The sequence below is a fragment of the Salvelinus alpinus genome, chromosome 29 (genome assembly GCF_045679555.1).
Source record: "Salvelinus alpinus chromosome 29, SLU_Salpinus.1, whole genome shotgun sequence".
Lineage (NCBI taxonomy): Eukaryota > Metazoa > Chordata > Actinopteri > Salmoniformes > Salmonidae > Salvelinus > Salvelinus alpinus.
Window position 1 is genome coordinate 4,894,759 of NC_092114.1, and position 144,179 is coordinate 5,038,937.

The 144,179-nt window shown below is 47.2% G+C and overlaps 2 protein-coding genes across 3 annotated transcripts in view; one reads left to right on the forward strand and one right to left on the reverse strand.

Annotated features, from left to right (window-relative positions):
- Positions 1-1,012: 1,012 nt before the first annotated feature.
- Positions 1,013-82,194, reverse strand: rnf19a (ring finger protein 19A, RBR E3 ubiquitin protein ligase). Of its 2 annotated transcripts, XR_011671606.1 has the most exons (11): positions 81,960-82,194; positions 63,672-64,481; positions 53,928-54,136; positions 53,682-53,826; positions 45,620-45,782; positions 17,644-17,758; positions 17,274-17,435; positions 14,249-14,462; positions 11,951-12,091; positions 9,397-11,800; positions 1,013-9,362 (listed from the first exon to the last, which is right to left on the reverse strand). XR_011671606.1 is itself a non-coding variant. In XM_071373808.1 (10 exons), exons 2-10 carry the CDS (start codon positions 64,262-64,264, stop codon positions 11,035-11,037), a joined length of 2,508 nt encoding a protein of 835 aa, XP_071229909.1. In that variant the 5' UTR covers positions 64,265-64,481; positions 81,960-82,194; the 3' UTR covers positions 1,013-11,034. The 2 variants fall into 2 exon arrangements, 1 of the variants encoding a protein (XP_071229909.1); XM_071373808.1 differs by having other exon boundaries at positions 1,013-11,800.
- Positions 82,195-143,353: 61,159 nt separating this feature from the next.
- grhl2b (grainyhead-like transcription factor 2b) overlaps positions 143,354-144,179 on the forward strand; it is a 115,054-nt gene continuing 114,228 nt past the window's right edge. Inside the window, exon 1 of the mRNA XM_071374382.1 lies at positions 143,354-143,709. Coding sequence (XP_071230483.1) covers positions 143,690-143,709 — 20 coding nt within the window. The 5' untranslated portion in view covers positions 143,354-143,689. The remainder of the gene's footprint in view (positions 143,710-144,179) is intronic.

Here is a 144,179-nt window from a genome sequence, read left to right on the forward strand (position 1 = left end):
GTGCCTCTGCTTGACATCATGGGAAAATCTAAATTAAATCAGCCAAGAGCTCATAAAAAAAATTGTAGGCCACAAGTCTGGTTCATCCTTGGGAGCAAATGCCTGAAGGTACCACGTTCATCTGTACAAACAATAGTACGCCAGTATTAACACCATGGGACCACGCAGCCATCATACCGCTCAGGAAGGAGACGCGTTCTGTCTCCTAGAGATTAACGTACTTTGGTGCAAAAAGTGCAAATCAATCCCAGAACAACAGCAAAGGACCTTGTGAAGATGCTGGAGGAAACAGGTACAAAAGTATCTATATACACAGTAAAATTAGTTCTATATCGACATAACCTGAAAGGCCGCTCAGCAAGGAAGAAGACACTCCGCCATAAAAAAGCCAGACTACGGGTTGCAACTGCACATGGGGACGAAGATCGTACTTTTTGGAGAAATGTCCTCTGGTCTGAAACAAAATTAGAACTGTTTGGCCATAATGACCATCGTTATGTTTGGAGGAAAAAGGGGGAGGCCTGCAAGCCGAAGAACACCATCCAAACCGTGAAGCACGGGGGTGGCAGCATCATGTTGTGGGGGTGCTTTGCTGCAGGAGGGACTGGTGCACCTCACAAAATAGATGGCATCATGAGGACAATTTATATGGATATATTGAAGCGACATCAGTCAGGAAGTTAAAGCTTGGCCGCAAATGGGTCTTCCAAATGGACAATGACCCCAAGCATAGTTCCAAAGTTTTGGCAAAATGGCTTAAGGACAACAAAGTCAAGGTATTGGAGTGGCCATCACAAAGCCCTGACCTCAATCCTATAGAAAATTTGTAGGCAGAACTGAAAAAGCGTGTGCGAGCAAGGAGGCCTACAAACCTGACTCAGTTACACCAGCTCTGTCAGGGGGAATGGGTCAAAATTCACCCAACTTATTGTGGGAAGCTTGTGGAAGGCTACCCAAAACGTTTTACCCAATTTTTTTTTTTTTTTAAATTTTTATCCCCTTTTCTCCCCAATTTTTCGTGGTATCCAATCGCTAGTAATTACTATCTTGTCTCATCGCTACAACTCCCGTACGGGCTCGGGAGAGGCGAAGGTCGAAAGTCATGCGTCCTCCGAAGCACAACCCAACCTAGCCGCACTGCTTCTTAACACAGCGCGCCTCCAACCCGGAAGCCAGCCGCACCAATGTGTCGGAGGAAACACCGTGCACCCGCCCCCTCGGTTAGCGCGCACTGCGCCCGGCCCGCCACAGGAGTCGCTGGAGCGCGATGAGACAAGGATATCCCTACCGGCCAAACCCTCCCTAACCCGGACGACGCTAAGCCAATTGTGCGTCGCCCCACGGACCTCCCGGTCGCGGCCGGCTGCGACAGAGCCTGGGCGCGAACCCAGACTCTGGTGGCGCAGCATAGCACTGCGATGCAGTGCTCTAGACCACTGCGCCACCCGGGAGGCCAACGTTTTACCCAATTTAAAGGCAATGCTACCAAATACTAATTGAGTGTATGTAAACTTCTGACCCACTGGGAATGTGATGAAAGAAATAAAAGCTGAAAGAAATCATTCTCTCTACTATTATTCTGACATTTCACATTCTTAAAATAAAGTGGTGATCCTAACTGACCATTTTTACTAGGATTAAATGTCAGGAATTGTGAAAAACTGAGTTTAAATGTATTTGTCTTAGGTGTATGTAAACTTCTGACTTCAACTGTATATACCACTTGGGTCCTGTTTCAGTAATAATGATATCAGACCTTGTTGCGTGTTTGATAATCTACCATTTATATAGGAGTGGTTAAAACATGCTAATAATGGTCCTCTGAGTATACTTCCACCGGTACACCATCCATCCCTGGAGTTTTCCCAGACTGAAAGGCTTTAATTGCATCAAGAAGTTCCTCCTCTGTAATTTGGCCTTCACATGAGTCCTTCTGTACAAATGTTAATTTTACATTATTATTAGGGAAAAAATCCATACAATTAGTTTCAGTTAATCGTTTGAGACTGAAACGAAAACATATTCTTAAAGTACTTTACTTCCTCTTTCAAAATATCATGCGTGTCTCCATTTGTAGCATTTCTATATTGAAGATTGAAAAATAATTTGATATATTTTTCCCCATATTCCATCCAGTGCCCTTTATTTTTATAATATAATACACTGGATCTTTCTTAAGTTCCTCCATTTCTTTTTCCTAACTTATTCTGTGCTACCAGACTTAATACACTGCACAATTTACAGTCCAATATTTACACGTGGATGGTGGATCCATCCAATATTGGACTAAATTGTGCCTTCCGATATTATAATTACGCTAAAATGTTTATTCTATTAAACTGAGCCATTTACTTATGTTCCTATTGTAATTGAAGGAACCTGCTAGTAAGCATCTCGTTGGACGATGTATTTTCCCGATACGCATGGTATACTGTACAACTTGAAACTATATTTTACCAGGGAGATCAGATTGGCAACTCAAGTGAACATCCATTGTGTTTTGTGATTATTTAACTAGGCAAGTCAGTTAAGGACACATTCTTATTTTCAATGACAGACTAGGAACAGTGGGTTAAACTGCCTTGTTCAGGGGCAGAATTCCATCTTGCAACCTTTCGGTGACTAGTCCAACGCTCTAACCACTAGGCTACCTGCCGCCCCAATAAGTGCATCGATGACGTCGTCCCCACAGTGACTGTACGTACATATCCCAACCAGAAGCCATGGATTACAGGCAACATCCTCATCGAGCTAAAGGGTAGAGCTGCCGCTTTCATGGAGTGGGACACTAATTCGAACACCTATCAGAAATCCCGCTCTGCCCTCAGATGAACCATCAAACAAGCAAAGCATCAATACAGGAATAAGATTTAATCCTACTACACCGGCTCTGACGCTCGTCGGATGTGAAACCCAGACGCGAGCTGCCCAGTGACACGAGCCAAATGCCTTTTATGCTAACTTCAAGGTAAGCAACACTGAAGCATGCACGAGAGCATCAGCTGTTCTGGATGGCAACGCTGTCGGTAACCGATGTGAGCAAGACATTTAAACAGGTCAACATTCAAAGTCGTGGGGCCGGATGGATTACCAGGACATGTACTCAAAGCATGCACTGACCAACTGGCAAGTGTCTTCACTGACATTTTTAACCTCTCTCTGACTGAGTCTGTAATACGAACATGTTTCAAGCAGACCACCATAGTCCCTGTGCCCAAGAAAGCGAAGGTAACCTGCCTAAATGATTATTGATCGGTAGCCATGAAGTGCTTTGAAAGCCTCACATCAACAGCATCCTCCCAGATACCCTAGACCCAGTCCAATTCGCATACCGCCCCAACAGATCCACAGATGATGCAATCAATCCACCCGTCCCTTTTCCACCTGAAAAAAAGGAACACCTATGTGAGAATGCTGTTCATTGACTACAGCTCAGCGTTCAACACCATAGTGCCCACGAAGCTCATCACTAAGCTAAGGACCCTGAGACTAAACACCTCCCTCTGCAACTGGATCCTGGACCTCTTGACGGGCCACCCCCAGGTGGTAAGGGTAGGCAACAACACGCCTGCCACACTGATCCTCCTCAGGGGTGCGTGCTTAGTCCCCTCCTGTACTCCATGGCCAAACACGACAACAATGGTAGGCCTGATCACTGACAACAATGAGACAGCTTATAGGGAGGTGGTCAGTGAACTGGCAGTGTGGTGCCAGGATAACAACCTCTCCAACAATGTGAGCAAGACAAAGGAGCTGATTGTGGACTACAGGAAAAGGCGGGCCGAACAGGCCCCCATTATCAACGGGGCTGTAGTTGAGCGGGTCGAGAGTTTCAAGTTCCTTTGTGTCCACAACAAACTATCATGGTTCAAACACACCAAGACAGTCGTGAAGAGGGCACGACAACACCCTTTCCCCCTCAGGAGACTGAAAACATTTGGCATGGGTCCCCAGATGCTCAAACAGCTCTACAGCTGCACCATCGAGAGCATCCTAACCGGTTGCATCACCACCTGGTATGGCAACTGCTCGGCATCTGACCTTAAGGCACTACAGAGGGTAGTGTGTACATCACTGGGGCCAAGCTTCCTGCCATCCAGGACCTATATAATAGGCGGTGTCAGAGGAAAACCCATAAAATTGTCAGAGGCTCCAGTCACCCAAGTTATAGACTGTTTTCTCTGCTACCACAGGGTAAGTGGTACCGGAGTGCCAAGTCTAGGACAAAAAGGCTCCTTAACAGCTTCTACCCCCAAACCATAAGACTGCTGAACAATTAATGAAATGGCCACCGGACTATTTACATTGACACACATCCTCCCTTTTGTTTTTACACTGCTGCTACTCGCTGTTTATTATCTATACATAGTCACTTCACCCCTTACCTTAACTAACCTGTACCTCCTGTATATAGCCTCCACACTGACTCTGTACCGGTACCCCCTGTATATAGCCTCCACACTGACTCCGTACCGGTATCCCCTGTATATAGCCTCGTTTTTGTTATGTTGTTACTTGTTATAATCTTTTACTTTAGTCTACTTGGTAAATAATAACTCTTCTTGAACTGTACTGTTGTTTAAGGGCTTGTCAGTCAGCATTTCAAGGTAAGGTCTACACTTGTTGTATTCGGCGCATGTGACAAATAAAGTTTGATTTGATGTGATGTCATCCCTCTACCAGTCAGAGATGAGACTGCCACAGAAGACTGATGAAGACCTAGGAGTGGCGACAGGGAAGGCTGTTTAGGCCTCATCATCCCGCAGAGTTGACATGAACTATGCTGGATGTTGGGCTCTGGCCGGTTCTGATGCCATCTGCCTTCAAAGAGCATCAACAGCGGAGCGTTCAGTAATTCACGGCAGGCAGCTGCTTCCTTCCCATTCTGGAGACGAAAGAGACTTTAGATGCAATGCAGCTTCTTACACTTACATTTTACTTATCCAGAGAGACTTAGTTCATTCTTTACCTTGGCGTGCTCAGACTCCCTGCAGCAACACACTGTAGAGAATGGAGGTCAGACTCCATAAAGTGCACAATTGACCAGGGTCCATAGGGCTTTAATCAAATGTAGTGCACTATATAGGGGATAGGGTTCTATAGGGCTCTGGTCTAAAGTAGTGCACTATATAGGGAATAGGGTGCCATTTGGGATGCAAACTAAACCTTAGAAGCTGCTAGTTTTCTTGCAGAAGTATTTGATTTCTTTCCACTAACTGCAGATTATTAGAGAGGCAATGTGGGAGAGATGTGGTGCCTTGTTGAACCAGATATTTGGAAAGTGTAATCTGAGCCTCAGAGAAATAACATCCTTGTGAGTGTATTATAAACGACTGCAGAGTATTTTACACGAGGACCTGTATTGAGTCATGTATCTTGTGAACCATTAGGGGGCACTGTTGCCACGTTATAAAAAAAAAAATCTAAACTCCAAACTGGTCACATTTGTAATGCAGCCAGTCTTTCATTCAAAACCTGTCATTGTGCATTCATTTGGATTGTAAACATCTCCCCACAGAACCATTCATGTGAAATGTAATGAACATTGGTTTAATCACCAACACATAATATATTTTCACTGTATTAGGTTTAACTACCAGTTAAACCGATAGCAAACAATGCAAGATGTGTTTCATATCGCCCTTAGAAGTCATGAGTTATGTTACTGTAAATTACAGTTCACATTAGGCAATACACTTATATTACCCAACTAAACGGACAGAAATCCTATGATCAATGAAGACATCCTCCACAATCAGTCATGCAAAAAAACTATTAGATTTTTCAGATATAATTGTAACGTAAGTGTACAGTTTTTATTTAATTAGGCAAGTCAGTTATGAACAAATTCTTATTTACAATGACAGCCCACCCCGGCCAAACCCTAACGACGCTGGGCCAATTGTGCGCCGCCCTATGGGACTCCCAATCACGGGCGGTTGTGATACAGCCTGGAATCGAACCAGGGTCTGTAGTGACGCCTCGAGCACTGAGATGCAGTGCCTTAGACCGCTGAACCAGGGTCTGTAGTGACGCCTCTAGCACTAGAAATACCATAATCTCCTCTACACAAATTAGACATGAGGCCTGGCACTAGTCTTCAAAGTATCATACAGAATCACGTTATCAATCCAGACTGATAGTTGCGCAGCACCACAACAGCAGATAAATGAACAGGTCAGGGTCAACCTTTAGTTTAGAGGCCTACAATTTAACTCTGGACCGACAAGCCAGTCCCCCCCATTCCTCTCTAATCAGGGACTGATTTAGACCTGGGACACCAGATGGGTGCAATTAATTATCAGGTAGAACAGGAAACCAGCGGGCTACAGACCTCGTAGGGTAAGAGTTGAATATCCCTGGTTCAGAGCACCCATCCATGCGCTCTGAGAATCGCAGGTACGTAGCCTCAACCCTAACGGGTTCTGCTTTCTATGTTCAGAGATTAATCGTTTTGTTTTAACATGTACCAACACGCCAAAAAATAGCCCCCCCCCCGAAGACGTCGTCTCATTCTTGTTGACTGTCCCCAAGACTGTTGTCACAGTGTTGACTGTCCCCAAGACTGTTGTCACAGTGTTGACTGTCCCCAAGACTGTTGTCACAGTGTTGACTGTCCCCAAGACTGTTGTCACAGTGTTGACTGTCCCCAAGACTGTTGTCACAGTGTTGACTGTCCCCAAGACTGTTGTCACAGTGTTGACTGTCCCCAAGACTGTTGTCACAGTGTTGACTGTCCCCAAGACTGTTGTCACAGTGAAGAAGTGGAAGGTAACAGCTGAAGCGTTTCCCCCCAAAATCCTTCAAATAAACGCTAAGCTATAGGTGTTCCTCATTAAATCAGATCATGGACCGCTAAGCTATAGGTGTTCCTCATTAAATCAGATCATGGACCGCTAAGCTATAGGTGTTCCTCATTAAATCAGATCATGGACCGCTAAGCTATAGGTGTTCCTCATTAAATCAGATCATGGACCGCTAAGCTATAGGTGTTCCTCATTAAAATCAGATCATGGCAGAACGTTGGTCTTAAATGCTACACTATATAGGGAATAGGGCTCCATTGGACACCGCCTCGCTCCGCAGAGCAACACTACACCCCTCATCCAGGGTCCTCAGGAGTGAGGGTTCAGCCACAGTAGCCTGTTCTGTCTTTGGTAGGCTAGGTGGTTACCAGATTGGTGTGTCCATTAGCATCTCTTGACTTGTTAAACACAATGCTGACGGGATGGTTAGCATCTTGACTCGTTAAACGGGATGGTTAGCATCTTGACTCGTTAAACGGGATGGTTAGCATCTTGACTCGTTAAACGGGATGGTTAGCATCTTGACTCGTTAAACGGGATGGTTAGCATCTTGACTCGTTAAACGGGATGGTTAGCATCTTGACTCGTTAAACGGGATGGTTAGCATCTTGACTCGTTAAACGGGATGGTTAGCATCTTGACTCGTTAAACGGGATGGTTAGCATCTTGACTCGTTAAACGGGATGGTTAGCATCTTGACTCGTTAAACGGGATGGTTAGCATCTTGACTCGTTAAACGGGATGGTTAGCATCTTGACTTGTTAAACACAATGCTGATGGGATGGTTAGCATCTTGACTTGTTAAACGGATGTTAGCATCTTGACTTGTTAAACACAATGCTGACGGGATGGTTAGCATCTTGACTTGTTAAACACAATGCTGACGGGATGGTTAGCATCTTGACTTGTTAAACACAATGCTGACGGGATGGTTAGCATCTTGACTTGTTAAACGGGATGGTTAGACGGGATCTGTAGCGATAACAACACTTAGACATTCTACATTTCCTTGGGTAGCGTCTCAAATGGCACCCTATTCCCTATATAGTGACCAGGGCCCCTAGTAGTGCACTACACAGGGAATGGGACACAGTCGTGTATCTTTTGAAGAGACAGGATGAGGTGCAAACAGACAGAAGCAGCTTTTTCAAAAGGCAACGTAGGTAGAAAAATCCTAATTTGCATGGTTTTGAAACGGCCTGAAAACATCACCGTTAGCCTGGCTTGTCCACTCCAACTGGTGACCTACGAGGTGAAGACAGCACAGATCATCAACTCAGGCTTCAAATCACCATAGCCTTTTAATTAGAAGTGATCTACATTTATAACAGAATGAATAGAGACTCAACCTCTTATCGTTCCCTTTATACCAAACCATCACTGTTTTCATCCTGCTGATGATCCGGCTCAACTGAGGCCCGGTTCTTTATGTTTACTGATATTGTAAATCCAATCCTGACAGTTCAAATCTGTGTTGTTTAAGAAGACAAAGGGTTAAATTGTTTGACTCTTTCTTCCCTCTGCTCACCCCAACCCCCCCCCTTGGCCTCCCCTAACACAGGATCTGACCCAGCACAGGGCTCAACATGGAAAATACTAAACTACAGAACAAAATTCATCTTAAAACTAATATTCATTTTTTATAGAATCATCACGGAAAATAAAAATGACTTATTGACTGGTCCCTCTTAGGTCAGTTTGATCTTTTCATTGACCGGTTTATATTATAATTGAAGCTTGACAATCCTTTACGCTGCGGTGTGATGCGGCTGACTGGCTGGCTGACTGGCTGACTGGCTGACTGACTACCACAGAAATATCATTACTACTATGTAGAAGCCTGCGTGTCAAATGGAACCCTACTGATCTAGTAACCCAGTACATGGTGAATAGGAATCCACCTGAGATGGGGTTTGTTTTGGGTCTGATCCATAGAGGCTTCCTGGATGGACACAGTCTTGTGGACTTCTAGAGACTCTGTCCCCCATGTGAAGGCCGCTATAGAACACTGCTACATCAGCGCCATACGCCTCGTCCTCTGTCCTCGTACATTTAACTGTAACCTTCCATGGGCCTTTGTCCATCTAAATGTTACCACCGACCAAGAACCCTCTGGACATGAGATATAATCAAGACTGCCAACTTCTCTTCTATAAGAATAAAACCCTAAAACCATTAGGACAGCGTTCTCCCTCCCTATGTTATTCATCCACCTGTATCACTACCCAGTCTACCTTATTCATCCACCTGTATCACTACCTTATTCATCCACCTGTATCACTATTCATCCACCTGTATCACTACCCAGTCTACCTTGTATCACTACCCAGTCTACCTTATTCATCCACCTGTAACACTACCCAGTCTACCTTGTATCACTACCCAGTCTACCTTATTCATCCACCTGTATCACTACCCAGTCTACCTTATTCATCCACCTGTATCACTATCCAGTCTACCTTATTCATCCACCTGTATCACTATCCAGTCTACCTTATTCATCCACCTGTATCACTACCTTATTCATCCACCTGTATCACTACCTTATTCATCCACCTGTAACACTACCCAGTCTACCGTATTCATGCACCTGTATCACTACCTTATTCATCCACCTGTATCACTACCCAGTCTACCTTATTCATCCACCTGTATCACTACCTTATTCATCCACCTGTATCACTATCCAGTCTACCTTATTCGTCCACCTGTATCACTACCCAGTCTACCTGTATCACGACCCAGTCTACCTTATTCATCCACCTGTATCACTACCCAGTCTACCTTATTCATCCACCTGTATCACTACCTTATTCATCCACCTGTATCACCACCCAGTCTACCTTATTCATCCACCTGTATCACTATCCAGTCTCCCTTATTCATCCACCTGTATCACTACCTTATTCATCCACCTGTATCACCACCCAGTCTACCTTATTCATCCACCTGTATCACTATCCAGTCTACCTTATTCATCCACCTGTATCACTACCCAGTCTACCTTATTCATCCACCTGTATCACTACCTTATTCATCCACCTGTATCACTACCTTATTCATCCACCTGTATCACTACCTTATTCATCCACCTGTATCACTACCCAGTCTACCTTATTCATCCACCTGTATCACTACCTTATTCATCCACCTGTATCACTATTCATCCACCTGTATCACTACCCAGTCTACCTTGTATCACTACCCAGTCTACCTTATTCATCCACCTGTAACACTACCCAGTCTACCTTGTATCACTACCCAGTCTACCTTATTCATCCACCTGTATCACTACCCAGTCTACCTTATTCATCCACCTGTATCACTATCCAGTCTACCTTATTCATCCACCTGTATCACTATCCAGTCTACCTTATTCATCCACCTGTATCACTACCTTATTCATCCACCTGTATCACTACCTTATTCATCCACCTGTATCACTACCCAGTCTACCTTATTCATCCACCTGTATCACTACCTTATTCATCCACCTGTATCACTATCCAGTCTACCTTATTCGTCCACCTGTATCACTACCCAGTCTACCTGTATCACGACCCAGTCTACCTTATTCATCCACCTGTATCACTACCCAGTCTACCTTATTCATCCACCTGTATCACTACCTTATTCATCCACCTGTATCACCACCCAGTCTACCTTATTCATCCACCTGTATCACTATCCAGTCTCCCTTATTCATCCACCTGTATCACTACCTTATTCATCCACCTGTATCACCACCCAGTCTACCTTATTCATCCACCTGTATCACTACCCAGTCTACCTTATTCATCCACCTGTATCACTACCTTATTCATCCACCTGTATCACTACCTTATTCATCCACCTGTATCACTACCTTATTCATCCACCTGTATCACTACCCAGTCTACCTTATTCATCCACCTGTATCACATTGTATCTTCCATATTAGCAGACATGGATAAAACACAATCTCTCCTCCTCTGCTGTCCTTCTCTCTACTCTTCCGTACAGCGAACTTGCACCACTCAGAGACAGAAGTGGATTTCAGGTTAGCTGTGAAAAAAGCTGGCATAAACATTAGGTCAGTCTGTAGTAGTAGCCCTGGAGTCAGCCAGCCAGCCAGCCAGCCAGCCAGCCAGCCAGTCAGCCAGCCAGTCAGCCAGTCAGCCAGCCAGCCAGTCAGTCAGCCAGCCAGTCAGTCAGCCAGTCAGCCAGCCAGTCAGCCAGCCAGGAGAGTTTATATCTCAGTCTGAATGCAGCCACTCCTCACAGGGCTGGAAGGCTGCTGGGAGATGACACCTCCATCCAACATGTTGTTATTGGTCTCCTTCAGGACCTCCTCCACCGCGAGGGAGTCCAGCTCCTCCTGCGTCGTCCTCATCAGCCCTAAGCTCTCCTCGGCGATGTAGAGGAGCATACCTCCTAACCCTCCTTCTGTGTAGACGGGGGCCGAGGAGGAAGGGGAGGAGGAATGGGATGCAGCGGGACAGTTCTCCAGATGGTCGTTCTCCACCTCCGGCAGGGGGGTGACGGTGACCAGGTCTGTTCCCAGGGAGGTGAGGGGGCGCTGGGGGTGGAGGTCAATGCAGCAGGGAGTGAGAGGAGGTCTGGAGGTCTCAGGATCAGAGCAGCTGAACTCTGATAAGTGGCTGCAGTGGGAGTCTGCTACGGAGGGCAGGGAGCCGCTGAGGGAGGGGGAGTCGAACTCTGAGGAGTTAGTGCTTCGCTGCTCAAGGAGCTGAGCATCCATGTCCTCACGGGTCTCCTGGATCTTAGTTCCTCCGCTGCTCTTCTTAGTCCTCAGCTTGCCCTTGCTCTTCTTGCCCCCCGAGGAAGAGGGGTCCTTCACCCATTTGGAGGAGCGAGACTCATGGGGGCAGCCGGAGGGACACACCCCCACCCCTCTCCCCTCGCCGCTGGCGTCGTCCAGGCTGCTGCTGTTGCTATGGTGATGGAGCTTCTTCTCCTGCTTCCCCTCCATGTCCACCTCCAGACTACCCTCTCTGTAACCATGACAACAAGACATGCTACAGGTTATTATTGGTGATCATACAGGGACAGTAGTATTTGGTGACCATGCAAAACCATCTAGTGGTGAAGACGACAACAATGTCAACTTCCACAACTGAACCAATGCTGCGGAGGGTGCTGACCTGTCCAGAGGCATGTAGTTGAGAATGGATCCAGCCATTGCTTTGGTGCTAGTGTTGTCACTGATTGTCCCCAAGCTGACGTTGGCCGACTCCCCACTCAGACTACCCTGCTCCTTCTGAACGTCAGCCTGTACCTCCAACCTGGGTAGAGAAGGAGATACACATCAGAATATACAGTGTTGTGGGGAAGAAGGACAGATATATACAGTGTTGTGGGGAAGAAGGACAGATATATACAGTGTTGTGGGGAGGAAGGACAGATATATACAGTGTTGTGGGGAGGAAGGACAGATATATACAGTGTTGTGGGGAATAAGAACAGATATATACAGTGTTGTGGGGAGGAAGGACAGATATATACAGTGTTGTGGGGAGGAAGGACAGATATATACAGTGTTGTGGGGAGGAAGGACAGATATATACAGTGTTGTGGGGAGGAAGGACAGATACATACAGTGTTGTGGGGAGGAAGGACAGATACATACAGTGTTGTGGGGAGGAAGGACAGATACATACAGTGTTGTGGGGAGGAAGGACAGATATATACAGTGTTGTGAGGAGGAAGGACAGATATATACCGTGTTGTGGGGAGGAAGGACAGATATATACAGTGTTGTGGGAAGGAAGGACAGATATTTACAGTGTTGTGGGGAGGAAGGACAGATATATACAGTGTTGTGGGGAGGAAGGACAGATATATACAGTGTTGTGGGGAGGAAGGAAAGATATATACAGTGTTGTGGGGAGGAAGGACAGATATATACAGTGTTGTGGGGAGGAAGGACAGATATATACAGTGTTGAGAGGAGGAAGGACAGATATATACAGTGTTGTGGGGAGGAAGGACAGATATTTACAGTGTTGTGGGGAGGAAGGACAGATATATACAGTGTTGTGGGGAGGAAGGACAGATATATACAGTGTTGTGAGGAAGAATGACAGATATATACAGTGTTGTGGGGAGGACGGACAGATATATACAGTGTTGTTGGGAAGAAGGACAGATATATACAGTGTTGTGAGGAAGAAGGACAGATATATACAGTGTTGTGGGGAGGACGGACAGATATATACAGTGTTGTGGGGAAGAAGGACAGATATATACAGTGTTGTGAGGAAGAAGGACAGATATATACAGTGTTGTGAGGAAGAAGGACAGATATATACAGTGTTGTGGGGAGGAAGGACAGATATATACAGTGTTGTGGGGAGGACGGACAGATATATACAGTGTTGTGGGGAAGAAGGACAGATATATACAGTGTTGTGGGGAGGAAGGACAGATATATACAGTGTTGTGGGGAGGAAGGACAGATATATACAGTGTTGTGGGGAGGAAGGACAGATATATACAGTGTTGTGAGGAAGAAGGACAGATATATACAGTGTTGTGGGGAGGACGGACAGATATATACAGTGTTGTGGGGAGGAAGGACAGATATATACAGTGTTGTGGGGAGGAAGGACAGATATATTATACAGTGTTGTGGGGAGGAAGGACAGATATATACAGTGTTGTGAGGAGGAAGGACAGATATATACCGTGTTGTGGGGAGGAAGGACAGATATATACAGTGTTGTGAGGAGGAAGGACAGATATATACAGTGTTGTGGGGAGGAAGGACAGATATATACAGTGTTGTGGGGAGGAAGGACAGATATATACAGTGTTGTGGGGAGGAAGGACAGATATATACAGTGTTGTGGGGAAGAAGTATTTAATCCATTTTAGAATAAGGCTGTAACAAAATGTGGAAGAAGATCAAGGGGTCGGAATACTTTAAGAATGCACTGTATACCTAAAGGACCATAACTTCCTATGAAATCAAAGACAGACTTCTAAAGAAGCCTGAATTATTCCGAACAGTAAGTTAAAGGGATTATGGCTTCTCCGCTCTAGTAGCCTACCTGTTATAACAGTTGACCATGGCGCTGCCAGACAGAGATCCGGTGATGCTGGCTCCAGTACTGACCTGTTATAACAGTTGACCATGGCGCTGCCAGACAGAGATCCGGTGATGCTGGCCCCAGTACTGACCTGTTATAACAGTTGACCATGGCGCTGCCAGACAGAGATCCGGTGATGCTGGCCCCAGTACTGACCTGTTATAACAGTTGACCATGGCGCTGCCAGACTGAGATCCGGTGATGCTGGCCCCAGTACTGACCTGTTATAACAGTTGACCATGGCGCTGCCAGACTGAGATCCGGTGATGCTGGCTCCAGTACTGACCTGTTATAACAGTTGACCATGGCGCTGCCAGACTGAGATCCGGTGATGCTGGCCTCAGTACTGACCTGTTATAACAGTTGACCATGGCGCTGCCAGACAGAGATCCGGTGATGCTGGCCCCAGCCAGGGCCATGGTAGAGGCGTTTTCACTCAGGTTGTCCCTCATGGCGCCCATCCGGTCCATGTGGCTCCCGCTGGCACTCAGACTGCCTGTCATGCCCCCCACGCTGCCCTCTCCGATGCTGGGGTTGTGTCTGGTCTCTGCCACCGACGTGGCGTCTGAGGAGAATAATATAACACATGTCACTTCAGGACCTGAGCCACAGAACACAGGAGAACAGGGCCATGTTCAGCAGGACACAACATTGTGGATAATGTTACTGAGAATGTTTGTTCTCAGTAACATATTTCTCTCTCTGACATGTAATAAGAGATTACGTCTGCTCTATTCATTTTATTTTTTATCTGCAATGTGTGTCTACTGAACAGGCCCCAGGATAGATGATTATATAGACCAGCCTGGTCGAACCATGCAGCCTTGAACAGGGCCCAAGAGAGTGGTGGTGATGGTGATGAGGTGGTGATGAGTGGTGGTGGTGGTGAGTGGTGGTGGTGGTGATGAGGTGGTGGTGATGGTGAGTGGTGGTGGTGGTGAGTGGTGGTGGTGGTGAGTGGTGGAGAAGGTGATGGAGGTGAGTGGAGGTGATGGAGGTGAGTGGTGGTGGAGGTGATGAGGTGGTGATGAGTGGTGGTGATGGTGAGTGGTGGTGGTGGTGAGTGGTGAGTGGTGGTGGTGGTGAGTGGTGGAGAAGGTGATGGAGGTGAGTGGAGGTGATGGAGGTGAGTGGTGGTGGAGGTGATGAGGTGGTGATGAGTGGTGGTGAGTGGTGGTGATGGTGATGAGGTGGTGATGAGTGGTGGTGATGGTGAGTGGTGGTGGTGGTGAGTGGTGGTGGTGGAGAAGGTGATGGAGGTGAGTGGTGGTGGTGAGTGGTGGTGGTGGAGAAGGTGATGGAGGTGAGTGGTGGTGGAGGTGAGTGGTGGTGGAGAAGGTGAATGGTGGTGGAGGTGAGTGGTGGTGATGGAGGTGAGTGGTGGTGGAGAAGGTGAGTGGTGGTGGTGAGTGGTGATGGTGGAGGTGAGTGGTGATGGTGAGTGGTGATGGTGAGTGGTGGAGAAGGTGAGTGGTGGTGGTGGAGGTGAGTGGTGGTGGTGGAGGTGAGTGGTGGTGGTGGAGGTGAGTGGTGGTGAGTGGTGGAGAAGGTGAGCGGTGGTGGTGGTGAGTGGTGATGAGTGGTGGTGGTGAGTGGTGGTGAGTGGTGATGAGTGGTGGTGGTGAGTGGTGGTGGTGAGTGGTGGTGGTGAGTGGTGGTGGTGGTGAGTGGTGGTGGTGGTGGTGAGTGGTGGTGAGTGGTGGTGGTGAGTGGTGGTGGTGAGTGGTGGTGGTGAGGGGTGGTGGTGAGGGGTGGTGGTGAGGGGTGGTGGTGAGTGGTGGTGGTGAGTGGTGGTGGTGGTGAGTGGTGGTGGTGGTGAGTGGTGGTGAGTGGTGGTGGTGGTGAGTGGTGGTGAGGAGTGGTGGTGAGGAGTGGTGGTGAGGAGTGGTGGTGAGGAGTGGTGGTGAGGAGTGGTGGTGAGGAGTGGTGGTGAGGAGTGGTGGTGAGTGGTGGTGGTGGTGAGTGGTGGTGGTGGTGGTGAGTGGTGGTGAGTGGTGGTGGTGAGTGGTGGTGGGTGGTGGTGGTGGTGAGTGGTGGTGGTGGTGGTGGTGAGTGGTGGTGGTGGTGAGTGGTGGAGAAGGTGATGGAGGTGAGTGGAGGTGATGGAGGTGAGTGGTGGTGGAGGTGATGAGGTGGTGATGAGTGGTGGTGAGTGGTGGTGATGGTGATGAGGTGGTGATGAGTGGTGGTGATGGTGAGTGGTGGTGGTGGTGAGTGGTGGTGGTGGAGAAGGTGATGGAGGTGAGTGGTGGTGGAGGTGAGTGGTGGTGGAGAAGGTGAATGGTGGTGGAGGTGAGTGGTGGTGATGGAGGTGAGTGGTGGTGGAGAAGGTGAGTGGTGGTGGTGAGTGGTGATGGTGGAGGTGAGTGGTGATGGTGAGTGGTGGTGGAGGTGAGTGGTGATGGTGGAGGTGAGTGGTGGTGAGTGGTGGAGAAGGTGAGCGGTGGTGGTGGTGAGTGGTGATGAGTGGTGGTGGTGAGTGGTGATGAGTGGTGGTGGTGGTGGTGAGTGGTGGTGGTGAGTGGTGAGTGGTGGTGGTGAGTGGTGGTGGTGAGTGGTGGTGGTGAGTGGTGGTGGTGAGTGGTGGTGGTGAGTGGTGGTGGTGAGTGGTGGTGGTGAGTGGTGGTGGTGAGGGGTGGTGGTGAGTGGTGGTGGTGAGTGGTGGTGGTGGTGAGTGGTGGTGGTGGTGAGTGGTGGTGGTGGTGGGTGGTGGTGGTGAGTGGTGGTGGTGAGTGGTGGTGGTGAGTGGTGGTGAGTGGTGGTGGTGAGTGGTGGTGAGTGGTGGTGAGTGGTGGTGGTGAGTGGTGGTGGTGAGTGGTGGTGGTGGTGGTGAGTGGTGGTGAGTGGTGGTGAGTGGTGGTGGTGGTGAGTGGTGGTGGTGAGTGGTGGTGGTGAGTGGTGGTGGTGGTGGTGAGTGGTGGTGGTGGTGGTGGTGGTGGTGGTGGTGAGTGGTGGTGGTGGTGAGTGGTGGTGGTGGTGAGTGGTGGTGGTGGTGAGTGGTGGTGGTGAGTGGTGGTGGTGAGTGGTGGTGGTGAGTGGTAGTGGTGGTGGTGAGGAGTGGTGGTGAGGAGTGGTGGTGAGGAGTGGTGGTGAGGAGTGGTGGTGAGGAGTGGTGGTGGTGGTGAGTGGTGGTGGTGGTGAGTGGTGGTGAGTGGTGGTGGTGAGTGGTGGTGAGTGGTGGTGGTGGTGAGTGGTGGTGAGTGGTGGTGGTGAGTGGTGAGTGGTGGTGAGTGGTGAGTGGTGAGTGGTGGTGGTGGTGAGTGGTGGTGGTGGTGGTGGTGGTGAGCGGTGGTGGTGAGTGGTGGTGGTGAGTGGTGAGTGGTGATGAGCGGTGGTGAGTGGTGAGTGGTGATGAGCGGTGGTCGTGGTAACTCACCAGTTGCAGCCGCTGCACTTCCGACGTTCATCTCATTCTCGTCATCAAACTCGATGCGGACCCCTTTCCCGTTACCGGCGGAGACGCCACACCCACCGCTGCGACACAGAGAGATGGGCACCACCCCATAGACGTACGCCAGCATGATGGGTACTCCGATACCTGGAGACAGATACACACAATCAGAAAACCACACAACCCGCTGCTAATGGTGGATCTGAACGCCGTACTAAAGACGAACATCATACAACATTCCCCTGGGAATGACAGAGGATATTGAAGATGGCTTGTCTTGTTGTACAGAGACCCGTTAACATTTTAACTCAACTAACCTCTAGATATGATAAGAGCACTAGGGCGAGGGACTTACCAACAGTAACTGCTGCCACCACGGGGGAGACAATGACTGATAAGGTCACGCCACCTGCTATCACCAAGTTCCTCTTGTGTTTGGAGATGTCCTTACCTTCATAGCGATTGTGAATCTGAGAGGAGAGGGAGGAGGGAGAGGAGAGGGAGGAGGAATAGGGAGGAGGAAGAGGAGACGAGTTGGAGGAAGAAGAGAAAGTAGAGAGGGGGGAAGTGGAGGAGAGGGAGGAGGAGAGGGATGAAGAGGAAGGAGATGGATGACGAGAAGAGGAGGAGAGGGAGGAGGTGGTGAGGGTAAAGGAGGAGAGAAGAAGAATTTAGAGGAGAGGAAGGAATTGGGGGAGGAGAGGGGAGGAAAGGGATAGAGGAGGAAGAAGGGGGGGGGGGGATACGTCAGTAACAGGGACGTCACAGACTTTAACACGGGGGGGATTACGGACTGCGGCAGCCCCCAGATAGATAAACCAAACCCATCCAAACCAACCCCTAAAGCCTCTAAGGATGACCCTGATCTTAATGATAAACTAAGTTCCTACTTCCAACTAGAGCTCAGCTCAAGTTACAGTGGATCGTTATTCTATGTAATCATGTGTTGCCAACATGTCATGCATCCATGTTTGCTGCAGGGTTCCGTTAGCTGGTAAATGCTGTTTTTAACAATAAATACAAAATGGTTGCCAGCCAAACTGTCAGATAAAAGACATCCAATGCAAAATAAGGCTTTTTATTCATTGTTAAAATAGCAGTGGACGATATTCTTCATAGGGTCAATCTGCAGGTGTGTGCTTCTATTTGTCCTCACGCAGAAGAGGGGAGGTCCTCAAAGGACTTCAGCTAAATGTACCCCTACTGACGGTGCTGATTATCCGTTTCCAGTGTGCCCTCCGAGAGGGGATTCTTCACCCTAACAGAGTAAAGACTGCCTCCAGATCACTCCTTCTTGAGGACAACGTAGCGTGGCTGGCGAGCATCAAGTTGCTCCAAGGAGTTGGGACATTTTTGACTTCCCAAGAGCAGCTGCTCACTTCGAGCAGACCAAGTTCCACCGCAAACGCAAGTAAATTAGAGGCAAATTGTGTTGGCAGTTCTGCTGCCTCCCTGGACAATCAACACGTGTCATGTATATAGTATTAACATTGAGTGGATTGATAGATTACTGTAAGTAATGTGCAGCTGTAGCATTTCAGTTGAACTTATTCAGTAGCACTTGGAAACGAAACATTGTTGCCAATTATTCACATCGGAGAGTTACAATGTTACAAATCACTAGGCAGCCCACTGCCTTACAGTAGGAAACAGCTGTTAATCACTAGGCAGCCCACTGCCTTACAGTAGGAAACAGCTGTTATCGATCACTAGGCAGCCCACTGCCTTACAGTAGGAAACAGTTGTTAAATCACTAGGCAGCCCACTGCCTTACAGTAGGAAACAGTTGTTAAATCACTAGGCAGCCCACTGCCTTACAGTAGGAAACAGCTGTTATCGATCACTAGGCAGCCCACTGCCTTACAGTAGGAAACAGCTGTTATCGATCACTAGGCAGCCCACTGCCTTACAGTAGGAAACAGCTGTTATCGATCACTAGGCAGCCCACTGCCTTACAGTAGGAAACAGCTGTTATCGATCACTAGGCAGCCCACTGCCTTACAGTAGGAAACAGCTGTTATCAATCACTAGGCAGCCCACTGCCTTACAGTAGGAAACAGTTGTTAAATCACTAGGCAGCCCACTGCCTTACAGTAGGAAACAGCTGTTAATCACTAGGCAGCCCACTGCCTTACAGTAGGAAACAGCTGTTAAATCACTAGGCAGCCCACTGCCTTACAGTAGGAAACAGCTGTTATCGATCACTAGGCAGCCCACTGCCTTACAGTAGGAAACAGTTGTTAAATCACTAGGCAGCCCACTGCCTTACAGTAGGAAACAGCTGTTATCGATCACTAGGCAGCCCACTGCCTTACAGTAGGAAACAGCTGTTATCGATCACTAGGCAGCCCACTGCCTTACAGTAGGAAACAGCTGTTATCGATCACTAGGCAGCCCACTGCCTTACAGTAGGAAACAGCTGTTATCGATCACTAGGCAGCCCACTGCCTTACAGTAGGAAACAGCTGTTATCGATCACTAGGCAGCCCACTGCCTTACAGTAGGAAACAGCTGTTATCAATCACTAGGCAGCCCACTGCCTTACAGTAGGAAACAGTTGTTAAATCACTAGGCAGCCCACTGCCTTACAGTAGGAAACAGCTGTTAATCACTAGGCAGCCCACTGCCTTACAGTAGGAAACAGCTGTTAATCACTAGGCAGCCCACTGCCTTACAGTAGGAAACAGCTGTTAAATCACTAGGCACTAGGTGGTGAAGGTAGGAAACAACATCTCCACTTCGATGATCCTCAACACTGGGGCCCCACAAGGGTGCGTGCTCAGCCCCTTCCTGTACTCCCTGTTCACCCATGACTGCGTGGCCATGCACGCCTCCAACTCAATCATCAAGTTTGCAGACGACACAACAGTAGTGGGCTTGATTACCAACAACGTTAAGAAAGCCTACAGGGAAGAGGTGAGGGCACTCGGAGTGTGGTGTCAGGAAAACAACCTCTCACCCAACGTCAACAAAAGAAAGGAGACGATTGTGGACTTCAGGAAACAGCAGAGGGAGCACGCCCCCTATCCATATCGACGGGACAGCAGTGGAGAAGGTGGAAAGTTTGACAGTTCCTCGGCGTACACATCACGGACAAACTGAAATGGTCCACCCACACAGACAGTGTGGTGAAGAAGGCGCAGCAGCACCTCTTCAACCACAGGAGGCTGAAGAAATGTGGCGTGTCATCTAAAACCCTCACAAACTTTAACAGATGCACAATTGAGAGCATCCTGTCGGGTTGTATCACCGCCTGGTACGGCAACTGCACCGCCCACAACCGCAGGGTTCTCCAGAGGGTGGTGCAGTCTGCACAACGCATCACCGGGGGCAAACTACTTGCCCTCCAGGACACCTACAGCACATGATGTCACAGGAAGGCCAAAAAGATAATCAAGGACAACAACCACCAGTGAACACTGCCTGTTCACCCCGCTATCATCCAGAAGGCGAGGTCAGTGCAGGTGCATCAAAGCAGGGACCGAGAGACTGAAAAATAGCTTCTATCTCAAGGCCATCAGACTGTTAAACAGCCGTCACTAACACAGAGAGGCTGCTGTCTACATACAGACTTGAAATCATTGGCCACTTTAATAAATGGATCACGAGTCACTTCAATAATGTTTACATACACTTTAGCCAAATATATTTCAACTCAGTTTTTCACAATTCCTGATATTTATTCCTAGTAAAAATTCCCTGTCTTAGATCAGTTAGGATCACCACTTTATTTTAAGAATGTGAAATGTCAGAATAATAGTAGAGAGAATGATTTATTTCAGCTTTCATTTCTTTCATCACATTCCCAGTGGGTCAGAAGTTTACAAAACACTCAATTAGTATTTGGTAGCCTTTAAATTGTTTAACTTGGGTCAAACTTTTCAGGTAGCCTTCCCTACACCTCCCTGTTTCCCTCTGTTTTCAATGTGCTACTACACCTCCCTGTTTTCAATGTGCTACTACACCTTCCTGTTTCCCTCTGTTTTCAATGTGCTACTACACCTCCCTGTCTCCTTCTGTTTTCAATGTGCTACTACACCTCCCTGTCTCCCTCTGTTTTCAATGTGCTACTACACCTCCCTGTCTCCTTCTGTTTTCAATGTGCTACTACACCTCCCTGTTTTCAATGTGCTACTATACCTCCCTGTTTTCAATGTGCTACTACACCTCCCTGTTTTCAATGTGCTACTACACCTCCCTGTTTTCAATGTGCTACTACACCTCCCTGTTTCCCTCTGTTTTCAATGTGCTACTACACCTCCCTGTCTCCTTCTGTTTTCAATGTGCTACTACACCTCCCTGTCTCCCTCTGTTTTCAATGTGCTACTACACCTCCCTGTTTTCAATGTGCTACTACACCTCCCTGTCTCCTTCTGTTTTCAATGTGCTACTACACCTCCCTGTTTTCAATGTGCTACTACACCTCCCTGTTTTCAATGTGCTACTACACCTCCCTGTTTTCAATGTGCTACTACACCTCCCTGTTTTCAATGTGCTACTACACCTCCCTGTTTTCAATGTGCTACTACACCTCCCTGTTTCCCTCTGTTTTCAATGTGCTACTACACCTCCCTGTCTCCTTCTGTTTTCAATGTGCTACTACACCTCTCTCTTTTCAATGTGCTACTACACCTCTCTCTTTTCAATGTGCTACTACACCTCTCTCTTTTCAATGTGCTACTACACCTCTCTCTTTTCAATGTGCTACTACACCTCTCTCTTTTCAATGTGCTACTACACCTCTCTCTTTTCAATGTGCTACTACACCTCTCTCTTTTCAATGTGCTACTACACCTCTCTCTTTTCAATGTGCTACTACACCTCTCCCTTTTCAATGTGCTACTACACCTCTCCCTTTTCAATGTGCTACTACACCTCTCTCTAGTCAATGTGCTACTACACCTCCCTGCTTTCAATGTGCTACTACACCTCCCTGCTTTCAATGTGCTACTACACCTCCCTGCTTTCAATGTGCTACTACACCTCCCTGCTTTCAATGTGCTACTACACCTCCCTGCTTTCAATGTGCTACTACACCTCCCTGCTTTCAATGTGCTACTACACCTCCCTGCTTTCAATGTGCTACTACACCTCCCTGCTTTCAATGTGCTACTACACCTCCCTGCTTTCAATGTGCTACTACACCTCCCTGCTTTCAATGTGCTACTACACCTCCCTGCTTTCAATGTGCTACTACACCTCCCTGCTTTCAATGTGCTACTACACCTCCCTGCTTTCAATGTGCTACTACACCTCCCTGCTTTCAATGTGCTACTACACCTCCCTGCTTTCAATGTGCTACCACACCTCCCTGCTTTCAATGTGCTACCACACCTCCCTGCTTTCAATGTGCTACTACACCTCCCTGTTTTCAATGTGCTACTACACCTCCCTGTTTTCAATGTGCTACTACACCTCCCTGTTTTCAATGTGCTACTACACCTCCCTGTTTTCAATGTGCTACTACACCTCCCTGTTTTCAATGTGCTACTACACCTCCCTGTTTTCAATGTGCTACTACACCTCCCTGTTTTTAATGTGCTACTACACCTCCCTGTTTTCAATGTGCTACTACATCTCCCTGTTTTCAATGTGCTACTACACCTCCCTGTCTCCTTCTGTTTTCAATGTGCTACTACACCTCCCTGTCTCCTTCTGTTTTCAATGTGCTACTACACCACCCTGTTTCCCTCTGTTTTTCAATGTGCTACTACGCCTCCATGTTTCCCTCAGTTTTCAATGTGCTACTACACCTCCATGTTTCCCTCTGTTTTCAATGTGCTACTACACCTCCCTCTTTTCAATGTGCTACTACACCTCTCTCTTTTCAATGTGCTACTACACCTCTCTCTTTTCAATGTGCTACTACACCTCTCTCTTTTCAATGTGCTACTACACCTCTCTCTTTTCAATGTGCTACTACACCTCTCTCTTTTCAATGTGCTACTACACCTCTCTCTTTTCAATGTGCTACTACACCTCTCTCTTTTCAATGTGCTACTACACCTCTCTCTTTTCAATGTGCTACTACACCTCTCTCTTTTCAATGTGCTACTACACCTCTCTCTTTTCAATGTGCTACTACACCTCTCTCTTTTCAATGTGCTACTACACCTCTCTCTTTTCAATGTGCTACTACACCTCTCTCTTTTCAATGTGCTACTACACCTCTCTCTTTTCAATGTGCTACTACACCTCTCTCTTTTCAATGTGCTACTACACCTCTCTCTTTTCAATGTGCTACTACACCTCTCTCTTTTCAATGTGCTACTACACCTCTCTCTTTTCAATGTGCTACTACACCTCTCTCTTTTCAATGTGCTACTACACCTCTCTCTTTTCAATGTGCTACTACACCTCTCTCTTTTCAATGTGCTACTACACCTCTCTCTTTTCAATGTGCTACTACACCTCTCTCTTTTCAATGTGCTACTACACCTCTCTCTTTTCAATGTGCTACTACACCTCTCTCTTTTCAATGTGCTACTACACCTCCCTGTCTCCTTCGGTTTTCAATGTGCTACTACACCACCCTGTTTCCCTCTGTTTTTCAATGTGCTACTACGCCTCCATGTTTCCCTCAGTTTTCAATGTGCTACTACACCATGTTTCCCTCAGTTTTCAATGTGCTACTACACCTCCCTGTTTTCAATGTGCTACTACACCTCCCTGTTTCCCTCAGTTTTCAATGTGCTACTACACCTTCCTGTCTCCCTCTGTTTTCAATGTGCTACTACACCTCCCTCTTTTCAATGTGCTACTACACCTTCCTGTCTCCCTCTGTTTTCAATGTGCTACTACACCTCCCTCTTTTCAATGTGCTACTACACCTCCCTGTTTTCAATGTGCTACTACACCTCCCTCTTTTCAATGTGCTACTACACCTCCCTCTTTTCAATGTGCTACTACACCTCCCTCTTTTCAATGTGCTACTACACCTCCCTCTTTTCAATGTGCTACTACACCTCCCTCTTTTCAATGTGCTACCACACCTCCCCGTTTTCAATGTGCTACTACACCTCCCTGTTTTCAATGTGCTACTACACCTCCCTGTTTTCAATGTGCTACTACACCTCCCTGTTTTCAATGTGCTACTACACCTCCCTGTTTTCAATGTGCTACTACACCTCCCTGTTTTCAATGTGCTACTACACCTCCCTGTTTTCAATGTGCTACTACACCTCCCTGTTTTCAATGTGCTACTACACCTCCCTGTCTCCTTCTGGTTTCAATGTGCTACTACACCTCCCTGTCTCCTTCTGTTTTCAATGTGCTACTACACCACCCTGTTTCCCTCTGTTTTTCAATGTGCTACTACACCTCCATGTTTCCCTCAGTTTTCAATGTGCTACTACACCTCCCTGCTTTCAATGTGCTACTACACCTCCCTGCTTTCAATGTGCTACTACACCTCCCTGCTTTCAATGTGCTACTACACCTCCCTGCTTTCAATGTGCTACTACACCTCCCTGCTTTCAATGAGCTACTACACCTCCCTGCTTTCAATGTGCTACTACACCTCCCTGCTTTCAATGTGCTACTACACCTCTCTCTTTTCAATGTGCTACTACACCTCCCTGCTTTCAATGTGCTACTACACCTCCCTGCTTTCAATGTGCTACTACACCTCCCTGCTTTCAATGTGCTACTACACCTCCCTGCTTTCAATGTGCTACTACACCTCCCTGCTTTCAATGTGCTACTACACCTCCCTGCTTTCAATGTGCTACTACACCTCCCTGCTTTCAATGTGCTACTACACCTCCCTGCTTTCAATGTGCTACTACACCTCCCTGCTTTCAATGTGCTACTACACCTCCCTGCTTTCAATGTGCTACTACACCTCCCTGCTTTCAATGTGCTACTACACCTCCCTGCTTTCAATGTGCTACTACACCTCCCTGCTTTCAATGTGCTACTACACCTCCCTGCTTTCAATGTGCTACTACACCTCCCTGCTTTCAATGTGCTACTACACCTCCCTGCTTTCAATGTGCTACTACACCTCCCTGCTTTCAATGTGCTACTACACCTCCCTGCTTTCAATGTGCTACTACACCTCCCTGCTTTCAATGTGCTACTACACCTCCCTGCTTTCAATGTGCTACTACACCTCCCTGTTTTCAATGTGCTACTACACCTCCCTGTTTTCAATGTGCTACTACACCTCCCTGTTTTCAATGTGCTACTACACCTCCCTGTTTTCAATGTGCTACTACACCTCCCTGTCTCCTTCTGTTTTCAATGTGCTACTACACCTCCCTGTTTTCAATGTGCTACTACACCTCCCTGTTTTCAATGTGCTACTACACCTCCCTGTTTTCAATGTGCTACTACACCTCCCTGTTTTCAATGTGCTACTACACCTCCCTGTTTTCAATGTGCTACTACACCTCCCTGTTTTCAATGTGCTACTACACCTCCCTGTTTTCAATGTGCTACTACACCTCCCTGTTTTCAATGTGCTACTACACCTCCCTGTTTTCAATGTGCTACTACACCTCCCTGTTTTCAATGTGCTACTACACCTCCCTGTTTTCAATGTGCTACTACACCTCCCTGTCTCCTTCTGTTTTCAATGTGCTACTACACCTCCCTGTTTTCAATGTGCTACTACACCTCCCTGTTTTCAATGTGCTACTACACCTCCCTGTCTCCTTCTGGTTTCAATGTGCTACTACACCTCCCTGTCTCCTTCTGTTTTCAATGTGCTACTACACCACCCTGTTTCCCTCTGTTTTTCAATGTGCTACTACACCTCCATGTTTCCCTCAGTTTTCAATGTGCTACTACACCTCCCTGCTTTCAATGTGCTACTACACCTCCCTGCTTTCAATGTGCTACTACACCTCCCTGCTTTCAATGTGCTACTACACCTCCCTGCTTTCAATGTGCTACTACACCTCCCTGCTTTCAATGTGCTACTACACCTCCCTGCTTTCAATGTGCTACTACACCTCTCTCTTTTCAATGTGCTACTACACCTCCCTGCTTTCAATGTGCTACTACACCTCCCTGCTTTCAATGTGCTACTACACCTCCCTGCTTTCAATGTGCTACTACACCTCCCTGCTTTCAATGTGCTACTACACCTCCCTGCTTTCAATGTGCTACTACACCTCCCTGCTTTCAATGTGCTACTACACCTCCCTGCTTTCAATGTGCTACTACACCTCCCTGCTTTCAATGTGCTACTACACCTCCCTGCTTTCAATGTGCTACTACACCTCCCTGCTTTCAATGTGCTACTACACCTCCCTGCTTTCAATGTGCTACTACACCTCCCTGCTTTCAATGTGCTACTACACCTCCCTGCTTTCAATGTGCTACTACACCTCCCTGCTTTCAATGTGCTACTACACCTCCCTGTTTTCAATGTGCTACTACACCTCCCTGTTTTCAATGTGCTACTACACCTCCCTGTTTTCAATGTGCTACTACACCTCCCTGTTTTCAATGTGCTACTACACCTCCCTGTTTTCAATGTGCTACTACACCTCCCTGTTTTCAATGTGCTACTACACCTCCCTGTTTTCAATGTGCTACTACACCTCCCTGTTTTCAATGTGCTACTACACCTCCCTGTTTTCAATGTGCTACTACACCTCCCTGTCTCCTTCTGTTTTCAATGTGCTACTACACCTCCCTGTCTCCTTCTGTTTTCAATGTGCTACTACACCTCCCTGTCTCCTTCTGTTTTCAATGTGCTACTACACCTCCCTGTTTTCAATGTGCTACTACACCTCCCTGTTTTCAATGTGCTACTACACCTCCCTGTTTTCAATGTGCTACTACACCTCCCTGTTTTCAATGTGCTACTACACCTCCCTGTTTTCAATGTGCTACTACACCTCCCTGTCTCCTTCTGTTTTCAATGTGCTACTACACCTCCCTGTCTCCTTCTGTTTTCAATGTGCTACTACCTCTCCATGTTTCCCTCAGTTTTCAATGTGCTACTACACCTCCCTGTTTTCAATGTGCTACTACACCTCCCTCTTTTCAATGTGCTACTACACCTCCCTCTTTTCAATGTGCTACTACACCTCCCTGCTTTCAATGTGCTACTACACCTCCCTGCTTTCAATGTGCTACTACACCTCCCTGCTTTCAATGTGCTACTACACCTCCCTGCTTTCAATGTGCTACTACACCTCCCTGCTTTCAATGTGCTACTACACCTCCCTGCTTTCAATGTGCTACTACACCTCCCTGCTTTCAATGTGCTACTACACCTCCCTGCTTTCAATGTGCTACTACACCTCCCTGCTTTCAATGTGCTACTACACCTCCCTGCTTTCAATGTGCTACTACACCTCCCTGTTTTCAATGTGCTACTACACCTCCCTGTTTTCAATGTGCTACTACACCTCCCTGTTTTCAATGTGCTACTACACCTCCCTGTCTCCTTCTGTTTTCAATGTGCTACTACACCTCCCTGTTTTCAATGTGCTACTACACCTCCCTGTTTTCAATGTGCTACTACACCTCCCTGTTTTCAATGTGCTACTACACCTCCCTGTTTTCAATGTGCTACTACACCTCCCTGTTTTCAATGTGCTACTACACCTCCCTGTTTTCAATGTGCTACTACACCTCCCTGTCTCCTTCTGTTTTCAATGTGCTACTACACCTCCCTGTCTCCTTCTGTTTTCAATGTGCTACTACCTCTCCATGTTTCCCTCAGTTTTCAATGTGCTACTACACCTCCCTGTTTTCAATGTGCTACTACACCTCCCTCTTTTCAATGTGCTACTACACCTCCCTCTTTTCAATGTGCTACTACACCTCCCTCTTTTCAATGTGCTACTACACCTCCCTCTTTTCAATGTGCTACTACACCTCCCTCTTTTCAATGTGCTACTACACCTCCCTCTTTTCAATGTGCTACTACACCTCCCTCTTTTCAATGTGCTACTACACCTCCCTCTTTTCAATGTGCTACTACACCTCCCTCTTTTCAATGTGCTACTACACCTCCCTCTTTTCAATGTGCTACTACACCTCCCTCTTTTCAATGTGCTACTACACCTCCCTCTTTTCAATGTGCTACTACACCTCCCTCTTTTCAACGTGCTACTACACCTCCCTCTTTTCAATGTGCTACTACATCTCCCTCTTTTCAATGTGCTACTATACCTCCCTGCTTTCAATGTGCTACTACCACTCTCTCTTTTCAATGTGCTACTACACCTCCCTGCTTTCAATGTGCTACTACACCTCCCTGCTTTCAATGTGCTACTACACCTCCCTGCTTTCAATGTGCTACTACACCTCCCTGCTTTCAATGTGCTACTACACCTCCCTGCTTTCAATGTGCTACTACACCTCCCTGCTTTCAATGTGCTACTACACCTCCCTGCTTTCAATGTGCTACTACACCTCCCTGCTTTCAATGTGCTACTACACCTCCCTGCTTTCAATGTGCTACTACACCTCCCTGCTTTCAATGTGCTACTACACCTCCCTGCTTTCAATGTGCTACTACACCTCCCTGCTTTCAATGTGCTACTACACCTCCCTGCTTTCAATGTGCTACTACACCTCCCTGCTTTCAATGTGCTACTACACCTCCCTGCTTTCAATGTGCTACTACACCTCCCTGCTTTCAATGTGCTACTACACCTCCCTGCTTTCAATGTGCTACTACACCTCCCTGCTTTCAATGTGCTACTACACCTCCCTGCTTTCAATGTGCTACTACACCTCCCTGTTTTCAATGTGCTACTACACCTCCCTGTTTTCAATGTGCTACTACACCTCCCTGTTTTCAATGTGCTACTACACCTCCCTGTTTTCAATGTGCTACTACACCTCCCTGTCTCCTTCTGTTTTCAATGTGCTACTACACCTCCCTGTTTTCAATGTGCTACTACACCTCCCTGTTTTCAATGTGCTACTACACCTCCCTGTTTTCAATGTGCTACTACACCTCCCTGTTTTCAATGTGCTACTACACCTCCCTGTTTTCAATGTGCTACTACACCTCCCTGTTTTCAATGTGCTACTACACCTCCCTGTTTTCAATGTGCTACTACACCTCCCTGTTTTCAATGTGCTACTACACCTCCCTGTTTTCAATGTGCTACTACACCTCCCTGTTTTCAATGTGCTACTACACCTCCCTGTTTTCAATGTGCTACTACACCTCCCTGTCTCCTTCTGTTTTCAATGTGCTACTACACCTCCCTGTTTTCAATGTGCTACTACACCTCCCTGTTTTCAATGTGCTACTACACCTCCCTGTCTCCTTCTGGTTTCAATGTGCTACTACACCTCCCTGTCTCCTTCTGTTTTCAATGTGCTACTACACCACCCTGTTTCCCTCTGTTTTTCAATGTGCTACTACACCTCCATGTTTCCCTCAGTTTTCAATGTGCTACTACACCTCCCTGCTTTCAATGTGCTACTACACCTCCCTGCTTTCAATGTGCTACTACACCTCCCTGCTTTCAATGTGCTACTACACCTCCCTGCTTTCAATGTGCTACTACACCTCCCTGCTTTCAATGTGCTACTACACCTCCCTGCTTTCAATGTGCTACTACACCTCTCTCTTTTCAATGTGCTACTACACCTCCCTGCTTTCAATGTGCTACTACACCTCCCTGCTTTCAATGTGCTACTACACCTCCCTGCTTTCAATGTGCTACTACACCTCCCTGCTTTCAATGTGCTACTACACCTCCCTGCTTTCAATGTGCTACTACACCTCCCTGCTTTCAATGTGCTACTACACCTCCCTGCTTTCAATGTGCTACTACACCTCCCTGCTTTCAATGTGCTACTACACCTCCCTGCTTTCAATGTGCTACTACACCTCCCTGCTTTCAATGTGCTACTACACCTCCCTGCTTTCAATGTGCTACTACACCTCCCTGCTTTCAATGTGCTACTACACCTCCCTGCTTTCAATGTGCTACTACACCTCCCTGCTTTCAATGTGCTACTACACCTCCCTGTTTTCAATGTGCTACTACACCTCCCTGTTTTCAATGTGCTACTACACCTCCCTGTTTTCAATGTGCTACTACACCTCCCTGTTTTCAATGTGCTACTACACCTCCCTGTTTTCAATGTGCTACTACACCTCCCTGTTTTCAATGTGCTACTACACCTCCCTGTTTTCAATGTGCTACTACACCTCCCTGTTTTCAATGTGCTACTACACCTCCCTGTTTTCAATGTGCTACTACACCTCCCTGTCTCCTTCTGTTTTCAATGTGCTACTACACCTCCCTGTCTCCTTCTGTTTTCAATGTGCTACTACACCTCCCTGTCTCCTTCTGTTTTCAATGTGCTACTACACCTCCCTGTTTTCAATGTGCTACTACACCTCCCTGTTTTCAATGTGCTACTACACCTCCCTGTTTTCAATGTGCTACTACACCTCCCTGTTTTCAATGTGCTACTACACCTCCCTGTTTTCAATGTGCTACTACACCTCCCTGTCTCCTTCTGTTTTCAATGTGCTACTACACCTCCCTGTCTCCTTCTGTTTTCAATGTGCTACTACCTCTCCATGTTTCCCTCAGTTTTCAATGTGCTACTACACCTCCCTGTTTTCAATGTGCTACTACACCTCCCTCTTTTCAATGTGCTACTACACCTCCCTCTTTTCAATGTGCTACTACACCTCCCTGCTTTCAATGTGCTACTACACCTCCCTGCTTTCAATGTGCTACTACACCTCCCTGCTTTCAATGTGCTACTACACCTCCCTGCTTTCAATGTGCTACTACACCTCCCTGCTTTCAATGTGCTACTACACCTCCCTGCTTTCAATGTGCTACTACACCTCCCTGCTTTCAATGTGCTACTACACCTCCCTGCTTTCAATGTGCTACTACACCTCCCTGTTTTCAATGTGCTACTACACCTCCCTGTTTTCAATGTGCTACTACACCTCCCTGTTTTCAATGTGCTACTACACCTCCCTGTCTCCTTCTGTTTTCAATGTGCTACTACACCTCCCTGTTTTCAATGTGCTACTACACCTCCCTGTTTTCAATGTGCTACTACACCTCCCTGTTTTCAATGTGCTACTACACCTCCCTGTTTTCAATGTGCTACTACACCTCCCTGTTTTCAATGTGCTACTACACCTCCCTGTTTTCAATGTGCTACTACACCTCCCTGTTTTCAATGTGCTACTACACCTCCCTGTCTCCTTCTGTTTTCAATGTGCTACTACACCTCCCTGTCTCCTTCTGTTTTCAATGTGCTACTACCTCTCCATGTTTCCCTCAGTTTTCAATGTGCTACTACACCTCCCTGTTTTCAATGTGCTACTACACCTCCCTGTTTTCAATGTGCTACTACACCTCCCTGTTTTCAATGTGCTACTACACCTCCCTCTTTTCAATGTGCTACTACACCTCCCTCTTTTCAATGTGCTACTACACCTCCCTCTTTTCAATGTGCTACTACACCTCCCTCTTTTCAATGTGCTACTACACCTCCCTCTTTTCAATGTGCTACTACACCTCCCTCTTTTCAATGTGCTACTACACCTCCCTCTTTTCAATGTGCTACTACACCTCCCTCTTTTCAATGTGCTACTACACCTCCCTCTTTTCAATGTGCTACTACACCTCCCTCTTTTCAATGTGCTACTACACCTCCCTCTTTTCAATGTGCTACTACACCTCCCTCTTTTCAATGTGCTACTACACCTCCCTCTTTTCAATGTGCTACTACACCTCCCTCTTTTCAATGTGCTACTACACCTCCCTCTTTTCAATGTGCTACTACACCTCCCTGTTTTCAATGTGCTACTACACCTCCCTGTTTTCAATGTGCTACTACACCTCCCTGTTTTCAATGTGCTACTACACCTCCCTGTTTTCAATGTGCTACTACACCTCCCTGTTTTCAATGTGCTACTACACCTCCCTGTCTCCTTCTGTTTTCAATGTGCTACTACACCTCCCTGTTTTCAATGTGCTACTACACCTCCCTGTTTTCAATGTGCTACTACACCTCCCTGTCTCCTTCTGGTTTCAATGTGCTACTACACCTCCCTGTCTCCTTCTGTTTTCAATGTGCTACTACACCACCCTGTTTCCCTCTGTTTTTCAATGTGCTACTACACCTCCATGTTTCCCTCAGTTTTCAATGTGCTACTACACCTCCCTGCTTTCAATGTGCTACTACACCTCCCTGCTTTCAATGTGCTACTACACCTCCCTGCTTTCAATGTGCTACTACACCTCCCTGCTTTCAATGTGCTACTACACCTCCCTGCTTTCAATGTGCTACTACACCTCTCTCTTTTCAATGTGCTACTACACCTCCCTGCTTTCAATGTGCTACTACACCTCCCTGCTTTCAATGTGCTACTACACCTCCCTGCTTTCAATGTGCTACTACACCTCCCTGCTTTCAATGTGCTACTACACCTCCCTGCTTTCAATGTGCTACTACACCTCCCTGCTTTCAATGTGCTACTACACCTCCCTGCTTTCAATGTGCTACTACACCTCCCTGCTTTCAATGTGCTACTACACCTCCCTGCTTTCAATGTGCTACTACACCTCCCTGCTTTCAATGTGCTACTACACCTCCCTGCTTTCAATGTGCTACTACACCTCCCTGCTTTCAATGTGCTACTACACCTCCCTGCTTTCAATGTGCTACTACACCTCCCTGTTTTCAATGTGCTACTACACCTCCCTGTTTTCAATGTGCTACTACACCTCCCTGTTTTCAATGTGCTACTACACCTCCCTGTTTTCAATGTGCTACTACACCTCCCTGTTTTCAATGTGCTACTACACCTCCCTGTTTTCAATGTGCTACTACACCTCCCTGTTTTCAATGTGCTACTACACCTCCCTGTTTTCAATGTGCTACTACACCTCCCTGTTTTCAATGTGCTACTACACCTCCCTGTCTCCTTCTGTTTTCAATGTGCTACTACACCTCCCTGTCTCCTTCTGTTTTCAATGTGCTACTACACCTCCCTGTCTCCTTCTGTTTTCAATGTGCTACTACACCTCCCTGTTTTCAATGTGCTACTACACCTCCCTGTTTTCAATGTGCTACTACACCTCCCTGTTTTCAATGTGCTACTACACCTCCCTGTTTTCAATGTGCTACTACACCTCCCTGTTTTCAATGTGCTACTACACCTCCCTGTTTTCAATGTGCTACTACACCTCCCTGTCTCCTTCTGTTTTCAATGTGCTACTACACCTCCCTGTCTCCTTCTGTTTTCAATGTGCTACTACCTCTCCATGTTTCCCTCAGTTTTCAATGTGCTACTACACCTCCCTGTTTTCAATGTGCTACTACACCTCCCTCTTTTCAATGTGCTACTACACCTCCCTCTTTTCAATGTGCTACTACACCTCCCTGCTTTCAATGTGCTACTACACCTCCCTGCTTTCAATGTGCTACTACACCTCCCTGCTTTCAATGTGCTACTACACCTCCCTGCTTTCAATGTGCTACTACACCTCCCTGCTTTCAATGTGCTACTACACCTCCCTGCTTTCAATGTGCTACTACACCTCCCTGCTTTCAATGTGCTACTACACCTCCCTGCTTTCAATGTGCTACTACACCTCCCTGCTTTCAATGTGCTACTACACCTCCCTGCTTTCAATGTGCTACTACACCTCCCTGTTTTCAATGTGCTACTACACCTCCCTGTTTTCAATGTGCTACTACACCTCCCTGTTTTCAATGTGCTACTACACCTCCCTGTCTCCTTCTGTTTTCAATGTGCTACTACACCTCCCTGTTTTCAATGTGCTACTACACCTCCCTGTTTTCAATGTGCTACTACACCTCCCTGTTTTCAATGTGCTACTACACCTCCCTGTTTTCAATGTGCTACTACACCTCCCTGTCTCCTTCTGTTTTCAATGTGCTACTACACCTCCCTGTCTCCTTCTGTTTTCAATGTGCTACTACCTCTCCATGTTTCCCTCAGTTTTCAATGTGCTACTACACCTCCCTGTTTTCAATGTGCTACTACACCTCCCTCTTTTCAATGTGCTACTACACCTCCCTCTTTTCAATGTGCTACTACACCTCCCTCTTTTCAATGTGCTACTACACCTCCCTCTTTTCAATGTGCTACTACACCTCCCTCTTTTCAATGTGCTACTACACCTCCCTCTTTTCAATGTGCTACTACACCTCCCTCTTTTCAATGTGCTACTACACCTCCCTCTTTTCAATGTGCTACTACACCTCCCTCTTTTCAATGTGCTACTACACCTCCCTCTTTTCAATGTGCTACTACACCTCCCTCTTTTCAATGTGCTACTACACCTCCCTCTTTTCAATGTGCTACTACACCTCCCTCTTTTCAATGTGCTACTACACCTCCCTCTTTTCAATGTGCTACTACACCTCCCTCTTTTCAATGTGCTACTACACCTCCCTCTTTTCAATGTGCTACTACACCTCCCTCTTTTCAATGTGCTACTACACCTCCCTCTTTTCAATGTGCTACTACACCTCCCTCTTTTCAATGTGCTACTACACCTCCCTCTTTTCAATGTGCTACTACACCTCTCTCTTTTCAATGTGCTACTACACCTCTCTTTTCAATGTGCTACTACACCTCTCTCTTTTCAATGTGCTACTACACCTCTCTCTTTTCAATGTGCTACTACACCTCTCTTTTCAATGTGCTACTACACCTCTCTCTTTTCAATGTGCTACTACACCTCTCTCTTTTCAATGTGCTACTACACCTCTCTCTTTTCAATGTGCTACTACAGCTCCCTGCTTTCAATGTGCTACTACAGCTCCCTGCTTTCAATGTGCTACTACACCTCTCTCTTTTCAATGTGCTACTACACCTCCCTGCTTTCAATGTGCTACTACACCTCCCTGCTTTCAATGTGCTACTACACCTCCCTGCTTTCAATGTGCTACTACACCTCCCTGCTTTCAATGTGCTACTACACCTCCCTGCTTTCAATGTGCTACTACACCTCCCTGCTTTCAATGTGCTACTACACCTCCCTGCTTTCAATGTGCTACTACACCTCCCTGCTTTCAATGTGCTACTACACCTCCCTGCTTTCAATGTGCTACTACACCTCCCTGCTTTCAATGTGCTACTACACCTCCCTGCTTTCAATGTGCTACTACACCTCCCTGCTTTCAATGTGCTACTACACCTCCCTGCTTTCAATGTGCTACTACACCTCCCTGCTTTCAATGTGCTACTACACCTCCCTGCTTTCAATGTGCTACTACACCTCCCTGCTTTCAATGTGCTACTACACCTCCCTGCTTTCAATGTGCTACTACACCTCCCTGCTTTCAATGTGCTACTACACCTCCCTGCTTTCAATGTGCTACTACACCTCTCTCTTTTCAATGTGCTACTACACCTCTCTCTTTTCAATGTGCTACTACAGCTCCCTGTTTTCAATGTGCTACTACACCTCCCTGTTTTCAATGTGCTACTACACCTCCCTGTTTTCAATGTGCTACTACACCTCCCTGTTTTCAATGTGCTACTACACCTCCCTGTTTTCAATGTGCTACTACACCTCCCTGTTTTCAATGTGCTACTACACCTCCCTGTTTTCAATGTGCTACTACACCTCCCTGTCTCCTTCTGTTTTCAATGTGCTACTACACCTCCCTGTCTCCTTCTGTTTTCAATGTGCTACTACACCTCCATGTTTCCCTCAGTTTTCAATGTGCTACTACACCTCCCTGCTTTCAATGTGCTACTACACCTCCCTCTTTTCAATGTGCTACTACACCTCCCTCTTTTCAATGTGCTACTACACCTCCCTCTTTTCAATGTGCTACTACACCTCCCTCTTTTCAATGTGCTACTACACCTCCCTCTTTTCAATGTGCTACTACACCTCCCTCTTTTCAATGTGCTACTACACCTCCCTCTTTTCAATGTGCTACTACACCTCCCTGTCTCCTTCTGTTTTCAATGTGCTACTACACCTCCATGTTTCCCTCAGTTTTCAATGTGCTACTACACCTCCCTGCTTTCAATGTGCTACTACACCTCCCTCTTTTCAATGTGCTACTACACCTCCCTCTTTTCAATGTGCTACTACACCTCCCTCTTTTCAATGTGCTACTACACCTCCCTCTTTTCAATGTGCTACTACACCTCCCTCTTTTCAATGTGCTACTACACCTCCCTCTTTTCAATGTGCTACTACACCTCCCTCTTTTCAATGTGCTACTACACCTCCCTCTTTTCAATGTGCTACTACACCTCCCTCTTTTCAATGTGCTACTACACCTCCCTCTTTTCAATGTGCTACTACACCTCCCTCTTTTCAATGTGCTACTACACCTCCCTCTTTTCAATGTGCTACTACACCTCCCTCTTTTCAATGTGCTACTACACCTCCCTCTTTTCAATGTGCTACTACACCTCCCTCTTTTCAATGTGCTACTACACCTCCCTCTTTTCAATGTGCTACTACACCTCTCTCTTTTCAATGTGCTACTACACCTCTCTCTTTTCAATGTGCTACTACACCTCTCTCTTTTCAATGTGCTACTACACCTCTCTCTTTTCAATGTGCTACTACACCTCTCTCTTTTCAATGTGCTACTACACCTCTCTCTTTTCAATGTGCTACTACACCTCCCTGCTTTCAATGTGCTACTACAGCTCTCTCTTTTCAATGTGCTACTACACCTCCCTGCTTTCAATGTGCTACTACACCTCCCTGCTTTCAATGTGCTACTACACCTCCCTGCTTTCAATGTGCTACTACACCTCCCTGCTTTCAATGTGCTACTACAGCTCTCTCTTTTCAATGTGCTACTACACCTCCCTGCTTTCAATGTGCTACTACACCTCCCTGCTTTCAATGTGCTACTACACCTCCCTGTCTCCTTCTGTTTTCAATGTGCTACTACACCTCCCTGTCTCCTTCTGTTTTCAATGTGCTACTACACCTCCATGTTTCCCTCAGTTTTCAATGTGCTACTACACCTCCCTGCTTTCAATGTGCTACTACACCTCCCTCTTTTCAATGTGCTACTACACCTCCCTCTTTTCAATGTGCTACTACACCTCCCTCTTTTCAATGTGCTACTACACCTCCCTCTTTTCAATGTGCTACTACACCTCCCTCTTTTCAATGTGCTACTACACCTCCCTCTTTTCAATGTGCTACTACACCTCCCTCTTTTCAATGTGCTACTACACCTCCCTCTTTTCAATGTGCTACTACACCTCCCTCTTTTCAATGTGCTACTACACCTCCCTCTTTTCAATGTGCTACTACACCTCCCTCTTTTCAATGTGCTACTACACCTCCCTCTTTTCAATGTGCTACTACACCTCTCTCTTTTCAATGTGCTACTACACCTCTCTCTTTTCAATGTGCTACTACACCTCTCTCTTTTCAATGTGCTACTACACCTCTCTCTTTTCAATGTGCTACTACACCTCTCTCTTTTCAATGTGCTACTACACCTCTCTCTTTTCAATGTGCTACTACACCTCCCTGCTTTCAATGTGCTACTACACCTCCCTGCTTTCAATGTGCTACTACACCTCCCTGCTTTCAATGTGCTACTACACCTCCCTGCTTTCAATGTGCTACTACACCTCCCTGCTTTCAATGTGCTACTACACCTCCCTGCTTTCAATGTGCTACTACACCTCCCTGCTTTCAATGTGCTACTACACCTCCCTGCTTTCAATGTGCTACTACACCTCCCTGCTTTCAATGTGCTACTACACCTCCCTGCTTTCAATGTGCTACTACACCTCCCTGCTTTCAATGTGCTACTACACCTCCCTGCTTTCAATGTGCTACTACACCTCCCTGCTTTCAATGTGCTACTACACCTCCCTGCTTTCAATGTGCTACTACACCTCCCTGTTTTCAATGTGCTACTACACCTCCCTGTTTTCAATGTGCTACTACACCTCCCTGTTTTCAATGTGCTACTACACCTCCCTGTTTTCAATGTGCTACTACACCTCCCTGTTTTCAATGTGCTACTACACCTCCCTGTTTTCAATGTGCTACTACACCTCCCTGTTTTCAATGTGCTACTACACCTCCCTGTTTTCAATGTGCTACTACACCTCCCTGTTTTCAATGTGCTACTACACCTCCCTGTCTCCTTCTGTTTTCAATGTGCTACTACACCTCCCTGTCTCCTTCTGTTTTCAATGTGCTACTACACCTCCCTGTCTCCTTCTGTTTTCAATGTGCTACTACACCTCCCTGTTTTCAATGTGCTACTACACCTCCCTGTTTTCAATGTGCTACTACACCTCCCTGTTTTCAATGTGCTACTACACCTCCCTGTTTTCAATGTGCTACTACACCTCCCTGTTTTCAATGTGCTACTACACCTCCCTGTCTCCTTCTGTTTTCAATGTGCTACTACACCTCCCTGTCTCCTTCTGTTTTCAATGTGCTACTACCTCTCCATGTTTCCCTCAGTTTTCAATGTGCTACTACACCTCCCTGTTTTCAATGTGCTACTACACCTCCCTCTTTTCAATGTGCTACTACACCTCCCTCTTTTCAATGTGCTACTACACCTCCCTGCTTTCAATGTGCTACTACACCTCCCTGCTTTCAATGTGCTACTACACCTCCCTGCTTTCAATGTGCTACTACACCTCCCTGCTTTCAATGTGCTACTACACCTCCCTGCTTTCAATGTGCTACTACACCTCCCTGCTTTCAATGTGCTACTACACCTCCCTGCTTTCAATGTGCTACTACACCTCCCTGCTTTCAATGTGCTACTACACCTCCCTGCTTTCAATGTGCTACTACACCTCCCTGTTTTCAATGTGCTACTACACCTCCCTGTTTTCAATGTGCTACTACACCTCCCTGTTTTCAATGTGCTACTACACCTCCCTGTTTTCAATGTGCTACTACACCTCCCTGTCTCCTTCTGTTTTCAATGTGCTACTACACCTCCCTGTTTTCAATGTGCTACTACACCTCCCTGTTTTCAATGTGCTACTACACCTCCCTGTTTTCAATGTGCTACTACACCTCCCTGTTTTCAATGTGCTACTACACCTCCCTGTTTTCAATGTGCTACTACACCTCCCTGTTTTCAATGTGCTACTACACCTCCCTGTCTCCTTCTGTTTTCAATGTGCTACTACACCTCCCTGTCTCCTTCTGTTTTCAATGTGCTACTACCTCTCCATGTTTCCCTCAGTTTTCAATGTGCTACTACACCTCCCTGTTTTCAATGTGCTACTACACCTCCCTCTTTTCAATGTGCTACTACACCTCCCTCTTTTCAATGTGCTACTACACCTCCCTCTTTTCAATGTGCTACTACACCTCCCTCTTTTCAATGTGCTACTACACCTCCCTCTTTTCAATGTGCTACTACACCTCCCTCTTTTCAATGTGCTACTACACCTCCCTCTTTTCAATGTGCTACTACACCTCCCTCTTTTCAATGTGCTACTACACCTCCCTCTTTTCAATGTGCTACTACACCTCCCTCTTTTCAATGTGCTACTACACCTCCCTCTTTTCAATGTGCTACTACACCTCCCTCTTTTCAATGTGCTACTACACCTCCCTCTTTTCAATGTGCTACTACACCTCCCTCTTTTCAATGTGCTACTACACCTCCCTCTTTTCAATGTGCTACTACACCTCCCTCTTTTCAATGTGCTACTACACCTCCCTCTTTTCAATGTGCTACTACACCTCTCTCTTTTCAATGTGCTACTACACCTCTCTTTTCAATGTGCTACTACACCTCTCTCTTTTCAATGTGCTACTACACCTCTCTCTTTTCAATGTGCTACTACACCTCTCTTTTCAATGTGCTACTACACCTCTCTTTTCAATGTGCTACTACACCTCTCTCTTTTCAATGTGCTACTACACCTCTCTCTTTTCAATGTGCTACTACAGCTCCCTGCTTTCAATGTGCTACTACACCTCTCTCTTTTCAATGTGCTACTACACCTCCCTGCTTTCAATGTGCTACTACACCTCCCTGCTTTCAATGTGCTACTACACCTCCCTGCTTTCAATGTGCTACTACACCTCCCTGCTTTCAATGTGCTACTACACCTCCCTGCTTTCAATGTGCTACTACACCTCCCTGCTTTCAATGTGCTACTACACCTCCCTGCTTTCAATGTGCTACTACACCTCCCTGCTTTCAATGTGCTACTACACCTCCCTGCTTTCAATGTGCTACTACACCTCCCTGCTTTCAATGTGCTACTACACCTCCCTGCTTTCAATGTGCTACTACACCTCCCTGCTTTCAATGTGCTACTACACCTCCCTGCTTTCAATGTGCTACTACACCTCCCTGCTTTCAATGTGCTACTACACCTCCCTGCTTTCAATGTGCTACTACACCTCCCTGCTTTCAATGTGCTACTACACCTCCCTGCTTTCAATGTGCTACTACACCTCCCTGCTTTCAATGTGCTACTACACCTCCCTGCTTTCAATGTGCTACTACACCTCTCTCTTTTCAATGTGCTACTACACCTCTCTCTTTTCAATGTGCTACTACAGCTCCCTGTTTTCAATGTGCTACTACACCTCCCTGTTTTCAATGTGCTACTACACCTCCCTGTTTTCAATGTGCTACTACACCTCCCTGTTTTCAATGTGCTACTACACCTCCCTGTTTTCAATGTGCTACTACACCTCCCTGTTTTCAATGTGCTACTACACCTCCCTGTTTTCAATGTGCTACTACACCTCCCTGTCTCCTTCTGTTTTCAATGTGCTACTACACCTCCCTGTCTCCTTCTGTTTTCAATGTGCTACTACACCTCCATGTTTCCCTCAGTTTTCAATGTGCTACTACACCTCCCTGCTTTCAATGTGCTACTACACCTCCCTCTTTTCAATGTGCTACTACACCTCCCTCTTTTCAATGTGCTACTACACCTCCCTCTTTTCAATGTGCTACTACACCTCCCTCTTTTCAATGTGCTACTACACCTCCCTCTTTTCAATGTGCTACTACACCTCCCTCTTTTCAATGTGCTACTACACCTCCCTCTTTTCAATGTGCTACTACACCTCCCTGTCTCCTTCTGTTTTCAATGTGCTACTACACCTCCATGTTTCCCTCAGTTTTCAATGTGCTACTACACCTCCCTGCTTTCAATGTGCTACTACACCTCCCTCTTTTCAATGTGCTACTACACCTCCCTCTTTTCAATGTGCTACTACACCTCCCTCTTTTCAATGTGCTACTACACCTCCCTCTTTTCAATGTGCTACTACACCTCCCTCTTTTCAATGTGCTACTACACCTCCCTCTTTTCAATGTGCTACTACACCTCCCTCTTTTCAATGTGCTACTACACCTCCCTCTTTTCAATGTGCTACTACACCTCCCTCTTTTCAATGTGCTACTACACCTCCCTCTTTTCAATGTGCTACTACACCTCCCTCTTTTCAATGTGCTACTACACCTCCCTCTTTTCAATGTGCTACTACACCTCCCTCTTTTCAATGTGCTACTACACCTCCCTCTTTTCAATGTGCTACTACACCTCCCTCTTTTCAATGTGCTACTACACCTCCCTCTTTTCAATGTGCTACTACACCTCCCTCTTTTCAATGTGCTACTACACCTCTCTCTTTTCAATGTGCTACTACACCTCTCTCTTTTCAATGTGCTACTACACCTCTCTCTTTTCAATGTGCTACTACACCTCTCTCTTTTCAATGTGCTACTACACCTCTCTCTTTTCAATGTGCTACTACACCTCTCTCTTTTCAATGTGCTACTACACCTCCCTGCTTTCAATGTGCTACTACAGCTCTCTCTTTTCAATGTGCTACTACACCTCCCTGCTTTCAATGTGCTACTACACCTCCCTGCTTTCAATGTGCTACTACACCTCCCTGCTTTCAATGTGCTACTACACCTCCCTGCTTTCAATGTGCTACTACAGCTCTCTCTTTTCAATGTGCTACTACACCTCCCTGCTTTCAATGTGCTACTACACCTCCCTGCTTTCAATGTGCTACTACACCTCCCTGTCTCCTTCTGTTTTCAATGTGCTACTACACCTCCCTGTCTCCTTCTGTTTTCAATGTGCTACTACACCTCCATGTTTCCCTCAGTTTTCAATGTGCTACTACACCTCCCTGCTTTCAATGTGCTACTACACCTCCCTCTTTTCAATGTGCTACTACACCTCCCTCTTTTCAATGTGCTACTACACCTCCCTCTTTTCAATGTGCTACTACACCTCCCTCTTTTCAATGTGCTACTACACCTCCCTCTTTTCAATGTGCTACTACACCTCCCTCTTTTCAATGTGCTACTACACCTCCCTCTTTTCAATGTGCTACTACACCTCCCTCTTTTCAATGTGCTACTACACCTCCCCCTTTTCAATGTGCTACTACACCTCCCTCTTTTCAATGTGCTACTACACCTCCCTCTTTTCAATGTGCTACTACACCTCTCTCTTTTCAATGTGCTACTACACCTCTCTCTTTTCAATGTGCTACTACACCTCTCTCTTTTCAATGTGCTACTACACCTCTCTCTTTTCAATGTGCTACTACACCTCTCTCTTTTCAATGTGCTACTACACCTCCCCGCTTTCAATGTGCTACTACACCTCCCCGCTTTCAATGTGCTACTACACCTCCCCGCTTTCAATGTGCTACTACACCTCCCCGCTTTCAATGTGCTACTACACCTCCCCGCTTTCAATGTGCTACTACACCTCCCCGCTTTCAATGTGCTACTACACCTCCCCGCTTTCAATGTGCTACTACACCTCCCCGCTTTCAATGTGCTACTACACCTCCCCGCTTTCAATGTGCTACTACACCTCCCCGCTTTCAATGTGCTACTACACCTCCCCGCTTTCAATGTGCTACTACACCTCCCCGCTTTCAATGTGCTACTACACCTCCCCGCTTTCAATGTGCTACTACACCTCCCCGCTTTCAATGTGCTACTACACCTCCCCGCTTTCAATGTGCTACTACACCTCCCCGCTTTCAATGTGCTACTACACCTCCCCGCTTTCAATGTGCTACTACACCTCCCCGCTTTCAATGTGCTACTACACCTCCCCGCTTTCAATGTGCTACTACACCTCCCCGCTTTCAATGTGCTACTACACCTCCCCGCTTTCAATGTGCTACTACACCTCCCCGCTTTCAATGTGCTACTACACCTCCCCGCTTTCAATGTGCTACTACACCTCCCCGCTTTCAATGTGCTACTACACCTCCCCGCTTTCAATGTGCTACTACACCTCCCCGTTTTCAATGTGCTACTACACCTCCCCGCTTTCAATGTGCTACTACACCTCCCCGCTTTCAATGTGCTACTACACCTCCCCGCTTTCAATGTGCTACTACACCTCCCCGTTTTCAATGTGCTACTACACCTCCCCGTTTTCAATGTGCTACTACACCTCCCCGTTTTCAATGTGCTACTACACCTCCCCGTTTTCAATGTGCTACTACACCTCCCCGTTTTCAATGTGCTACTACACCTCCCCGTTTTCAATGTGTTACTACACCTCCCCGTTTTCAATGTGCTACTACACCTCCCCGTTTTCAATGTGCTACTACACCTCCCCGTTTTCAATGTGCTACTACACCTCCCCGTTTTCAATGTGCTACTACACCTCCCCGCTTTCAATGTGCTACTACACCTCTCTCTTTTCAATGTGCTACTACACCTCTCTCTTTTCAATGTGCTACTACACCTCTCTCTTTTCAATGTGCTACTACAGCTCTCTTTTTTCAATGTGCTACTACAGCTCTCTCTTTTCAATGTGCTACTACAGCTCTCTCTTTTCAATGTGCTACTACACCTCCCTGCTTTCAATGTGCTACTACACCTCCCTGCTTTCAATGTGCTACTACACCTCCCTGCTTTCAATGTGCTACTACACCTCCCTGCTTTCAATGTGCTACTACACCTCCCTGCTTTCAATGTGCTACTACACCTCCCTGCTTTCAATGTGCTACTACACCTCCCTGCTTTCAATGTGCTACTACACCTCCCTGCTTTCAATGTGCTACTACACCTCCCTGCTTTCAATGTGCTACTACACCTCCCTGCTTTCAATGTGCTACTACACCTCCCTGCTTTCAATGTGCTACTACACCTCCCTGCTTTCAATGTGCTACTACACCTCCCTGCTTTCAATGTGCTACTACACCTCCCTGCTTTCAATGTGCTACTACACCTCCCTGCTTTCAATGTGCTACTACACCTCCCTGCTTTCAATGTGCTACTACACCTCCCTGCTTTCAATGTGCTACTACACCTCCCTGCTTTCAATGTGCTACTACACCTCCCTGCTTTCAATGTGCTACTACACCTCCCTGCTTTCAATGTGTTACTACACCTCCCTGCTTTCAATGTGCTACTACACCTCCCTGCTTTCAATGTGCTACTACACCTCCCTGCTTTCAATGTGCTACTACACCTCCCTGCTTTCAATGTGCTACTACACCTCCCTGCTTTCAATGTGCTACTACACCTCCCTGCTTTCAATGTGCTACTACACCTCCCTGCTTTCAATGTGCTACTACACCTCCCTGCTTTCAATGTGCTACTACACCTCCCTGCTTTCAATGTGCTACTACACCTCCCTGCTTTCAATGTGCTACTACACCTCCCTGCTTTCAATGTGCTACTACACCTCCCTGCTTTCAATGTGCTACTACACCTCCCTGCTTTCAATGTGCTACTACACCTCCCTGCTTTCAATGTGCTACTACACCTCCCTGCTTTCAATGTGCTACTACACCTCCCCGTTTTCAATGTGCTACTACACCTCCCCGTTTTCAATGTGCTACTACACCTCCCCGTTTTCAATGTGCTACTACACCTCCCCGCTTTCAATGTGCTACCACACCTCCCCGCTTTCAATGTGCTACCACACCTCCCCGCTTTCAATGTGCTACTACACCTCCCCGCTTTCAATGTGCTACTACACCTCCCCGTTTTCAATGTGCTACCACACCTCCCCGTTTTCAATGTGCTACCACACCTCCCCGTTTTCAATGTGCTACCACACCTCCCCGTTTTCAATGTGCTACTACACCTCCCCGTTTTCAATGTGCTACTACACCTCCCCGTTTTCAATGTGCTACTACACCTCCCCGTTTTCAATGTGCTACTACACCTCCCCGTTTTCAATGTGCTACTACACCTCCCCGTTTTCAATGTGCTACTACACCTCCCTGTTTTCAATGTGCTACTACACCTCCCTGTTTTCAATGTGCTACTAGTCCAATCAGATTCCTTTACAGTCAGTAGCTGTGTGTGTCAGCGGCTTATGAGGGTCATCTTAACACGCTCCTAAAAAACCCTTCTAAACAAGTTGCTGTGTCCAAACTCACCTTCCTCCCCACGTACACAGGGATGCCTATGATCATGGCGGGGATGGCGATGCCAGCGATCAGAGCGATGCCCACCGGAGCGCCCACCAGCGTGCCCAGCTGCCACAGGATCTTCTTCTTCCTGCTCCATGGCTTCTTACCCCAGAAGGTACATCCTGATGGGCTGGGGGGGTGAGAGAGGACATTACAACACTATCCTGAAGGGCTGGGGGGGTGAGAGAGGACATTACAACACTATCCTGAAGGGCTGGGGGGGTGAGAGAGGACATTACAACACTATCCTGATGGGCTGGGGGGGTGAGAGAGGACATTACAACACTATCCTGATGGGCTGGGGGGGTGAGAGGACATTACAACACTATCCTGATGGGCTGGGGGGTGAGAGAGGACATTACAACACTATCCTGATGGGCTGGGGGGGTGAGAGGACATTACAACACTATCCTGATGGGCTGGGGGGTGAGAGGACATTACAACACTATCCTGATGGGCTGGGGGGGGTGAGAGAGGACATTACAACACTATCCTGACGGGCTGGGGGGGGTGAGAGGACATTACAACACTATCCTGATGGGCTGGGGGGGGTGAGAGAGGACATTACAACACTATCCTGAGGGGCTGGGGGGGTGAGAGGACATTACAACACTATCCTGATGGGCTGGGGGGTGAGAGAGGACATTACAACACTATCCTGATGGGCTGGGGGGGTGAGAGAGGACATTACAACACTATCCTGATGGGCTGGGGGGGTGAGAGGACATTACAACACTATCCTGATGGGCTGGGGGGTGAGAGAGGACATTACAACACTATCCTGATGGGCTGGGGGGGTGAGAGAGGACATTACAACACTATCCTGATGGGCTGGGGGGGTGAGAGAGGACATTACAACACTATCCTGATGGGCTGGGGGGGTGAGAGAGGACATTACAACACTATCCTGATGGGCTGGGGGTGAGAGAGGACATTACAACACTATCCTGAGGGGCTGGGGGGTGAGAGAGGACATTACAACACTATCCTGAGGGGCTGGGGGGTGAGAGAGGACATTACAACACTATCCTGAGGGGCTGGGGGGGTGAGAGAGGACATTACAACACTATCCTGATGGGCTGGGGGGGTGAGAGAGGACATTACAACACTATCCTGATGGGCTGGGGGGTGAGAGAGGACATTACAACACTATCCTGAGGGGCTGGGGGGGTGAGAGAGGACATTACAACACTATCCTGATGGGCTGGGGGGGTGAGAGAGGACATTACAACACTATCCTGAGGGGCTGGGGGGGTGAGAGAGGACATTACAACACTATCCTGATGGGCTGGGGGGGTGAGAGAGGACATTACAACACTATCCTGAGGGGCTGGGGGGGTGAGAGGACATTACAACACTATCCTGAGGGGCTGGGGGGTGAGAGAGGACATTACAACACTATCCTGAGGGGCTGGGGGGTGAGAGAGGACATTACAACACTATCCTGATGGGCTGGGGGGGTGAGAGAGGACATTACAACACTATCCTGAGGGGCTGGGGGGTGAGAGAGGACATTACAACACTATCCTGAGGGGCTGGGGGGGTGAGAGAGGACATTACAACACTATCCTGATGGGCTGGGGGGGTGAGAGAGGACATTACAACACTATCCTGATGGGCTGGGGGGGTGAGAGAGGACATTACAACACTATCCTGAGGGGCTGGGGGGGTGAGAGAGGACATTACAACACTATCCTGATGGGCTGGGGGGGTGAGAGGACATTACAACACTATCCTGAGGGGCTGGGGGGGTGAGAGGACATTACAACACTATCCTGATGGGCTGGGGGGGTGAGAGAGGACATTACAACACTATCCTGATGGGCTGGGGGGGTGAGAGAGGACATTACAACACTATCCTGAAGGGCTGGGGGGGTGAGAGAGGACATTACAACACTATCCTGATGGGCTGGGGGGGTGAGAGGACATTACAACACTATCCTGATGGGCTGGGGGGGTGAGAGGACATTACAACACTATCCTGATGGGCTGGGGGGGTGAGAGAGGACATTACAACACTATCCTGAGGGGCTGGGGGGGTGAGAGAGGACATTACAACACTATCCTGAGGGGCTGGGGGGGTGAGAGGACATTACAACACTATCCTGATGGGCTGGGGGGGTGAGAGAGGACATTACAACACTATCCTGATGGGCTGGGGGGTGAGAGGACATTACAACACTATCCTGATGGGCTGGGGGGGTGAGAGGACATTACAACACTATCCTGAGGGGCTGGGGGGTGAGAGAGGACATTACAACACTATCCTGATGGGCTGGGGGGGGGGTGAGAGAGGACATTACAACACTATCCTGATGGGCTGGGGGGGTGAGAGAGGACATTACAACACTATCCTGATGGGCTGGGGGGTGAGAGAGGACATTACAACACTATCCTGAGGGGCTGGGGGGGTGAGAGAGGACATTACAACACTATCCTGATGGGCTGGGGGGGAGAGAGGACATTACAACACTATCCTGATGGACTGGGGGGTGAGAGAGGACATTACAACACTATCCTGATGGGCTGGGGGGGTGAGAGGACATTACAACACTATCCTGATGGGCTGGGGGGGTGAGAGAGGACATTACAACACTATCCTGAGGGGCTGGGGGGGTGAGAGAGGACATTACAACACTATCCTGATGGGCTGGGGGGTGAGAGAGGACATTACAACACTATCCTGATGGGCTGGGGGGTGAGAGAGGACATTACAACACTATCCTGAGGGGCTGGGGGGGTGAGAGGACATTACAACACTATCCTAAAGGGGCTGGGGGGGTGAGAGAGGACATTACAACACTATCCTGATGGGCTGGGGGGTGAGAGAGGACATTACAACACTATCCTGATGGGCTGGGGGGGTGAGAGAGGACATTACAACACTATCCTGAGGGGCTGGGGGGGTGAGAGAGGACATTACAACACTATCCTGATGGGCTGGGGGGGGTGAGAGAGGACATTACAACACTATCCTGATGGGCTGGGGGGGTGAGAGGACATTACAACACTATCCTGATGGGCTGGGGGGGAGAGAGGACATTACAACACTATCCTGACGGGCTGGGGGGGTGAGAGGACATTACAACACTATCCTGATGGGCTGGGGGGGTGAGAGGACATTACAACACTATCCTGACGGGCTGGGGGGGTGAGAGGACATTACAACACTATCCTGATGGGCTGGGGGGGTGAGAGAGGACATTACAACACTATCCTGATGGGCTGGGGGGGGGGAGAGGACATTACAACACTATCCTGATGGACTGGGGGGGTGAGAGAGGACATTACAACACTATCCTGATGGGCTGGGGGGGTGAGAGAGGACATTACAACACTATCCTGATGGGCTGGGGGGGTGAGAGAGGACATTACAACACTATCCTGATGGGCTGGGGGGTGAGAGAGGACATTACAACACTATCCTGAGGGGCTGGGGGGGTGAGAGGACATTACAACACTATCCTGATGGGCTGGGGGGGTGAGAGAGGACATTACAACACTATCCTGAGGGGCTGGGGGGGTGAGAGGACATTACAACACTATCCTGAGGGGCTGGGGGGGTGAGAGAGGACATTACAACACTATCCTGATGGGCTGGGGGGGTGAGAGAGGACATTACAACACTATCCTGATGGGCTGGGGGGGTGAGAGGACATTACAACACTATCCTGATGGGCTGGGGGGGTGAGAGGACATTACAACACTATCCTGATGGGCTGGGGGGTGAGAGGACATTACAACACTATCCTGATGGGCTGGGGGGGTGAGAGAGGACATTACAACACTATCCTGAGGGGCTGGGGGGGTGAGAGAGGACATTACAACACTATCCTGAGGGGCTGGGGGGTGAGAGAGGACATTACAACACTATCCTGATGGACTGGGGGGTGAGAGAGGACATTACAACACTATCCTGATGGGCTGGGGGGGTGAGAGGACATTACAACACTATCCTGATGGGCTGGGGGGGTGAGAGAGGACATTACAACACTATCCTGAGGGGCTGGGGGGGTGAGAGAGGACATTACAACACTATCCTGATGGGCTGGGGGGTGAGAGGACATTACAACACTATCCTGATGGGCTGGGGGGTGAGAGAGGACATTACAACACTATCCTGAGGGGCTGGGGGGGTGAGAGGACATTACAACACTATCCTAAAGGGGCTGGGGGGGTGAGAGAGGACATTACAACACTATCCTGATGGGCTGGGGGGTGAGAGAGGACATTACAACACTATCCTGATGGGCTGGGGGGGTGAGAGAGGACATTACAACACTATCCTGAGGGGCTGGGGGGGTGAGAGAGGACATTACAACACTATCCTGATGGGCTGGGGGGGGTGAGAGAGGACATTACAACACTATCCTGATGGGCTGGGGGGGTGAGAGGACATTACAACACTATCCTGATGGGCTGGGGGGGAGAGAGGACATTACAACACTATCCTGACGGGCTGGGGGGGTGAGAGGACATTACAACACTATCCTGATGGGCTGGGGGGGTGAGAGGACATTACAACACTATCCTGACGGGCTGGGGGGGTGAGAGGACATTACAACACTATCCTGATGGGCTGGGGGGGTGAGAGAGGACATTACAACACTATCCTGATGGGCTGGGGGGGGGGAGAGGACATTACAACACTATCCTGATGGACTGGGGGGGTGAGAGAGGACATTACAACACTATCCTGATGGGCTGGGGGGGTGAGAGAGGACATTACAACACTATCCTGATGGGCTGGGGGGGTGAGAGAGGACATTACAACACTATCCTGATGGGCTGGGGGGTGAGAGAGGACATTACAACACTATCCTGAGGGGCTGGGGGGGTGAGAGGACATTACAACACTATCCTGATGGGCTGGGGGGGTGAGAGAGGACATTACAACACTATCCTGAGGGGCTGGGGGGGTGAGAGGACATTACAACACTATCCTGAGGGGCTGGGGGGGTGAGAGAGGACATTACAACACTATCCTGATGGGCTGGGGGGGTGAGAGAGGACATTACAACACTATCCTGATGGGCTGGGGGGGTGAGAGGACATTACAACACTATCCTGATGGGCTGGGGGGGTGAGAGGACATTACAACACTATCCTGATGGGCTGGGGGGTGAGAGAGGACATTACAACACTATCCTGAGGGGCTGGGGGGGTGAGAGGACATTACAACACTATCCTAAAGGGGCTGGGGGGGTGAGAGAGGACATTACAACACTATCCTGATGGGCTGGGGGGTGAGAGAGGACATTACAACACTATCCTGATGGGCTGGGGGGGTGAGAGAGGACATTACAACACTATCCTGAGGGGCTGGGGGGGTGAGAGAGGACATTACAACACTATCCTGATGGGCTGGGGGGGGTGAGAGAGGACATTACAACACTATCCTGATGGGCTGGGGGGGTGAGAGGACATTACAACACTATCCTGATGGGCTGGGGGGGAGAGAGGACATTACAACACTATCCTGACGGGCTGGGGGGGTGAGAGGACATTACAACACTATCCTGATGGGCTGGGGGGGTGAGAGGACATTACAACACTATCCTGACGGGCTGGGGGGGTGAGAGGACATTACAACACTATCCTGATGGGCTGGGGGGGTGAGAGAGGACATTACAACACTATCCTGATGGGCTGGGGGGGGGAGAGGACATTACAACACTATCCTGATGGACTGGGGGGGTGAGAGAGGACATTACAACACTATCCTGATGGGCTGGGGGGGTGAGAGAGGACATTACAACACTATCCTGATGGGCTGGGGGGGTGAGAGAGGACATTACAACACTATCCTGATGGGCTGGGGGGTGAGAGAGGACATTACAACACTATCCTGAGGGGCTGGGGGGGTGAGAGGACATTACAACACTATCCTGATGGGCTGGGGGGGTGAGAGAGGACATTACAACACTATCCTGAGGGGCTGGGGGGGTGAGAGGACATTACAACACTATCCTGAGGGGCTGGGGGGGTGAGAGAGGACATTACAACACTATCCTGATGGGCTGGGGGGGTGAGAGAGGACATTACAACACTATCCTGATGGGCTGGGGGGGTGAGAGGACATTACAACACTATCCTGATGGGCTGGGGGGGTGAGAGGACATTACAACACTATCCTGATGGGCTGGGGGGTGAGAGGACATTACAACACTATCCTGATGGGCTGGGGGGGTGAGAGAGGACATTACAACACTATCCTGAGGGGCTGGGGGGGTGAGAGAGGACATTACAACACTATCCTGAGGGGCTGGGGGGTGAGAGAGGACATTACAACACTATCCTGATGGGCTGGGGGTGAGAGAGGACATTACAACACTATCCTGATGGGCTGGGGGGGTGAGAGGACATTACAACACTATCCTGATGGGCTGGGGGGGTGAGAGAGGACATTACAACACTATCCTAAAGGGGCTGGGGGGGTGAGAGAGGACATTACAACACTATCCTGATGGGCTGGGGGGTGAGAGAGGACATTACAACACTATCCTGATGGGCTGGGGGGGTGAGAGGACATTACAACACTATCCTGAGGGGCTGGGGGGGTGAGAGGACATTACAACACTATCCTAAAGGGGCTGGGGGGGTGAGAGGACATTACAACACTATCCTAAAGGGGCTGGGGGGGTGAGAGGACATTACAACACTATCCTGATGGGCTGGGGGGGTGAGAGAGGACATTACAACACTATCCTGAGGGGCTGGGGGGGGTGAGAGGACATTACAACACTATCCTGAGGGGCTGGGGGGGTGAGAGGACATTACAACACTATCCTGATGGGCTGGGGGGGGAGAGAGAGGACATTACAACACTATCCTGATGGGCTGGGGGGGTGAGAGAGGACATTACAACACTATCCTGAGGGGCTGGGGGGAGAGAGAGGACATTACAACACTATCCTGATGGGCTGGGGGTGAGAGGACATTACAACACTATCCTGATGGGCTGGGGGGGTGAGAGAGGACATTACAACACTATCCTGATGGGCTGGGGGGGTGAGAGAGGACATTACAACACTATCCTGAAGGGCTGGGGGGGTGAGAGAGGACATTACAACACTATCCTGATGGGCTGGGGGGGTGAGAGAGGACATTACAACACTATCCTGAAGGGCTGGGGGGGTGAGAGAGGACATTACAACACTATCCTGATGGGCTGGGGGGGTGAGAGGACATTACAACACTATCCTGATGGACTGGGGGGGTGAGAGAGGACATTACAACACTATCCTGATGGGCTGGGGGGGTGAGAGAGGACATTACAACACTATCCTGATGGGCTGGGGGGGTGAGAGAGGACATTACAACACTATCCTGATGGGCTGGGGGGGTGAGAGAGGACATTACAACACTATCCTGAAGGGCTGGGGGGGTGAGAGAGGACATTACAACACTATCCTGATGGGCTGGGGGGGTGAGAGAGGACATTACAACACTATCCTGATGGGCTGGGGGGTGAGAGGACATTACAACACTATCCTGATGGGCTGGGGGGGAGAGAGGACATTACAACACTATCCTGATGGGCTGGGGGGGAGAGAGAGGACATTACAACACCATTCTGATGGGCGAGAGAGAGCGGGGAGATTTGTTACTTTACTTTCACTGTCAGAGCAGGTTAGAAAAGCAATGTGTGCAAACTAATCATATCCCCTTCCCTCAATGAAAAAAGCGCTGTTCATCAGAAAAGCATACGTACCAATCGGTGTGATCCATGTCTCTAACATAGGTCGTTTATCAAACGCTCTGATCCAGAGTGACTTAATTTAATGTAATGACTATGAGGTAGGTAAAACACCCACATAACTCAATCAGTACAGGTAAAACAAGACAAGTGTGAGAGTTAGTTGAAGGCATGGCTGTTTGTCAGCCCCTTAGGTAGTGCAGGTCAGAGATCTCCTTCATGCAGAGCCTAGCAGAACTCTGGCTAATCAGAGGCAGAACACTGTGGTTACTGTATAGATAGTGATGTACTAGTCCCTGAGTGGTGACCTCTAACCCCTCAGCCTCTCACCTCAGGTAGTGCAGGTCAGAGATCTCCTTCATGCAGAGCCAGCAGAACTCACAGCCACACACGGCGCAGGTCATGTGGTTACAGCTGCCGTCGTTCATCTTGATGATGTAAGCAGCGCAGCGCGGACACGGCTTGATGTCATCAGCTGGTGACGGTGAGAGAGAAGGAACGGACAGATCAGATTCATCCTCTGTGTGAACTGATGAACAGACAGAGCTGTGAGGACATACGAGCCGTGAGGGTTACCTGCAGCCCCACTCTCCTGGCTGTAGTTGAGAGATGAGGAACGGAAGGTGCGTAGCCTCAGGCTCTGGGCTCTCTGCTGCCGAGCGGCATCGCACGTCTGGTTGGGGTGCCACAGCTGTTTACAGTGGTAGCAGAACTCTGTGCCACACCCCTCACGTCCACACGTGATCTTAGGGCAGCTGGCACAGCCAAAGGCAATGACTGCATACCTGGGGAAAGGAGAACAAAAATATAAATGGCTGCCATTAGTCCCAGAGGTTTCAGTTAGAATCAGTACTGGAGAAGGCCACCAGGGGGCGATGGGGGCTTAATTTGGCTCATCGCACTCCAGCGACTCCTTGTGGCGGGCCGGGCTAACCTCGGTCGTCAGGTGAACTGTGTTTCCTCCGACACATTGGTGCGGCTGGCTTGGGGTTAAGCGAGCCGGTGTTAATAAACTTGGATTAGCGGGTCGTGTTTCGGAGGACGCATGACTCGACCTTCGCCTCCCGAGCCCGTTGAGTTGCAGCGATGAGACAAAGAGACAAGATTAAAATTGGGGAGAACGGGGGGATAAAAAATATATTGATCTGGTGAGGAGAAACACAGGCCAAACCCATTTACATCAAATTGAAGTTCTCCTATTTACAGCCTCTTAAACCCATCGGTCCCGAGACCCCAGCAAAAATAATCTCTTCATTTATGTGCGTATCAAGTGTTTTACCATCTCCTTTTCAGGACAACCAGGAAATGCGGGGAATGAAATAGCCAAATTTGAAGATGTGTACACATACTCTGTGTATATCTATATGAGTGTACATATTATAATATCTTTGTAACTCAAAATCAATGTAACTTAGTTAACCTTAAATTGAAAAGAAAATTATTCAAATCTTAAAGATAAAATTCAACCAGAGCACCCTGAGATCATAGTTAAAGACTGCACTTGAATCATTCCCCTGGTGAAAGACTAGCTACACTATGAAACCACACACTATTGAATCATTCCCCTGGTGAATGACTAGCTACACTATGAAACCACACACTATTGAATCATTCCCCTGGTGAATCACTAGCTACACTATGAAACCACACACCATTGAATCATTCCCCTGGTGAATCACTAGCTACACTATGAAACCACACACTATTGAATCATTCCCCTGGTGAATCACTAGCTACACTATGAAACCACACACTATTGAATCATTCCCCTGGTGAATCACTAGCTACACTATGAAACCACACACTATTGAATCATTCCCCTGGTGAATCACTAGCTACACTATGAAACCACACACCATTGAATCATTCCCCTGGTGAATCACTAGCTACACTATGAAACCACACACTATTGAATCATTCCCCTGGTGAATCACTAGCTACACTATGAAACCACACACTACTGAATCATTCCCGTGGTGAATCACTAGCTACACTATGAAACCACACACTATTGAATCATTCCCCTGGTGAATCACTAGCTACACTATGAAACCACACACACTATTGAATCATTCCCCTGGTGAATCACTAGCTACACTATGAAACCACACACTATTGAATCATTCCCCTGGTGAATCACTAGCCACACTATGAAACCACACACTATTGAATCATTCCCCTGGTGAATCACTAGCTACACTATGAAACCACACACTATTGAATCATTCCCCTGGTGAATGACTAGCTACACTATGAAACCACACACTATTGAATCATTCCCCTGGTGAATCACTAGATACACTATGAAACCACACACTATTGAATCATTCCCCTGGTGAATCACTAGCTACACTATGAAACCACACACTATTGAATCATTCCCCTGGTGAATCACTAGCTACACTATGAAACCACACACTATTGAATCATTCCCCTGGTGAATCACTAGCTACACTATGAAACCACACACTATTGAATCATTCCCCTGGTGAATCACTAGCTACACTATGAAACCACACACTATTGAATCATTCCCCTGGTGAATCACTAGCTACACTATGAAACCACACACTATTGAATCATCCTCATGGTGAATCACTAGCTACACTATGAAACCACACACTATTGAATCATTCCCCTGGTGAATCACTAGCTACACTATGAAACCACACACTATTGAATCATTCCCCTGGTGAATCACTAGCTACACTATGAAACCACTCACACTATTGAATCATTCCCCTGGTGAATCACTAGCTACACTATGAAACCACACACTATTGAATCATTCCCCTGGTGAATCACTAGCTACACTATGAAACCACACACTATTGAATCATCCTCATGGTGAATCACTAGCTACACTGAAACCACACACTATTGAATCATTCCCCTGGTGAATCACTAGCTACACTATGAAACCACACACTATTGAATCATTCCCCTGGTGAATCACTAGCTACACTATGAAACTACACACTATTGAATCATTCCCCTGGTGAATCACTAGCTACACTATGACACTATTGCAGATACTATTTTATTATCTCCCTCTGCCATATGGACACAATGGATGATACACCGAGAACAACTGGCAGCAAAAGAGCTGAGAACAGAACTAGGAGACATACTGCAGCAGGTCACTTCCATTGTAAAGAGCTGAGAACAGAACTAGGAGACATACTGCAGCAGGTCACTTCCATTGTAAAAGAGTTGAGAACAGAACTAGGAGACATACTGCAGCAGGTCACTTCCATTGTAAAAGAGCTGAGAACAGAACTAGGAGACATACTGCAGCAGGTCACTTCCATTGTAAAGAGCTGAGAACAGAACTAGGAGACATACTGCAGTAGGTCACTTCCATTGTAAAGAGTTGAGAACAGAACTAGGAGACATACAAAGATGTTTCACACCGAGGCTCGGTGGTTATCCAGAGGAGTGGTGGAAAGATGTTTCACACCGAGGCTCGGTGGTTATCCAGAGGAGTGGTGGAAAGATGTTTCACACCGAGGCTCGGTGGTTATCCAGAGGAGTGGTGGAAAGATGTTTCACACCGAGGCTCGGTGGTTATCCAGGGGAGTGGCGGAAAGATGTTTCACACCGAGGCTCGGTGGTTATCCAGGGGAGTGGCGGAAAGATGTTTCACACCGAGGAACCGTTGTCATTCACAATGGATGTAAAAAAAACTTGATTGACTTTGTGTAATAAATAAAATAACAGAAAACATCATTAAGTGTCCCACACCAGTGGTAACTGCTCTCCGCCAATGCTTGGAAGAGCACTTTGGGACCTACTTTCCAATCCCGTTTGACTGCGATCCTGACTCAGTTGATATGCCGGTAAGTGAAATTGAACAGGTGATCGAGAAGTGATGTGGACCGAATGCTGGAAACAACACATTCACGGGTCAGTATGGCCGAGTTTTGGTTCCTGACTAAAAGGGACTACCCTGCCGTCTCCCTCTGAGCCTTAATGCCACGTTCAAGACAACTGGGAACTCGTGTGACCCGACTGGGATTCTTCTTCTTTCAAACAGTCATCCAACACGGAATTCCAACTCGGGAACTCTGGCCTCTTTCTAGAGCTCTGACGTCTTGGATTTGACCACTTATTTTTCCAGAGTTCCCAGTTATCTTGAAAGCACCATAAAACTCCTGGTACCCTTCTCCAGCTCATATCTGTGTGAAGCTGGATTCAGTGTCTGCATTAAAACCAAATATCCATCCAGGTTGGATGTGACAGCAGAGATGAGGCGCACACTGCCGACCAGTCCCCCTGACTGAGAAGCTCCGACGACACGCATCAAAAGCACAACCATCTCATTAGTGGTGGTGAGATAAGATAGTGTCAGACTCATTTGAAATGTACTGTCAAAGCCCCACATTAAAAGGTATGTGATGGTGAGTTTAGAAGACAATCAGCCTCAACATAAAGATGGGCTGTTAATAACATTGTTTTCACATGGTTGGGGTATTGAGCATTTTCAAATATCAAAATTGGGTTGTTTGCCAACAAAAAGTTTGAAATCCTAAAGTAAATGAATAAAAAAACGGACATTACACCTGCCGAGTTCAGTGTCACATTTAACAAACCAAACATTCAAATACCGTTATAAAAACCCAAACCGGTCCACGCATCAATACCTGTATATAGTTAAACATACAGCCCAGCCCTGCCGCAGATGTAATGAACATGTCGACCTGCTGTGTGTTCACTGCACCGTTGGTACGCTGCCAGACTCCAGCGGAGCAGTCACGATCAAATATGCTAAATCATTGTGACATCACGATGTCGTCACCATCGACGATGGCTGTCAAACATCGTCCATAGACGATCCAATCGTAAAATTGCCCCAACCCTAGTCCAGTCACACACAGGTGAGTTAGGCCCAGAGAGGGATGTAGCACAGAGCTTAAACAATAATCAAAGACTGTACAGTATGAACATAGGCAGAAACTGCTTCTCCTAAAGAAATCCCCGATGACGCTTGTAGGCAATGTCATGGCGACGTTGGCTAGCTAAGCTCATGCACAGAAACCGTCGGGTCTAACAGTCGTCTCTAACAGTCGTCTTGCGTTGAACTGCGCATGTGCAGGTCGTCAAATCAAATGCATTCCTTCCATATAAAGTTGATTTGACCAAAATGTGTCAGTTTGTCACTCATGAGGAGAAATAACATGTTCATCTGCTTTAAAAGGTGCACTATGCAGAAATCGTTCCACCATTTCCTAGTTGCTAAAATTCTAATAGTTCACTTAGTTTCAGTTTGTGACAAAACAAGCAAGTATAGTTTAGAGAATCATTGTACCATCTAAACCGCTGTGAAATTGCTTTTCCATAAGCAAAAATATTGTATTTTTCAGCTGTTTAAAGCTGGTGTACAAAACCAAAAATAAGACGCAAAACCCACATTTAAGAACGGGAAGCATAGAAATAGCACTCACAGAACAGATCTACCACTTCTTAGACTGGCTTTCAATGAGAATGACAGATCTACACTGAGTGTACAAAACATTAGGAACTAGTTCCTAATATTGAGTTGCACCCCCTTTTGCCCTCAGAACAGCCTCAATTCGTCAGGTCATGGACTCTACAAGGTGTCGAAAGCGTACCACAGGGATGCTGGCCCATGTTGACTCCAATGCTTCCCACAGTTGTATCAAGATGGCTGGAGGTCCTTTGGGTGGTGGGACATTCTTGATACACACAGGAAACTTAAGCGTAACCCTTTCAAAATGTTGACTTGCCCATTCACCCACTGAATGACACACATACACAATCCAAGTCAAAATTTTCTCTAGGCTTACAAATCCTTTAACTTGTCTCCTCACCTTCATCAACACTGATTGAAGTGGATTTAACAAGTGACATCAATAAGGGATCGTAGCTTTCACCTGGTCAGTTTGACATGGAAAGACTCCCATTTATAGGTGAATTTGGCTTCGTCGCCTAAAAAAGGTACATATTGCAGCTGTAAGACGTTGTCTTGAATCTAGGTTGTGCCTTCAGATTCTCTCAATGACTTCTCTAACTCCAAACACTGGCCTGGTCTGCTTCACAGGCATTCTGGGAAGTCTGGCGATGTTGCGCCTCTGGGTTTAGAAACTCAGTGATAACATGGGAGTATGAAAACAAGCAAGCAACCCAGAAAAGTTGTTAAAAAAATAAACCTTAAAATATTGACTGGCTTTCAAGTTGCCCTCTCAAGAAAAAGCTTCAAACTGTAACCAGTGCCTGCAACCTGGTTCAGGATAGGGCTGGGCAGCCAGGACACTAATATTATCCAGTGTTGCTGGAAACGCAACCTATTTTTTGCCCTGTTGATCTGGTTACTAACTAGGCCCGGCCTAACGTTCACCTGTTGATCTGGTTACTAACTAGGCCTGGCCTACCGCTCACCTGTTGATCTGGTTACTAACTAGGCCTGGCCTACCGTTCACCTGTTGATCTGGTTACTAACTAGGCCTGGCCTACCGTTCACCTGTTGATCTGGTTACTAACTAGGCCCGGCCTACCGCTCACCTGTTGATCTGGTTACTAACTAGGCCTGGCCTACCGCTCACCTGTTGATCTGGTTACGAACTAGGCCCGGCCTACCGCTCACCTGTTGATCTGGTTACTAACTAGGCCCGGCCTACCGCTCACCTGTTGATCTGGTTACTAACTAGGCCTGGCCTACCGCTCACCTGTTGATCTGGTTACTAACTAGGCCCGGCCTACCGCTCACCTGTTGATCTGGTTACTAACTAGGCCCGGCCTACCGCTCACCTGTTGATCTGGTTACTAACTAGGCCCGGCCTACCGCTCACCTGTTGATCTGGTTACTAACTAGGCCTGGCCTACCGCTCACCTGTTGATCTGGTTACTAACTAGGCCTGGCCTACCGCTCACCTGTTGATCTGGTTACTAACTAGGCCTGGCCTACCGTTCACCTGTTGATCTGGTTACTAACTAGGCCTGGCCTACCGTTCACCTGTTGATCTGGTTACTAACTAGGCCCGGCCTACCGCTCACCTGTTGATCTGGTTACTAACTAGGCCTGGCCTACCGCTCACCTGTTGATCTGGTTACGAACTAGGCCCGCCCTACCGCTCACCTGTTGATCTGGTTACTAACTAGGCCCGGCCTACCGCTCACCTGTTGATCTGGTTACTAACTAGGCCCGGCCTACCGCTCACCTGTTGATCTGGTTACTAACTAGGCCTGGCCTACCGCTCACCTGTTGATCTGGTTACTAACTAGGCCCGGCCTACCGCTCACCTGTTGATCTGGTTACTAACTAGGCCCGGCCTACCGCTCACCTGTTGATCTGGTTACTAACTAGGCCTGGCCTACCGCTCACCTGTTGATCTGGTTACTAACTAGGCCCGGCCTACCGCTCACCTGTTGATCTGGTTACTAACTAGGCCCGGCCTACCGCTCACCTGTTGATCCGGTTACTAACTAGGCATGGCCTACCGCTCACCTGTTGATCCGGTTACTAACTAGGCCCGGCCTACCGCTCACCTGTTGATCTGGTTACTAACTAGGCCTGGCCTACCGCTCACCTGTTGATCTGGTTACTAACTAGGCCTGGCCTACCGCTCACCTGTTGATCTGGTTACTAACTAGGCCCGGCCTACCGCTCACCTGTTGATCTGGTTACTAACTAGGCCCGGCCTACCGCTCACCTGTTGATCTGGTTACTAACTAGGCCTGGCCTACCGCTCACCTGTTGATCTGGTTACTAACTAGGCCCGGCCTACCGCTCACCTGTTGATCTGGTTACTAACTAGGCCCGGCCTACCGCTCACCTGTTGATCCGGTTACTAACTAGGCCCGGCCTACCGTTCACCTGTTGATCCGGTTACTAACTAGGCATGGCCTACCGCTCACCTGTTGATCCGGTTACTAACTAGGCCTGGCCTACCGCTCACCTGTTGATCTGGTTACTAACTAGGCCTGGTCTACCGTTCACCTGTTGATCTGGTTACTAACTAGGCCTGGCCTACCGCTCACCTGTTGATCTGGTTACTAACTAGGCCTGGCCTACCGTTCACCTGTTGATCTGGTTACTAACTAGGCCTGGCCTACCGCTCACCTGTTGATCTGGTTACTAACTAGGCCTGGCCTACCGCTCACCTGTTGATCCGGTTACTAACCTGGCCTGGCCTACCGCTCACCTGTTGATCCGGTTACTAACTAGGCCTGGCCTACCGCTCACCTGTTGATCCGGTTACTAACCTGGCCTGGCCTACCGCTCACCTGTTGATCCGGTTACTAACTAGGCCTGGCCTACCGCTCACCTGTTGATCCGGTTACTAACTAGGCCTGGCCTACCGCTCACCTGTTGATCCGGTTACTAACTAGGCCTGGCCTACCGCTCACCTGTTGATCTGGTTACTAACTAGGCCTGGCCTACCGCTCACCTGTTGATCTGGTTACTAACTAGGCCTGGCCTACCGCTCACCTGTTGATCTGGTTACTAACTAGGCCTGGCCTACCGCTCACCTGTTGATCTGGTTACTAACTAGGCCTGGCCTACCGCTCACCTGTTGATCTGGTTACTAACTAGGCCTGGCCTACCGCTCACCTGTTGATCTGGTTACTAACTAGGCCTGGCCTACCGCTCACCTGTTGATCTGGTTACTAACTAGGCCTGGTCTACCGTTCACCTGTTGATCTGATTACTAACTAGGCCTGGTCTACCGCTCACCTGTTGATCTGGTTACTAACTAGGCCTGGCCTACCGCTCACCTGTTGATCTGGTTACTAACTAGGCCTGGCCTACCGTTCACCTGTTGATCTGGTTACTAACTAGGCCTGGCCTACCGTTCACCTGTTGATCTGGTTACTAACTAGGCCTGGCCTACCGCTCACCTGTTGATCTGGTTACTAACTAGGCCTGGCCTACCGCTCACCTGTTGATCTGGTTACTAACTAGGCCTGGCCTACCGCTCACCTGTTGATCTGGTTACTAACTAGGCCTGGCCTACCGCTCACCTGTTGATCTGGTTACTAACTAGGCCTGGCCTACCGCTCACCTGTTGATCTGGTTACTAACTAGGCCTGGCCTACCGCTCACCTGTTGATCTGGTTACTAACTAGGCCTGGCCTACCGTTCACCTGTTGATCTGGTTACTAACTAGGCCTGGCCTACCGTTCACCTGTTGATCTGGTTACTAACTAGGCCTGGCCTACCGCTCACCTGTTGATCTGGTTACTAACTAGGCCTGGCCTACCGTTGAGACAGTAACTTATCAATGACCCAAGCCCAGCTCAGTTAATCCCTACCATTGTGTAGCTGAGTCAACATAATGCTTTAGCAAAATGTACATTATACCAGTGGCATTGGTAGACAATGCAAGTAACCTAATTTAGGTCCCTCTAACTGCAAAGAAAGAAATAGTAAAAAGCTTTGGAGCACCTTCAATTAAATGTCGGAAAAAAAGGCAAACTCAGTTCCATCACAAAATAATCGATGGACATTTCAAAATACTTAAAGTTTTATTAAAAAACTTAGGCATGTCAGCAACAAACACTGACACTACACATTCAAGTATATCTGACCAAATTATGAAAGAAATGTAATTTTGAATTCTGTAAAGTAAGTGTGGAAGACGTGAGCACATTATTGTTGTCTATTAACAATGACAAGCCACCGGGGTTTGACAACTTGGATGGAAAATTACTGAGGATAATAGCGGACAATATTGCCACTCCTATTTTCCATATCTTCAATTTAAGCCTACTAGAGAGTGTGTGCCCTCGAGCCACGAGGGAAGCTAAAGTCATTCTGCTACCTAAGAATAGTAAAACCGCCTGGCTCAAATAGCCGACCAATCAGCCTGTTACCAACCCTTAGTAAACTTTCGGGGAAAAATGATGATTGATCAGATACAATGCTATTTTACAGTAATTAAAATTGACAACAGACTTTCAGCACGCTTATAGGGAAGGACATTCAATGTGGATAAAAAGTTACCTGTCTAACAGAATAGAGGGTAATGGAAGCCTCTCCAACATAATCCAGGTAGAATCAGGGCAGCTGTCCCCTTACTTTTTTCAATCTTTACTAAAGACATGCCACTGGCTTTGAGTAAATTGCCTATGTATGCAGCATGGCTGGCCCATAGATGTACACAGAGAGCTAACAATAATATGCATGTCAATCTCCCCTGGCTCAAAGTAGAGTACAAATCAACTTCATCATATATAACCGCTTTCATTTTGCCGGCCCCCAGGAAGAGTAGCTGCTGCTGCCTTGGCATAACAAATACAAATGAACCGTAATGACTGATGATGAACTCTGCCTATTGCCGTGAGGTGTGCGTCTCTTACCCGCAGTCAGGGGCGGGGCACCAGCGGCAGTCAGGGTCGGCCACCAGCCATCTCCTCAACATGAACTCCTCGTACTTCTCCATGAGGGGCTGGTCTCCCAGGATGATGCGGATGTCGTGGGGGTTGAACCGCTCGGAGCACTCTGGACAGCTGATGTTGACCCGCGACTCGCTGATCTCTATCCGTAGGTACTGGCGCAGGCAATCAGCACAGGAGCGGTGGTGGCAGGTCATGATGTCTGGGAAACGGTCTCTGGCGTGGCGGAGGAGACAGAGAGGACACTCCAGGAACTCAGAGGAGGAAGAGGCCACAACAGGGGCGGAGAGCGTCGAGGTCTTGTCTCCGTGACATATCTCTGAATGGATGCTCTCCACACTGGCGATCCCGTCCACACCGCCGCCCTGTAAGTCCTGTGATTTCCTCTTGGGGTCTCGGTCCCCACGGTGGCGCCGGCTGAACAGCGAGCGCAGGGAGAGGCGTCTCTTCTTGGGGGCCTTCCTGACGGAGGGCAGGCTGATGGAGGAGGCAGCTGACTGGAGGTCCCTCTCAGACCCAGAACCCCCCCGATCTCCCCTCAGCTGGTGCAGGCTCATCTCCCCACCAGAGGAGGCTCCTCCACCACCACCAGGCAGGGGGGCATCCACAGGGAGGGAGGGGGATGGTGAGAGGGGCTGGGGGGACAGGGTGTTAAGGAGCAGGCGCAGGCTGTTCAGACATGGTGGTGGTCTCTGGTGGCGGCCTGGGCCTGCTCTCCAGGTCTGGTCTCGTATGGCCCACAGGGCTGGATCTGTTCTGGACACCACACACTACCTGGAGGGAGAGAGGGAGTGGGTCAGAGACAGACTGAACATTCGTGTAGGTCAAGGGAAGTGTGCTCACTGTTTCAGTTAGAGAAGACATTTCCTCATTTTGTACAGAAAACATGTGCAACACCGGAAGAAATCCTAAACAGTTTACTAATGTCAATAGATACTATCTAATGTGTGGTCAGAGAAGTGTTCTGGTACATAGATGTTCCATGACATTAACTAGCCTAAGTGGGTGCTGAAAAAGACGTAAGGATTATTGGAGCACTGAAACAAGATAATTATACTACTTCCTGGTGAAACAAGATGACACGTGTGTTGGGTTCATCAAAGAGCAAGTCAAAGGTGCAGTACCACTAATCACATCAAGACACGGAACACACCATTTGAGGTACGGAACACACCATATACTACGGAACACACCATTTGATATAGAACTACGGAACACACCATTTGATATAGAACTACGGAACACACCATTTGATATAGAACTACGGAACACACCATTTGATATAGAACTACGGAACACACCATTTGATATAGAACTACGGAACACACCATTTGATATAGAACTACGGAACACACCATTTGATATAGAACTACGGAACACACCATTTGATATAGAACTACGGAACACACCATTTGATATAGAACTACGGAACACACCATTTGAGGTACAGAACACACCATTTGATGTACAGAACACACCATTTGAGGTACAGAACTACAGAACACACCATATGATACAGAACACACAATTTGAGGTACAGAACACACCATTTGAGGTACAGAACACACCATATGATACAGAACACACCATTTGAGGTACAGAACACATCATATGATACAGAACTACAGAACACAGCATTTGAGGTACAGAACACACCATATGATACAGAACTACAGAACACACCATTTGAGGTACGGAACACACCCGCAGTATTAGACTTAAAACGAATCACCCAGCGATCATACACTGTTTTGCCAGGGGGCAGGGCTACCGACGTTAAGGCTAATCTGAAGATGGTGCTGGCTAAAGCTAAAACTGGTGAGTGTAGAGAGATATTGTTATCCACGTCGGCACCAACGATGTTAGGATTAAACAGTCAGAGGTCACCAAGCGCAACATAGCTTCAGCGTGTAAATCAGCTAGAAAGATGTGTCGGCATCGAGTAATTGTCGCTGGCCCCCTCCCAGTTAGGGGGAGTGATGAGCTCTACAGCAGAGTCTCACAACTCAATCGCTGGTTGAAAACTGTTTTCTGCCCCTCCCAAAAGATAGAATTTGTAGATAATTGGCCCTCTTTCTGGGACTCACCCACAAACAGGCCAAGCCTGGCCTGCTGAGGAGTGACGGACTCCATCCTAGCTGGAGGGGTGCTCTCATCTTATCTACCAACATAGACAGGGCTCTAACTCCTCTAGCTTCACAATGAAATAGGGTGCAGACCAGGCAGCAGGCTGTTAGCCAGCTGCCTGGTCTGCCACTAGCATAGTCAGTGTAGTCAGCTCAGCTATCCCCATTGAGACCGTGTCTGTGCCTTGACCTAGGTTGGGCAAAACTAAACATGGCGGTGTTCGCCTTAGCAATCTCACTAGGATAAAGACCTCCTCCATTCCTGCCATTATTGAAAGAGATCGTGATACCTCACATATCCCTCACTTCAAAAGGCTGTTATAGTCAATGAACTAATCACTGATCATAATCTTGATGTGATTGGCCTGACTGAAACATGGCTTAAGCCTGATGAATTTACTGTGTTAAATGAGGCCTCACCTCCTGGTTACACTAGTGACCATATCCCCCATGCATCCCGCAAAGGCGGAGGTGTTGCTAACATTTACGATAGCAAATTTCAATTTACAAAAAAGAAAATTACGTTTTTGTCTTTTGAGCTTCTAGTCATGAAATCTATGCAGCCTACTCAATCCCTTTTTATAGCTACTGTTTACAGGCCTCCTGGGCCATATACAGCGTTCCTCACTTAGTTCCCTGAATTCTTATCGGACCTTGTAGTCATAGCAGATAATATTCAAATTTTGGGTGATTTTAATATTCACATGGAAAAATCCACAGACCCACTCCAAAAGGCTTTCGGAGCCATCATCGACTCAGTGGGTTTTGTCCAACATGTCTCTGGACCTACTCACTGCCACAGTCATACTCTGGACCTAGTTTTGTCCCATGGAATAAATGTTTTAGATCTTAATGTTTTTAAATAATCCTGGACTATCGGACCACCATTTTATTACGTTTGCAATCGCAACAAATAATCTGCTCAGACCCCAACCAAGGAGCATCAAAAGTCGTACTATAAATTCTCAGACAACACAAAGATTCCTTGATGCCCTTCCAGACTCCTTCTGCCTACCCAAGGACGTCAGAGGACAAAAATCAGTTAACCACCTAACTGAGGAACTCAATTGAACCTTGCGCAATACCCTAGATGCAGTTGCACCCCTAAAAACTAAAAACATTTGTCATAAGAAACTAGCTCCCTGGTATACAGAAAATACCCGAGCTCTGAAGCAAGCTTCCAGAAAATTGGAACGGAAATGGCGCCACACCAAACTGGAAGTCTTCCGACTAGCTTGGAAAGACAGTACCGTGCAGTATCGAAGAGCCCTCACTGCTGCCCGATCATCCTATTTTTCCAACTTAATTGAGGAAAATAAGAACAATCCAAAATTTATTTTTGATACTGTCGCAAAGCTAACTAAAAAGCAGCATTCCCCAAGTGAGGATGGCTTTCACTTCAGCAGTAATAAATTCATGAACTTCTTTGAGGAAAAGATCGTGATCATTAGAAAGCAAATTACGGACTAAATCTGCGTATTCCTCCAAAGCTCAGCTGTCCTGAGTCTGAACAACTCTGCCAGGACCTAGGATCAAGAGAGACACTTAAGTGTTTTAGTACTATATCTCTTGACACAATGATGAAAATAATCATGGCCTCTAAACCTTCAAGCTGCATACTGGACCCTATTCCAACTAAACTACGTAAAGAGCTGCTTCATGTGCTTGGCCCTCCTATGTTGAACATAATAAACCTCTCTATCCACCGGATGTGGACCAAACTCACTAAAAGTGGCAGTAATAAAGCCTCTCTTGAAAAAGCCAAACCTTGACCCAGAAAATTAAAAAAACTATCGGCCTATATCGAATCTTCCATTCCTCTCAAAAATTTTAGAAAAAGCTGTTGCGCAGCAACTCACTGCCTTCCTGAAGACAAACAATGTATATGAAATGCTTCAGTCTGGTTTTAGACCCCATCATAGCACTGAGACTGCACTTGTGAAGGTGGTAAATGACCTTTTAATGGCGTCAGACCGAGGCTCTGCATCTGTCCTCGTGCTCCTAGACCTTAGTGCTGCCTTTGATACCGTCGATCACCACATTCTTTTGGAGAGATTGGAAACCCAAATTGGTTTACACGGACAAGTTCTGGCCTGGTTTAGATCGTATCTGTCGGAAAGATATCAGTTTGTCTCTGTGAATGGTTTGTCCTCTGACAAATCAACTGTACATTTCGGTGTTCCTCAAGGTTCCGTTTTAGGACCACTATTGTTTTCACTATATATTTTACCTCTTGGGGATGTCATTCGAAAACATAATGTTAACTTTCACTGCTATGCGGATGACACACAGCTGTACATTTCAATGAAACATGGTGAAGCCCCAAAATTGCCCTCGCTAGAAGCCTGTGTTTCAGACATAAGGAAGTGGATGGCTGAAAACGTTCTACTTTTAAACTCGGACAAAACAGAGATGCCTGTTCTAGGTCCCAAGAAACAAAGAGATCTTCTGTTAAATCTGACAATTAATCTTGATGGTTGTAAAGTCGTCTCAAATAAAACTGTGAAGGACCTCGGCGTTACTCTGGACCCTGATCTCTCTTTTGACGAACATATCAAGACTGTTTCAAGGACAGCTTTTTTCCATCTACGTAACATTGCAAAAATCAGAAATTTTCTGTTAAAAAATGATGCAGAAAATGTAGTCCATGCTTTTGTTACTTCTAGGTTAGACTACTGCAATGCTCCACTTTCCGGCTACCCGGATAAAGCACTAAATAAACATCAGTTAGTGCTAAATACGGCTGCTAGAATCCTGACTATAACCAAAAAATTTGATCATATTACTCCAGTGCTAGCCTCCCTACACTGGCTTCCTGTTAAGGCAAGGGCTGATTTCAAGGTTTTACTGTTAATCTATAAAGCATTACATGGGCTTGCTCCTACCTATCTTTCCGAGTTGGTCCTGCCGTACATACCTACACGTACGCTACGGTCACAAGACGCAGGCCTCCTAATTGTCCCTAGAATTTCTAAGCAAACAGCTGGAGGCAGGGCTTTCTCCTATCGATCTCCATTTTTATGGAATGGTCTGCCTACCCATGATAGGAGAACACTGAGGATGGATCAACAACATTGTAGTTACTCCACAATACTAACCTAAATGACAGAGTGAAAAGGAAGCCTGTACAAAATAAAAAATATTTAAAAAGATGCATCCTGTTTGCAACAAGGCACTAAAGTCATACTTCAAAAAATGTTGCAAAGCAATTCACTTTTTGTCCTGAATACAAAGTGTTATGTTTGGGACAAATCCAATACGTCGCTGAGTACCACTCTCCATATTTTCAAGCATAGTTATGGGTATGATTGTAATGATTAAGGACTGGGGCATTTCAGGATTCAAACCTTAAATGGAGTTAAGCACAGGCAAAATCCTAGAAGAAAAACTGGTTGCCTTTTTTACAACCAGACAGTGGGAGATGAATTCACCTTTCAGCAGGACAATAACCTATGACACCAGGCCAAATCTACACTGGAGTTGCTAACCAAGAACACAGTGCTGTATATAGATCTATTGTGTTATTGACTGTACGCTTGTTTACTCCATGTGTAACTCTGTGTTGTTGTTTGTGTCGAACTGCTTTGCTTTATCTTGGCCAGGTCGCAGTTGTAAATGAGAACTTGTTCTCAACTGGCCTACCTGGTTAAATAAAAGGTGAAATAAATAAATAGCCAGTTAATATTCCTGAGTGGCCGAGTTCGTTTGAAAATCCATGACAAGATCTGAAAATGGTTGTCTAGCAACGATCAACAACCAATTTGACAGAGCTTGAAGAATTTTGAATTGAATAATTGGCAAATGTTCCACAATCCAGGTGTGGACAGTTCTTAGAGACTTACCCAGAAAGACTCACAGCTGTAATCTCTGCTAAAGGTGCTTCCGAAGGGGTGTGAATACTTATGTAAATGAGATATTTCTACATTTCATTTTTAATAAATTAGCAAACATTTCTAAAAATATGTTTTCACATTGTTATATGGGGTATTGTGTGTAGCTGGGTGAGAAAACGCTTTCATCTATTTTGAACTCAGGCTGAAACGCAACAATGTGGAATAAGTCAAGGGGTGTGAAATTAAAAATATATATAAATAAAAATAAAATCAAAAATAACACTGTACACCTGTCCTCTCTCTCAACACGTTTGGTTTCCAAGAAAGCTCCTGTTACACACACACACACGGAAGATCTCAAATACATCGTTTTCACGTCCCCTCAAATCCCATTGGAGGAGAAGGTCAGAGGGGAGAGACCTCTGGCTTTCTAATCCAATGGGTTTTGAGAAGGAGGCCATAGAGAGAACGCGCCTACGCAATTGACATCTTCCACACACACCTTCACGACACACCTGCACGAGACACCTTCACGACACACCTGCACGACACACCTGCACGACACACCTGCACGACACACCTGCACGACACACTGCACATCACATACTTCGTGAAAGGATTCACACACTGGGCTAAGAGTGTCTGCAGAGGAACAAAAATCCAAAATGGCCAGGCTGAGAATCAGGAAGTGTACAACCCCCTCAGCCATACACAGACAAAATCAGCACAACCTACGAGTGGAAACTACACTGGGGGGGGGGGGGGAGAAGATTTTTCAAAGTTCCAGTTCAGGAAATCACTAAATTGAAATCAATTAATTGGGCCCTAATCTATGGACTTCACATGACAGGGAATACAGATATGCATCTGTTGGATCCAGATAATTTTGTAGTGTATGTGGACACCACTCACTAATGCTCGTGGCTGAACGGTAGTGGAAAGCCTCCCCAGAAGAGTAGAGGCTGTTACAGCAGAAAAATGGGGGACCAAGTCCATATTAATGCCCATGTCAGTAAGAGGAAAACACTGCATTAGGAAACCTTCAATCTTCAGTTAACACAAACACCCTCTCTCCAACACAAAGCTCCCAACTTAAAACCAAGCACCAGACAGATCAGACAGACGTGATATCGATCTAGTCTTCCATTAGTCCTATTGGAATCCTAACTTTGAAACACGAGTAGCAGACCCTTTGTCTTTCTTCCTGTGCCAATAATATTGGCCTAGACCTACTGGCCGTCCCCAGGTGGTGAGGGTAGGCAACACATCTGCCATGCTGACCCTCAACACGGGGGCCCCTCAGGGGTGCAAGCTTAGTCTCCTCCTGTACTGTGGTAGGCATGATCACAGACAACAACGAGACAACCTATAGGGAGGTCAGAGACCTGCCCGTGTGGTGCCAGGACAACAACCTCAACTAACCGGTTCCCCGGCACACTGACTCTGTACCGGTACCCCCCCTGTATATAGTCTCACTATTGTTATTTTACTGCTGCTCTTTAATTATTTGTTACTTTGATCTCTTATTCTTTGAAACTGCACTGTTGGTTAGGGGCTCGTAAGTAAGCATTTCACTGTAAGGTCTACACCTGTTGTATTTGGCACATGTGACTAATCAAATGTGATTTGATTATTCCCGGTTCACCCAAGACTGCGTGGCAGCGCATGACTCCAACACCATCTTAAAGTTTGCAGACGACATGACAGTGGTAGGCCTGATCACTGACGACGATGAGAGCTTATCGGGAGGTCAGAGCCCTGGCAGTGTGGTGCCAGGACAACCTCTCCCTCAACGTCAGCAAGACAAAAAGGAGCTGATCATGGATTACAGGAAAGGGAGGGCTTAGAACACTTTAGCTTGAAATGTCACTGTCAATTTGAAATGTGTAATATCTGGAAAAAAGTATAGCTAACTACAATCTGATCCGCATATATCATGAATGGCTGCCGTGACACGGTTGCCCTTAATTTGAAGATGTAATCCGGAGACAGGTGTTTTCTCCATCTCTGTAGCTATCATACTCTAATTCCACTGATTTCAAAACTCGATCCTCCAGAAAGTTGAGAGCAACACCACATTTAAAAAAAGCAGCGTTCGACAGGATTACCAACACAGACTGACCAGCTTAAGTAGACAGAAGCCTGCTATATGGCATACCAATCCTACCTCCTCTCTCGGCATGTCCAGCCCACTCATTATCTCAGCCAATCATGGCTAGTGGGAAGGTTGCTCACTTTTTCTGTGGCTTAACCAACTAGGCTTGTAATTTAACAATTTATTCATATTTACAGACGGCATACGAGTTTGTTATTAAGGCACATGAAAGTTCACATGTTCCAGAAGTCATTTCTGCCCAAAAATACATTTAAAAAGAAAAAAATAATCCTTTAAACCATGTTTAAATGGCTCTCCTGTGAAGTCATGACTTGCGACATGTGCCTAGTTTCCTGAAACGGGTCACATATTTGAAATCTGATATGGCTACTTGTGTGTGAAAATGAATGATATCAGGCTATGTATTTTTGCAGCCAGTCGTGGACAGTTTTCAGTAAGTCATAGAAAGAAGTATTGGATATTAAATGCTCCAGGAATCAAAATAATGACATTTTAGTATTGTGCACATGCTAGGCAGAAATGGAAGGGGGACTCACAACTCAAACACATCATAGTGTCTATGTAGAGTAAGATGATGCCAAGGATCTTCAACTAGTAAGCATAAAAAAATTGAAGGTTGGGTGACTGAGAAACGAATTACTATAACAAGAACATTTTCAAACACCCAGCACTTCAGGGGAGGACAACCCTCCTGGAGTGCAAGCAGGATGTTCTTACCTTGAAAGCTGTCTATGGACAAAGAGACCACTGCCTACAACGATTAATATAAAAATGTTACTTTAAAATTTCACCCGCCAAAAATATCAAAGTCGTCGAATTGAGTGTGCATTTAATGTTCAAAGCATCCTGAATTCACCCGACCTGTGTTTTTTATCCGTTTATTTTCCACCCTGGTCTTGGGCCTTGTCAAAATAGGTAGAAATTAGAGGTCGGCCGATTAATTAGGGCCGATTTCAAGTTTTCATAACAATCGGAAATCGGTATTTTTGGACACCTTATTTTCAATGACGGCCTAGGAACGGTGGGTTAACTGCATTGTTCAAGGGCAGAACGACAGATTTTTACCTTGTCAGCTCAGGGATTCAATATTGCAACCTAACGGTTAACTAGTCCCCGCACACACACACAGGGAGCGCCCACCAGTTTGGATTTAAAGAGCAATGATGTGTCCTCAAGTACATTGCCATGACTGTCAGCTATGTAGCTGCTCTGGGGCTGGGCGATATGGCCTAAATCTCATACATTGGTTCTTCTTTTAAAAGTGGTGTCATACTGCCGCAAAATTCTATGGCATGTTATGTAAATGTCAGCCATTGTTGCCATTAATGGTAGTTAGTGCTAGTTTGCCCACCAGAGGGCATCGTTGAGAAGCTAAATTACTGAAATGACATAGGCCTAAAGCTCCAAGAGTCAAACGGAGCCTTGAATAGAACAGACTATATGGGATTGAGTTTTAGAAATGTAGCTTAATTCATTTGAATATTATGGTTTTTCTATTCCAAGAAAAACAAAAAAAAATGGAGTATAGTGCAGAACAATCCTTACATTTCCACATAAAAATCTGATTGATTTATAAAGACCAGTCCCCATGCTGTCATTCAGTGATATTTATTCCCATAGTAATTCCTTATGGATCCATCCAGACGTTAGAAAACATTTGGTGGGCTATGCAAAAGAGAAGGGAGAAGTGACATGCCTCGCAAACATCCACTAATACTGTACATTTAAAGGCCCTAAACTCGGCTAGAGTCTATTGTCCTGCTGATAGCCCATCACGGGCGGGGTGGCTTCTAGCCCATCACGGGCGGGGTGGCTTCTAGCCCATCACGGGCGGGTGGCTTCTAGCCCATCACGGGCGGGGTGGCTTCTAGCCCATCACGGGCGGGGTGGCTTCTAGCCCATCACGGGCGGGGTGGCTTCTAGCCCATCACGGGCGGGGTGGCTTCTAGCCCATCACGGGCGGGGTGGCTTCTAGCCCATCACGGGCGGGGTGGCTTCTAGCCCATCACGGGCGGGGTGGCTTCTAGCCCATCACGGGCGGGGTGGCTTCTAGCCCATCACGGGCGGGGTGGCTTCTAGCCCATCACGGGCGGGGTGGCTTCTAGCCCATCACGGGCGGGGTGGCTTCTAGCCCATCACGGGCGGGGTGGCTTCTAGCCCATCACGGGCGGGGTGGCTTCTAGCCCATCACGGGCGGGGTGGCTTCTAGCCCATCACGGGCGGGGTGGCTTCTAGCCCATCACGGGCGGGGTGGCTTCTAGCCCATCACGGGCGGGTGGCTTCTAGCCCATCACGGGCGGGGTGGCTTCTAGCCCATCACGGGCGGGGTGGCTTCTAGCCCATCACGGGCGGGGTGGCTTCTAGCCCATCAAGGGCGGGTGGCTTCTAGCCCATCAAGGGCGGGTGGCTTCTAGCCCATCAAGGGCGGGTGGCTTCTAGCCCATCAAGGGCGGGTGGCTTCTAGCCCATCAAGGGCGGGTGGCTTCTAGCCCATCAAGGGCGGGTGGCTTCTAGCCCATCAAGGGCGGGTGGCTTCTAGCCCATCAATGACACGTCGTTTGCAGAGTTCAAACACTTGTTTTCAAACTTGTTTTTCCACATGTTTTCATAATGCCTCCAGCTGTACATAACTACAGTAAATAAAAACACAGCATCTACAGCGGTACAAATATATTATTGAATGATTTTTATTTTTACGTTTTAAAATGTATATGTTAATTAAGCTACTGCGCAGTCTGACAACTAAACATAGCCTATAGTACACAGTAAACATGGTAAAGTACCTAATTCCTTACATAAGGGAGAGCAGGCCATTTCCAGACTTTCTCAGTGACCTCAAGTAGTCATTAACTCTGTCTTTAATGCTTTTTCAGGTTGCATCAGTCACTAGTGGGACTCATGGTTACTGTGATCGCTCATCTTTGTTGTTGTGAGTTGTAGGGGAAGGGGCTTGGGAGAAAGAGGTGAAGTGAGAGGTTTCATTCTCACCAAAAACGGTCTAAAATAAGCCCAATGCATTTCTATGCGCTTATTTTGAACCCAAGCTTGTCGCCTGCCTTCCCTCCTTCAGGACAAGACTCCCACTGTTAGGGGGGAGACATGAGCATCTCCTCATTATATTCAGATCTCTGGTGTAAATGGGAAGGTGCACAAAGCACAATGAGTGAAGGAGACGAAACCAAAAAGACATGAGAACAAGTAGACAAACGCTCATAATAAAACCTTGATTGTTGCGATACGGGCATTTGGAATATCACACAACACCATTAATTTGATATATCACACCGGCTCTAAACTGCTCTACAGATAATCTCAGTGTGTCCTTCCTGGGATGATAATCTACTGTTGGGGAATGCCAACCCCACCAGACAAACACCTTTGTTCACCGTTCCACGGGAGCGGGCAATACTCAGCATATCATCATGTCCTAAATAATGGCCAAGTCTACCTCGCTCCCTGCTCAACTGAATCGCTTGGGAGTCACAAACAAGTCCTCCAACACCTATCAGAAACTGCTAAACTCCCCTCCTGCTCTCTGGGGATGTGTACCTCAACCCTGGGCCTGACACCGCCGAGCCAGCCACAACCCTGGGCCTGACACCGCCGAGCCAGCATCAACCCTGGGCCTGACACCGCCGAGCCAGCCTCAACCCTGGGCCTGACACCGCCGAGCCAGCCTCAACCCTGGGCCTGACACCGCCGAGCCAGCCTCAACCCTGGGCCTGACACCGCCGAGCCAGCCTCAACCCTGGGCCTGACACCGCCGAGCCAGCCTCAACCCTGGGCCTGACACCGCCGAGCCAGCCTCAACCCTGAGCCTGACACCGCCGAGCCAGGATCAACCCTGAGCCTGACACCGCCGAGCCAGGATCAACCCTGAGCCTGACACCGCCGAGCCAGGATCAACCCTGAGCCTGACACCGCCGAGCCAGGATCAACCCTGGGCCTGACACCGCCGAGCCGGCCTCAACCCTGGGCCTGACACCGCCGAGCCGGCCTCAACCCTGGGCCTGACACCGCCGAGCCGGCCTCAACCCTGGGCCTGACACCGCCGAGCCGGCCTCAACCCTGGGCCTGACACCGCCGAGCCGGCCTCAACCTGGGCCTGACACCGCCGAGCCGGCCTCAACCCTGGGCCTGACACCGCCGAGCCGGCCTCAACCCTGGGCCTGACACCGCCGAGCCAGCCTCAACCCTGGGCCTGACACCGCCGAGCCAGGATCAACCCTGGGCCTGACACCGCCCAGCCAGGATCAACCCTGGGCCTGACACCGCCCAGCCAGCCTCAACCCTGGGCCTGACACCGCCCAGCCAGCCTCAACCCTGGGCCTGACACCGCCGAGCCAGCCTCAACCCTGTGCCTGACACCGCCGAGCCAGGATCAACCCTGGGCCTGACACCGCCGAGCCAGGATCAACCCTGGGCCTGACACCGCCGAGCCAGGATCAACCCTGGGCCTGACACCGCCGAGCCAGGATCAACCCTGGGCCTGACACCGCCCAGCCAGCCTCAACCCTGGGCCTGACACCGCCCAGCCAGCCTCAACCCTGGGCCTGACACCGCCCAGCCAGCCTCAACCCTGGGCCTGACACCGCCCAGCCAGCCTCAACCCTGGGCCTGACACCGCCGAGCCAGCCTCAACCCTGGGCCTGACACCGCCGAGCCAGCCTCAACCCTGGGCCTGACACCGCCGAGCCAGCCTCAACCCTGGGCCTGACACCGCCGAGCCAGCCTCAACCCTGGGCCTGACACCGCCGAGCCAGCCTCAACCCTGGGCCTGACACCGCCGAGCCAGGATCAACCCTGGACCTGACACCGCCGAGCCTGACACCGCCGAGCCAGGATCAACCCTGGGCCTAACACCACCGAGCCAGCCTCAACCTGGGCCTAACACCGCCGAGCCACCAATACCCACAGGAATGGAAAGCAGTGGATGGCCGCATCATCAAATCATCACCACCGCCACAGTGGGTGACTGCTATGGTCCCATGATTTCTCTCGAGTTTACAAGCGCCAAGATAAACTTTGACTGCCCAAAAATATCCAAGTCACTATACGCGATCCCAGTCTCTGCTTTTGGCACGAAAGCTGTTTTAATTAGTTCCCAGCATCCAGTGCAAGAGAGGTAAATTCACTACCGAACTGCCTCCAATAAAAACGAAAACAGCCTAAACCCAACATTCAGAACATGTTACCTTTTTCCCAAACTGTAAATCACTCGAGTAATCTGTGACCCACGAGCTAAGCCCAAGGGACTCCTTAGGAGGGGGGGGGGTCTTGAACATTTGCAGTGTCATTCCAAAAAGTCAATATCTTCTCACAAACTCCAACCTTGACTTCCACTGCCTTTCAGAGACATGGCCCCATAAAAACTCTACATCTGCTGCTTCGTGCCAACTACAATGTTTTCAGGAGAGACAGGATGGAAGAGGGGGTCTGCCTGGCTACAATGTTTTCAGGAGGGATGGAAGGAAGAAGAGGGGGTCTGCCTGGCTACAATGTTTTCAGGAGAGACAGGATGGAAGGAAGAGGGGGTCTGCCTGGCTACAATGTTTTCAGGAGAGACAGGATGGAAGAAAGAGGAGGGGGTCTGCCTGGCTACAATGTTTTCAGGAGAGACAGGATGGAAGAGGGGGTCTGCCTGGCTACAATGTTTTCAGGAGAGACAGGATGGAAGGGAGAGGAGGGGGTCTGCCTGGCTACAATGATTTCAGGAGAGACAGGATGGAAGAGGGGGTCTGCCTGGCTATAATGTTTTCAGGAGAGACAGGATGGAAGGAAGAAGAGGGGGTCTGCCTGGCTACAATGTTTTCAGGAGAGACAGGATGGAAGGAAGAGGAGGGGGTCTGCCTGGCTACAATGTTTTCAGGAGAGACAGGATGGAAGGAAGAGGGGGTCTGCCTAGCTACAATGTTTTCAGGAGAGACAGGATGGAAGGAAGAGGGGGTCTGCCTGGCTACAATGTTTTCAGGAGAGACAGGATGGAAGGAAGAAGAGGGGGTCTGCCTGGCTACAATGTTTTCAGGAGAGACAGGATGGAAGGAAGAGGGGGTCTGCCTGGCTACAATGTTTTCAGGAGAGACAGGATGGAAGGAAGAAGAGGGGGTCTGCCTGGCTACAATGTTTTCAGGAGAGACATGATGGAAGGAAGAGGGGGTCTGCCTGGCTACAATGTTTTCAGGAGAGACAGGATGGAAGGAAGAGGAGGGGGTCTGCCTGGCTACAATGTTTTCAGGAGAGACAGGATGGAAGGAAGAAGAGGGGGTCTGCCTGGCTACAATGTTTTCAGGAGAGACAGGATGTAAGGAAGAGGGGGTCTGCCTGGCTACAATGTTTTCAGGAGAGACAGGATGGAAGAAAGAAGAGGGGGTCTGCCTGGCTACAATGTTTTCAGGAGAGACAGGAAGCGGAGGGGGTCTGCCTGGCTACAATGTTTTCAGGAGAATCAGGATGTAAGGAAGAGGGGGTTTGATGATTTACATTAAATAACATATCCGATGTAAACAAATTGAACGGCCGTGATAATGAACTAGAAGGTATTGGCCTAAAAAATCTCCTCAAATGTCTAATACCCTTCTGGAATGTACAGACAACTTTACACCAAAAGACTGTTTCTGACCAGTTTAATAACATGCTTAGGGAATATCATTTCAGGACACTGTTCATCTTAAATGGGAGATTTTAACATTAATTATAAAGACAAGTCTTGTAGGAAAATCTAAAATCGGATCATAAATACCTTTGACCTCACAGCTCGTAAAAAGGCCAATCAGGGTGACTTGTCCTACTGACAGAACCCCTCTACTGGTTTCTTGGGCACAGCACCAGTGATTGACGCTCAACCGGTCATCACCATAAGGGAGGTTTCTGAGTCAGAGGTGAACAAGGTGATTCGCTCTCTAATGAACTAAAGCCAACGATGTTTGGGCTGGACTCGACCTTAACTCCAAAGAGGTCACTGCCTGGCCCCATTAGTAAGGAGGAGACGGGGGACGGGTTCCAAGGGTCTGGAGGTCAACCATAATAACAGCCATCTTTAAATATTTTACACGCAATGCAGTTTGGCTTCAGAACAAACCACTCCACAGAAACAGCCAACAATTTTCTTCTGGAAAACGTAAAGTCCAAGATGGAGCAATGTTACAAGGGTCTCAGTGACTCATGTTTCCATCTCAATGTAAAAACAGTCTGCATGTTGTTCACAAAGAGGACAACTGATGCTCCTGAACCAGATGTCTAAACCCTAGAACCACTCCAATTTGCATACCGCCCCAACAGATCCACAGATGATGCAATCTCTACTGCACTTCACACTGCCCTTTCCCACCTGGACAAAAGGAACACCTATGGGAGAATGCTGTTCATTGACTACAGCTCAGCGTTCAACACCATAGTGCCCTCAAAGCTCATCACTAAACTCATCACTAAAGGACCCTGGGACTAAACACCTCCCTCTGCAACTGGATCCTGGACTTCCTGACGGGCCGCCCCCAGGTGCTAAGGGTAGGTAACAACACATCTGCCACGCTGATCCTCAACACATGGGGCCTCTCAGGGGTGCGTGCTCAGTCCCCTCCAGTACTCCCTGTTCCCTCATGACTGCATGGCCAGGCACGACTCTAACATCATCATTAAGTTTGCCGACGACACAACAGTGACCCCATGATCACCGACAATGATGAGACAACCTATAGGGAGGTCAGAGACCTGGCCGTGTCGTGCCAGGATAACAACCTCTTCCTCGACGTGATCAAGACAAAGGAGATGATTGTGGACGACAGGAAAAGGAGGACCGAGCACGCCTACATTCTCATCGACTGGGCTGCAGTGGAGCAGGTAGAGAGCTTCAAGTTCCTTGGTGTCCACATCACCAACAAACTAACATGGTCCAAACACACCAAGACAGTCATGAAGAGGGCATGACAAAGCCTATTCCCCCTCAGGAGACTGAAAAGATTTGGCATGCGTCCTCAGATCCTCAATAATTTCTAGAGCTGCACCATCGAGAGCATCCTGACTGGTTGCATCACCACCTGGTATGTTAACTGCTCGGACTCCGACCGCAAGGCACTACAGAGGGTCGTGCGAACGACCCAGTACATAACTGGGGCCAAGCTGCCTGACATCCAGGACCTCTATACCAGGCGGTGTCAGAGGAAAGCCCTAAATATTGTCAAAGACCCCAGCCGCCCTAGTCATAGACTGTTCTCTCTGCTACCTCACGGCAAGCAGTACCGGAGCGCAGAGTCTAGGTCCATGAGGCTTCTTAACAGCTTCTACCCCCAAGCCATAAGACCCCTGAACAGCTAATCAAATGGCTATTTGCACCCCCCTCCCCCTTTTTACACTGCTGCTACTCTGTTTATTATCTATGCATAGTCACTTTAACGCTACCCACATGTACATATTACCTCAATTAACCTGCGCCTCCACACATTGACTCTGTACCCCCTGTATATAGTACTGTTATTTTACTGCTGATGTTTCATTATTTTTTGTTGTTTTTACTTTTTCGTAAAACTGCATTGTTGGTTAAGGGCTTGTTAGTAAGCATTTCACTGTAAGGTCTACTACACCTGTTGTATTTGGCACCTGACAAATAACATTTGATTTGACTAGTTGGGCCCAAGCTTGCTGTACTAACATTAAAACCCATTCAGTGCATCTACAAACAGGCTCTCAAAGTGCTTGATAGAAACCCCAATAGACATCACTGTTAAATCCTCAGAAAGCATGAGCTCCCGAGTTGGGAAAATCTTGTGCAATACACCGACATGTCGCCTGGCAGGTGGGCCAGTAACCGAAAGGTTGCTGGATCGAATCCCTTTGCTGACATGGTAAAAATCTGTCGTTCAGGCCCTTAAGGAACGTCTTCGGCGCCCGGGTGGTTGATTACATTCAGTTGTACAACTGACTAGGTATCCCCCCCTTTACAACTGACTAGGTATCCCCCCCTTTACAACTGACTAGGTATCTCCCTTTCTAGATCCTAAATGGCCTGGCTGCCCTCCACTTAATATTTTAAATCAAACAGAAAACCCAAACCCACTGCGGCAGATCCACAAGGTCTGCCATGAGAGGTGACTGTATAGTTCCCTTAAGGAAAAGCACCTTTAGTCAATCTGTTTTCTCTGTGAGAGATTCCCATGTCTGGAATACACTGCCATCAGACACACATAACTGCACCACACATTTTCACAAAAAATAAAGACATGGCTAAAGGTCAATCAGACTTGTGTACATAATCCCTAGCTGTGTACTGCCGCTTTCCATGTTGTCTGTTGATTGTTTAGTGTGTAAACGCTCATTGTTATTGTTTTAATAACCTGCTGAGGGACTGCAGTTGAAAATTAGCCGGCTCGCTACAACCGGCACTTTTACTGTAAAGTTGATTAAATGTGCACTGTCCCTGTAAAAATAAACGCAATAAATAAAATTGCTAGCTAGCTAGTAGCTACAATAACACAAATAAGCCAAACATGAACATTAGCTATGTCTTGCAACTAGAAAGCTAGCTAGCTAGCTAGCTAAAAATGGTAATTGATCAGAACTTCGAGTAAAATTAAAATGTTATAGGTTGGGTAGTTAGCTAGTCAGATGCCAACATCATTGGCTAGTTTGCTAGTAAACTGGCTGAAATGTATTATTACAATTTGCTTACTAGCTAGCAATCGTTAGCTAGCTAACGTCAACTAAATGGCTACTGTATAACGTTACAATTTCTAAAGTACACATCAAAAGGATAGTCGCAACATACTTGTAAGCAAATATAGTTAGCCTAATCGCTATCTAATTTTAAACTATTTCAAACATTTGGGGGATTTTTTCTTGTTAGCTAGTTAAGTTATCCAAATAGCTAACGTTAGCTAGCGAGCTAAAGCCAGCATTTCAGGGAAGTCGAAACTCATCGGGGCGGTTTTAGCATAATTTTCTGTTATGAAAACAGAAGCTTAGCGAAGTTAGCTAGGTAGGCGAATCGAGTTAAGTAACATATCAAACAACAAAAAACGAATAACTAAATTAATACGTTATACTGTAAGCGTATTATCTTTCCTAAGCTAACTAGCTCGTCTAACAAAGCTAAACTTGTGACCTAGCTAACTAGTTAGCTTGCAGGCCGTCGTTGCATTGATTTAGGAAGCGAACTAGAGTAGCTAGCTACTTCATTCCGACTTACCGTTAAAAAAAAAAAAAGATCCACCTTACGGCTTTTCCCGTGGGGGAAAAAAATTTGAACTTCAACGATTCACCCGATGTCACTTCGGTATAAAAATGGATTGATCCGAAAATGGCATTTGTGTTCTTCGTTGAAACTTACAACGGGTTACTTCTCAGTTCCAGACTTCTGCCCTTCCCATTGGAAACACCCACCAACCAACCAGCTAGCCACCTCCTTGTGTATGGATTCAACAGGATTCAAACTATCACTACGGAATCTCGCGAGGACACGCACACGTACACACTTGTTCAAATCATTGGACAGGCCCTTGTTGGTACAGGCAAAAGTTGCATTGTGGTCACGTGCCAGGCTGCCCTATCAAGAAAACATTAAGTGAAACCTTTTCAGGAAACATTACAGTTCAATGTGTCTCCTAAAGAAGGAAACACTACACAGTTCAATATGCCTCCTAATGCAGGACACTACACAGTTCAATATGCCTCCTAATGCAGGACACTACACAGTTCAATATGCCTCCTAATGCAGGACACTACATGGTTCAATATGCCTCCTAAAGCAGGAAACATTACAGTTCAATATGCCTCCTAAAGCAGGAAATATTACACTGTTCAATATGCCTCCTAAAGCAGGACACACTACACGGTTCAATGCCTCCTAAAGCAGGAAACATTACAGTTCAATATTTCTCCTAAAGCAGGAAATATTACACTGTTCAATATGTCTCCTAAAGCTTGGCTCCCAAGTGGCGCAGCAGTCTAAGGCACTGCATCTCAGTGTTAGAGGTGTCACTACAGACCCTGGTTCAATTCCAGGCTGTATCACAACCGGCTGTGATTGGGAGTTCCATAGGGCGGCGCACAATTGGCCCAGCGTCGTCCAGGTTAGGGTGTGGCCGGGGTAGGCCGTCATTGTAAATAAGAATTTGTTCTTAAATGACTTGATTAGTGAAATAAAGGTTAAATAAAGCAATGTGTCATGACTGGCCTGCTTGGGTCAGGTTACCGTGGACCACAAACCTACAGAGAGATCTCTCACACCCACCAGGGGGGAAGAGATCGAGAGGTATGGAGATGGGGAGGTTTTATGACACCTCACGCCCATTGTAAATCTAAGGCAGCAGACAAAATTCCTTTGTACTCTCACTATGGAGAACCGGCCTCAGAACATTAACATTAACATGCAATAAATGGACTTTGGGACAATAGATTTCGTCAGCCACAATGTTGGTAATGACGATAGATGGAATATGAAAATGAATGTTGTTTTTGTTATGTTATTAAAAGTTAAAGGACGACGTTATAACGAAAACATTGTAACTTTAAGAGTTTTCCTAGTATATGCTTGATGTTTGCATATTGTACGTTGTGTGGAAAATGTCCAGATCAAAGAGAATGTTTCTGTAAAGATGAAATGTGAAGTTAGTTGTCTAAATTGGATCTGAGTAAAATCCAGACCTTGCCTCGTGACTAGAGACGCCCAGACTATCTTGCCATTAAAGCGGAAATGCCTATTTCTGACCCGAGGGTATAAAACTTGTGAGTTAAGAATTTACATGCAGAATAAGTGACCTGAGCTGCAGCCAAGGTCTGAGTAGTCAACAACCCCAAAACGCAACACGAGGTTGAAGACAAAGGAACCTTTTATCTATCTATGCTACGGATGAGTAGCTGCGTCTAAGAGGGTGAATTCATGCAGGACCACCCGGTCACCACTCTCCATCGAATCGTGTGTCTACACTGCCTTCATTCCTACTCTGTGAGCCCTGAGCGACAGGGCTGGCTGTTCTCAGAAGACCTCTTTCAGAACAATGACGAGGAAACAGACCACTAAGACAAAGGACACTGACATTGTGAGGACAACCAGAGAGTTACACCCTGTAACCAGAGAAGTGTGTCATCAGAGAAGCCGAAACTCGTCCACGAAGACACACACCGTCGGAGACCTTCGACATGTAATTACCTGTACATCATTATATTCTGACCCATAAGAGCGGCAGTTCGGGGCAAGGTTAAGGTTAAACTAGGCTTAGTTTACAAATGCACCCAAGTGTGCTTTTCTCTCTTTTAAATCCCCATCTTGTGTAACACGTGTCATATTGTGTTGGCCTACTAGGGAGCTGTTTCGTTGTACTAAGTTCTAATCAATAGCCTAGACTGTGTGTTTGTGTATCTTATATTACCATTTTAGCTTGTTAGTAAATGAATAATCAACTCAATTGGTGTGGTAAGAACTTATTTGTTGAGACTCAGGTCTGTGCAGATTCCCGGATTATATAACGTTCAGAATGAGACTGTAGAGGAAATTGATTGATAAGCGACTGTTGTAAAATCGATATTCTGATATTCTTTGAGTTAATTTGAGAACTAGAAACTCAATAAAACCAAACTTTCCCATGGTGCCCCAGGTTAATGAGTTAATAATTACCTGATTCATTTAATCAGTACGACCCTGCCTCACGCAGGAAGCGGCGCAGGTCCTAATCCAGGCACTTGTCATCTCCCGTCTGGATTACTGCAACTCGCTGTTGGCTGGGCTCCCTGCCTGTGCCATTAAACCCCTACAACTCATCCAGAACGCCGCAGCCCGTCTGGTGTTCAACTTTCCCAAGTTCTCTCACGTCACCCCGCTCCTCCGCTCTCTCCACTGGCTTCCAGTTGAAGCTCGCATCCGCTACAAGACCATGGTGCTTGCCTACGGAGCTGTGAGGGGAACGGCACCTCCGTACCTTCAGGCTCTGATCAGGCCCTACACCCAAACAAGGGCACTGCGTTCATCCACCTCTGGCCTGCTCGCCTCCCTACCTCTGAGGAAGTACAGTTCCCGCTCAGCCCAGTCAAAACTGTTCGCTGCTCTGGCACCCCAATGGTGGAACAAACTCCCTCACGACGCCAGGTCAGCGGAGTCAATCACCACCTTCCGGAGACACCTGAAACCCCACCTCTTTAAGGAATACCTAGGATAGGATAAAGTAATCCTTCTAACCCCCCCCCCCCTTAAAAGAGTTAGATGCACTATTGTAAAGTGGTTGTTCCACTGGATATCATAAGGTGAATGCACCAATTTGTAAGTCGCTCTGGATAAGAGCGTCTGCTAAATGACTTAAATGTAATGTAAATGTAATCATGTAATTATAAACCGTTAATCACTCGATGAGCAGCAGTCATTAATCAATATTAATCAAATCAACAAAAAGAAACATCACGACAAGTACATCAGCTGTGATTGAATGGATGGGGATTTGGACGACTCGGTCAATAACCTATAGTGGAGACCTCATAGGCATCTCTCCCACACGGAACACATGATGAGGTCCAATGAGGACTGATTCTGCCACAGTTTGAGCACTGAATGGGTGCATCAAAAATGGCAACCCTTTTTCCCTACATACAGGGCCTTCAGAAAGTATTCACATCCCTTGACTTGTTCCACATTTTTATTGTGTTACGGCCTCAATTTAAAATGGATTAAATTGAGATTTGTTTTTGGTCACTGGTCTACACACATTACCCCATAATGTCAAAGTGGAATAATGGTTTTGGAATCTTATACAAAGTAATTTAAAATGAGAAGTTAAAATTTCTTGAGTCAATAAGTATTTACCACTTTGTTATAGCAAGTTCAGGAGTAAAAATGTGCTTAACAAGTCACATAATAAGTTGCATGGACTCACTCTGTGTGCAATAATAGTGTTTAACTTGATTTTTGAATGACTACCTCATCACTGTACCCCACACATACAATTATCTGTAAGCTCCCTCAGTCGAGCAGTGAATTTCAAACACAGAATAAACCACAAAGACCAGGGAGGTTTTCCAATGCCTCTCAAAGAAGGGCACCTATTATTATTGGTAGATGGGTACAAAAATTAATAGACATTGAATATCCCTTTGAGCATGGTGAAGTAATTAATTACAAAGATACAGGCGTCCTTCCTAACTCAGTTGCCGGAGAGGAAGGAAACCACTCAGGATTTTCATCATGAGGCCAATGGGGACTTTAAAACAGTTACAGAGTTTAAAGGCTGTGATAGGAGAAAATTGGATCAACAACATTGTAGTTACTCCACAATACTAACCTAAATGACAGAGTGAAAATAAGGAAACCTGTACCTGGAATACAAATATTCCAAAACATGCATCATGTTTGCAACAAGGCACTAAAGTCATACTGCAAAAAATGTGGCAAAGAAATTAACTTTTTGTCCTGAATGCAAAGTGTTATGTTTGGGACTAACACCATACAACACATTACGGAGTATACTCTGTCACGTCTACTCCCGCTCTGGCGTTCAACATCACTGGTTTACTAACCACCGGTCCTGGCAGACTATCATTACTCACACCCCATCATTAGGCACACCTGGACTTTATCATTACCCTGATTACACCCCATTTATTTAGCCCTCATTTGTCATCAGTCCTCAGGTGTTATTGGTTGTGTCTCATGTTCAGTATGCGGCCCATGTTTGCTATTTTGTATCTGTTCAGTATTAAAGTCACCTTCTGCACCTGCTTTCTGACTCCCGACGTATGTTACACACTCTCCATATTTTCAAGCATACTGATGGCTGCATCATGTTATGGGTATGCTTGTAATTTTTAAGGACTGGGGAGTTTTTTAGGATAAAAATAAACAGAATAGAGCTAAGCACAGGCTTAATCATAGAGAGGGTCACCTCGCTTCTAGTCCTTAGGAAACTATGCAATGTTTTGTTTTTTGAATGTATTATTTCTTACATTGTTAGCCGAATGTGATCCATTAATGCTAGCTACTCTCAGGAACAACTACACTGACATGACAGAGGAAATAAAGGGAAACGGAATGGCACGATGCAAAATGTAAGCTACAAATTGAAAAAAAACAGACACTAAAGTGACAGTTATAAATGTATATGGGTATTACTGACGGTGGCTCCCGATGGTGGGTAATATGTGACAGTTATAAATGTATATGGGTATTACTGACGGTGGCTCCCGATGGTGGGTAATATGTGACAGTTATAAATGTATATGGGTATTACTGACGGTGGCTCCCGATGGTGAGTAATATGTAACAGTTATAAATGTATATGGGTATTACTGACGGTGGCTCCCGATGGTGGGTAATATGTGACAGTTATAAATGTATATGGGTATTACTGACGGTGGCTCCCGATGGTGGGTAATATGTGACAGTTATAAATGTATATGGGTATTACTGACGGTGGCTCCCGATGGTGAGTAATATGTAACAGTTATAAATGTATATGGGTATTACTGACGGTGGCTCCCGATGGTGAGTAATATGTAACAGTTATAAATGTATATGGGTATTACTGACGGTGGCTCCCGATGGTGAGTAATATGTAACAGTTATAAATGTATATGGGTATTACTGACGGTGGCTCCCGATGGTGAGTAATATGTAACAGTTATAAATGTATATGGGTATTACTGACGGTGGCTCCCGATGGTGAGTAATATGTAACAGTTATAAATGTATATGGGTATTACTGACGGTGGCTCCCGATGGTGGGTAATATGTAACAGTTATAAATGTATATGGGTATTACTGACGGTGGCTCCCGATGGTGGGTAATATGTAACAGTTATAAATGTATATGGGTATTACTGACGGTGGCTCCCGATGGTGGGTAATATGTAACAGTTATAAATGTATATGGGTATTACTGACGGTGGCTCCCGATGGTGGGTAATATGTGACAGTTATAAATGTATATGGGTATTACTGACGGTGGCTCCCGATGGTGGGTAATATGTGACAGTTATAAATGTATATGGGTATTACTGACGGTGGCTCCCGATGGTGGGTAATATGTAACATGATACAAATTGCAAAATATACTGAGAAAAAGTTGGGAGCAGGCTAAATGTAAGACATTCTAAAGTGCATATATCAATTACAAAGGCCTATAGCTTGGGTGTCCAAATTTCATCCACTCAAATTACGAGGGCACACAATTATAATTTTTAATAATGGCACAGCTATTTATAGCCTATTTCACTGTGGAAAATGGGCTGCAAAACATGTTATGTTTTTATTTAACCAGGCAAGTCAGTTTAGAAGAAATTCTTATTTACAATGACGGCCTACCAAAAGGCAAAAGGCCTCCGGCGGGGACGTGGGCTAAAAATATAGGACAAAACACACATTGCAAGACAGACACCACAACATTAAGAGAAACCTAAGACAACAACATGCATGGCAGCAACACATGACAACACAGCATGGTAGCAACACATGACAACACAGCATGGCAGCAACACATGACAACACAGCATGGTAGCAACACATGACAACACAGCATGGTAGCAACACAACATGGTAGCAGCACAACATGGTAGCAGCACAACATGGTAGCAACACAACATGGTAGCAACACAACATGGTACAAAACATTGTTGGGCACAGACAACAGCACAAAGGGCAAGAAGGTAGATATGGTGTATTGAGAAATGTATTATGTTCTAACGCGTTCAGATGTAAAATGGTTACAATTAGCCAATGGGATTTGTATGCAGAGGTTGAGTTATTTGAATTAACAAATGACAATGGGGTTTCCGTTCTTGCATTGAAGTGATTGGATTAGGAGATGCAAGGGAGGTAACAGTTCAATGATGTATTGGAGAGTTGGGCTGAAGAGGCTGCAGAGAGCAGTCGACTGTTGGGCTGAAGAGGCTGAAGAGAGCAGTCGACTGTTGGGCTGAAGAGGCTGCAGAGAGCAGTCGACTGTTGGGCTGAAGAGGCTGTAGAGAGCAGTCGACTGTTGGGCTGAAGAGGCTGAAGAGAGCAGTCGACTGTTGGGCTGAAGAGGCTGTAGAGAGCAGTCGACTGTTGGGCTGAAGAGGCTGCAGAGAGCAGTCGACTGTTGGGCTGAAGAGGCTGTAGAGAGCAGTCGACTGTTGGGCTGAAGAGGCTGTAGAGAGCAGTCGACTGTTGGGCTGAAGAGGCTGAAGAGAGCAGTCGACTGTTGGGCTGAAGAGGCTGCAGAGAGCAGTCGACTGTTGGGCTGAAGAGGCTGTAGAGAGCAGTCGACTGTTGGGCTGAAGAGGCTGTAGAGAGCAGTCGACTGTTGGGCTGAAGAGGCTGCAGAGAGCAGTCGACTGTTGGGCTGAAGAGGCTGCAGAGAGCAGTCGACTGTTGGGCTGAAGAGGCTGCAGAGAGCAGTCGACTGTTGGGCTGAAGAGGCTGTAGAGAGCAGTCGACTGTTGGGCTGAAGAGGCTGCAGAGAGCAGTCGACTGTTGGGCTGAAGAGGCTGTAGAGAGCAGTCGACTGTTGGGCTGAAGAGGCTGCAGAGAGCAGTCGACTGTTGGGCTGAAGAGGCTGCAGAGAGCAGTCGACTGTTGGGCTGAAGAGGCTGAAGAGAGCAGTCGACTGTTGGTCTGAAGAGGCTGTAGAGAGCAGTCGACTGTTGGGCTGAAGAGGCTGTAGAGAGCAGTCGACTGTTGGGCTGAAGAGGCTGTAGAGAGCAGTCGACTGTTGGGCTGAAGAGGCTGCAGAGAGCAGTCGACTGTTGGTCTGAAGAGGCTGCAGAGAGCAGTCGACTGTTGGGCTGAAGAGGCTGTAGAGAGCAGTCGACTGTTGGGCTGAAGAGGCTGCAGAGAGCAGTCGACTGTTGGGCTGAAGAGGCTGAAGAGAGCAGTCGACTGTTGGTCTGAAGAGGCTGTAGAGAGCAGTCGACTGTTGGGCTGAAGAGGCTGTAGAGAGCAGTCGACTGTTGGGCTGAAGAGGCTGTAGAGAGCAGTCGACTGTTGGGCTGAAGAGGCTGCAGAGAGCAGTCGACTGTTGGTCTGAAGAGGCTGCAGAGAGCAGTCGACTGTTGGGCTGAAGAGGCTGTAGAGAGCAGTCGACTGTTGGGCTGAAGAGGCTGCAGAGAGCAGTCGACTGTTGGGCTGAAGAGGCTGCAGAGAGCAGTCGACTGTTGGGCTGAAGAGGCTGCAGAGAGCAGTCGACTGTTGGGCTGAAGAGGCTGCAGAGAGCAGTCGACTGTTGGTCTGAAGAGGCTGCAGAGAGCAGTCGACTGTTGGTCTGAAGAGGCTGCAGAGAGCAGTCGACTGTTGGTCTGAAGAGGCTGCAGAGAGCAGTCGACTGTTGGGCTGAAGAGGCTGTAGAGAGCAGTCGACTGTTGGGCTGAAGAGGCTGCAGAGAGCAGTCGACTGTTGGGCTGAAGAGGCTGCAGAGAGCAGTCGACTGTTGGGCTGAAGAGGCTGTAGAGAGCAGTCGACTGTTGGGCTGAAGAGGCTGCAGAGAGCAGTCGACTGTTGGGCTGAAGAGGCTGCAGAGAGCAGTCGACTGTTGGGCTGAAGAGGCTGTAGAGAGCAGTCGACTGTTGGGCTGAAGAGGCTGCAGAGAGCAGTCGACTGTTGGGCTGAAGAGGCTGTAGAGAGCAGTCGACTGTTGGGCTGAAGAGGCTGCAGAGAGCAGTCGACTGTTGGGCTGAAGAGGCTGTAGAGAGCAGTCGACTGTTGGGCTGAAGAGGCTGCAGAGAGCAGTCGACTGTTGGGCTGAAGAGGCTGTAGAGAGCAGTCGACTGTTGGGCTGAAGAGGCTGCAGAGAAGTCGACTGTTGGGCTGAAGAGGCTGCAGAGAGCAGTCGACTGTTGGGCTGAAGAGGCTGCAGAGAGCAGTCGACTGTTGGGCTGAAGAGGCTGCAGAGAGCAGTCGACTGTTGGGCTGAAGAGGCTGTAGAGAGCAGTCGACTGTTGGGCTGAAGAGGCTGTAGAGAGCAGTCGACTGTTGGTCTGAAGAGGCTGCAGAGAGCAGTCGACTGTTGGGCTGAAGAGGCTGTAGAGAGCAGTCGACTGTTGGGCTGAAGAGGCTGCAGAGAGCAGTCGACTGTTGGGCTGAAGAGAGCAGTCAACTGTTGGGCTGAAGAGAGCAGTCAACTGTTGGGCTGAAGAGAGCAGTCGACTGTTGGGCTGTAGAGAGCAGTCGACTGTTGGGCTGTAGAGGCTGTAGAGAGCAGTCGACTGTTGGGCTGAAGAGGCTGCAGAGAGCAGTCGACTGTTGGGCTGTAGAGAGCAGTCGACTGTTGGGCTGTAGAGGCTGTAGAGAGCAGTCGACTGTAATGTGTCCAGGAGAACATTAAATAAATCTGTTCCGTTTATTATCAGTACGCTTTGGAGTCTTCAGTAAAAGAACCCAGCATCTTAGGATGCTGTAGAGACAATACATCACCCGAAGCATCCACAGCTGTCAGTAAGAGTGTCTGTGATTGAGTCTTTGAATGAAGAGATTGAGACATAACTGTCCAGTTTGAGTATTTGTTGCTACCGTGCTTCTACACCTGCAATGCTTGCTGTTTGGGGTTTTAGGCTGGGTTTCTGTACAGCACTTTGATACAGTGAGGGAAAAAAGTATTTGATCCCCTGCTGATTTTGTACGTTTGCCCACTGACAAAGAAATGATCAGTCTATAATTTTAATGGTAGGTTTATTTGAACAGTGAGAGACAGAATATCAACAAAAAAATCCAGAAAAACGCATGTCAAAAATGTTATGAATTGATTTGCATTTTAATGAGGGAAATAAGTATTTGACCCCTCTGCAAAACATGACTTAGTACTTGGTGGCAAGACCCTTGTTGGCAATCACAGAGGTCAGACGTTTCTTGTAGTTGGCCACCAGGTTTGCACACATCTCAGGAGGGATTTTGTCCCACTCCTCTTTGCAGATCTTCTTCAAGTCATTAAGGTTTTGAGGCTGACGTTTGGCAACTCGAACCTTCAGCTCCCTCCACAGATTTTCTATGGGATTAAGGTCTGGATACTGGCTAGGCCACTCCAGGACCTTAATGTGCTTCTTCTTGAGCCACTCCTTTGTTGCCTTGGCCGTGTGTTTTGGGTCATTGTCATGCTGGAATACCCATCCACGACCCATTTTCAATACCCTGGCTGAGGGAAGGAGGTTTTCACCCAAGATTTGACGGTACATGGCCCCGTTCATCGTCCCTTTGATGCGGTGAAGTTGTCCTGTCCCTTTAGCAGAAAAACACCCCCAAAGCATAATGTTTCCACCTCCATGTTTGACGGTGGGGATGGTTTCTTGGGGTCATAGGCAGCATTCCTCCTCCTCCAAACACGGCAAGTTGGGTTGATGCCAAAGAACTCCATTTTGGTCTCATCTGACCACAACACGTTCACCCAGTTGTCCTCTGAATCATTCAGATGTTCATTGGCAAACTTCAGACGGGCATGTATATGTGCTTTCTTGAGCAGGGGGACCTTGCGGGCGCTGCAGGATTTCAGTCCTTCACGGCATAGTGTGTTACCAATTGTTTTCTTGATGACTATGGTCCCAGCTGCCTTGAGATCATTGACAAGATCCTCCTGTGTAGTTCTGGGCTGATTCCTCACCGTTCTCATGATCATTGCAACTTCACGAGGTGAGATCTTGCATGGAGCCCCAGGCTGAGGGAAATTGACAGGTCTTTTGTGTTTCTTCCATTTGCGAATAATCACAGAAACTGTTGTCACCTTCTCACCAAGCTGCTTGGCGATGGTCTTGTAGCCCATTCCAGCCTTGTGTAGGTCTACAATCTTGTCCCTGACATCCTTGGAGAGCTCTTTGGTCTTGGCCATGGTGGAGAGTTTGGAATCTGATTGATTGATTGCTTCTGTGGACAGGTATCTTTTATACAGGTAAGAAACTGAGATTAGGAGCACTCCCTTTAAGAGTGTGCTCCTAATCTCCGTTCGTTACCTGTATGAAAGACACCTGGGAGCCAGAAATCTTTTTGATTGAGAAGGGGTCAAATACTTATTTCCCTCATTAAAATGCAAATCAATTTATAACATTTTTGACATGCATTTTTCTGGATATTTTTGTTGTTATTCTGTCTCTCACTGTTCAAATAAACCTACCATTAAAATTATAGACTGATAATATCTTTGTCAGTGGGCAAACGTACAAAATCAGCAGGGGATCAAATACTTTTTTCCCTCACTGTATATCAGCTGATGTAAGAAGGGCTATATAAATTCATTTGATTTGATTTGTTGCAACTCGTTCCAGTCGCTAGCTGCAGTGAACTGAAAAGAGGAGCGACCCAGGGATGTGTGTGCTTTGGGGACCTTTAACAGAATGTGATTAGCAGAACGGGTGTTGTATGTGGAGGATGAGGGCTGCAGTAGATATCTCAGATAGGGGGGAGTGAGGCCTAAGAGGGTTTATAAATAAGCATCAACTAGTGTGTCTTGCGATGGGTATACAGAGATGACCAGTTTACAGAGGAGTATAGAGTGCAGTGATGTGTCCTATAAGGAGCATTGGTGGAAAATATGATGGCCGACTGGTAAAGAACATCTAGACGCTCGAGAGCACCCTTACCTGCTGATCTATAAATTACATCTCCATAATCTAGCATGAGTAGGATGGTCATCTGAATCAGGGTTAGTTTGGCAGCTGGGGTGAAAGAGGAGTGATTACGATAGAGGAAACCATTTCTAGATTTAACTTTAGCCTGCAGCTTTGATATGTGTTGAGAGAAGGACAGTGTACCGTCTAGCCATACTCCCAAGTACTTGTATGAGGTGACTACCTCAAGTTCTAAACCCTCAGAGGTAGTAATCACACCGGTGGGGAGAGAGGTGTTCTTCTTACCGAACCACGTGACCTTTGTTTTGGAGGTGTTCAGAACAATGTTAAGAACAGAGAAAGCTTGTTGGACACTAAGAAAGCTTTGTTGTAGAGAGTTTAACACAAAATCCGTGGAGGGGCCAGCTGAGTATAACACTGCATCATCTGCATATAAATGGATGAGAGAGCTTCCTACTGCCTGATCTATGTTGCTGATGTAGATTGATAAGAGCGTGGAGCCTAGGATCGAGCCTTGGGGTACTCCCTTGGTGACAGGCAGTGGCTGAGACAGCAGATGTTCTGACTTTATACACTGCACTCTGAGGTAGTTAGCAAACCAGGCCAAAGACCACTCAGAGACACCAATACTCCTCAGCCGGCCTACAAGAATGAAATGGTCTACCGTATCAAAGGCCTTGGCCAAGTCAATAAAAATAGCAGCACAACATTGCTTAGAATCAAGGGCAATGGTGACATCATTGAGGACCATTAAGGTTGCAGTGACACATCCATAACCTGTCCTGTTGGTATGATTTTCAGTTTGCTTCCATATGACTGTTTTCACAATCGTCTCCAGGGATCATAATAAAAAAACAATTACAATCCCCTTCTCCAAACAGATTACTCATTTACCTAGCTGTTATCAATAGCTCTTATCAATGTATGAATTAGAGTGCTGTTATTTCTATTGGTGAAAAGAAAAATGCTTTTTCCACTTGGAACCCGGCAGGTTGGCTCAACCTTATTCATGGTTTCCTCGTGCATAAAGGGGATGGAATTATGAGGGGAATTATGTCAAATCAAATCAAAAAATGTCACGTGTGGCGAATACAACACTGTGAAATGCTGACTTAACTGCACTGTTGGTTAAGGGCTTGTAAGAAAAATAACATAAGAAAATATTCACTCAAAAAACTAAAGTAGAAAAATAAAAGAGCAACAAAATAACGAGGCTACATGCAGGAGTCTCCTGGCTACATGCAGGAGTCTCCTGGCTCTATGCAGGAGTCTCCTGGCTACATGCAGGAGTCTCCTGGCTACATGCAGGAGTCTCCTGGCTACATGCAGGAGTCTCCTGGCTACATGCAGGAGTCTCCTGGCTACATGCAGGAGTCTCCTGGCTACATGCAGGAGTCTCCTGCAGCTACATGCAGGAGACTCCTGGCTACATGCAGGAGTCTCCTGGCTACATGCAGGAGTCTCCTGGCTACATGCAGGAGTCTCCTGGCTACATACAGGAGTCTCCTGGCTACATACAGGAGTCTCCTGGCTACATACAGGAGTCTCCTGGCTACATGCAGGAGTCTCCTGGCTACATGCAGGAGTCTCCTGGCTACATGCAGGAGTCTCCTGGCTACATACAGGAGTCTCCTGGCTACATGCAGGAGTCTCCTGGCTACATGCAGGAGGCTTCTGGCTACATGCAGGAGGCTTCTGGCTACATGCAGGAGTCTCCTGGCTACATACAGAAGGCTTCTGGCTATATACAGGAGTCTCCTGGCTACATACAGGATATGTAGGTAGGGATGAAGTGACTATGTATAGATAATAAACAGACAGTAGCAGCAGTGTACATGTAGGTAGGGGTAAAGTGACTATGTATAGATAATAAACAGACAGTAGCAGCAGTGTACATGTAGGTAGGGGTGAAGTGACTTTGCATAGATAATTAACATAGCATCAGTGTAAGAAAAAGGGAAGGGGGGGGGGGGTCAATGCAAATATCCCGGGTAGCCATCTGATTAGCTGTTCAGGAGTCTTATGGCTTGGTTTAAATTTTTTTTATTTTATTTCACCTTTATTTAACCAGGTAGGCTAGTTGAGAACAAGTTCTCATTTGCAACTGCGACCTGGCCAAGATAAAGCATAGCAGTGTGAACAGACAACACAGAGTTACACATGGAGTAAACAATAAACAAGTCAATAACATGGTAGAAAAAAAAGAGAATCTATATACAATGTGTGCAAAAGGCATGAGGTAGGCAATAAATCGAATAATTACAATTTAGCAGATTAACACTGGAGTGATAAATCATCAGATGATCATGTGCAAGAAGAGATACTGGTGTGCAAAAGAGCAGAAAAGTAAATAAATAAAAGCAGTATGGGGGGTGAGGTAGGTAAATTGGGTGGGTAGTTTACAGATGGACTATGTACAGCTGCAGCGATCGGTTAGCTGCTCGGATAGCAGATTTTTAAAGTTGTTGAGGGAGATAAAAGTCTCCAACTTCAGAGATTTTTGCAATTCGTTCCAGTCGCAGGCAGCAGAGAACTGGAAGGAAAGGCGTCCAAATGAGGTTTTGGCTTTAAGGATGATCAGTGAGATACACCTGCTGGAGCGCGTGTTGCGGGTGGGTGTAGCCATCGTGACCAGTGAACTGAGATAAGGCGGCACTTTACCTAGCATAGCCTTGTAGATGACCTGGAGCCAGTGGGTCTGACGACGAACATGTAGCGAGGGCCAGCCGACTAGGGCATACAGGTCGCAGTGGTGGGTCGTATAAGGTGCTTTAGTAACAAAACGAATGGCACTGTGATAAACTGCATCCAGTTTGCTGAGTAGAGTATTGGAAGCTATTTTGTAGATGACATCGCCGAAGTCGAGGATCGGTAGGATAGTCAGTTTTACTAGGGTAAGTTTGGCGGCGTGAGTGAAGGAGGCTTTGTTGCGGAATAGAAAGCCGATTCTTGCTTTGATTTTGGATTGGAGATGTTTGATATGAGTCTGGAAGGAGAGTTTGCAGTCTAGCCAGACACCTAGGTACTTATAGATGTCCACATATTCTAGGTCGGAACCGTCCAGGGTGGTGATGCTAGTCGGGCGTGCGGGTGCAGGCAGCGAACGGTTGAAAAGCATGCATTTGGTTTTACTAGCGTTTAAGAGCAGTTGGAGGCCACGGAAGGAGTGTTGTATGGCATTGAAGCTCGTTTGGAGGTTAGATAGCACAGTGTCCAAGGAAGGGCCGGAAGTATATAGAATGGTGTCGTCTGCGTAGAGGTGGATCAGGGAATCGCCCGCAACAAGAGCAACATCATTGATGTATACAGAGAAAAGAGTCGGCCCGAGAATTGAACCCTGTGGAACCCCCATAGAGACTGCCAGAGGACCGGACAACATGCCCTCCGATTTGACACACTGAACTCTGTCTGCAAAGTAGTTGGTGAACCAGGCAAGGCAGTCATTAGAAAAACCGAGGCTACTGAGTCTGCCGATAAGAATATGGTGATTGACAGAGTCGAAAGCCTTGGCCAGGTCGATGAAGACGGCTGCACAGTAATGTCTTTTATCGATGGCGGTTATGATATCGTTTAGTACCTTGAGCGTGGCTGAGGTGCACCCATGACCGGCTCGGAAACCGGATTGCACAGCGGAGAAGGTACGGTGGGATTCGAGATGGTCAGTGATCTGTTTGTTGACTTGGCTTTCGAAGACCTTAGATAGGCAGGGCAGGATGGATATAGGTCTGTAACAGTTTGGGTCCAGGGTGTCTCCCCCTTTGAAGAGGGGGATGACCGCGGCAGCTTTCCAATCCTTGGGGATCTCAGATGATACGAAGGAGAGGTTGAACAGGCTGGTGATAGGGGGTGCGACAATGGCGGCGGACAGTTTCAGAAATAGGGGGTCCAGATTGTCAAGCCCAGCTGATTTGTATGGGTCCAGGTTTTCCAGCTCTTTCAGAACATCTGCTATCTGGATTTGGGTAAAGGAGAAGCTGGGGAGGCTTGGGCGAGTAGCAGCGGGGGGGGCGGGGCTGTTGGCCAAGGTTGGAGTCGCCAGGAGGAAGGCATGGCCAGCCATTGAGAAATGCTTGTTGAAGTCTTCGATTATCACGGATTTATCGGTGGTGACCGTGTTACCTAGCCTCAGTGCAGTGGGCAGCTGGGAGGAGGTGCTCTTGTTCTCCATGGACTTTACAGTATCCCAGAACTTTTTGGAGTTAGAGCTACAGGATGCAAATTTCTGCTTGAAAAAGCTGGCCTTTGCTTTCCTGACTGACTGCGTGTATTGGTTCCTGACTTCCCTGAACAGTTGCATATCGCGGGGGCTCTTCGATGCTATTGCAGTTCGCCACAGGATGTTTTTGTGCTGGTCGAGGGCAGTCAGGTCTGGAGTGAACCAAGGGCTATATCTGTTCTTGGTTCTGCATTTTTTGAACGGAGCATGCTTGTCTAATATGGTGAGGAAGTAACATTTAAAGAATGACCAGGCATCCTCAACTGACGGGATGAGGTCAATATCCTTCCAGGGTACCCGGGCCAGGTCGATTAGAAAGGCCTGCTCGCAGAAGTGTTTTAGGGAGCGTTTGACAGTGATGAGGGGTGGTCGTTTGACCGCGGACCCGTGGCGGATACAGGCAATGAGGCAGTGATCGCTGAGATCTTGATTGAAGACAGCAGAGGTGTATTTGGAGGGCAGGTTGGTCAGGATAATGTCTATTAGGGTGCCCATGTTTACGGATTTAGGGTTGTACCTGGTGGGTTCCTTGATGATTTGTGTGAGATTGAGGGCATCAAGCTTGGATTGTAGGACTGCCGGGGTGTTAAGCATATCCCAGTTTAGGTCACCTAACAGAACAAACTCTGAAGCTAGATGGGGAGCGATCAATTCACAGATGGTGTCCAGGGCACAGCTGGGAGCTGAGGGGGGTCGGTAGCAGGCGGCAACAGTGAGAGACTTATTTCTGGAGAGATTAATTTTTAAAATTAGAAGTTCGAACTGTTTGGGCATAGACCTGGAAAGTATGACAGAACTTTGCAGGCTATCTCTGCAGTAGATTGCAACTCCTCCCCCTTTGGCAGTTCTATCTTGACGGAAAGTGTTATAGTTGGGTATGGAAATCTCAGAATTTTTGGTGGCCTTCCTAAGCCAGGATTCGGACACGGCAAGGACATCAGGGTTGGCAGAGTGTGCTAAAGCGGTGAGTAAGGCAAACTTAGGGAGGAGGCTTCTGATGTTGACATGCATGAGGCCAAGGCTTTTTCGATCACAGAAGTCAACAAATGAGGGTGACTGGGGACATGCAGGGCCTGGGTTTACCTCCACATCACCCGAGGAACAGAGGAGTAGTAGGATGAGGGTGCGGCTAAAGGCTATCAAAACTGGTCGCCTAGAGCGTTGGGGACAAAGAATAAAAGGAGCAGATTTATGGGCGTGGTAGAATAGATTCTGGGCATAATGTGCAGACAGGGGTATGGTGGGGCGTGGGTACAGCGGAGGCAAGCCCAGGCACTGGGTGATGATAAGAGAGGTTGTATCTCTGGACATGCTGGTCTCAATGGGTGAGGTCACCGCATGTGTGGGGGGTGGGACCAAGGAGGTATCAGAGGTACGGAGAGTGGAACTACAGGGTCCATTGCAAACCAAAACAATGATAACTAGCCTGAACAACAGTATGCAAGGCATATTGATGTTTGAGAGAGACATACAATAAGGCATAAAGTGATTGCAGGTCTTGATTGGGAGAGCTAGCTAAAACAACAGGTAAGATAACAGCAGCAATAACAGGGTGCTAGTCTAACACAGCAACAACAGGTAAAAATGGCGACGACTAGGCAGAGAGGGTCGGATTAACTACACACAGATCCTGAGTTAAAGCACAGAGCCGACAGATAAAACACAAATAAACAGAATGGAGTACCGTGAATTAATGGACAGTCAAGCATGCATCAGCTATGTAGCCAAGTGATCATAGTGTCCAGGGGGCAGCCGTAGATGGAGCAGGGAGGCCTCCACTAAGCTAGCACGCGGCGTTTAAAGTTAGTAGCCCGGGGGGTGGTCTGCTCAGACGGAGGGGGTCTGCTCAGACGTGGTCGTGTCGACAGAGAATCCAAGCCAGATGGCGATGGCGAAAGAGAGGTTGTGAATTGTAGAATTGTGTTTGCTAACTGGTGCTAGCTTCGTGGCAGTGGCGCTAGCTGCGCTAGCCGCAAGCTAGCTGTGAGGATCAGAAGCAGTGGGTCAGGGATTACGGCAGGAATCCGGCGTTGTTGTCGAGAGACAGTCCGATGCTGGTAAATTGGTGAGTAATATCCAGGCTAATAACAGGGCTGGTGTCTGTGCAGAAGGTAAAAGCTACTAGCAGCGGCAAAAAAATGGCTAAATTAGCTTGTAGCTGGTATTGTAGCCCAAGAATTCGCTGGTAGACCTCTTCAGCTAGCCGGCAGATGGGCCTAGCTCGAGGCTAGCTCAAGGCTAACTGGTGCTTGCTTCGGGACAGAGGTGTTAGCCAGTAGTAGCCACTCGGTTGCAGCTAGCTAGCTGTGATGATACGGTGTAATTGTCCAGAGCTTGCGTCAGGAATCCGGTGATGTGGTAGAGAAAAAGCAGTCCTATATGCTCTGGGTTGATATCGCGCTTGCAGACTGGCAGGTATTGGCCCGGTATTGAAGCTGGCTGTGTCCGAGTTGAGGGTGAAGACCGCAGCAGTGGCTAACTGACTACTAGCTAGTAGCTAGTTATCTGGCTAGCTTCTGATTGGGGTTACGGTTCTAAAGTATAAAAAATAGCAGGTCCGTACCACATTGGGTGAGGCGGAATGTAGGAATGTATATTCAGTTCCTAGATGGAAAGTGAAATTAAAATATATACGAAATGTATACGAAAAATACGAAGACTATTTACACGGGACAGGACAAAACAAAGACTCGTCCGACTGCCACGCCATCTTGGATTCAATTTTGAAGCTGTTAAGAAGACTTTTGGACCTAGACTTGGTGCTCCGGTACCGCTTGCTGTGAAGTAGCAGAGAGAACAGTCTATGACTAGGGTGGCTGGAGTCTTTGGCCAATTTAGGGCCTTCCTCTGACACCGCCTGGTATAGAGGTTCTGAGTGGCAGGAAGCTTGGCCCCAGTTATGTACTGGGCCATACGCACTACCCTCTGTAGTGCCTTACAGTCGGAGGCCGAGTAGTTACCATACCAGGCAGTGATGCAACCAGTCAGGATGCTCTCGATGGTGCAGCTGTAGAATCTTTTGAGGATATAAGGACCCATGCCAAATCTTTTCAGTCTCCTGAGGGGGAAAGGGTGTTGTCGTGTCCTCTTCACGACTGTCTTGGAGTGTTTGAACCATGTTAGTTTGTTGATGTGGGCACAAAGGAACTTGAAGCTCTCTACCTGCTCCACTACAGACCCGTCGATGAGAATGTGGGCGTGCTTGGCCCTTCTTTTCCCGCAGTCCACGATCATCTCCTTTGTCTTGATCAGATTGAGGGAGAGGTTGTTGTCTCTGCCCTATAGGCTGTCCCATTCCTGTCGGTGATCAGGCCTACCACTGTTGTGTTGTCTGCAAACTTAATGATGGTGTTGGAGTTGTGTTTGGCCACGCAGTCATGGATGAAAGGGAGTACAGGAGGGGACTAAGCACGCACCCGAGGGGCCCCCGTGTTGAGGATCAGCGTGGCAGACGTGTTGTTGCCTACTCTTACCTCCTGGGGGTGGCCCGTCAGGAAGTCCAGGATCCAGTTGCAGAGGGAGGTGTTTAGTCCCAGGATCCTTAGCTTAGTGATGAGCTTTGAGGGCACTATGGTGTTGAACGCTGAGCTGTAGTCAACGAACAGCATTCTCACATAGGTGTTCCTTTTGTCCAGGTGGGAAAGGGCAGTGCAAGAGAACAAGGCATATCTGTAGACACGCCTCCATTACTACAGTGTATCAGTAGACACGCCTCCATTAATACAGTGTATCTGTAGACACGCCTCCACCACACCTTCATTTATTAGATCTCCACCCCCATTGAATAGCAGGCGAATAGCAAAGGTGTTTCTAACATGTATTGAAAACTAATCAAGATATATTCCCGTTTCATTTATTTACAAATGTTACAACTGTCCTGCCACTTTGGAAGAGTTTTTGTGTAGATTGTTGAGAAGAAATGACAATTCAATCCATTTTAATCCCACTTTGTAACAACAAAATGTGGAGAGGTGTGGACACTTTCTGAAAACACTGGAGTGGTTTTGACCAGAAGGAAGTTCACTATAACGGAAACAGGTTGTAATTTGGGATAATCTCAATTGAATACTTCTCGCGTCCTCTCTCCTCGCATCCTTCTCAAAACCCATTGGAGGAGAAAGTCAGAGGGGATTGATCTCTGGCTTTCTCATCCAATGGGTTTTGAGAAGGATAGGCGAGAGAACGCGAGGAATATACAATTGAGATTCTCCGCATGTATCGAGTTCCACACAGGCCGTGGATTAACTATCATGGTTTGACCTGGAATTCACAAGGGACTTTCGTTTAACCAAGATCTATTTTTAAGCCAATACATTTACAAGATGTCAGACTGGCCCTAGCCTTGGCAGGACCAGTTTTGCCTAAAATATTTTGGCCCTCATGTGGAAAGCAATAAAAGTTCATTTATGCTAGCTGCTGAGTACAATCTGGACTGTTCTGTGTTGTTTAACTAACTTATCTTTATGATTCAAAACAAATTGACTTGTTCTAATTTTTGCTATGAAGAAATATCGACTAACCTTGACTGTTTCTTTAGATTGTCTCATCCAGAGAAGTGTGTCCGGGCTTGTAGGTGTGCAGTTAGCACATTTCAGTCATCTGTTGTTTTGAAATAGTCCCATGACAGGCATACAATGGCACATCACTATAATGCAGATATCTACTTTATCAAAGCACACAGGACATGTTTATTTAATTATGCAGTATGACATAAGATGTCATTCCTGCTAAGGCACAGTAGCCACTACTGTAAGTTCTAAATTATAACTATTATGATATAACCCCGGTGTCCTGGCTAAATTCCCAATCTGGCCCTCAACCATCACGGTCACCTAATAATCCCCAGTTTACAATTGGCTCATTCATCCCCCTCCTCTCCCCTGTAACTATTCCCCAGGTCGTTGCTGCAAATGAGAACGTGTTCTCAGTCAACTTACCTGGTAAAATAACGGTAAAATAAAAAATAAAATAAAAAATCCTCATCTACTTCTGATTCTATTTCATTAATCAAACCTCAGAAGCATGACTTCAGTGTGTATGTTATGTTGAGTGTGCCTTCTCAGTAAACATGTCCACACTGGCACCATGTGGGCTAAATCTCACGTAGGCTGCCAACATTGGGCCGATGAGCCTTTGCACATCAGCTCCACATTGGCCCCAAGGTCAGCCCGCACTTCTCCTGATATAGTCCACTCTTTTGGATCAGCTGCCTGTTAAATTATATTTTTTGATACAAATTTGTTACTATCATATATCCGCGTTGGACTGGCGTGGGCTAACACGGAACCCAAACCGCCTGCGTGTGTGCGCCATCGGGCGCCATCGTGCATAAATTTATTTTGCCCCCCCACACCAAACGCGATCACGACACTCAGGTTATCAAAACAAACTCTGAACCAATGACATTAATATGGGGACAGGTCGAAAAGCATTAAACATGTATGGCAATTTAGCTAGTTAGCTTGCACTTGCTAGCTAACGCTAATTTGTCCTATTTAGCTAGCTTGCTGTTGTCCTGGGATATAAACATTGAATTGTTATTTTACCTGAAATGCACAAGGTCCTCTACTCCGACAATTAATCCACACATTAAACAGCCAACCGAATCGTTTCTAGTCATCTCTCCTCCTTCCAGGCTTTTTCATCTTTGAACTTATATGGCGATCGCATCTAAACTGTCATTGTATTACCACGACTACCGGCAAAACAGTTCGTCTTTCAATCACCCATGTGGGTATAACCAATGAGGGGAAGGCACGTGGGTACCTGCTTCTATAAACCAATGAGGAGATGGGAGTGGCAGGACTTGCAGCGCAATCTGCGTCAGAAATAGAACTGACTTCTATTTTAGCCCTTGGTAACGCCGACGCTCGTTGGTGCGCGCGAGCAGTGTGGGTGCAAATAATTGAATAACATGGATTTCTAAATTTATTTTGCTACGCTCGCACACGCGACGTGTCCGGTCTGGTCAGCATGTAAGCCGCGTTGGACCTGCGTTGGACTGGCGTAGGCTAAGCCTGTGCTGGGCTTGGTGTGGGACAGTGGCATCATTAGGCCAGCCCTGAACGTTTTGATGGTCAATATTAGTTTCCATAACCACACATCACTTGAGCTATGCAGTATAAAAAAAAAAAAATCATGACAAAAAAATGTACAATACAATGTAGTGTGCTAGGCAGTAGCAAACACTGCAAGAAGCTCCTGGCGGGACCGGTGCCTGCTGTGATTTGTCGAAATTTCACACCGCTCACGTCCCTTGACCCCTTCCCACCGTTCAGACGTCAATGTCCTCACTCAGCAAAACGTCTGTGACTCAGTCTGCAGTATATCACAGAGCAAATATACATATTTCTTATTCAACTTCTTAAGAAAGAAAGGTAACAAAAAAAATGCAAGCTGGTTGAGGCAGCAGTGAATTCGGTGGAGGGCAGAACTACTTTAGCTCCTCTGCCTCAACATAACGCGAATAAACTAGCGTTAGCGATCAGCATCCTTAAGCTATTGGGTGTCAGAGTTAAACAGTATATTTAGTGAATTGACAAGCTAAGGATGTTGATATTAGTGTTTACTTCTAGCGCGTGTATTTGATGGGATTCGTTTCTGTAGGTAGCTACTGGCTGGCTAGCTCGCTGACACCAAAAGAGATTAGAAGTTTTTCTGACATAAACACAGTATCTTCTGACAGCGACACAGTGCCCCCCTGTGGACTGAGACTGAACTATACGACAACATTCTATTTAACCCTGTTTCAAATGACCAGTGTTGAGGTGGTGGAACTGACAACATTAAATGAATTATAGAGGTCATAACCTACTCCATTCTACAGGTCAATATGTTTGGCTCATGATTTATTTCCATATAGTAATGCAGCATATTTCCATATATGTCTCGCTTTATGTCTCTCTCAAATGTCAATATGCCTTGTATACTGTTGTCATTGTTTTAGTTTACAGTGGAGCCCCTAGTTCCACTCATCATACCTCTGATACCCCCTTTGTCCCACCTCCCACACATGCAGTGACCTCACCCAGTATAACCAGCACGTCCAGAGATGCAACCTCTTATCACTCAGTACCTGGGCTTACCTCCACTGTACCCGCACCCCACCATACCCATCTGCACATTATGCCCTGAATCCCTTCTACCACGCCCAGAAATCTGGCTAGCAAAGTTTAGCAAGCTTGACAAGTTCTAATGAAGTTCACATTTAGAAGATAAATATTTTAAACGTTTAAAATACGACCAGATCGTTACGTATATGTTGCTTAAAATGCCTAAATAATTGACAAAATAGAGCATAAATCAACATGTCCTTGCTTGCTTTTCCCGTTGCAGATGGTAACAGTAACCAGAGAAACGTAAGTTAACATTCTTGTTCCACTCTTCAGTTCGAATACTCCTGCTTCAACTAGTTGGTAAAAAATATATGTTTTTACGTTAAGATTTTTTAAAAAGATTTATTTTCTAGGAATGTGTGGCGAGGAAGCGCTGGCGTTCACACAGCACTATCAGCCGGGGTTTAGGGAGGGAAATATGAAATATGGTCTTACTTATACCCTCGCATTACGTCACATGTGGTTAAGAAAAACGTCGAGGTGTTTCTGTGTTGCGACTTCTCAACAACTACGATGCTGATTGGTTGAAAAACTTTAGTCTCTCATGATCAACCAATAAAATGTGAAAGCGATGAATCATGGTTGATCAAAACATTCGGATGCTTTTTTTTTTTTTAACTAGGCAAGTCTGTTAAGAACAAATTCTTATTTACCATGTCCGCCTTGTTCAGGGGCAGAACGACAGACTTTTACCTTGTCAGCTCGGGGATTCGAGCCAGCAACCTTTCGGTCAATGCTCTAACCACTAGGCTACCTGCCGCCGTGTGTACATGGTTGTCCTTGTATCTATTTAGAATCCTCTTACTAGAAGATACTAATGTCTTGATTTGATTGGGTGGCAGATAGACAATGCATGCTCATGCTCTGTTTTCCATGTCGAGGAATGTTCTATGATAAATAATGTACTGCAGGCATTCATATAATAATGCCGACGGGTTATCTAATCAGAGAAGAATCGAACCAGTGTTGACATTAGTATCTTCTACTTATCTGGTTTCTAATGGAATATTTTCTCAAGGTCGAGTTATTTGTCCAATATAAACCAGTAGGGTATCATGGCATTACTAACAAGAGAAGAAATTGTATTATAATTATAATATATATTTATTATTATTTATTAGAATTAATATTATTCCCCAGACTAGAATAACCCACTATGGCTTTCCAACCTATCCTGTATAACACAAGCAGTTGGTCGGATTTATTCACTGACTGATTAACAGTCTACCAAAACTAAACCAACGGGTCAATTGAAATTAGATTCCAGTAACTAACTACGAAGCACCTCATAATGCCCTACTGTATAGGAATGTTTGATATGACTGGGTCAATGTTATATCCCAACTGTATCAGCAGAGGGCAGTATTGTCATTGTAAAATAGATGGGCTTCCAGTTAGAGTCTGCAGGCTGAATGAACGTTCTGTTACAGTATATAAGTGTCTATGTTATTTTATACCACTGATGTGGCTTTAGATAATGCAGAGTGATGACTGGTTGGTATTAGGAGCAATTCCTTTGACTACTGTACATGTATCACAATCGGCCGTGATCGGGAGTCCCATAGGGTGGCGCACAATTGGCCCAGCTTCGTCCGGGTTAAGGGAGTGTTTGGCCGTCATTGTAAAATAAGAATTTGTTCTTAACTGACTTGCCTAGTTAAATAAAGGTTAAATAAAAAAAAATGAAATATACTATGACCAGACTGTCTGTGAATGACATTACCTATTTTACATGTGGCTTTATCCCAGTGGAGAGGAGAACTGATTTAATTCAGTCACAATGAAGCCTGGAAACGACCACTACAGAATATCCATTCTTGAAGAAGAGGAAAGCACACAGAGAGAACTATGTTTTTTCATTTGTTTTCACGTTTCAAACATTAGTGGTCAGCGGCACATCAAGACTGTTTAATCCTGGACCCTTGTGTGTTCTGGAGTGGAACCTTGTGTGTTCTGGAGTGGAACCTTGTGTGTTCTGGAGTGGAGTCTTGTGTGTTCTGGAGTGGAGTCTTGTGTGTTCTGGAGTGGAACCTTGTGTGTTCTGGAGTGGAGTCTTGTGTGTTCTGGAGTGGAGTCTTGTGTGTTCTGGAGTGGAACCTTGTGTGTTCTGGAGTGGAGTCTTGTGTGTTCTGGAGTGGAGTCTTGTGTGTTCTGGAGTGGAGTCTTGTGTGTTCTGGAGTGGAGTCTTGTGTGTTCTGGAGTGGAGTCTTGTGTATTTTGGAGTGGAGTCTTGTGTGTTCTGGAGTGGAGTCTTGTGTGTTCTGGAGTGGAGTCTTGTGTGTTCTGGAGTGGAGTCTTGTGTGTTCTGGAGTGGAGTCTTGTGTATTCTGGAGTGGAGTCTTGTGTGTTCTGGAGTGGAGTCTTGTGTGTTCTGGAGTGGAGTCTTGTGTGTTCCGGAGTGGAGTCTTGTGTGTTCTGGAGTGGAGTCTTGTGTATTCTGGAGTGGAGTCTTGTGTGTTCTGGAGTGGAGTCTTGTGTGTTCTGGAGTGGAGTCTTGTGTGTTCTGGAGTGGAGTCTTGTGTATTCTGGAGTGGAGTCTTGTGTGTTCTGGAGTGGAGTCTTGTGTGTTCTGGAGTGGAGTCTTGTGTGTTCTGGAGTGGAGTCTTGTGTATTCTGGAGTGGAGTCTTGTGTGTTCTGGAGTGGAGTCTTGTGTGTTCTGGAGTGGAGTCTTGTGTGTTCTGGAGTGGAGTCTTGTGTGTTCTGGAGTGGAGTCTTGTGTGTTCTGGAGTGGAGTCTTGTGTCAAATCAAGATTCTGAGAGATCCAGGATTTGGTCAAATCTCCTCCCCCCCAAAAATGTGATTTGTCACCGGCTTGATAAACAACAGGTGTAGACTACCAGTGAAATGCTTCCGGGTCCTTTTCACACAATGCAGAGTTAAAGATAAATATAGTGACACGAGGAATAAATACACAGTGAATTACAATAATCAGTAAAAATAACTTGGCTATATACAGGGAGTACCATGTAATAACATGGCTATATACAGGGAGTACCATGTAATAACATGGCTATATACAGGGAGTACCAGGTAATAACATGGCTATATACAGGGAGTACCAGGTAATAACATGTCTATATACAGGGAGTACCAGGTAATAACATGGCTATATACAGGAGTACCAGGTAATAACATGGCTATATACAGGGAGTACCATGTAATAACATGGCTATATACAGGGAGTACCAGGTAATAACATGGCTATATACAGGGAGTACCAGGTAATAACATGGCTATATACAGGAGGTACCAGGTAATAACCTGTCAATATACAGGGAGTACCAGGTAATAACATTGCTATATACAGGGAGTACCAGGTAATAACATGTCAATATACAGGGAGTACCAGGTAATAACATGGCTATATACAGGGAGTACCATGTAATAACATGGCTATATACAGGGAGTACCAGGTAATAACATGGCTATATACAGGGAGTACCAGGTAATAACATGGCTATATACAGGGAGTACCAGGTAATAACATGGCTATATACAGGGAGTACCAGGTAATAACATGGCTATATACAGGGAGTACCAGGTAATAACATGGTTATATACAGCAAGTACCAGATAATAACATGGTTATATACAGGGAGTACCAGGTAATAACATGGCTATATACAGGGAGTACCAGGTAATAACATGGCTATATACAGGGAGTACCAGTTAATAAAATGGCTATATACAGGAGGTACCAGGTAATAACCTGTCAATATACAGGGAGTACCAGGTAATAACATTGCTATATACAGGGAGTACCAGGTAATAACATGTCAATATACAGGGAGTACCAGGTAATAACATGGCTATATACAGGGAGTACCAGGTAATAACATGGCTATATACAGGAAGTACCAGGTAATAACATGGCTATATACAGGGAGTACCAGGTAATAACATGGCTATATACAGGGAGTACCAGGTAATAACATGGCTATATACAGGGAGTACCAGGTAATAACATGGCTATATACAGGGAGTACCAGGTAATAACATGGTTATATACAGCAAGTACCAGATAATAACATGGTTATATACAGGGAGTACCAGGTAATAACATGGCTATATACAGGGAGTACCAGGTAATAACATGGCTATATACAGGGAGTACCAGTTAATAAAATGGCTATATACAGGAGGTACCAGGTAATAACCTGTCAATATACAGGGAGTACCAGGTAATAACATTGCTATATACAGGGAGTACCAGGTAATAACATGTCAATATACAGGGAGTACCAGGTAATAACATGGCTATATACAGGGAGTACCAGGTAATAACATGGCTATATACAGGAAGTACCAGGTAATAACATGGCTATATACAGGGAGTACCAGGTAATAACATGGCTATATACAGGGAGTACCAGATAATAACATGGCTATATACAGGAAGTACCAGGTAATAACATGGCTATATACAGGGAGTACCAGGTAATAACATGGCTATATACAGGAGTACCAGGTAATAACATGGCTATATACAGGGAGTACCGGGTAATAACACGGCTATATACAGGGAGTACCGGGTAATAACATGGCTATATACAGGGAGTACCAGGTAATAACATGGCTATATACAGGGAGTACCAGGTAATAACATGGCTATATACAGGAAGTACCAGGTAATAACATGGCTATATACAGGGAGTACCAGGTAATAACATGTCTATATACAGGGAGTACCAGGTAATAACATGGCTATATACAGGAGTACCGGGTAATAACATGGCTATATACAGGGAGTACCGGGTAATAACATGGCTATACACAGGGAGTACCAGGTAATAACATGGCTATACACAGGGAGTACCAGGTAATAACATGGCTATATACAGGGAGTACCAGGTAATAACATGGCTATACACAGGGAGTACCAGGTAATAACATGGCTATATATACAGGGAGTACCAGGTAATAACATGGCTATATACAGGGAGTACCAGGTAATAACATGGCTATATACAGGGAGTACCAGGTAATAACATGGCTATATACAGGGAGTACCAGGTAATAACATGGCTATATACAGGGAGTACCAGGTAATAACATGGCTATATACAGGGAGTACCAGGTAATAACATGGCTATATACAGGGAGTACCAGGTAATAACATGTCTATATACAGGGAGTACCAGGTAATAACATGGCTATATACAGGAGTACCAGGTAATAACATGGCTATATACAGGGAGTACCGGGTAATAACATGGCTATACACAGGGAGTACCAGGTAATAACATGGCTATATACAGGGAGTACCAGGTAATAACATGGCTATATACAGGAGTACCAGGTAATAACATGGCTATATACAGGGAGTACCGGGTAATAACAGGCAAGAACAAAGACAGGTGAAACAGATCAGGGTGTGACACTAAATTAGTGAATTTGAGGATAAAATGTCAGTGAGTGAAGTGAATGAGGTGGACTGAGGAAAATATCGCCATGGTTGAGGACAATATGGACGCGAGTGACAATCAGGAGCCTTTTGAACAATGAAAAACGGCTTGATTTGTTGGAAACAGTGGACAGTTTTATGAAAGTATTGAGCAGGCCATGTAACAAGACTTATGGGGATATTGTGGAAATACTGAAAGGACACTTTTCACCTAAACCACTAGTTATTGATGAAAGGTTCCAGAGATGAAATCAGGAAGAGGGAGAATCAGTGACAATGTTTGCTGCTATCAGAGTGAATTTAAAGGTAGACTCAGCCAAAATGACATTGGCACGAGGACCACCGCAACTATTGAGATGAGCGAGATGCAAGACTTCGCTTTCACACAGTCACACATAGTATTTGCCCATGTGCATGGGTTCGCTTCACACTGTTACAGCGTAGTAGCCAGGGCACCAAAACAGCCTCACGCTTCAATGCTCTTAGTTCTTGCTGTTCTCGCTGCAGCACTCGGGAGCTCAAGATTAGGGCCTAATGAATTTACCCACTATGTTGTTTACTTTCTGCAGCTATGGTACGTCATATTGCTGAGTCTACCTTTAATGATGTTCTAACTGACACCATTAGAAACAGACTAGTGTGTGGGCTACGGAGTGAAGCTACACAAAAGAGACTACTGTGGACTATTGACTGAAATCTGACCTTGGTAAAGGCTATTGAAGTCAGTGTGTCCATGAAACTAGCTGCTAAAGAGGCTCAGCAGTTGAGTTCATCAGGACAAGTCCACAGAGTTCCAGCTGAACATCAGAGCAGGAAATCAAGACATCCACTGTGGCGAGGCGGGACATCATGCTGCTGTAAGGGTGGTAAGAGTAGGCAACAACTCCTCAACACAGGGGCCCCTCAATGGTGTGTCCTTAGTCCCCTCCTGTACTCCCTGTTCACCCACGACTGTGGGCAAGCACAACTCCAACACCATCATTAAGTTTTCTGACGACACAACAGTGGTAGGCCTGATCACTGACAATGATGTGACAGCCTATAGGAAGGAGGTCAGAGACCTGGCGGTGTGGTGCCAGTACAACAACCTCTCTCTCAACATGAGCAAGACAAAGGAGGGGATCGTGGACTACAGGAAAAAGAGGACCGAACAGGCAAATATTAACATTGTTGGGACTGTAGTGGAGCGGGTCAAGAGTTTCAAGTTCCTTGGTGTCCACATCAACAATCTATCATGGTCTAAACTCACCAAGACAGTCGTGAAGCGGGCACGACAACACCTTTTCCCCCTCAGGAGACTGAAAAGATTTGTGAAGGGTCCTCAAATCCTCAAAAAGTTCTACAGCTGCACCATCGAGAGCATTCTCTCCGGTTGCATCACCGCCTGGTATGGCAACTGCTCAGCATCCGACTGTAAGGCGCTGCAGAGGGTAGTGCGAACGGCCCAATACATCACTGGGGCCAAGCTTCCTGACATCCAGGACCTCTATACTAGGCGGTGTCAGAGGAAGGCCCAAAGAATTGTCAAAGACTCCAGTCACCCAAGTCATAGATTGTTCTCTCTGCTACCGCGCGGCAAGCGGACAGGGGAGGGTAGTGTGTTATTTATTAGACAGGGGAGGGTAGTGTGTTATTTATTAGACAGGGGAGGGTAGTGTGTATAACAGGCTCAGTAGCCATCTGACATAATGAAATGCATGTCAGCGGCAGGTAGCCTAGTGGTTAGAGCAGGTAGCCTAGTGGTTAGAGCAGGTAGCCTAGTGGTTAGAGCAGGTATCCTAGTGGTTAGAGCAGGTATCCTAGTGGTTAGAGCAGGTAGCCTAGTGGTTAGAGCAGGTGGCCTGGTGGTTAGAGCAGGTAGCCTAGTGGTTAGAGACAGGTATCCTAGTGGTTAGAGCAGGTAGCCTAGTGGTTAGAGCAGGTATCCTAGTGGTTAGAGCAGGTAGCCTAGTGGTTAGAGCAGGTAGCCTAGTGGTTAGAGCAGGTAGCCTAGTGGTTAGAGCAGGTATCCTAGTGGTTAGAGCAGGTAGCCTAGTGGTTAGAGCAGGTAGCCTAGTGGTTAGAGCAGGTATCCTAGTGGTTAGAGCAGGTAGCCTAGTGGTTAGAGCAGGTAGCCTAGTGGTTAGAGCAGGTAGCCTGGTGGTTAGAGCAGGTAGCCTAGTGGTTAGAGCAGGTAGCCTGGTGGTTAAAGCAGGTAGCCTAGTGGTTAGAGCAGGTGGCCTGGTGGTTAAAGCAGGTGGCCTAGTGGTTAGAGCAGGTAGCCTGGTGGTTAGAGCAGGTAGCCTGGTGGTTAGAGCAGGTAGCCTGGTGGTTAGAGCAGGTATCCTAGTGGTTAGAGCAGGTAGCCTGGTGGTTAGAGCAGGTAGCCTAGTGGTTAGAGCAGGTAACCTAGTGGTTAGAGCAGGTAGCCTGGTGGTTAGAGCAGGTAGCCTAGTGGTTAGAGGAGGCAGGTAGCCTAGTGGTTAGAGCAGGTATCCTAGTGGTTAGAGCAGGTAGCCTGGTGGTTAGAGCAGGTAGCCTAGTGGTTAGAGCAGGTATCCTAGTGGTTAGAGCAGGTAGCCTAGTGGTTAGAGCAGGTAGCCTGGTGGTTAGAGCAGGTAGCCTAGTGGTTAGAGGAGGCAGGTAGCCTAGTGGTTAGAGCAGGTATCCTAGTGGTTAGAGCAGGTAGCCTAGTGGTTAGAGCAGGTAGCCTAGTGGTTAGAGCAGGTAGCCTAGTGGTTAGAGCAGGTATCCTAGTGGTTAGAGCAGGTAGCCTGGTGGTTAGAGCAGGTAGCCTGGTGGTTAGAGCGGGTAGCCTAGTGGTTAGAGCAGGTAGCCTAGTGGTTAGAGCAGGTAGCCTAGTGGTTAGAGCAGGTAGCCTGGTGGTTAGAGCAGGTAGCCTGGTGGTTAGAGCAGGTAGCCTGGTGGTTAGAGCAGGTAGCCTGGTGGTTAGAGCAGGTAGCCTGGTGGTTAGAGCAGGTAGCCTAGTGGTTAGAGCAGGTAGCCTGGTGGTTAGAGCAGGTAGCCTAGTGGTTAGAGGAGGCAGGTAGCCTAGTGGTTAGAGCAGGTATCCTAGTGGTTAGAGCAGGTAGCCTAGTGGTTAGAGCAGGTAGCCTAGTGGTTAGAGCAGGTAGCCTAGTGGTTAGAGCAGGTATCCTAGTGGTTAGAGCAGGTAGCCTGGTGGTTAGAGCAGGTAGCCTGGTGGTTAGAGCAGGTAGCCTAGTGGTTAGAGCAGGTAGCCTAGTGGTTAGAGCAGGTAGCCTAGTGGTTAGAGCAGGTAGCCTGGTGGTTAGAGCAGGTAGCCTGGTGGTTAGAGCAGGTAGCCTGGTGGTTAGAGCAGGTAGCCTGGTGGTTAGAGCAGGTAGCCTGGTGGTTAGAGCAGGTAGCCTAGTGGTTAGAGCAGGTAGCCTGGTGGTTAGAGCAGGTAGCCTGGTGGTTAGAGCAGGTGGCCTGGTGGTTAGAGCAGGTAGCCTGGTGGTTAGAGCGTTGGGCCAGTATTTGAAAGGTTGCTTTATCAAATCCCCGAGATGACAACGTAAAAATCTGTTGTTCTGCCCCTGAACAAGGCAGTTATCCCCCTGGTAGGCCGTCATTGTTAAATACGAATTTGTTCTTAACTGACTTGCCTAGTTAAATAAAGTGTTGTAGCATGCCACTGGCAAATCTCTGGGGTAAAATAAATAAATAAGCTTATTTTCCTTTATATATACACTACATGACCAAAGTATGTGGACACCTGCTTGTCAAACATCTAATTCCAAAATCATGGGCATTAATATACAGTTGCTACTGTAACAGCCTCCACTCTTCTGGGAAGGCTTTCCACTAGATGTTGGAACGTTGCTACGGAGACTGGCTTCCATTCAGCCACGAGCATTAGTGAGGTCGGGCAATGATGTTGGGCGTATAGGCCTGGTTCGCAGTCGACGTTCCAATTTATCCCAAAGGTGTTCGATGGGGTTGAAGTCAGGGCTCTGTGCAGACCTGTCAAGTTCTTCCACACCGATCTCGACAAACCATTTCTGTGTGGACCTCACTTTGTGCACAGGGGCATTGTCATGCTGAAACAGGAAGGGACCTTCCCCAAACTGTTGCCACAAAGTTGGATGCACAGAATCGTCTAGAATGTCATTGTATGCCGTAGCATTAAGATTTCCCTTCACTGGAACTAAGGGGTCTAGCCCAAACCATTTTTTCAACAGGACAATGACCCAACAAACCTCCAGGCTGTGTAAGGGCTATTGGATGAAGAATGAGAGTGATGGAGTGCTGCATCAGATGACCTGGCCTCCACAATCCACCGACCTCAAACACATTTAGATGGTTTGAGATGAGTTGGACTGCAGAACTCCTTGGAAAAGCAGCCAACAAGTGCTCAGCATATGTGGGAACTCCTTCAAGACGGCTGGAATTGCATTCCAGGTGAAGCTGGTTGACAGAATGCCAAGGGTGTGCAAAGCTGTCATCAAGGCAAAGGGTGGCTATGTTGAAAAGAATCTCAAATATAAAATACATTTTGATTTATTTAACACTTTTTTGGTTACTACATGATTCCATATGTGTTATTTCATAGTTTTGATGTCTTCACTATTATTTTACAATGTAGAAAATAGTACAAATAAAGAAAATTCCTGCAATGACTGGTAGTGTATCTCATGCAGGTATTATCAGATGAACTGTTCGTTACAGATAATTATCAGACTCAAATGTTGCAAATGCTGCAAAAGTAATTCACTGGGCTTTTACTAGTTCTGTATTAGCGGACCTATATAGATGTCTTTGTTTAGCCTGATCAACTCTATGCAAAGGAGATGTGCCGCTCTGCATGAGGCACATGGTGGTCACACCAGATACTGACTGGTTTTCTGATCCACGCCCTCTCTTGTTTAAGGTATCTGTGACCAACAGATGTATATCTGTATTCCCAGTCAAGTGAAATCCATAGATTATATATATATTTTTAACTAGGCAAGTCAGTTTTAAAAACAAATTCTTATTTACAATGACAGCCTACCCTGGACAAAGCTGGGCCAATTGTGCTCTGCCCTACGGGACTCACAGCTGGTTGTGATACAGACTCGAATTGAACCAGGGTCTGTACTGACACCTCTATCAATCAAATTTATTTATAAAGCCCTTCTTACATCAGCTGATATCTCAAAGTGCTGTACAGAAACCCAGCCTAAAACCCCAAACAGCAAGCAATGCAGGTGTAGAAGCACGGTGGCTAGGAAAAACTCCCTAGAAAGGCCAAAACCTAGGAAGAAACCTAGAGAGGAACCAGGCTATGAGGGGTGACCAGTCCTCTTCTGGCCGTGCCAGTGGGAATGAGATGAAGAGCTGTAGACCACTGCAGAACTCGGGAGCTCAAGATTAGGGCCTAATGAATTTATTTCAATTGACTGATTTCCTCATATGAACTGTAACTCAGTAAAATCTTTGAACTTGTTGCATGTTGCGTTTATATTTTTGTTCAGTTTTCTACAGTCTAATACCTGAATGCGGTTACAAACTGTGTTTACCACTAACTAACCACTAGGGGTCAGGGTAACCCCAGTCATCTGGAAGGTTCTTGAGGTAGGTAAACTGGGCAGGTATGGAAGGGATAAGGCCCATAACAAACTCACAGTATATCTAAAACTTGAACTTGACTTGAAAACCCTCAGAACTGTAAATGTGGAGGAGTTATCCGCATCCCTTATCCAACACCACAGCTTACGTCAACATACTAGAACACTCCCAGTCTGTTCTTATAATAGAACTGTGTATTTGGTCTTCACACCTACAGTAGTAATCCCTAATATTTGACTACATTCAATGAGTATGCAAATTAATCCAATGCTCCATTTCATTGTGGCAGACCCACCCCAGTTATCATAGATTAACTCATTACTCAGTCTGGCAGATCCACCCCAGTTATCATAGATTAACTGATAACTCAGTCTGGCAGATCCACCCCAGTTATCATAGATTAACTGATTACTCAGTCTGGCAGATCCACCCCAGTCACCATAGATTAACTGATTACTCAGTCTGGCAGATCCACCCCAGTCACCATAGATTAACTGATTACTCAGTCTGGCAGATCCACCCCAGTCACCATAGATTAACTGATTACTCAGTCTGGCAGATCCACCCCAGTCACCATAGAATAACTGATTACTCAGTCTGGCAGATCCACCCCAGTCACCATAGATTAACTGATAACTCAGTCTGGCAGATCCACCCCAGTCACCATAGATTAACTGATTACTCAGTCTGGCAGATCCACCCCAGTCACCATAGATAGACTGATTACTCAGTCTGGCAGATCCACCCCAGTCACCATAGATTAACTGATAACTCAGTCTGGCAGATCCACCCCAGTCACCATAGATTAACTGATAACTCAGTCTGGCAGATCCACCCCAGTCACCATAGATTAACTGATTACTCAGTCTGGCAGATCCACCCCAGTCACCATAGATAGACTGATTACTCAGTCTGGCAGATCCACCCCAGTCACCATAGATTAACTGATTACTCAGTCTGGCAGATCCACCCCAGTCACCATAGATTAACTGATTACTCAGTCTGGCAGATCCACCCCAGTCACCATAGATAGACTGATTACTCAGTCTGGCAGATCCACCCCAGTTATCATAGATAGACTGATAACTCAGTCTGGCAGATCCACCCCAGTCACCATAAATTAACTGATAACTCAGTCTGGCAGACCCACCCCAGTTATCATAGAATAACTGATTGACCTAGATACTGTAGTTTGTGTGTATGTATCGATATGTAGGCTGTGTGTATGTGTCTATGTAGGCTGTGTGTGTGTCTATGTAGGCTGTGTGTGTGTATCAATATGTAGGCTGTGTGTGTGTGTGTGTGTGTGTGTGTGTGTGTGTGTGTGTGTGTGTGTGTGTGTGTGTGTGTGTGTGTGTGTGTGTGTGTGTGTGTGTGTGTGTGTGTGTGTGTGTGTGTGTGTGTGTGTGTGTGTGTGTGTGTGTGTGTGTGTGTGTGCATGTATCGGTATAAATATACATTTTCAAGATAGAACTGCCAAAGGGGGAGGAGTTGCAATCTACTGCAGAGATAGCCTGCAAAGTTCTGTCATACTTTCCAGGTCTATGCCCAAACAGTTTGAACTTCTAATTTGAAAAATGTACCTCTCCAGAAATAAGTCTCTCACTGTTGCCGCCTGTTATAGTCCCCCCTCAGCTCCCAGCTGTGCCCTGGACACCATTTGTGAATTGATCGCCCCCCATCTAGCTTCAGAGTTCGTTCTGTTACGTGACCTAAACTGGGACATGCTTAACACCCCGGCAGTCCTACAATCTAAGCTAGATGCCCTCAATCTCACACAAATCATCAAGGAACCCACCAGGTACAACCCTAAATCCGTAAACATGGGCATCCTCATAGACATTATCCTGACCAACTTGTCCTCCAAATACACCTCCGCTGTTTTCAATCAGGATCTCAGCGATCACTGCCTCATTGCCTGTATCCGCTATGGGTCCGCGTTCAAACGACCACCCCTCATCACTGTCAAACGCTCCCTAAAACACTTCTGCAAACAGGCCTTTCTAATCGACCTGGCCTGGATATCCTGGAAGGATATCGACCTCATCCCGTCAGTCGAGGATGCCTGGTCCTTCTTTAAAAGTAATTTCCTCACCATCTTAGATAAGCATGCCCCGTTCAAAAAATGCAGAACTAAGAACAGATATAGCCCTTGGTTCACTCCAGACCTGACTGCCCTTGACCAGCACAAAAACATCCTGTGGCGGACTGCAATAGCATCGAATAGTCTCCACGATATGCAACTGTTCAGGGAAGTCAGGAACCAATACACACAGTCAGTCAGGAAAGCAAAGGCTAGCTTTTTCAAGCAGAAATTTGCATCCTGTAGCTCTAACTCCAAAAAGATTTGGGACACTGTAAAGTCCATGGAGAACAAGAGCACCTCCTCCCAGCTGCCCACTGCACTGAGGCTAGGTAACACGGTCACCACTGATAAATCCATGATAATCGAAAATTTCAATAAGCATTTCTCTACGGCTGGCCATGCCTTCCTCCTGGGTACTCCAACCCCGGCCAACAGCTCCGCCACCCCCGCAGCTACTCGCCCAAGCCTCCCCAGCTTCTCCTTCACCCAAATCCAGACAGCAGATGTTCTGAAAGAGCTGCAAAACCTGGACCCATACAAATCAGCTGGGCTAGACAATCTGGACCCTCTCTTTCTAAAACTATCCGCCGCCATTGTTGCAACCCCTATTACCAGCCTGTTCAACCTCTCTTTCGTATCGTCTGATATCCCTAAAGATTGGAAAGCTGCCGCGGTCATCCCCCTCTTCAAAAGGGGTGACACCCTAGACCCAAACTGTTACAGACCTATATCCATCCTGCCCTGCATATCTAAAGTCTTCGAAAGCCAAGTTAATAAACAGATCACTGACCATTTCGAATCCCACCGTACCTTCTCCGCTGTGCAATCCGGCTTCCGAGCCAGTCACGGGTGCACCTCAGCCACGCTCAAGGTACTAAACGATATCATAACTGCCATCGATAAAAGACAGTACTGTGCAGCTGTCTTCATCGACCTGGCCAAGGCTTTTGACTGTCAATCACCGTATTCTTATCGGCAGACTCAATAGCCTTGGTTTTTCTAATGACTGCCTCGCCTGGTTCACCAACTACTTTGCAGACAGAGTTCAGTGTGTCAAATCGGAGGGCATGTTGTCCGGCATTCTCTATGGGGGTACCACAGGGTTCAATTCTCGGGCCGACTCTTTTCTCTGTATATATCAATGATGTCGCTCTTGCTGATTCCCTGATCCACCTCGACGCAGACGACACCATTCTGTATACTTCTGGCCCTTCCTTGGACACTGTGCTAACTAACCTCCAAACGAGCTTCAATGCCATACAACACTCCTTCTGTGGCCTCCAACTGCTCTTAAACGCTAGTAAAACCAAATGCATGCTTTTCAACCATTCGCTGCCCGCACCCGCCCGCCCGACTAGCATCACCACCCTGGACGGTTCCGACCTAGAATATGTGGACAACTACAAATACCTAGGTGTCTGGTTAGACTGTAAACTCTCCTTCCAGACTGATATTAACCATCTCCAATCCAAAATAAAATCTAGAATCGGTTTTCTATTTCGCAACAAAGCCTCCTTCACTCACTCCGCCAAACTTACCCTTGTAAAACTGACTATCTTACCGATCCTCGACTTCGGCGATGTCATCAACAAAATAGCTTCCAACACTCTACTCAGCAAATTGGATGCAGTCTATCACAGTGCCATCCGTTTTGTTACCAAAGCCCCTTATACCACCCACCACTGCGACCTGTATGCTCTAGTCGGCTGGCCCTCGCTACATACTCGTCGCCAGACCCACTGGCTCCAGGTCATCTATAAGTCTATGCTAGGTAAAGCTCCGCCTTAGCTCAGTTCACTGGTCACCATAGCAACACCCACCCGTAGCACGTGCTCCAGCAGGTATATCTCACTGATCATCCCCAAAGTCAACACCTCATTTGGCCGCCTTTCCTTCCAGTTCTCTGCTGCCAGTGACTGGAACGAATTGCAAAAATCGCTGAAGTTGGAGACTTTTATTTCCCTCACCAACTTTAAACATCAGTTATCAGAGCAGCTAACCGATCGCTGCAGCTGTACATAGTCCATCTGTAAATAGCCCACCCAATCTACCTACCTCATCCCCATACTGTTTTTATTTTATTTACTTTTCTGCTCTTTTGCACACCAGTATCTCTACTTGCACATGATCATCTGATGATTTATCACTCCAGTGTTAATCTGCTAAATTGTAATTATTCGCTCCTATGGCCTATTTATTGCCTACCTCCTCATGCATTTTGCACACACTGTATATAGACTTTATTTTTTCTACTGTGTCATTGACTTGTTTATTGTGTTATTGGCTTGTTTATTGTTTACTCCATGTGTAACTCTGTGTTGTTGTATGTGTCACACTGCTTTGCTTTATCTTGGCCAGGTCGTAATTGCAAATGAGAACTTGTTCTCAACTTTCCTACCTGGTTAAATAAAGGTGAAAAAACAAAAAGTAGTCTGTGTGTGCTTATGGATGTAGTCCTTGAGCTGTTGGTTAATGTTCTGTATTACGTTTCACGTTTCATGTTTTGTGTGGTAACTGCTGCTTATGCAACAGCTAATGGGGATTGTAATAAAATTCCAATACACAGCTGTATTTGTTCAGAAGATCTTGTGTTTCTATAGAATGAGGTTGTATAACAATCACAGCACACTTATCTCTTCTTTATCAGCATTCCATGTTACAAAGTAAATAACTGATTTTACATCCCATTTCAAAGTAGTTGATAACACAATGTAATATTTCAAAAAGACTTTGCCCTCTTTCTCCACAGGGCCACACCTCTTCTGAGCTAATATATCTACAGCCCAAGGACCTGATCCTCACTCTCAACACACACCCTCTCTGACACACCATCATAGCAGTCTGGTTGTGACTTGTTTTGTTTTGTGTTTAGTAGGTGTTATTAGTTGTGTATAATGTGGTATAATGTTTAAACAACCAGTTCTCTGAGTTCTAGTTTCTCTGGAATAACTGGTGAATGATGTAAACCTCTATGGTCAGAATCATAGGCACAAAGGTACATGATTCTTTTTCCACTTTTACTCCCATAACGATTTTAAAACGTGTATTTAGTGGTCATTGAAGTGTTGTGCCCTTTCATGAGATAAATGTTATCGCTAGCTAGGTTTTCAATCCAATTGATTTTGGTTTTCAATCCAATTGATTTTGGTTTTCAATCCAATTGATTTTGGTTTTCAATCCAATTGATTTTGGTTTTCAATCCAATTGATTTTCATACGAATACTCTAGAATCTGCATGAAGAAGGTATGCACATTTTCCCACCAAATTTACTTTTTGCGGATAAAAATCTGAGCGTGATGAGCATAGTGCACACGAAATATACTTTTCCGTTGCAGTTTTCATGTACTGGAACTGTCTGCGTTAAATAGCACTACTCTGGTCTTGGCACGTGTGCTCTAGCCAGCAGCTCTCAGATACAGTGTGTGAAGGCTGGTCTACATGATGAGATTATTATGGATAAGAGACAGAATATTTTTTATTTGTCAAACGGCAGTCAAGCATTGATCATCATGTCATCAGAATAAGACCCTCGATATTTAATTGAACGATCAAGATCACCGGGCACTTTCACCACCCTGTGAAGTTAATCTCAACGTATTTCATCTGTAGCCTAATAAACTGCATGCTGTCCTGACGAGTCATAGTGGGAGGACCACACAACATATCCCGTGACTCCCAAGTTTACTTCGATTAAATGGTTATTATATCATTTGAACCATGTCGCGCACCGTAGCTTACGAACTCGGTGGATAGTGCTAAGACAACTCTAAAACTGAGTCGCAGTGGGAGGACCACACAACATATCAAATAAATGTTTTTTGTCACACGCACCGAATACAACAAGTGTAGACCTTACAGTGAAATACTTACTTACAAGCCCTTAGCCAGCAATGCATTAAGAAGTTAAGAATAAAATAAAAAAGTAACAAATAATTAAACAGCTGCCACGCCCTGACCATAGAGAGCCCTTGGTTCTCTATGGTGTAGTAGGTCAGGGCGTGACTAGGGGGTGATCTAGTATGTTTATATCGATGTTGGTGCTAATATGGTTCCCAATTAGAGGCAGCTGTTTATCGTTGCCTCTGATTGGGGATCATATTTAGGTAACTATTTCCCCACCTGTGTTTTGTGGGATATTGACTGATTGTTAGTGTGTCTGGGCACTACGTCCTCACGGTCTTTGTAAGTTTTGTTATTTTGTTTTGATAGTTTCACTTAAATAAATATGTGGAACTATACTCACGCTGCGCCTTGGTCCGCTCATTTTCAAGAACGTGACAACAGCAGCAGTAAAATAACAAGTGAGGTTATATACAAGGGGTACCGGTGCAGAGTAAATGTGTGGGGGCACCGGTTAGTCGAGGTAATAATGTACATGTATGTGGAGTTAAAGTGAATATGCATACATTATAAACAGAGTAGCAGCAGCGTAAAAGAGGGGTCTGGGTAGCCCTGTGATTAGCTGTTCAGCAGTCTAATGGCTTGGGGGTAGAAGCTGTTCAGGAGTCTAATGGCTTGGGGGTAGAAGCTGTTCAGCAGTCTGATGGCTTGGGGGTAGAAGCTGTTCAGCAGTCTAATGGCTTGGGGGTAGAAGCTGTTCAGCAGTCTGATGGCTTGGGGGTAGAAGCTGTTCAGCAGTCTGATGGCTTGGGGGTAGAAGCTGTTCAGCAGTCTAATGGCTTGGGGGTAGAAGCTGTTCAGCAGTCTAATGGCTTGGGGGTAGAAGCTGTTCAGCAGTCTAATGGCTTGGGGGTAGAAGCTGTTCAGCAGTCTAATGGCTTGGGGGTAGACGCTGTTCAGGAGTCTGATGGCTTGGGGGTAGAAGCTGTTCAGGAGTCTAATGGCTTGGGGGTAGAAGCTGTTCAGCAGTCTAATGGCTTGGGGATAGAAGCTGTTCAGCAGTCTGATGGCTTGGGGGTAGACGCTGTTCAGCAGTCTAATGACTTGGGGTTAGAAGCTGTTCAGCAGTCTGATGGCTTGGGGGTAGAAGCTGTTCAGCAGTCTAATGGCTTGGGGGTAGAAGCTGTTCAGCAGTCTAATGGCTTGGGGGTAGAAGCTGTTCAGCAGTCTAATGGCTTGGGGGTAGAAGCTGTTCAGCAGTCTAATGGCTTGGGGGTAGACGCTGTTCAGGAGTCTAATGGCTTGGGGGTAGACTCTGTTCAGGAGTCTAATGGCTTGGGGGTAGAAGCTGTTCAGCAGTCTAATGGCTTGGGGGTAGAAGCTGTTCAGCAGTCTAATGGCTTGGGGTTAGAAGCTGTTCAGCAGTCTGATGGCTTGGGGGTAGAAGCTGTTCAGGAGTCTAATGGCTTGGGGGTAGAAGCTGTTCAGGAGTCTTATGGCTTGGGGGTAGAAGCTGTTCAGCAGTCTAATGGCTTGGGGGTAGAAGCTGTTCAGCAGTCTGATGGCTTGGGGGTAGACGCTGTTCAGCAGTCTTATGGCTTGGGGGTAGAAGCTGTTCAGCAGTCTGATGGCTTGGGGGTAGAAGCTGTTCAGCAGTCTGATGGCTTGGGGGTAGACGCTGTTCAGCAGTCTAATGACTTGGGGGTAGAAGCTGTTCAGCAGTCTGATGGCTTGGGGGTAGAAGCTGTTCAGCAGTCTAATGGCTTGGGGGTAGAAGCTGTTCAGCAGTCTAATGGCTTGGGGGTAGAAGCTGTTCAGCAGTCTGATGGCTTGGGGGTAGAAGCTGGTCAGCAGTCTAATGGTTTGGGGGTAGAAGCTGTTCAGCAGTCTGGTGGCTTGGGGGTAGAAGCTGTTCAGCAGTCTGATGGCTTGGGGGTAGAAGCTGTTCAGCAGTCTAATGGCTTGGGGGTAGAAGCTGTTCAGCAGTCTGATGGCTTGGGGGTAGAAGCTGTTCAGCAGTCTGATGGCTTGGGGGTAGAAGCTGTTCAGCAGTCTAATGGTTTGGGGGTAGAAGCTGTTCAGCAGTCTGATGGCTTGGGGGTAGAAGCTGTTCAGCAGTCTGATGGCTTGGGGGTAGAAGCTGTTCAGCAGTCTAATGGTTTGGGGGTAGAAGCTGTTCAGCAGTCTGATGGCTTGGGGGTAGAAGCTGTTCAGCAGTCTGATGGCTTGGGGGTAGAAGCTGTTCAGCAGTCTGATGGCTTGGGGGTAGAAGCTGTTCAGCAGTCTAATGGTTTGGGGGTAGAAGCTGTTCAGCAGTCTAATGGTTTGGGGGTAGAAGCTGTTCAGCAGTCTGATGGCTTGGGGGTAGAAGCTGTTCATCAGTCTAATGGTTTGGGGGTAGAAGCTGTTCAGGAGTCTAATGGCTTGGGGGTAGACGCTGTTCAGGAGTCTAATGGCTTGGGGGTAGACGCTGTTCAGGAGTCTAATGGCTTGGGGGTAGAAGCTGTTCAGGAGTCTAATGGCTTGGGGGTAGAAGCTGTTCAGCAGTCTAATGGCTTGGGGGTAGACGCTGTTCAGGAGTCTTATGGCTTGGGGGTAGAAGCTGTTCAGCAGTCTAATGGCTTGGGGGTAGAAGCTGTTCAGGAGTCTAATGGCTTGGGGGTAGAAGCTGTTCAGCAGTCTTATGGCTTGGGGGTAGAAGCTGTTCAGCAGTCTAATGGCTTGGGGGTAGAAGCTGTTCAGCAGTATGATGGCTTGGGGGTAGACGCTGTTCAGCAGTCTGATGGCTTGGGGGTAGAAGCTGTTCAGCAGTCTAATGGCTTGGGGGTAGAAGCTGTTTAGGAGTCTAATGGCTTGGGGGTAGACGCTGTTCAGGAGTCTAATGGCTTGGGGGTAGAAGCTGTTCAGCAGTCTAATGGCTTGGGGGTAGAAGCTGTTCAGGAGTCTAATGGCTTGGGGGTAGACGCTGTTCATGAGTCTTATGGCTTGGGGGTAGAAGCTGTTCAGCAGTCTGATGGCTTGGGGGTAGAAGCTGTTCAGCAGTCTAATGGCTTGGGGGTAGAAGCTGTTCAGGAGTCTAATGGCTTGGGGGTAGAAGCTGTTCAGCAGTCTAATGGCTTGGGGGTAGACGCTGTTCAGCAGTCTAATGGCTTGGGGGTAGAAGCTGTTCAGCAGTCTAATGGCTTGGGGGTAGACGCTGTTCAGCAGTCTAATGGCTTGGGGGTAGAAGCTGTTCAGCAGTCTTATGGCTTGGGGGTAGAATCTGTTCAGCAGTCTAATGGCTTGGGGGTAGAAGCTGTTCAGCAGTATGATGGCTTGGGGGTAGACGCTGTTCAGCAGTCTGATGGCTTGGGGGTAGAAGCTGTTCAGCAGTCTAATGGCTTGGGGGTAGAAGCTGTTCAGCAGTCTGATGGCTTGGGGGTAGAAGCTGTTCATCAGTCTAATGGCTTGGGGGTAGAAGCTGTTTAGGAGTCTAATGGCTTGGGGGTAGACGCTGTTCAGGAGTCTAATGGCTTGGGGGTAGAAGCTGTTCAGCAGTCTTATGGCTTGGGGGTAGAAGCTGTTCAGCAGTCTAATGGCTTGGGGGTAGAAGCTGTTCAGCAGTATGATGGCTTGGGGGTAGACGCTGTTCAGCAGTCTGATGGCTTGGGGGTAGAAGCTGTTCAGCAGTCTAATGGCTTGGGGGTAGAAGCTGTTTAGGAGTCTAATGGCTTGGGGGTAGACGCTGTTCAGGAGTCTAATGGCTTGGGGGTAGAAGCTGTTCAGCAGTCTAATGGCTTGGGGGTAGAAGCTGTTCAGGAGTCTAATGGCTTGGGGGTAGACGCTGTTCATGAGTCTTATGGCTTGGGGGTAGAAGCTGTTCAGCAGTCTGATGGCTTGGGGGTAGAAGCTGTTCAGCAGTCTAATGGCTTGGGGGTAGAAGCTGTTCAGCAGTCTAATGGCTTGGGGGTAGAAGCTGTTCAGCAGTCTAATGGCTTGGGGGTAGACGCTGTTCAGCAGTCTAATGGCTTGGGGGTAGAAGCTGTTCAGCAGTCTAATGGCTTGGGGGTAGACGCTGTTCAGCAGTCTAATGGCTTGGGGGTAGAAGCTGTTCAGCAGTCTTATGGCTTGGGGGTAGAATCTGTTCAGCAGTCTAATGGCTTGGGGGTAGAAGCTGTTCAGCAGTATGATGGCTTGGGGGTAGACGCTGTTCAGCAGTCTGATGGCTTGGGGGTAGAAGCTGTTCAGCAGTCTAATGGCTTGGGGGTAGAAGCTGTTCAGCAGTCTGATGGTTTGGGGGTAGAAGCTGTTCATCAGTCTAATGGCTTGGGGGTAGAAGCTGTTCAGCAGTCTAATGGCTTGGGGGTAGAAGCTGTTCAGCAGTCTGATGGCTTGGGGGTAGAAGCTGTTCAGGAGTCTAATGGCTTGGGGGTAGAAGCTGTTCAGCAGTCTAATGGCTTGGGGGTAGAAGCTGTTCAGCAGTCTGATGGCTTGGGGGTAGAAGCTGTTCAGCAGTCTAATGGCTTGGGGGTAGAAGCTGTTAAGAAGCCTTTTGGACCCAGCAAGGGGCTTCTTTCCAGTTAGGGGCGTGTTTCCAGTTAGGGGCTTGTTTCCAGCTAGGGGCTTGTTTCCAGTTAGGGGCTTGTTTCCAGCTAGGGGCTTGTTTCCAGCTAGGGGCTTGTTTCCAGCTAGTGGCTTGTTTCCAGTTAGGGGCTTGTTTCCAGTTAGGGGCTTGTTTCCAGCTAGTGGCTTGTTTCCAGTTAGGGGCTTGTTTCCAGTTAGGGGCTTGTTTCCAGCTAGGGGCTTGTTTCCAGCTAGGGGCTTGTTTCCAGCTAGTGGCTTGTTTCCAGTTTTTATTTATTTATTTTTATTTTATTTTTTATTTTTACCTTTATTTAACTAGGCAAGTCAGTTAAGAACAAATTCTTATTTTCAATGACGGCCTAGGAACAGTGGGTTAACTGCCTGTTCAGGGGCAGAACGACAGATTTGTACCTTGTCAGCTCGGGGATTTGAACTTGCAACCTTTCGGTTACTAGTCCAACGCTCTAACCACTAGGCTACCCTGCCGCCCCAAGTTAGGGGCTTGTTTCCAGCTAGGGGCTTGTTTCCAGTTAGGGGCTTGTTTCCAGCTAGTGGCTTGTTTCCAGTTAGGGGCTTGTTTCCAGTTAGGGGCTTGTTTCCAGTTAGGGGCTTGTTTCCAGCTAGTGGCTTGTTTCCAGCTAGGGGCTTGTTTCCAGTTAGGGGCTTGTTTCCAGCTAGGGGCTTGTTTCCAGCTAGTGGCTTGTTTCCAGCTAGGGGCTTGTTTCCAGTTAGGGGCTTGTTTCCAGCTAGGGGCGTGTTTCCAGTTGTTTCCAGCTAGGGGCTTGTTTCCAGCTAGGGGCTTGTTTCCAGTTAGGGGCTTGTTTCCAATTAGAGGCTTGTTTCCAGTTAGGGGCTTGTTTCCAGTTAGGGGCTTGTTTCCAGTTAGGGGCTTGTTTCCAGTTAGGGGTGTGTTTCCAGTTAGGGGCTTGTTTCCAGCTAGGGGCTTGTTTCCAGTTAGGGGCTTGTTTCCAGTTAGGGGCTTGTTTCCAGTTAGGGGCTTGTTTCCAGTTAGGGGCTTGTTTCCAGCTAGGGGCTTGTTTCCAGCTAGGGGCTTGTTTCCAGTTAGGGGCTTGTTTCCGGCTAGGGGCTTGTTTCCGGTTAGGGGCTTGTTTCCGGCTAGGGGCTTGTTTCCAGTTAGGGGCTTGTTTCCAGCTAGTGGCTTGTTTCCAGTTAGGGGCTTGTTTCCAGTTAGGGGCTTGTTTCCAGCTAGGGGCTTGTTTCCAGCTAGGGGCTTGTTTCCAGCTAGTGGCTTGTTTCCAGTTTTTATTTATTTTATTTTTTTTTAAATTTTTTTTTTAACCTTTATTTAACTAGGCAAGTCAGTTAAGAACAAATTCTTATTTTCAATGACGGCCTAGGAACAGTGGGTTAACTGCCTGTTCAGGGGCAGAACGACAGATTTGTACCTTGTCAGCTCGGGGATTTGAACTTGCAACCTTTCGGTTACTAGTCCAACGCTCTAACCACTAGGCTACCCTGCCGCCCCAAGTTAGGGGCTTGTTTCCAGCTAGGGGCTTGTTTCCAGTTAGGGGCTTGTTTCCAGCTAGTGGCTTGTTTCCAGTTAGGGGCTTGTTTCCAGTTAGGGGCTTGTTTCCAGCTAGTGGCTTGTTTCCAGCTAGGGGCTTGTTTCCAGTTAGGGGCTTGTTTCCAGCTAGGGGCTTGTTTCCAGCTAGGGGCTTGTTTCCAGTTAGGGGCTTGTTTCCAGTTAGGGGCTTGTTTACAGCTAGGGGCTTGTTTACAGTTAGGGGCTTGTTTACAGTTAGGGGCTTGTTTCCAGCTAGTGGCTTGTTTCCAGCTAGGGGCTTGTTTCCAGTTAGGGGCTTGTTTCCAGTTAGGGGCTTGTTTCCAGCTAGGGGCGTGTTTCCAATTAGTGGCTTGTTTCCAGCTAGTGGCTTGTTTCCAGCTAGGGGCTTGTTTCCAGTTAGGGGCTTGTTTCCAGTTAGGGGCTTGTTTCCAGCTAGGGGCGTGTTTCCAGTTAGGGGCTTGTTTCCAGCTAGGGGCTTGTTTCCAGTTAGGGGTGTGTTTCCAGTTAGGGGCTTGTTTCCAGTTAGGGGCGTGTTTCCAGTTAGTGGCTTGTTTCCAGCTAGGGGTTTGTTTCCAGCTAGGGGCTTGTTTCCAGTTAGGGGCTTGTTTCCAATTAGAGGCTTGTTTCCAGTTAGGGGCTTGTTTCCAGTTAGGGGCTTGTTTCCAGTTAGGGGCTTGTTTCCAGTTAGGGGCTTGTTTCCAGTTAGGGGTGTGTTTCCAGTTAGGGGCTTGTTTCCAGCTAGGGGCTTGTTTCCAGTTAGGGGCTTGTTTCCAGTTAGGGGCTTGTTTCCAGTTAGGGGCTTGTTTCCAGTTAGGGGCTTGTTTCCAGTTAGGGGCTTGTTTCCAGCTAGGGGCTTGTTTCCAGTTAGGGGCTTGTTTCCAGCTAGGGACTTGTTTCCAGTTAGGGGCTTGTTTCCAGTTAGGGGCTTGTTTCCAGTTAGGGGCTTGTTTCCAGCTAGTGGCTTGTTTCCGGCTAGGGGCTTGTTTCCGGCTAGGGGCTTGTTTCCAGCTAGGGGCTTGTTTCCAGCTAGGGGCTTGTTTCCAGTTAGGGGCTTGTTTCCGGCTAGGGGCTTGTTTCCGGTTAGGGGCTTGTTTCCGGCTAGGGGCTTGTTTCCAGCTAGGGGCTTGTTTCCGGTTAGGGGCTTGTTTCCGGCTAGGGGCTTGTTTCCGGCTAGGGGCTTGTTTCCAGCTAGGGGCTTGTTTCCAGCTAGGGGCTTGTTTCCGGCTAGGGGCTTGTTTCCGGCTAGGGGCTTGTTTCCGGCTAGGGGCTTGTTTCCGGCTAGGGGCTTGTTTCCGGCTAGGGGCTTGTTTCCAGCTAGGGGCTTGTTTCCAGCTAGTGGTCTTGTTTCCAGTTAGGGGCTTGTTTCCGGCTAGGGGCTTGTTTCCAGTTAGGGGCTTGTTTCCAGCTAGGGGCTTGTTTCCAGCTAGGGGCTTGTTTCCAGCTAGGGGCTTGTTTCCAGCTAGGGGTCTTGTTTCCAGTTAGGGGCTTGTATAATGTTACGCCTCCTTTCACATCATTAGAAGGAGAATCTTTACAGTCCTTTTGTGAAAGGGAAATTTCTCTCAAGAGAGAAGGACATGACTATGCTTCGAAAGACAAAACCTCCCTGCTTTCAGTGAGAATGTCCTCTTATGACAAAGGACACACATCGTAGCCTAAATCCTGCTCCTTCCCACACACACAGACACACACACACCCATCTACCTGGCTGGGTGGAGCTGTCCAGCCTCAGGCTGTGTAAAAGGAAATCTCCCAGGTGTCAGTCATTCAATAGTGGCGCTGGAGAATTTGATCAGGCTGTTCATTGTCCCTGTGAAAAGGAGGATTTGCTTCAGACAGCCTGAGAGTTAGTTCCCATTCTGGCTCCTGTTCTACTTTATCTTCCAGAGGTAGAGCTTTTATGTAGCAGAGCAACTTTGGGTTAGCTAACCCACCAACTGTTGTTTTCTGTTGATCATCACATACAGTATAGTTTTGGAAATACGATTATTCACAACTTTCTTTTTGACAATCAATTTATTTTAAAACATGTTTTAAATTGGGGCGCGTAAGGTCAGATGAAGTGCCAAGAGAATCACAGAGCTTTGAATGTGTTTTCGAGTCCTTCATTAATAAGACAGGACAATTATCTGTGTCTGCAGACTATTGTCAGAATATGTCCCACAACTTTCAACCCACAGGACTAGAGACTAGTGAACGCTGAGAAGAGAGTTGTTGCAGTATCCAGATGACTACTGTTTTTATTTAAACCCAGTTTTATTGGTGTCATACATGTTTACATGTCAATTTCACATGTCCTTTTTCTCCCTCTCCCTCCCTGGTGAAGGATGTTGAAGGAACAGGAAGTAACTCTGTTCTTCCCTTTCATTCAGTCACTTCCTCTACTACTCTCCCTGCCCCACCCCCTCTCTCCCTGCCCCTCCCCCTGCCTCTCTCCCTCCACCATCATTGTCCCGGTGTTGTCAGACAAGGCACAACACTACCGTTATGTACCTCACGTGGCACTCCTCGACTGCATCTCATAGGGCTCTGGTCAAAAGTAGTGCAGATGGGCCCTGCTCAAAAGTAGTGCACTATGTAGGGAATAGTGTGCCATTTGGAGCGCAGACCTCCTCTCAGTGATGCAGCCAGTTATCAGAAGGTGACATCAGAGCTGAACTCACCCTCCACTGGAGAAACACAGGGAAAGGATTGTGCAAGCAGGCGTTGACATACAGGTGGCTAGCTCCTGTTGTCCTCTCATTTTCTCTCCTCTTCTCTCCTCTTCTCTCCATTTCTCTCCTCTTCTCTCCATTTCTCTCCTCTTCTCTCCAATCCATTTCTCTCCTCTTCTCTCCTCTCTTTTTCTCTCCTCTCTTCTCCTCTCCATTTCTCTCTTCTCCATTTCTCTCCTCTCCATTTCTCTCCTCTCCATTTCTCTAATGTTCTCTCCTCTCCATTTCTCTCCTCTCCATTTCTCTCTTCTCAATTTCTCTTCTCTTCTCTTCTCCATTTCTCTCTTCTCCATTTCTCTCTTCTCCATTTCTCTCCTCTCCATTTCTCTCCTCTCCTCTTCTCTCCTCTCCATTTCTCTAATGTTCTCTCCTCTCCATTTCTCTAATGTTCTCTCCTCTCCATTTCTCTAATGTTCTCTCCTCTCCATTTCTCTCCTCTCCATTTCTCTCCTCTCCATTTCTCTCCTCTCCTCTGTGGAGAGGAGCTTGCTGATTGGTGAGAAGGATACGAATGCCAGGCAGAGCATATGATGCAGCTGCCCCTTTAAGAGCCAGTGGAATGTGATGCTGTGCCAAGTCTAGGTCCAAAAGGCTCCATAACAGATTCTACCCCTAACCCATAAGACTGCTACACAGTTAATGAAATTGCTACCCAGACTATTTGCATTACTTTTTACGCCGCTGATATTCTCTGTTTATTATCTATGCAAAGTCACTTTAGCCCTACCTACATGTACATATTACCTCAATTACTTTGATTACCTCGTACCCCTGCATATTGACTCGGTACCGGTACCCCCTGTATTTTGCCTCCACATTGACTCTGTACAGGTACCCCTGTATATAGCCTCCACATTGACTCTGTACAGGTACCCCCTGTATATAGCCTCCACATTGACTCTGTACAGGTACCCCCTGTATATAGCCTCCACATTGACTCTGTACCGGTACCGCCTGTATATAGCCTCCACATTGACTCTGTACAGGTACCCCCTGTATATAGCCTCCACATTGACTCTGTACAGGTACCCCCTGTATATAGCCTCCACACTGACTCTGTACAGGTACCCCTCTGTATATAGCCTCCACATTGACTCTGTACCGGTACCCCCTGTATATAGCCTCCACACTGACTCTGTACCGGTACCCCCTGTATATAGCCTCCACACTGACTCTGTACCGGTACCCCCTGTATATAGCCTCCACATTGACTCTGTACCGGTACCCCCTGTATATAGCCTCCACATTGACTCTGTACCGGTACCCCCTGTATATAGCCTCGTTACTACACCGTACCCCTGCACTTTGACTCGGTACTGGTACCCCCAATATTTAGCCTGCACATTGACTCGGTACCGGTACCCCCTGTATATAGCCTCCACATTGAAAAGGTACCGGCACCCCCTATATTTAGCCTCGTTACTACACCGTACCCCTGCACTTTGACTCGGTACTGGTACCCCCAATATTTAGCCTGCACATTGACTTGGTACTGATACACCCTGTATTTAGCCTCAACATTGACTCGGTACCGGTACCCCCTGTATTTAGCTCGTTACTACCCTGTACACCTGCACATTGACTCTGTACCGGTACCCCCTGTATTTAGCTCGTTACTACCCTGTACACCTGCACATTGACTCGGTACTGGTACCCTCTGTATTTAGCCTGCACATTGACTCGGTACCGGTACCCCATGTATATAGCCTCCACATTGAAAAGGTACCGCCACCCCCTGTATTTAGCCTGCACATTGACTCGGTACCGGTACCCCCTGTATTTATCCTCCATATTGACTCTTTACCGGCACCCTCTGTATATAGCCTCCACATTGACTCGGTACCGGTACCACCTGTAAATAGCCTCCACATTGACTCTGTACCGGTACCACCTGTATATAGCCTCATTACTACCCTGTACCCCTCCACATTGACTCGGTACCGGTACCCCCCTGTATATAGCCTCCACATTGACTCGGGTACCGGTACCCCCCTGTATTTAGCCTCCACATTCACTCGGTACCGGTACCCCCTGTATATAGTCTCCACATTGACTCGGTACCGGTACCCTCCTGTATTTAGCCTCCACATTCACTCGGTACCGGTACCCCCTGTATATAGCCTGCACATTGACTCGGTACCGGTACCCTCCTGTATTTAGCCTCCACATTCACTCGGTACCGGTACCCCCTGTATATAGCCTGCACATTGACTCGGTACCGGTACCCCCTGTATATAGTCTCCACATTGACTCGGTACTGGTACCCCCTGTATATAACCTCCACATTGACTCGGTACCGGTACCCCCTGTATATAGTCTCCACATTGACTCGGTACTGGTACCCCCTGTATATAACCTCCACATTGACTCGGTACCGGTATCCCCTGTATATATCCTCCACATTGACTCTGTACCGGTACCCCCTGTATATAACCTCCACATTGACTCGGTACCGGTACCCCCTGTATATAGCCTCCACATTGACTCTGTACCGGTACCCCCTGTATATAGCATCCACATTGACTCGGTACCGGTACCCCCTGTATTTAGCCTAGTTATTGTTATTTTATTGTTACCTTTTTTTTATTTTTGTCAATCTTTTTATAAAAAAACATTTGAGATACCTGCTGCTGCCCCTTTAAGAGCCAGTGGATTGTGATGCTGCTGCCCCTTTAAGAGCCAGTGGAATGTGATGCTGCTGCCCCTTTAAGAGCCAGCGGAATGTGATGCTGCTGCCCCTTTAAGAGCCAGTGGAATGTGATGCTGCTGCCCCTTTAAGAACCAGCGGAATGTGATGCTGCTGCCCCTTTAAGAGCCAGCGGAATGTGATGCTGCTGCCCCTTTAAGAGCCAGTGGAATGTGATGCTGCTGCCCTTTTAAGAGCCAGTGGATTGTGATGCTGCTGCCCCTTTAAGAGCCAGTGGAATGTGATGCTGCTGCCCCTTTAAGAGCCAGTGGAATGTGATGCTGCTGCCCCTTTAAGAGCCAGTGGATTGTGATGCTGCTGCCCCTTTAAGAGCCAGCGGAATGTGATGCTGCTGCCCCTTTAAGAGCCAGCGGAATGTGATGCTGCTGCCCCTTTAAGAGCCAGCGGAATGTGATGCTGCTGCCCCTTTAAGAGCCAGTGGATTGTGATGCTGCTGCCCCTTTAAGAGCCAGTGGAATGTGATGCTGGTTAGCCCTGAGTCTTCATCTGAGCTCCCATATGCATTGTGCGTAAAGCCGAGTGGAGCGGAGAGGATCAACCTGGGCCTTGTCTGTTACATTCAAGCACACTGCCATCTCCCTCTGCCATCTGTGCTTATGGTTACCTGCCCAACAGGTACACACACAGATCCCAGCCAAGCCCAGACAAGCTTCCTTTCCCCTAAAGTAATACCAGGCATGCAGGTACACCTTTCACCTTTACCACAGCAGCACACATTCATTTTAGGTACAGAGGAATCTCCTAACCTCTGAAATGTCTTTCATACCCCTGCCTGTCTGTCTACATCCTAACCTCTTTCATACCCCTGCCTGTCTGTATACATCCTAACCTCTTTCATACCCCTGCCTGTCTGTATACATCCTAACCTCTTTCATACCCCTGCCTGTCTGTATACAACCTAACCTCTTTCATACCCCTGCCTGTCTGTATACATCCTAACCTCTTTCATACCCCTGCCTGTCTGTATACATCCTAACCTCTTTCATACCCCTGCCTGTCTGTATACATCCGAACCCCTGACATGCCCCTGCCTGTCTGTATACATCCTAACCTCTTTCATACCCCTGCCTGTCTGTATACATCCTAACCCCTGACATGCCCCTGCCTGTCTGTCTACATCCTAACCCCTGACATGCCCCTGCCTGTCTGTATACATCCGAACCCCTGACATGCCCCTGCCTGTCTGTATACATCCGAACCCCTGACATGCCCCTGCCTGTCTGTATACATCCTAACCCCTGACATGCCCCTGCCTGTCTGTATACATCCTAACCTCTTTCATACCCCTGCCTGTCTGTATACATCCGAACCCCTGACATGCCCCTGCCTGTCTGTATACATCCGAACCCCTGACATACCCCTGCCTGTCTGTATACATCCTAACCCCTGACATGCCCCTGCCTGTCTGTATACATCCTAACCCCTGACATGCCCCTGCCTGTCTGTATACATCCTAACCCCTGACATGCCCCTGCCTGTCTGTATACATCCTAACCCCTGACATAACCCTGCCTGTCTGTATACATCCTAAACCCTGACATGCCCCTGCCTGTCTGTATACATCCTAACCCCTGACATGCCCCTGCCTGTCTGTATACATCCTAACCCCTGACATGCCCCTGCCTGTCTGTATACATCCTAACCTCTTTCATACCCCTGCTTGTCTGTATACATCCTAACCTCTTTCATACCCCTGCCTGTCTGTATACATCCTAACCCCTGACATGCCCCTGCCTGTCTGTATACATCCTAACCCCTGACATGCCCCTGCCTGTCTGTATACATCCTAACCCCTGACATAACCCTGCCTGTCTGTATACATCCTAACCCCTGACATGCCCCTGCCTGTCTGTATACATCCTAACCCCTGACATGCCCCTGCCTGTCTGTATACATCCTAACCCCTGACATGCCCCTGCCTGTCTGTATACATCCTAACCTCTTTCATACCCCTGCCTGTCTGTATACATCCTAACCTCTTTCATACCCCTGCCTGTCTGTATACATCCTAACCCCTGACATGCCCCTGCCTGTCTGTATACATCCTAACCTCTTTCATACCCCTGCCTGTCTGTATACATCCTAACCCCTGACATGCCCCTGCCTGTCTGTATACATCCGAACCCCTGACATGCCCCTGCCTGTCTGTATACATCCTAACCCCTGACATGCCCCTGCCTGTCTGTATACATCCTAACCTCTTTCATACCCCTGCCTGTCTGTATACATCCTAACCCCTGACATGCCCCTGCCTGTCTGTATACATCCGAACCCCTGACATACCCCTGCCTGTCTCTATACATCCTAACCCCTGACATGCCCCTGCCTGTCTGTATACATCCTAACCCCTGACATGCCCCTGCCTGTCTGTATACATCCTAACCCCTGACATGCCCCTGCCTGTCTGTATACATCCTAACCTCTGACATGCCCCTGCCTGTCGTTATACATCCTAACCTCTTTCATACCCCTGCCTGTCTGTATACATCCTAACCCCTGACATGCCCCTGCCGGTCTGTATACATCCGAACCCCTGACATACCCCTGCCTGTCTGTATACATCCTAACCCCTGACATGCCCCTGCCTGTCTGTTTACATCATAACCCCTGACATGCCCCTGCCTGTCTGTATACATCCTAACCCCTGACATGCCCCTGCCTGTCTGTATACATCCTAACCCCTGACATGCCCCTGCCTGTCTGTATACATCCTAACCCCTGACATGCCCCTGCCTGTCTGTATACATCCTAACCCCTGACATGCCCCTGCCTGTCTGTATACATCCTAACCCCTGACATGCCCCTGCCTGTCTGTATACATCCTAACCCCTGACATGCCCCTGCCTGTCTGTATACATCCTAACCCCTGACATGCCCCTGCCTGTCTGTATACATCCTAACCCCTGACATGCCCCTGCCTGTCTGTATACATCCTAACCTCTGACATGCCCCTGCCTGTCTGTATACATCCGAACCCCTGACATACCCCTGCCTGTCTGTATACATCCTAACCCCTGACATGCCCCTGCCTGTCTGTATACATCCTAACCCCTGACATGCCCCTGCCTGTCTGTATACATCCTAACCCCTGACATGCCCCTGCCTGTCTGTATACATCCTAACCTCTGACATGCCCCTGCCTGTCTGTATACATCCTAACCTCTTTCATACCCCTGCCTGTCTGTATACATCCTAACCCCTGACATGCCCCTGCCTGTCTGTATACATCCTAACCCCTGACATGCCCCTGCCTGTCTGTATACATCCTAACCCCTGACATGCCCCTGCCTGTCTGTATACATCCTAACCCCTGACATGCCCCTGCCTGTCTGTATACATCCTAACCCCTGACATGCCCCTGCCTGTCTGTATACATCCTAACCTCTGACATGCCCCTGCCTGTCTGTATACATCCGAACCCCTGACATGCCCCTGCCTGTCTGTATACATCCGAACCCCTGACATGCCCCTGCCTGTCTGTATACATCCTAACCCCTGACATGCCCCTGCCTGTCTGTATACATCCTAACCCCTGACATGCCCCTGCCTGTCTGTATACATCCGAACCCCTGACATGCCCCTGCCTGTCTGTATACATCCGAACCCCTGACATGCCCCTGCCTGTCTGTATACATCCTAACCCCTGACATGCCCCTGCCTGTCTGTATACATCCTAACCTCTTTCATACCCCTGCCTGTCTGTATACATCCTAACCTCTTTCATACCCCTGCCTGTCTGTATACATCCTAACCCCTGACATGCCCCTGCCTGTCTGTATACATCCTAACCCCTGACATGCCCCTGCCTGTCTGTATACATCCTAACCCCTGACATGCCCCTGCCTGTCTGTATACATCCTAACCCCTGACATGCCCCTGCCTGTCTGTATACATCCTAACCCCTGACATGCCCCTGCCTGTCTGTATACATCCTAACCTCTTTCATACCCCTGCCTGTCTGTATACATCCTAACCCCTGACATGCCCCTGCCTGCCTGTATACATCCTAACCCCTGACATGCCCCTGCCTGTCTGTATACATCCTAACCCCTGACATGCCCCTGCCTGTCTGTATACATCCTAACCCCTGACATGCCCCTGCCTGTCTGTATACATCCTAACCTCTTTCATACCCCTGCCTGTCTGTATACATCCTAACCCCTGACATGCCCCTGCCTGTCTGTATACATCCTAACCCCTGACATGCCCCTGCCTGTCTGTTTACATCCTAACCCCTGACATGCCCCTGCCTGTCTGTATACATCCTAACCCCTGACATGCCCCTGCCTGTCTGTATACATCCTAACCCCTGACATGCCCCTGCCTGTCTGTATACATCCTAACCTCTGACATGCCCCTGCCTGTCTGTATACATCCTAACCCCTGACATGCCCCTTGCCTGTCTGTATACATCCTAACCCCTGACATGCCCCTGCCTGTCTGTATACATCCTAACCTCTGACATGCCCCTGCCTGTCTGTGTACATCCGAACCCCTGACATGCCCCTGCCTGTCTTCACACCGTCTGTTAAGTAGAATCTCAACCTTCAGAAGGGAATACTATTAAATGTTACACATTCCAAAGGGGAGGAAAATAGGTAGAAATGCCTGGAAAGTATTCAGCATGTGGAATCACATTTAGCCTGAATCATTTCAACACATCTGTAAGAGAAAAGGACCAATCAATCAGTAACAAGTAATCTGTTCTCTGTTTTCTCTCTGTTCTCTTTCTCTCTTCTCTGTTCTCTCTCTGTTCTCTCTTCTCTCTGTTCTCTCTCTGTTCTCTCTTCTCTCTGTTCTCTGTTCTCTCTTCTCTCTCTGTTCTCTCTTCTCTCTGTTCTCTGTTCTCTCTTCTCTCTCTGTTCTCTTCTCTCTCTGTTCTCTTCTCTCTCTGTTCTCTCTCTGTTCTCTCTCTCTTCTCTGTTCTCTCTCTGTTCTCTGTTCTCTCTGTTCTCTTCTCTCTGTTCTCTCTCTGTTCTCTCTCTGTTCTCTGTTCTCTCTTCTCTCTGTTCTCTTCTCTCTGTTCTCTTCTCTCTCTGTTCTCTCTCTGTTCTCTGTTCTCTGTTCTCTCTGTTCTCTTCTCTCTGTTCTCTTCTCTCTCTGTTCTCTCTCTGTTCTCTGTTCTCTGTTCTCTGTTCTCTGTTCTCTCTCTGTTCTCTGTTCTCTCTCTGTTCTCTGTTCTCTGTTCTCTCTCTGTTCTCTGTTCTCTCTCTGTTCTCTGTTCTCTGTTCTCTCTCTGTTCTCTGTTCTCTCTCTGTTCTCTGTTCTCTGTTCTCTCTCTGTTCTCTGTTCTCTCTCTGTTCTCTGTTCTCTGTTCTCTCTCTGTTCTCTGTTCTCTGTTCTCTGTTCTCTGTTCTCTGTTCTCTGTTCTCTGTTCTCTGTTCTCTCTCTGTTCTCTGTTCTCTGTTCTCTGTTCTCTCTTCTCTCTCTGTTCTCTCTTCTCTCTGTTCTCTCTTCTCTCTCTGTTCTGTTTTCTCTCTGTTCTCTCTTCTCTCTCTGTTCTGTTTTCTCTCTGTTCTCTCTTCTCTCTCTGTTTTCTCTCTCTGTTTTCTCTCTCTTCTCCCTCTGTCCTCTTTCTTGCTCGTATCTCTCTCCCTCTCTCCCTCTCTCCCTCTCTCTCTCTCTCTCTCTCTCTCTCTCTCTCTCTCTCTCTCTCTCTCTCTCTCTCTCTCTCTCTCTCTCTCTCTCTCTCTCTCTCTCTCTCTCTCTCTCTCTCTCTCTCTCTCTCTCTCTCTCTCTCTCTCTCTCTCAGTGTTGTGGTTTCGCAGGTTTCGCAGCATTAACCCTAATCCATTGGGACTGTTGTTGAGGGAATGCCATGCATGCTCTGCTCTTTGCAAGAGGACCCCACCTGTATTTATTTAGCAACTCCATTTACACACAGCATTGAAAAGCCCAGGTGCTCACTTAAACAAATTAGAGAAGGGAGGATAGTGACCATTAGCAAAACACACACTAACACACAAAAGGGAGGCCTGACTCAAAAGCTTCACTGTTCAACTGAACTTTTCACTGATAATGTGTATGTATTTCCATAGCTAAACTTATGCCTCAAGATTATTCATAAGCAAATGCATGCTTCTTCCCGAAGTTGCAACAATAACTTAGTAAGTACACTTAGTAATACAACAAAGTAAGCAAAATACTCCTAAAATGTCTAAATGCAAAATCTAAAATGGAATGTCTGAGCACCCCAACAACCATGAATGAAATATATGGATCAGAAATGAATAAAATGTATGGACCCAAGTCTTCCCTTTTCCCCAGGTGGAAGATCGGCTTGACCGATGATGTGACCCACAACTCCCAGAGCAGACTGAGTGAGTCCTCTTGTCCTGATTGATATCTACAACAACAACTGTAGGCCCTGGTCAAAAGGAGTGCACTATGTAGGGAAAGGGTGCCATTTGGTAAGCAGCCTGACTGTGGTTGAGATAACATCTGAAGGGTGCTCTCCATGGACGCAGCCAGACTGTGGGGTTGAGATAACATCTGAAGGTCTCCATGGATACAGCCTGACTGTGGAGTTGAGATAACATCTGAAGGTCTCTATGGATACAGCCTGACTGTGGGGTTGAGATAACATCTGAAGGGTAGTCTCCATGGATACAGCCAGACTGTGGGGTTGAGATAACATCTGAAGGTCTCCATGGATACAGCCAGACTGTGGGGTTGAGATAACATCTGAAGGTCTCCATGGATACAGCCAGACTGTGGGGTTGAGATAACATCTGCAGGTCTCCATGGATACAGCCTGACTGTGGAGTTGAGATAACATCTGAAGGGTGGTCTCCATGGATACAGCCTGACTGTGGAGTTGAGATAACATCTGAAGGGTGGTCTCCATGGATACAGCCAGACTGTGGGGTTGAGATAACATCTGAAGGTCTCCATGGATACAACCAGACTGTGGAGTTGAGATAACATCTGAAGGTCTCCATGGATACAGCCAGACTGTGGAGTTGAGATAACATCTGAAGGTCTCCATGGATACAGCCAGACTGTGGGGTTGAGATAACATCTGAAGGGTGGTCTCCATGGATACAGCCTGACTGTGGAGTTGAGATAACATCTGAAGGTCTCCATGGATACAGCCAGACTGTGGAGTTGAGATAACATCTGAAGGGTGGTCTCCATGGATACAGGCAGACTGTGGGGTTGAGATAACATCTGAAGGGTGGTCTCCATGGATACAGGCAGACTGTGGGGTTGAGATAACATCTGCAGGTCTCCATGGATACAGCCAGACTGTGGGGTTGAGATAACATCTGAAGGTCTCCATGGATACAGCCTGACTGTGGAGTTGAGATAACATCTGAAGGTCTCCATGGATACAGCCTGACTGTGGAGTTGAGATAACATCTGAAGGGTGGTCTCCATGGATACAGCCTGACTGTGGAGTTGAGATAACATCTGAAGGGTGGTCTCCATGGATACAGCCTGACTGTGGGGTTGAGATAACATCTGCAGGTCTCCATGGATACAGCCTGACTGTGGAGTTGAGATAACATCTGAAGGTCTCCATGGATACAGCCTGACTGTGGAGTTGAGATAACATCTGAAGGGTGGTCTCCATGGATACAGCCTGACTGTGGAGTTGAGATAACATCTGAAGGGTGGTCTCCATGGATACAGCCTGACTGTGGAGTTGAGATAACATCTGAAGGGTGGTCTCCATGGATACAGCCTGACTGTGGAGTTGAGATAACATCTGAAGGTCTCCATGGATACAGCCAGACTGTGGAGTTGAGATAACATCTGAAGGTCTCCATGGATACAGCCAGACTGTGGGGTTGAGATAACATCTGAAGGTCTCCATGGATACAGCCAGACTGTGGAGTTGAGATAACATCTGAAGGTCTCCATGGATACAGCCAGACTGTGGGGTTGAGATAACATCTGAAGGTCTCCATGGATACAGCCAGACTGTGGGGTTGAGATAACATCTGAAGGTCTCCATGGATACAGCCTGACTGTGGAGTTGAGATAACATCTGAAGGGTGGTCTCTATGGATACAGCCTGACTGTGGAGTTGAGATAACATCTGAAGGTCTCCATGGATACAGCCTGACTGTGGGGTTGAGATAACATCTGAAGGGTGGTCTCCATGGATACAGCCAGACTGTGGGGTTGAGATAACATCTGCAGGTCTCCATGGATACAGCCTGACTGTGGAGTTGAGATAACATCTGAAGGTCTCCATGGATACAGCCTGACTGTGGAGTTGAGATAACATCTGAAGGGTGGTCTCCATGGATACAGCCTGACTGTGGAGTTGAGATAACATCTGAAGGGTGGTCTCCATGGATACAGCCTGACTGTGGAGTTGAGATAACATCTGAAGGGTGGTCTCCATGGATACAGCCTGACTGTGGAGTTGAGATAACATCTGAAGGTCTCCATGGATACAGCCAGACTGTGGAGTTGAGATAACATCTGAAGGTCTCCATGGATACAGCCAGACTGTGGGGTTGAGATAACATCTGAAGGTCTCCATGGATACAGCCAGACTGTGGAGTTGAGATAACATCTGAAGGTCTCCATGGATACAGCCAGACTGTGGGGTTGAGATAACATCTGAAGGTCTCCATGGATACAGCCAGACTGTGGGGTTGAGATAACATCTGAAGGTCTCCATGGATACAGCCTGACTGTGGAGTTGAGATAACATCTGAAGGGTGGTCTCTATGGATACAGCCTGACTGTGGAGTTGAGATAACATCTGAAGGTCTCCATGGTGTCCATGGCACCATCTGACCCTCTCTCTTCTTCACAAAATATTGTCTGTTAACCAGGACCTATACTGCTGTTGATTTGATGTGTCCATTGTCTGTTAACCAGGAGTTTCAACCAGATGCTTACTAGCACGTTCCCTCTTGACAATGTAACAACAATAAGAAATAATGAAATATAAGAATACGAACATAAAGTTTTAGAAGTCATCACCAACACACACAATGGTATTGTGTCAACAAATTACTGGGCACCACCCAGCCTTCAGAAAGAAATGTATATTAAATGGCCCTGAGCCCAGGCTGCACAGGATTAAATGGCCCTGAGCCCGGGCTGCACAGGATTAAATGGCCCTGAGCCCGGGCTGCACAGGATTAAATGGCCCTGAGCACGGGCTGCACAGGATTAAATGGCCCTGAGCCCGGGCTGCACAGGATTAAATGGCCCTGAGCCCGGGCTGCACAGGATTAAATGGCCCTGAGCCCGGGCTGCACAGGATTAAATGGCCCTGTGCCCAGGCTGCACAGGATTAAATGGCCCTGAGCCCAGGCTGCACAGGATTAAATGGCCCTGAGCCCGGGCTGCACAGGATTAAATGGCCCTGAGCCCGGGCTGCACAGGATTAAATGGCCCTGAGCCCGGGCTGCACAGGATTAAATGGCCCTGAGCCCAGGCTGCACAGGATTAAATGGCCCTGAGCCCGGGCTGCACAGGATTAAATGGCCCTGAGCCCGGGCTGCACAGGATTAAATGGCCCTGAGCCCGGGCTGCACAGGATTAAATGGCCCTGAGCCCGGGCTGCACAGGATTAAATGGCCCTGAGCCCGGGCTGCACAGGATTAAATGGCCCTGAGCCCGGGCTGCACAGGATTAAATGGCCCTGAGCCCGGGCTGCACAGGATTAAATGGCCCTGAGCCCGGGCTGCACAGGGCCATGTCGGTCCGCTAATACTTTCAAAGACCCAGTGCACGACTTTTGTAGGAAAAAAAACACATTTTTATTTTATTTATTTATTTCCAAATGGTATTTATTTGTAGGTGTTGCTGCAGCACCTCAGCAGCCCTAATTCCTGCGGCTGTGACCTGTGACCTGTGACTATATGAGGTGATGTGAGTAAATATCCTAAACACTTCAATTACACAATGTCTTTACACGAGGAACTTGTGCTTAGCTCTGACCGTGTGCCTGGAGAATTCCAACCTCAGATCCCTATCCAGGTGTGTGTGTGTGTAGGCTATTTCATGCCCAGGGCATTGATGTCTATCAACAACAGGTCAGTGAAGGTCTATCCTATCTTTAAGGCAGGGCAGTCATGCTGCAAGTCCTCTCCTATTCTATCATCTCCCGCAGCCTATCATTCATTCCAGCAGTCATGGTATTTCAAGAACATTTCTAAATTACATAACAAAACCCTGAAGAAGAGGCCAGTTTATTTCAATGCAGAATGCAGTAACATTGTCAGTTCTAGGTATATAACCCTGCAGGTGAGGGGGGTGTTACCTGTTTTTCTGACGAAGCAGCCAATCACCGATAGGCTGAAACCACGGTAGATGGACCAATCAGCGATAGGCTTGCCTTCTTTCAACCCAAATACTTTACACTGAAAGAATTCCAACAAAGTTGACTCATTCCTATTTAGCAAAGCAAGGTAAATATAGTCTTTCTTTTATAACAAGGATTTATTATTCCTTTCATGTACTGACTATTGGATAGGAGATCATTGATTAGCTGCTCTGTATTGGCACAAAGTACACAGAGGTGGAGCGGCGTCTAGTGAAGCCTAACTGCCAGGTAGAAAGGAAGGGGCTGTCTGTGTGAAACAAGTAGGGTAGGAAAAGTCGACTTACCTGTAACCCAGGTTCTGGCATCCCTCACCAACTCTGCCTCACTCTAGTAGTACCTGCTCTGACTTGAAAGTCCAGTTTCACAAGGAAGAATCGTGGAGGAAGAAAAATATGTCACAGGAGACGGACAAGTAAGTGATCATAGCTGGGGAAAGGATCTTTGATGACTAACATGACATACGAGACTTTTTTGCGCTGTAATTTGGGACTAAATAAATAAACTTCTGTTTTATTATGACATTAATATTTTAGTAAAGAATATGTAACAATTTTCATTTAGATTATTTGGGATTAATTTCCTCTAAAGTTTTGGAAGTATTATTATGGTTATGTTATAGGGCAAACTAAGGTTGGCGGCGAACAATTCTCAGTTTCCGTCAGATGTAATAAGCTACAATTTATATGAATAAAAACTTGAGGTCTTTTTGTTTTAGTACTATTTGGTTTAGGCCTATTTAATACTTTGAGAGGCTTTTAGGGCTAGAATAATCTGTAAATGTTAAACGACTGTGCATAACAATGTATTTACCATGTTATGAATAAAATATCTTGGTTTATTTATCACGTTAGTCATTATCTTCTGTTTTGACGCTGTATTTCC

Bases quoted from the DNA above. Each gene is read 5' to 3' on its own strand.
- rnf19a (XM_071373808.1), bottom strand. From the start codon at position 64,264: ATGAGCCTGCACCAGCTGAGGGGAGATCGGGGGGGTTCTGGGTCTGAG. The intron at 17,759-45,619 runs GTGAGTTTGGAC...CTCTCCTCTCAG, and splicing joins CTGTGTACGTGGGGAGGAAG to ATTCACAATCGCTATGAAGG. The intron at 17,436-17,643 runs GTAAGTCCCTCG...ATCTGTCTCCAG, and splicing joins GGTGGCAGCAGTTACTGTTG to GTATCGGAGTACCCATCATG.